This window comes from Copidosoma floridanum, unplaced genomic scaffold (assembly GCF_036245765.1).
Source record: "Copidosoma floridanum isolate Cflo_tuat_1 unplaced genomic scaffold, Cflo_Japanese_pri ptg000030l, whole genome shotgun sequence".
NCBI lineage: Eukaryota > Metazoa > Arthropoda > Insecta > Hymenoptera > Encyrtidae > Copidosoma > Copidosoma floridanum.
In genome coordinates, this window is record NW_028321907.1 from 5,966,848 (window position 1) to 6,111,026 (window position 144,179).

Sequence of the window (144,179 nt, forward strand, 5' to 3'; positions counted from 1 at the left end):
GAAAAATGAAAAAAAAAAAAAAAAAAAAAAAAAGGAAAGGACGAGCAGGGGAAAAAGAGATGCGCTCTGGGGAATCGATGGAGTCGCTCATTCGAGTGCGCATATTATACGTTAAACAATATGCCGCGTACCGGCTAATACCGCGGCGCTGCTATGGCGACGACCCCTCAGCTAGTGCTATTGTATATGTGTACATCGACGTATGCTCGTGTCCTGATTTTTCGAATGGGACATCCCACTGCGTCCGAGATATTGTGATTACTTTTTTTTTTCTTGAGTTCACGAGTAGTTTTGTTGAGAAAGTAACGCGGAAATCTGAAAAATTTTCAGGATTTATTTTCGGTGGCGTCACAACGGGCCGAGTCTTGGCTGCAAATCAAATGCGACACGCACGACGCAATCGCTCTAAAAATATGACGGCTCATCTACCCTCGTACACTGAAATCCCATTTTTTGTCCCTCCCACTATTTTTTTTTTTTTTTTTTTTTTTTTTTTTTCCAGGAAAATTTGGTTGTTGTTGTGGTCATCACAAGCGATATACGTGACAGATTTTTTTTTGGCGCAGGACCTCCCTTTTCCCCCTTACCGACTCGTTCGGGCCATCCCCGAACTTTCACTCTCGCTATCGGTCCGCGCCCGCTTGGCTCGTTTTCTCCCACTTTCTTTCCGATCCTCCGATGCATCGCCAGGTGGATCGTGGGACTCGCACGGACTCTTTTCTGTTTCCAGAGCACGCGAGGTGAAGGATATATTGTGTACACCGAAAGAGTTTGCAGACACACACATATATACACACGGAGCCGAGTAAAAGGCGCCAGCTGGAAAAATTTCGTTTTGCAACTTGCCGGCCGGGGATTGAGAAACGTCGACTGCAAGTACACAGGCTTGCAATGACTACGAACTGACGAGGGTTATTTTTTTATTTCTCGAAAATTCACGCGTCGTCCCGATCGATCATTTTCCTTCTCCTCGTATGAACGAACCAAAGCAAAGGCTAGATGTTCCGTGACGATATTTTGCACCACCGAGATGAAAATAAAAATGTCAATGAGGTATATTTTTGCCAAAAATAAAAAAGAACTTTGGTGCTCTATAGCCTCCGCGAGGAGGGGGGTACAAAAAACTGCACTATGTCCCCACGCCAAAAGTCGCACAAGAGCGAAATACGAGGAGATAGAAACGCGCAATCCTCGTCCACACGTCTATCGCCGTCATAGTGCACACATGCATATACTCACACGCTTGCACGCAAGACACGCAAACACACATGTGCATTGATAAAATAGCATAGACGCAGGCTTGTATGTGTGCAAGCGCTCACGAGGCGCCCTGGTTTCGGCCCGAAGGTTGCGCGCGGCCGACGAACCCGAGCGCGTTGTTCTCTCTCTCTAACTCTGTGCATGGCGCGCTGCATATAGGCGCGAGGACGCGGGGTGAGCCACACTCAGGCCGCGTCCACATCTACGGCTCTGTATACACACACGGGCACGTGTGTGTGTGTGTGTGTGTCTGCACGGCTAATCTTCTATGCATCACCTACGCGCTACTGCACCAGCGAGCAGATGGAGAAGTTTGATTTATTCGCGCGCTCTCGACCTCCTTCGATCGCCGTCGCTGCTGCGCCTACACCCGAGGACGCCGTCGTCCATTTGGTCCTTCGCGCCTCGCGGTTCAAAGTCCGCGCCGAAGGGCTATACAACTACGTGTTCTCGAAGCATCTTACGGATACGCCGATACCTCGCACGTGTACCCCGAGTTGAGGTAGCCCCGTACGCCTGTTTTTCCCCACTCGTGCATGTATTTTAACTTTTATTTTCAAAGGACGCATGCCTCCCTGCATTAAAGCATACGTGGGTATGGTTGTGCAACAGCAAAAAGCCGAAACTAGAATTCCCGTGCGCGTCTGACCAATACCGGGCCGTATCTACTTGGACGTCTCGTGCAAACAGACGCTTTCGTCCATATACGTTTCTCTTATCTCTGCGCGCGTACCATACATTTTTATTTACAAACGCAGACTACGGCTTTTTTTTTCTTCTCTTTTTCCTCATCACCCGTTGCATCTCCACGCGGATTATCAACGAAGGCGTATCATCGTAGATGTGCGCGCATGATGGTATTATCATTCTTTCTCCCGTGGGTATCCGATGCACGCGTATTAGTTTGTGCGCGCGAGAATTAACGATCGATTTCCTGCTCGTAATTGCTTAATCGATCGACTCCTCGCTCACCCAAATACGCCCTATTTCGGCGAGGTATATCCCACCTCGCTCATAGGTATACGTGTGCTCTCATTATCTCACCCGTATACATATGGGTATGCTCGTGCACACTCGTGCGTTCTCAATCCTAGCTCTTTTATAATTGCATAATCAACATCGCCGTGTAGTTGATGCTCATCGAGCTATATATGCACCCTTATGCTATGCGAACGATAAAACAAGAAAAATCGAAAGACCGAAGGAGGCTTCGAAGGGAGGGATGGAAAAATTGCGAAAAATCCAATCGCCCTTTCTCCGCTATGGTACGCGCTGCGCCAGAGATAGAGAGAGAACAGCCGAGAGTGCATAGCGAGCTGCCACCACTATAGCGCGGCGGCGTCAAGAGAGTTCGCTTGCTCGCGGCCTGAATTAGGAAGGCCGCGCGGCCGATGAACCGCCGAGGCCGGGGTGAGCGCTTTGCTCTCTCTGTGGGTGTGCATGTGTGTTTGCGCGCAAGTACTTCTCTCCCACTCGCTTTTTCTCGCGCTGCTGCTAACGTCGGGACTATCGAGACCGAGATGAGATTGTGCACTACGTGTGATGCGTGTATACGCATATATGTATATATATACGCTTTTGTTCGATACACTTGGACGCGGGTATAAATATATACAACGAGCCCCGATCGAGAGCCGATCTTTTCAAGGGCTTCGGCTATTGGCTGCAGATGCTGCGCCGAAGGTCCCCCAGGCTTGAGGGAGATGAAAAGCTGCGAGTAAATTTTGTTTTTCACGGGTACACGCTGCGACGCGGAGAAAAAGAGAGCGATTCTTGTCGACGGGTCTCGTGTATGGTTGGTGTATAATCTTGGGCTTTGGAAAAGCACTGCCTTGTAAAGAGCCTGGCAGCTGTACGATAAAAAGCACACCGACTCATGTATGTTCTTCTTGTACATCCTTGCTATAGTGCACGTATATGAAAAACAAATGTACGGGAAAAAAAGGCAATGGATCCTGTACACTCTCTCGTATCACACGTAGAGTTCAATGCATATAGGTCCGTGTGACGCAACGAGCCTCCATGCACGGTCCGCCTTGCGTGGGCGGCCGAGTCGAGTGCACTCTCTCTCTCTCTCTCAAACGAAGGAACGAAAGCTTGCGCGAGACACACGCATTAGCGTTGCACACGTATGCATTGTGTGTTAAGCAGCGAGCCGTTGCGTCAGGTGCATATGTAAGCCCCGCTGCCGTGGCTGGAATTTTCGCGGGCGCGATCTATAGCTTCCGCTCGGAAATCACGGCTATTGGGGTGCATACGGTGGTTTGAGTTTTAGTGGAAAAATTTTCCGTTAACGAGAAAATAGAATTTTGCTTTTGGTAAATTCACCCTACGGTTCGCAAATTACTTTCTCAACGCGGTTATAAATGTTATACGTCGTTGCGTGATCGGAGTTTATGAAGCTTACAACGTGCAATTGTCGTGAGCGCTGTTACGCCCGCGATCAATCACAAAACTCGAGTGATAAGCGCATTTACGAATTCAATGCCGTATTAACGCGTCTGGCATAATATATGTACATACAAATGCCACGAGCGAGGCACATTACACAATAGATACCTAAACACCCTCGTGCTCGCAGGGCGGATCGGCTTTTCAAATCGGAAAGGAGAGAATTTCGAGCAGAAAAGGATTGTACGTGTACCGTGCGTGGCCCATAATTCATCGCGATTCCGATCTACCCACGCGATCGTGTCCGGAAATCGCGTGATTTCGGCGTGTCTTGAATTACACGGCCAGCTATTATCACGGGATACCGGTCTTTCGTTCTTCGTACGCTAAACGCTGCAACGTGTGCGTACACACGTGACGTGTAAATCGGCCCAATGGACGTATACCGATTTGTACACTACCGATCGTTTTGCCACTAGATCGTTGCTCATGCAATTTGTTGTTCGTATAATGGAGCGTCAAAAATCACAAATTTTGTTTGAAAACGTTGAAACAAAGCCCAAGCAAATCAGTAATTCGTGCTCCAACCCTCGCAGTTCTTCCACGCTCCACTTAACCCCTTTTCTCTCCCTTCCGGGCGCTCCTTGGGAAAAATTCCGCTAAAATGTCGAGCTCGAAAAAAAAAAAAAAAAAAAGAAAGAAAAAAAAAACCGGGGGGGGGTGGAAAATATCCGTCCCCAGCCCCGCAATCAAAGTATCTCTCCAACTGTGTGTGGGTATGAGCGCGTATGTGAGTTGAGAAGAGCTGCCGCGCGAGTTCAAGCTTCCACTGCTACGTTGACGTCAGAAAGTGCGCCCTAGATCGCTCGGGCCGGGCCGACGACCTGGCGAGGCCAAACCCTCTCTCGGACTGCCTGCCATGCCATGCACTGCTCTGAGTGGCATTGCTATTACGGCTGTGTGTGCGTGTGTGAGCTCTCCCAACAGCAGCAACTCTTTGAACCGCAAAGAGAGAGAGAGAGACGCTCTTTCTGATTCGCACTGTTTTTCCATACCGTCTATTTTGCAAATACGTCTTTGTAGAGCTTTTTTTCTTTTTTTTTTTTTTTTTTTTTTTTGGCTGCTTTTACGTTAATTTTTCACGTTTATCCTTGCGGGTCTATCCTGTATCCGGAGAAAATGGGGCGACTCGTAAATTATGTAGGTTGGCGTCTCTTCGGGTTGATCTCTCGAGGGCATGGCAAATCGCTCCCGACTCTAATTGATCTCCATTGCCGACTCTGCTGATCCCTGCATTATTTCAGCATCACGTGCGTATGCGAATGATGGCGAACAATCAATACTATCGTGTCGAGGTAGGTTTATGAAACGTCGTAGACTAGTCTGGAAAAAAAAAAAAAAAGAAATTAGCTTTTGTAACTGATGAATAAAAAAAGGGTGACTATGGTAGATGCGCGGACTTGGACAGGTCATCAGTAGGAGAGATCTTGTCTTCTGAGGAGGTTTTTTCGTCAGTGACGTGTGGTGTGAAGATTAACGACATATATATTTCTTATTTTTTCAATTAATAAAACGAGACCGAGTTAACTTGTTTTCCCAACAGTATCGTCACAACGCCATAACGTTACGCAAAAGAGTTTCGCAGAGATTCCTTCCTTTATTCATCAGCTCGTACAGAGCGTATAATATGTACCGTGACGAAAAAAAAAAAAAAAAAAGGTCAAACCCAAGTCCCGTGTCAACGTTCCGACCCTCCAACACACCCTGTAGGAGTAAAAAAAAGGAAACCATGCACATCGTACTCCCACGACGTCGAAACATCAGCAGGTGATCGCACCTGCAACATATATACCATCGTTTTTCGAACAACTATCTCCCGCGCTCACGCATACACACGTGTACGGGCACCTCCTGGATGTCGTAAACCGCCCTCGTAAAGTGAGCCTGTATCACTTTGAAATATCTGCCTACCCGTGTGTAGGTGCATAACCCGCTCACGCGAAACCAAGCGCGCTCTTTGATTCTCATTGTTCGCGTGCGTCACGATCAGCTGTTGATTAAACGATCCCCCCCCCCCTATAAGGCTTTTACCCGTGTGCTCTGTATACCCCATCGTATCGTTTGCTCCATCTCTCTCTACGAGCACGAAAACTGTGTCTTTCGGGGGAGCGGGTCCCCGATAATGACTCTAATGACAAAACTTTATCGCGTGTACACTGCGCTTTTTCACTCTCTATGAGTGTATTCTATATACTACGTATACGAGCGAGGCCGATTTTGTCTCCGACGTTTTGGACACCCAGCACACACACACACACACACAGGTGTACGAGCACGCGATTTTTATAGTTCGACGGGTAGCCTTGCGCCTGTCGCAATGGATACATCGAAGCGCGAAATGATCGCGTGTTTTACTCGCTGGCCTTTTTTTTTTTTCTTTTCGCGAGATAGGTGCCTACCGATATCGGGACGGGATTGCTCAATCGGTGATTGGATGAGGAATGGCTCGGTTACCAAGTGGCTGCCAACGATTGAGCTTTTTTTTCCCCCCCGTATAGTTTAACATCGCTGATTATTGTGGGTCAAGATGTTTTATTGCGAACCAGTGGAGGTTTCAATTGTTTCGCCCGACGTACAGGTACGTCGGGGATCATAAACAATAACAGCTGGGCAAGAAACGAAAATAATATTCACATGGGCGAGTGTATACTCGCAATAGCGATTCCAAAGGATTGACAACGGTAAATCAAGCATCCCCGCGTGCCTCGCAACAATAGCAATGTACCCCGTACCTCAGCCGAAAAAGTGCACGAGCCGAGTGTGTGCTCTGTGCATTATTAAGCTACTCCGTGAGAAACGTCTGCGCTACAGAACTCGACTGTGGCAATAAATGAGATAGGAGAGACGATGAGGTTAAAAATATTAAAGAATATAAAAAAAAAAAAAAAAAAAAAAAAAAAAACAACTCCCCGTTTGTCGAGTGAAAAAATAATCTCTCGCTTTTGCATGTAGCACGTGGTGTTTTAATGACAATCGATGTTACAGTTCGCTAATCTAGGGGCGGGTTACACCATACGTTACAAAATAAATATATTGCCCCGTGGACTGACGTAGGTGTACCCACTATACACGAGAGAACAACTTGGTAGGGAAAAAAATACGTGCAAACGACCTGGACTTTCCAAAGTGGTGCCCCCACAGCCGCGTGAGCGTGTGATATACATATATAATCGGAGCACAAGAGATTTTTAATGATGAACAGCTCATGAGGTTGCTTTGAGAGTGTGATGTGTGAGGCAAGAGCGTAAGGCACGACAGTATAATGTGTAGAGGCCAACAATGAGGTGCTTATATGTACATACCTGTCTATTAGGCAACGATGTTGTCCCTTTTTTTTTTAGTTATTGAAATTTAAACGAGGTGTTGTCGGCATGGATGTTTTATAATGAAATTTGAAAATTTTGATTAAGAGTTTATTCGATTTTCACCATGAACGTAGTGCTGAAAGGCATTATTAAATAATGACGTGTACTATTATGAATTCGTGCTAAATAAAATTTCTTATTTTTTGTTACAGGTGAGTTGTGAAAATCATTACCATCAAATTATTTGGGGAGCACAATGAGGGTGAGTAGATTTTTTTTTTTTTTGTACCTCATCTCTCGTTAGCTCAAGAACGAGGTTGCGTTGAAAACCCCGAGTAAATATATAAGCAAAGGTAAAAATTCCAGCAATGGTAGTACTCTTTTTCCGTAAAAACAAAAATCGCCAATAATTCGTAGCAAATACTCTTGCGATAGAATAATAGCGTAATCTGCATTAACAAAGCATCGCGCACCTTCTCAGTCTTATTGCGCCGCCTTTGAGTTTCGCCATAAGTATAAAATGCCCCGACCGTCGTTCGCGTCAATATAGGTATATATATATATATATATGCACACTCGCGCGCTCACCGCGGCAAGTCAAGCGCGGACTTTGCTCCCTCGCCACCTAAACGTACGTACAACTGCACAATATAGGAGTATACCCTCTCTCGGAGTATAGGTAATCCACGCGAGAAAGTGTTGGCAAAGATGCTGTCAACTCTCGCCGTAGATGGAAAATGCTTTGCCGGCGCCGCGCGTGGGCGGCTACCGGCTGAAGGTGCGCTGGGCTTTTTTTTTGTTTCCACGCTAGCTCTTTGCATTACTATTATTATTACCTGTACCTTTTATACCACTAATGCAAGATGGACGTGGGCAACGAGATTCAGAGACAGGCATGTGGCAGTTGCGTTGGATATATCGCGCCTAATGGGCTTTGGGGCTTTGAACGTTGATGTAAAGCAACCCGCCGAGCCTTTCTCGGAAAGTGAGACTTTTCACGTGTACGCTTTAATTTTATCCTTATATTGTAATTGTCTTATTTTGTGGTTTATCGAGTTGGGTTTGTTTCATGCGCGACAAACCTCGTAAAATTATCCACACCTAAGTAGCAATTTAATTAGCAACGGCGGTGGTGCTACACGGAGTTAATTGAACGGTGTTGAGCAAAAGTGGGGAGGGGGGAGGGTAATCGTTTTCATTACAAACTGAAAGTCGTGCCTGATCTATTCGTATTCATCCGAGTCTTTGTACGTATATTGGACCGAACTCGGTCGTTTGCCATTTTGACGCAAGAGCGTATGATCGGCATTGCTCAAGATTTTTAATTCAGTAGCTGGACGTTTTTTTTTTTTTTTTTTCATCTCAATCATTAATTTGAGTACATGTAATTTTCGAGTTATTGCTTTGAAGTGAATTTTAATCGCGTCCCAACAAACATTACTAGATAAAAGTAAAAATGTGTAAACAGTACGTACGAATTTTTTTTTTTTTTTTTTTTCTCAAAGACACATTTGGCGCGTACGTGAACCGATTGGCATTCGTTGCCCTCGGGGTTGCCCCTTTCATAATATACACATAACTCAAGATCGGTCTTGCAAATCCGCCGATAAGTGCGCATAATGTAGACCACATATTATAATGCATAAAGTATACGTATGCAAAGTATAGGGCTGGGCGATGCATGCATGTATTGTGCCCCCACATATTACGCGCCCATTATATGGGAGCCTACAGCGTGAGACTTGAATTATTGCTCCGTTCGTGTTTAATATCGAAATCCCGTGATTTAATGAGCAGCTCGTGCACCACCAAAGACTTTATCTTGATGCCTTCTTGCTTTTTCATGCATGTACACGTGTCCACTTTGCACTTTCGAACAGTGAAGGTGTAGCACACCTTTTGATATACTTTATTTAACCAATTTATCTCCCAGTGGACACCAAAATGAAGAAAACCTTTTGAAACAGACAATACTGCCTGAATCAAAGAGCAGGAAAAATTCTAGAGTAGAATTACATCGCGAATTATCGTTTCCTCTCGATCCAAAGTGTGAAACACCGATAAATCATCTCACTCGCGGACGTGCAGGTCGTTGCGCCTGTTTGCGGGTGTGCCTAATCGGAGACGGAAAATTTTTACCACAGCCGTTCGATTGCACCGCTCGCAATATATAGGGGCGTCGCGTTTATCGCGAGCTGAATGAACTCGCGTCGAGCGGCTCTTGACTCCACTCCCCCTCTCTCGTGCGAAGGCGCGATAAAATCCGTAGGTATTTGGAAAACAAAGAAACCAAACTCCCCCGTGGAACGGCCTGAAATCCCGGAAAAGCTGCATAAATCTTCCCCGTGGCTTGATTCACCCCCCCCCCCTACAGGTCCTCATCGGTAGCGGCAATCTGTCGGGGTATAGGAGGCAGACAGAATCTTCAGCGACTCGTGAATGAGCGATGTCCCTTGTATGTGCATCACCGGAGAGAGAGGTCCCCGGCACTATATTTAACGGGAGCCCGAGACGTCGTCAACGAGGCATCGGCCGTGTTGGCGACTGCTCTCTCTCTCTTTTATAAATGTTACGCGCGACGAGCCATGCCCCGCGTTGCGCAACGCCGTATAGATGAGCGCGGGTTTATTTGCAGGTAGGCGCCTATAGTTAGTCGGTACACCGAGGCTCGTTGGCTCCGTTTGAATTTTCGTCGGGCCCCGCGTCTGAGATGGATGCGTTTGCTGCTTGTTACGCGTATACATATATGTACGTGTACGCTTGGGTGACGCGGTTTGATGCATCGGCTGCTTCCCTCTCGGAGTTGAAAGTCTAGCCGGGCGATTTTATAAATCCGCCGGCATTTAAAACGATATATGAGTCGGGGAATACAATTTGTCTCGGGGAGTTCAATTTGATTATTGCTTCTGTGCGTTTTATTTACGTAAAGGTTTTTCTCCTTTAACAAAATAACCCATCCACTCTTCCAACGAACTGAAATTTTGTTTTGTTTTAGATTTTTTTTTTTAACACATTCATGCGAGTCTTTCAACTGCATCGCTGGCAAACGTATGGTTTAATTGTTTTGGGTCGTCGGTGGTTTGGATCGCATTTATTAAAAGTGTGCATACACGAGCTTGGATTAAGAGTAAATATTTATACAGTTCTATACCAAAGTAATTAACGCAATTTGGCACGAAACGATGCATAAATTTATACCGCCGTTGATTAATTAACACGTACAAAGTTGAACGAGCCACCAGCGCTCGCGCCAAAATCCCCTTTGCTCAGCGAATGATGAATTTACGAATTTCAGGTTCTTCGCGCTAACCATCCTTTTGAGCAACATTTAAATCTCACTTACGAAACTCTGTACGGTCCGCGTTTAAATTAAATGAAAATCAACACGGCCCACAAGGGATACGAGGGCTTTTACGTCAGACGGACGGTATAATTATGTAATGTTCGATCCGAAGTAATCGTCCGGTTGTTGTGTACAGAGATCGAAAGTACAGAATATGTCAAATCAGAGGTACATACTAAAAATACCCAATTCGAAATTCCAAGCATTATCAGTGACCCGCCGCAACAGCTCTTTTTTCATCGATATGACAGATTGAGCAAGTAAGCCTCCCCCCTCCTATCCTGTACATCCAACGACACAAACGCGCTCCATAAAAAATCCATCGGCAAACAACGCGGAATCTTATCGGCCCAACTACGTATACGTGTGTGTGTCTACGTCGTTTAGTGTATATGATCAAAAAGTATGGCAAAAATAAAAAAAGAAACAAAAAGCCGTGACGTCCTACAAAAAATGAGAAGAAGAGTATAACAGTTCCCGATAAGGAGTCCCACTCCGCACCTACATGCACGTACATACGTAACGGTTTCTCGAGTTCCCCTGGAAATACCTATACGTATAACTGCGGCAATGACAGTAGCGTCACCGAAAAAGAAGAAATGAAACCATCACCAAGCGCCAAAAGACAAGAGTAATAACGAGCGCATCGGCTCATTTGCCCCACGTTGCGTCGCATCCATGTGACACACGTACATTGATGTACATTCGAAAAGAACCATGCGTGGATACTTATAATGTATGCAGATGTGCGTAAGTGCTGCAACGCGTATTGTACCCACTCTTGTGTGCGACGCTGTAAGTACGTGCACACACGTATATACTCTCGCTAGCGCGGCGTTTAATCTGGGACGGGAGGGGAATCGAAGAGCAAGAGAGAGAGAGAGAGAGAGAATTCGGTCGAGTCGTTGAACGCGTTGGGTCAAGGTTACAAAGTTTCCCTCCTCCTCCTCTTTCTTCTTTTCCCTTCTCTTTTTCTGCATCTTTCGTACTCGCGCGTCGAGGGAAAAATGACGGCCACTCGCTCGCTCGCGTTTCAGAGGCGCTTACTTACGTCCCGTGTCCATAAGGTATTGCACCCATATGCGTCCAAAGAGTGCGGCTTTTTCATGCCCCGGCTCTACTTGAGTGTACATCACGCGGAGCGCGGAAACATGCAAACCGAGCCAGCTCTCTGATGCCCTTGCGTTAATTGACGGTACAACGTCTTGTGTGTGCATGTGACACCTGCCGATTATCAATTTTTCTCGTTGCGATATCGTACGTGAGCTTAATCGATTTGTCTTACACTATCGATTTATTTACCTCTCTCGTTCAAGTTTCAGTTTGCACTCGATACATACCTTGCGATGGTAAACAGGTCGAGGTAATTGTACAAAAAATTGGGAAACGATCCGTACCGATCGAAGCTTTCCCTCGGCCTTTCGTCAACGCGGCTCGACTGATTTTTTTACGCAATCCCACCGTAACAGCGCTAGATGCAACCGATCGCTTTCTCGCGTAACGCGCCCGCGGACAATTTCCTCCTCTCGCGTCCCCCTTACGCAACCCCGACCGTACGCGCTTTCGTTTGCTCTGTTGGCCTATATAAAAAATAAAAATAAAAAGTCTCTCTCCCATCGACACCACCCTCCGTTGTGTCCATTTCGCACCCCCTAAACGACAAAGCGGTGTTGTTGTATACCGAGCTTAATTCTCTCTTACTCCCGTATACAGGAGAGATAGAAAATGACCATCGCGTGCATATATTATGTAGGTACAGGCACGCTAGTCTCTTCTAAATATACCCGCAACACCCCATCGCTGAATTCATACATGCATACACACGCGCGCACGCACGTAACAATATCACGATGTATATATATATATATATAAACGGGCGCACCGGATTACGCTCCGGCAGATAAGCGCTCGCGAAAATCGGGCACTGACTCACACTTACCCACACACACACACACACACATTTATTTACATGCACGTATATGTATATATACACGCGAGTTGGATTGCGCGCGCGCTGGTGGCGGTGGCCGGCTGTGTCCCAGTGAGCGGACGTTAACCCGACGTCGGTGGGGCCGAGGACATCTGAGCCGCCACCGCGCTCTCCGCGAGCTATACAGTATGTACATATTATATATACGATGCGAACGAGCGAAGGCGCTCTCGAGAGCGTGGTTATGTGTAGCAGAGAGTGCACGTATAATACGAGTGAGCCCTTTCGTGTACTTATTTTCGTTTTTTTTAAATGTTTTTCTTCTTTTTGAACGGGGGCCAAGTAGGGTATACAATAGTTTGGGTGGATTTTCGTTAGCCCTTGGTTAAACCCTCGATCGGGGACGGCTGAGTTGAGAAAGTTCTTGCGATGCGTGTATGTGGAAAATCGGCGTAAAGAACCAACAGTCGAGTTACATCTTGGAATAAATATCGCACTCTCGATTTCTACGAGAGTCCATTATGCACTTTCATCGTGCGCCGAGAGAAAGCCTTTTGGGCCGCCTCGGTGCATTCTTACGCGCTCCTGTTACCATTTTCTTGCCATTCGTCACGTTGATGTTGGTTGCAAAAAAAAATTAAATTACAGTATATTAATCGCTGCACCCACTTTTATGAACAATATTGTTATTATTGGAGAAAAACGACAGATTTGCATGAAAAAAAAAAAAAAAAATGTACCTATATTTCTCCTCGGATAAAACCATCGATTGTTTATAACGGGTGTAATTCTTGCTTGGGAATCGCAGTGATTAGCGCCGATGACGCTAAATATACGCGACTCGAGTGGATAAATGCATAGCCTATCAAGTGAAACGCACCGGCATGAAAGCGAGCGATCGTATGGTGTATGCATTGTGCACGTATACACAATTATTATCAATGATCACCGCAAAGTATATATTTATATCTCCCGTCGTTTTATCCCTAGTGCCGATCTTAATTTATTCGCGCAATATTTCACGTACCACCGTTGATTGTATATACCTATAATATACGCTCTCTGGAGAAAATCTGTTTCAAACTGAGATAACAGTATTTTCTAATGGCTGGCAATTACTTACGAAATGGTTGTTTTAATTGTCGTTGACAGCAACGTCGGCTATATACGCGAAAATGAACGAGATAAACGTGTCAACCTAAACTTGTCCAAAAATATGATTTATTACCATTCATCTCCGTACGATAGGCAATTACATTAATATCAACAACAATAGAGCCTGAGAAACGTGAGAAAAAAAAAAAAGAAGTGAAAGTACATTGCGATACGCGAGCAAAAACCAAGATATCGATATACATTGTACTCGGGGAGTCCGCGGCAGTAATCAGCGCGCTTTAACCTCGGCAGTACAGTGCATTGTCCGGCCGTAGCCTGAGCGCGACCCGATTATCGCGCTCTCGCACACACGCACACACACACGGATGAGCCGAAGGTGGCACCTTGGACCTATACATACATTTAATACACATATACATGCCAGCGATGGGGGGAAGGGCAAAGAATGGAACGAGGCTGTCGCTCGCGAGGGGTCGTGAACTGAAATCGGCTCTTCTTCTTTCTTCGCGTGTTTGTCAGTCGCAGTTTTTGTTTTCATGGTTTTCATACAGTTACATGGTTGTTTTTTTTTTCTTTTTGTTTTTTTTCAAGAAAGTGAATGGATGGATTGGCTACTGCGGTGGGTGCAATATACTTGAGTACTTGCCGCGTAAGGTCGGCGTAGGCTCGGATACTAGGTGAACGGCTGGGTGGCGCAAAGCAGGGGGAATTTCGAAAATCGAGTTTTTCCAACCGATCAATTTTGCAACGTTTGGGTACCTACGCTTTTTTTTTTATACCTAATAAAAATACACATATTTCCTAAACGTGTATGAATATTTAGATGACAAACGATTAGCATGCCCCGCAGGAGTTAAGAAAAACTTATCATATGCGTGTTGTATAACGTGCGCGCACAAAGAGTTGCATCAGCGTGTACACAGCTGCAGCGGCCCAGCATCGTCAACTTGATGGCACATGGCTAATTACTCAAAGAGGGTAAAGCCGAGGGTCATCACTGGCTTAAATTTAAACATCCGACGGACATCAGGGAGAGAGAGAGAGAGAGACTAGATTTTACGGGTGAAGGTTGGTAATACATATACATGTATCCCCCTCCCCTTCTCCCACTGCCTATCACAAGTAACTGTACAAGTTGTACAGCGCTGGAGATCAATATAGTTCGGTGCACGAAGCGTAAGTATGTATGTATACGTGTACGTATTAACCCTTTCGGGGAGGGAAAGTGTGCGGTATACCCAACACACGCTCGTCCGGTGGCTGCTCCAGGTCACTAGCCCCCTGCGACCTCGGGTGTTGGTATGCTACCTATAATATACCATAATGCACTCTCGTGAATTGTATATGCAGTAGCGCACAGGTATATATATGCGTCACATGTTTGCCGCGCAAATAATACCTATATTTTATGAAGTAAATGCCTATGTGGAACACGTATTGTTTACGTAAAAATATAACTGACAGTTAGCTCCCTCCTGCTCTGCTTTTTTTTTTTCAACACTGGCTTTTGGTGCTTTTTGCGATCAAGTGATCAAATAGCCAACAATACAGATCGGAGGACTGATCGATTGGAAAAAAACTTACCGATCGCGCGTGGTGAAACTTTGGGAGGAAACGCTCGACTTTGGCTGAAAATTTTCCAGTAGAACCGACCGATCTTGCTACCGATCTACGGAAATATTGCTGTTTTGCATTTTCGAGACAGACATGGGAGGGGTCAATTATTCACGCAGGCCGTTTGATAGAAAACGAGGCTCGCCGATGTGGCAAAGTCGCGTAGGTCGTTGATCGCTCAGCCGAGCGCGATATCTCGTCACTTTCAGCCCGGACTTTCGTGCACGCGATTTTATTGCCATTGCATTGGACGTAAATGTGCTCGTGCATAGCAATTTGATCGGTTTTTGATCGGTAACGCGTAACGATACGATTTGTAATAGATGCAGAGATTTTTTTCTTTTTTTTCGCCCATTCATTCCTTCCTCCCTTTTTTGAACGACCGAGCTCGCAACGTTACAAGCCAACGTTTGGGTACCTACGCTTTTTTTTTTATACCTAATAAAAATACACATATTTCCTAAACGTGTATGAATATTTAGATGACAAACGATTAGCATGCCCCGCAGGAGTTAAGAAAAACTTATCATATGCGTGTTGTATAACGTGCGCGCACAAAGAGTTGCATCAGCGTGTACACAGCTGCAGCGGCCCAGCATCGTCAACTTGATGGCACATGGCTAATTACTCAAAGAGGGTAAAGCCGAGGGTCATCACTGGCTTAAATTTAAACATCCGACGGACATCAGGGAGAGAGAGAGAGAGAGACTAGATTTTACGGGTGAAGGTTGGTAATACATATACATGTATCCCCCTCCCCTTCTCCCACTGCCTATCACAAGTAACTGTACAAGTTGTACAGCGCTGGAGATCAATATAGTTCGGTGCACGAAGCGTAAGTATGTATGTATACGTGTACGTATTAACCCTTTCGGGGAGGGAAAGTGTGCGGTATACCCAACACACGCTCGTCCGGTGGCTGCTCCAGGTCACTAGCCCCCTGCGACCTCGGGTGTTGGTATGCTACCTATAATATACCATAATGCACTCTCGTGAATTGTATATGCAGTAGCGCACAGGTATATATATGCGTCACATGTTTGCCGCGCAAATAATACCTATATTTTATGAAGTAAATGCCTATGTGGAACACGTATTGTTTACGTAAAAATATAACTGACAGTTAGCTCCCTCCTGCTCTGCTTTTTTTTTTTCAACACTGGCTTTTGGTGCTTTTTGCGATCAAGTGATCAAATAGCCAACAATACAGATCGGAGGACTGATCGATTGGAAAAAAACTTACCGATCGCGCGTGGTGAAACTTTGGGAGGAAACGCTCGACTTTGGCTGAAAATTTTCCAGTAGAACCGACCGATCTTGCTACCGATCTACGGAAATATTGCTGTTTTGCATTTTCGAGACAGACATGGGAGGGGTCAATTATTCACGCAGGCCGTTTGATAGAAAACGAGGCTCGCCGATGTGGCAAAGTCGCGTAGGTCGTTGATCGCTCAGCCGAGCGCGATATCTCGTCACTTTCAGCCCGGACTTTCGTGCACGCGATTTTATTGCCATTGCATTGGACGTAAATGTGCTCGTGCATAGCAATTTGATCGGTTTTTGATCGGTAACGCGTAACGATACGATTTGTAATAGATGCAGAGATTTTTTTCTTTTTTTTCGCCCATTCATTCCTTCCTCCCTTTTTTGAACGACCGAGCTCGCAACGTTACAAGCCAACGATCGGCAGTTGCACAAAAATATCAACGTCGCGACGCACAAATTGTATCACATCGGGCGCTCGCGCGTTCCTATAATTTTATCGCTCGTCTTATGGAGCGCGAGTGTGGCGAAATATCTGATTACCTATGTATATATTATGAATCTACGTACTGTATGCGGTTAACCGGCAACTCGGACTGTGTGTGTATAATGTGGTGCTGAAAGGTTGTCTGCCTTGTTATTGATTGAAATTATTCATCACGCGGACGTCGATCCGAAGTATAATTGTGATTTTTTACGCCAATGTCAGATCCTACGGAAGATTATGTTCGATAATAATTGCGATCTAATCAACGTTCGTACATGTAGGGCAGAAAAGCCATCAACGGACGCAGGAAAAAGAAAAAGGTGTTGGTAACCTCTATCGCGGTTCGCTGGATATCTGCCCGAGAGAAACTAAGATGAAAAAAAAAGAGCCAGTACGCTTTTCCACGTGATTAGGTACAATTTTCATACCATTACGTACAATGTAATTGTTTATTTATTCGTTGACTGATTATTATAGAAAGAGGGTGACACCAATAATGTGAGGGTAATCATTTAAAAAAAAGTCCACCAGAGGGAAAAGAGCTTGCAAGCTCTTTTCCTTTGATAGAACCCCTTTGAATGCAAACCAATGGCACAATTATCTCGTATTGAATTTAAAAAATTGTCAACTCTATACATCGCACGGCAGATGTATAGTTTACCACTTTTTGCTCATCCAAAAACCCGGGGCACTCCTTTGTAGCGGTACAGAGCCTATACAAAAGGGTGAAAACGGGTAGTGCGGAGAGAAGGCGACATACATGCAAATATGGGTAACCGGGTTTCCGAGTGATGCGAGGGGCGAGGGAAGGGGGCGGGCAAAGGACTCTCAGAGGCCGGTATAGATGTACGGGTGGCCCGCTGGAAGGGTCGGGAAAGTCCGATGCCCTCTTTCCCCCACGTACATATCTCTGTAGCTATACGTGTGTGCCCGGGAAAACGAGGCGGCCCCTCTCCTGCAGCTGCGATAAATGCGCACTCCTCATGCTCGTCCTCGATCGCACGAAAGCCTCGGCTGGTGCCCTTAATTACTCCACAAAAGTCGATTATTGTCTCGCTTCGCTAAAAAACATAAATGTGTATTAACTTGGTATTTCGTGATATATTCATGATGCAATTGGATAAAAAAATCTCCGATGAACTTTTTACGTCCCGAAAAACAAAGGTATACAGCTCATTCGTGGATGTAAGAGAAAAATGATTTCCGCGCTTGCGGTACAACCTCTACCACGAGATACCCACAGAGTCCTTTGTTCGACGGTGGAAGGAAAATCAGTGTGCTATTCATCACGGCTGTAGGCCCCCACATTACGAGAGCGGAAAATCACCACACGCCCTCCCGATAAATCGATTGCCCCGAAAAATCGTTTTCTCCCTCCCAGGAGCTCACGCGGCTCGTCGTTGCACAACCAAACGCAGAAATGAACGGTGTCGCGTTCGAACAATGAAAAAACAAACGACAATCCAAGTAGTGATAAATCGAGCAACGGTGCCGGGTATAATAACATATGTGTATGTGTACGTATATTGGAAAACAATGCAGGCCCGCATTATCACCGGGCGGGCAACTTTTAGTTTTTTTCCGACACAATACCTCCGGGGCCCCTAAGCAGCTGCCCCGTGTCCCCTCTGTTGTTGAGGAGGGTATCTCGCGAGTCCGAAAAATAAGGGGGGGGGGGAAACGTGTTGTCGGGCGGAGAGAGAAATCGGAGCGCTGCGAAGCGAGATTTATCGGGTGGCTGGACCGATTATTACGCACGCCTGCCGGTAGCGCGACCGCTTGCACCCCTGCGGAGAAAGAGCGAGACTTTCTCCGAATGCCTGGCCGATAGAGCGCTTTTTTCCCGTCTTCGGCTTGTACACATGCACAACTGTCCTTATATATACATAACTTTGTCCCGCGTACACAAACTCGCATATATATTGTTCAACCATTGGAGTGGGTGGTACATAGGAGCACGAACTTTTGTTTCATTTGAAATTGAAACGGAAATCCACCATTGCGTACAAAAAAGTACAAGTGGGATAATTTAATCAACCGATGCAAGTGACAGCAGATTCAATAGTATACATACGGTACATTTGCATTTATTTTTTTTTCTTTTGTTTCTTTCAACGCGTCAAAATACAAATTACTCGTGCGACAAAGAAATACGTTGCCCGAGTCTCGGTATGCACGTGCATCATTACATGGGTTCATAGGCTGTTATTCGCGCGTTTCCACCGTAATGTGTATACTTATATACACCTGGAAAAAAACGAGAGGTGAACGTACGAGCCTGCTCGCGCTTTATTTATATACGCGAGCACTCGTTCCCCCGCTCGGCAAAGCCCTGCCAATGATCGAGAGTCGGTCGAACCAACTTTGCCTAATGATCGATTGTTCGGAGCGGCCTTTTTACACCTTGCACCTATTACGTACATACTCGTGTGTAGATTTTTTTTGTTTTTTTTTACATCGTTTGTCTATGCATAAACTGTTGCTTCACGAAATAATTGTCGGCTGGTATTTTTTCCCCCATAGGCTGATCCTACACTGGCTTGTTCTACTGCGCGCCGGATGATTACACGCAAGAGGTTTATTTATTATTTTTTTTTTTTGGCGGCACTTGCTTTCAAATTGATTTTAGTTGAAACTCTTGCGAGCCAAACGGGTTTCAAAAGAACTTCCGTGTGATGTATGAAGAGCTCGTATTTTCTCACGAGACTCTAAACGCGTTATCGTAAAATCCCATCCACCGGCGAGCGAGTCGTAAAAAAATTAATATTCGCGGCAAAACATCGTTCACCGGTGTAATCCCCGAAAGGCGACGAAACATCCCAGGCCACACCAATGGCGTGGTGTTCCGCAACGCAATATAAAGGAGAAATGTAAAAGCATAAAAGCCAGCTGTTTCCCAACTCCGTGCCGAGCAAATCCTTGAGGGGTAGTTCTCTGCACGCCGACTGGTGCACGCATTCCTAGACACCGGCGTTGGGCAACTACGGGCGCCGTTGTTGTGGCCACTATGCTTTCTCTTTCTTGAACGATCTTTTTTTTTTTTTTTTTTTTTTCCCTCATACCAACTCACCTATATTTGCGAGATCCCATGCACACGCGCGTGCCTTCCGTAATTATTCATTTTACGTCCCCTTCGACCATCTAATATTATGCAAAATCACGAGTACAGGCAATCGGTCGCACTTTTTCCCAACTGTTGGCAAACTTATAAATCTTCATTAGGCGCTCCCGAGAGAGCGACAATGGGTTCATTGAAACGGCGAATGAAAAAAAAAAAAAAAAAAAAAAAAAAACAGAAATGAACATTGATATCCCGATAAATATCGCAATGACCGAACGGCGGAATGTCTACACCGATTGCGCTGTATTGGGGAAAAAGTGAATGTCTCCGCGCGTTTACTTTCCAACGCGTATACGTATATACACAACATGACTGCAATATCGGCTCTGGGACGGAGATCCGTATATTGTATGGGCAGGTATGCACATATATATGTATTGTACAATGGTATAATGGAAGGGAGCCTCGTGTGCACAAACAGTGTATTACGCGACAGCTTATTATTACGATATAGGCTGCTGTCGCTCCGGTGAAGTATATGTATATACGAACGTTATGGTATACTAACAAGGCCAGTCGGTCCCAGCTGCGGCTCGTTGCATGTGCGGCGAATGATAACGAGCGTATGATATTATACCTGCACAATATGCCCGGCCATCGATCGAAGCTCAGGTGCGCTTGTCTTTATCTCCCTCCCTCTTTTGCAGTTGGTCGCTTTTGTTTTTGCACCCACGGTTCTGGCTGCACCCGCGTCAATCGAGAGCGCAATGCCACTGGGGTTTCGAGGATCCATGGACGCATTTGCACCAAACTGGAGTCTTGCGACGCGGGCCTCAAAAGTGCTCCAAAAGCAACGTCACGAGCGTAGGAAACGATAAAAAAGTTTTATTGTGTCGAAAAGGAGTCGATTCTCTTTTTACTAAAAAAAAAAAAAAAAAAATAAAGTATGCTGCATTTCCATCATTCAAAGCGTTTGTTTGCAGTTACAAAAGAAGGTAATAAATCTCTGGCACAAAGAGATTATCGAAAGAGGCGGAGGGACGGGGGAATGAAAAAGCAACATCTCCCGTTTAATAAACAGTTGATGACGCGTCGTCGACGGTGGAGTTTCGCCACGCGAATGGTCTTGCGTCACACGCCAGTTTACAGCTACACGGTGCCGAGACAGTAAAATCAACCCAAAGGTAAATATTTTTCGCGGCGAGTATCGAAAAATCGCAGGATTACAACCTTATTCCAGCGCTAAATTGAAACACCGCCACGAAAACCAGCACCCCATGACCGGAGCATATAAATATAATTCAGTGTATCTGTACGCGCTTATAATATCTCGACTGAGCCACTTGCTCGACGCAATGTAGGATGTGGTGTTGTCGGGAATTAAAAAAGAAACATCGACAAGCTCGGTGTGTCGACATCGGCATTATTAAGATAGCCGGTGCAAAAAGTTCAATAAATCACTGAAATCATTCCACATCCCGTGTAATAAACACAGTACTCGGTCGCGAGGTCGAAAATAATTGAAAAATTTCATCAGGCCTCTCTCGTATGCACCCATACATTGGCCAACTCTGGACTAGAGAAAAAGAAAAAAAAAAACAGCAAGTGTCGTGACAACACGGACGCGTTTCAAAAGTTGCTTGGACGCTTTTTCGAAAAACCATATGGAACAGACAGGGTGAAATAAATACAACAACGCGTTGCTCGGGGCAGGCACGTCTGTGGCCGAAATAGCTTTATCCGGGCACTCTGGGCATTGGCTCGAAAACGCAGTAGTCCCGAGTTGGTTCACCATGCAACCTCGGCTCGATAGGTTTATGCTCCATTAGTGCCACGCAACCGCGTATCGTAGGTGTTGTCCGTTGGGCCGGTGGTATACGAGTAATAAGCGTCAAACTCATATTATAGAGCTGTAGCTGGTGAAATATGCAGAGAGAGAGAGACCAGCATGGCAGCCGAGAAAGAGTATATATATACGTATAATATGTAGTGATGGAGTGTTGTACTTATAAGTGCGCTATGGCGAGCGCTTGCACTTCGGGGCAACGACCTTTTCGTCTGTCGCGCGCGCGGTAGGTGTAAGTGTGTATATAATATACGCGTACTATACCTGTAGCTCGTTGCTCTCAGTTGCAGAGATCTCGGTTAACTGCATTGTAAAGACTTTCTCTGCGGATTTACAGCTTGTTTCTTTTTTATTTGTTCTCTTTCTCGTTATTAGACAATCTTTTTGTTATTTGATGATTTTTGTAGTTGATACGAATTTTCGCACCGGATCTCTTTGCTGTGTATTTTCATCGTCGATATGGTCCTTTGTTATCTTTACTCACAACTGAGATTCGTCGAAATCGAAAACAAAACGGAGATTTTTTCAAATATAAATCATAATAATTTCCAATGATCCAGTGTAGGGGAGAGGGGGGCTGTTTAAAAAATTTCGATTTCAATAAATAAGCAACAAAGCGATTGTGCAACCAATTGCTTAATTGTCATCATGTATATTTATCAGGACCATCATTCACAAGTACCGAGATTACGTGACAAAAAACCTTTTTTTTATAATCTCTGAAGATGTATATATTTATTTATTTCATCAAGAGTAATTTTATATCCTAGTACTGCTTTACATCGATAAAGAACCAATAACTGCAGGTTCAAATAATTATGTACGAAAAAACAAACAAAAAATGTATAAATTCGTGAGAGTGCAATGTTTTAAGTTTTTTCAATAAACCAAACTGCATTATTCCCAGCATCTCTCATCAGAGCGCCAGGCGAGGAGGAGGAGGTGAGTGGGCGGGCGAGGGGTACCTATTAACTTCTACTGCACGCGTTTCTAACGTAATCACAAAGGGAATAGAGAGAGAGAGAGAGAGAGAGGGAGACGGTGTATTGTACACGGAGAGCGTCGAGTCTGGGACGTATGTGTATGTATACACCGGTGGGAGCACCGTATGGTTACGTTATTTAGAAGCACGACGAGGAGTCGACGTCCTCCGGGAGAGCGAAAAAATTGCCCCCTCGCCGCTACTCGAAACTAGGCTGAAAGTGCGGGAAAGTGCATGGATACGCGCGCACAGGTATACACACACACGCGACCCACCTCCCATGCCTATAAGATACAATATACCCATGTATGATGTGTATATACACGCCAACAACGAACAACCGATCGTAACTCGGTGGCGGTGCCGGCGTATATATGCTGCTGTATTAGCCGAGCATTATAGGCTGCCGCAAAGCTGCCGTGCGTGTGTTGGCACACCATACCTATTACAAGATATCTGCGGCTCGCGCCGAAAAGGAACACATTTCACGTACACATATAGAGTCCTGGCTCCGGCTGTACACGTATATATATATACCTGTAGCGAGCTGTAGCATTCGTGGCACACACTGACATGTTATAATCAAGGTGCCGCCGTCGCCGACACCACCGTATACGCTTTCACTGGGTCAACGACTCCCTCGCAATGCACATGCAATCCTCATCTCTGCTGTACTCTCGCCCCCCCCGTACTTAATGTTGTTGCTGTTGTTGTGAAGATCGGGTTCTCCGATACTTTGGATACACAGGGGCGAAATCGGTATTTCATTTTTACCTTAGCTACGTTTTCCTTGAGTGCGATTGTCGATAAAAATCCAAATGACTTACCGTTCCAGAACTAGTTCGTTATCCACTAGCGTAATTTTTTAAATTTCTGTAGCGATAAAGACTGTTTGAACAATGATATACAGATACAGCTGTCAAATTTAAATGAGCATAAATCGTCCGTATAGCATAAAGGACCGAGATATAGGATCTCGAAGGGGGAAAAAAAATTGAATCGCATATTATTTTAATGGCAAACCAAATAACTTGTATTGTACAGTGTGTGTACTAATTATGCGCTCGTTCGCACAAAAATACATCTCGGAGCGCGCGTGATATATTACATACAAATAGACTTAATGGCACCTTGGCACGCGTATTTTAGTTGGAATATGTTGTACACACAAACTTTTATCCTTTTTGCGTATACGAAAGTTCATATATATATATGTATATGACGGCTCCGCCGTGAAAGTCCAATAGTGAGTCGATGGGGGCTACTTAAAAATTTCGCGGCTGCATTGGCGGCGTAAATTACAAAGCACCGCAATATGTCGGGACCACGAGACCCCCGCGAAATTAGTCCCACTGGCGCGTTGTTTATACAATACATCTATGTACACCTCCGAAGTCCAATCGCGGGTTTTCTTGAACGAGAGACTCGCGTGCTTGCACGCCACGCTCGAGTGCTTTGACCCTTTCGGGCACACCAGCGTGTCCGTATGGTTGTGGTGGAGCGTGTATTATAATTTTGGTGGGTCGAAAAAACGTCCGGATAACGCGTTGATTGCGACAATTCAATTCAAACGAGTTGCCGTACGAGCATTGCTTCGATTTTAGTTCCTGTACCGAGATAAAGCATTCGACAGCGCGGATATATTGGCAAAGGTGTTTGTACGTGCTTATAATATTCGTTTAATCTTATCCGGGAGATATCGGATCGGTGGTTGAAAAAAAAAAAAGAAAAACCCTCGGCCATTACCACCAACGAAAACCAGGGGCGAGCAACAAAAATTATCGACCCTCCCCCCAAAAAAAAAATGTGGTGCAACAAAAATCAAGCAAGGCCTAAAGGGGGGTTGGTTAACACACCGTATCGGCGTACTCTCATCTCTGTGCATAGCACAAACTTTAGATCCATAGGTACCATCATACACTCGAGCTTACAGAGGCGTCGTGGGTCTACGATCTCGTATACCGCACTTTCGTAAGTGTATTCTCTCTGTTTTTTTTTGTTTTTTTTTTTGTTTGCTGTGGCATACATTAAGACGATGTAATGATGCACGTAAGACCCACGCGTACGTGTACAGGTATATTACCTTCGGGGAGGTTACGTATACATATATTTATGCACGGCGATGTCGTTGAAGATATACATCGCAAGTTGATTGTCCGTAGATTCGCGATTCAAAGGTGTTACGTACTATGTCGCTGCTTTTGTGCTTTGCTGATAGTCGTGTGCAGAAGTTTGAACATGCACAAGCGTCTTCTGAGCTGATTCCCTTGGATGCTTGCTTCGGTGGTATACGTATTCGGTTATTTGCCCAACTTACCGTAAGACCAGACATTTTTATTTAAATCTTACGGCGCGGCAGATACAATGTTATAATCAAAGTTGATTAAAAGAATTAATTTTTGAAAAATAAAAAAAAAATTAGGCACAGCCTACAGGCAATTTAGTGTTTCCAGTTTATTGATAACTATATACGTCATTTACAACATTGTGGGGCAATTAACCCCATCACGGTACTTACAATGGTAGTTACTTGTCTTTGATGAAATCTCAGGACCAGAACTCTCTTATTCCATACAGTCTGAGGTACTTCACCCAACCACTTCTACTATTGTGACCACTGTAATTAAGTTGATAAACCTGCAGCTCTGTTTTATCACAGAAAAAAAAAAAAAGAAAAAAAAGGTTTAAACTCGAAATGTGTCGAAAATTCAATCGAGCCAGCAGTCGGAAGTACAGTATATCAGCATCAGCCAGCCAACGTTGACAGGGGAAAAGAAAAGGGGAGAAAAAGTGAGCGTGTATGCATTGTAATACCCACACATGTACACGTCCATTGAAAAGTACTACCTACCCGACAATTACGTCGCCAAGCGAAACCCCGACGATGGATATCGGAGTCGCGGATATAGGCGCGCGCGTGTGTATGTATAGCTCTCGGGATTTTTCTTTCCCTGCACGGCTTTTGGATCGGGATTTATGTAAATGCCCGGTAATTTTACGAGGTGATATAACGCGCGCCTCGATCGCACGATATTACGAGAACACCTAATACACCTCTGCCGTACATGCATTGTATTGTTCAATAAGCGGTGGGTTGTTTTGTGCGCGATGCATGGCAAAGTTGCCGCGGGCCTTAAAGTGCCAAACAATTATTTCGGTGCGGAACTTGCGAAATGCATGTACGTATAGCTCGCGTTCATGTAAATTGGGTAAGAACGAAGGATCACGTTCAGCTCGGCAACGTTGATCAATTCATTTCTGCCCAATTTACCAAGCACAGCCTATCGAGTCCATGATTTTTATATTATTTCTGCTTGTCCCACGTCACTTGTACCAATAAACTTGCGGCTGCAATGTCCGCGAATCGATCATTCTCAAGTATATAAATATTTGGAGTGAAATATCAAATGTGCTCGATCCTATCGGCCCAGCACCTATATTCAACACGTAAATTATCGATTGTCCGAGCAAAGCTCGATCATGTACCTACGCGCGAATTCGAGAAAAAACGGGACTGTATCGTTTCGGCGATCTCAGCAGGGGTCGTTACCAAATGCGACGTGGACGGTAAAAATGAACATTCCCGACCCCCTTCGGGATTAGGTACTTATGGACTATGTATATAAAATTAGTCCGACTCGTATATTCGGGCCCGTGCGCCGATCAATTGCCATCGATAGGTGCTCCTACGTGTGACAGAGTCGCGCTCGCGCCGAAAGGCAAATTGAGAAATACGCAGAACCAGTGTCCAAGTTACAAACAACGAGGGGGGAGACTCGCACCAAACGCGTAGGAAAACTGCAAGTTTTATACCTATATGTACTCGTGGCTGCGAGTTTTCTTAATCCCCTGGGCGTTGGGTGCTACTCGGCCGTTGGTACGGGCAGCCCCTACATTGGGCATTGCAGTGGTTTGAGAGTGCATTTTTTGGAGGCCGGTGGAGGCCGAGCAACTGTGGCCCGCGAAATTCTCGGAATTACCTTTGTCCGGTTTACAGCGGTGCGTATATATTGGGCGCTGTAAAGTGCCATGGTAAATTTGACCAAGTCTCATACACGATGGCTTTTTTTCATTATTATTCTGGTGGAATGTGGCACAAAAAGTATGTACCATAGAAATTTGGTATGGTTGTTTTTTTACACTTTTCCTTACCATTAATGTATAATGTTGATCCACTTGAGACGCGCCAATGTTTATAATGCACCTCACTTGACTGATTAATTACCACAGTCCAAGTACGCGTATAGTACATAAATTAATTGCAAATACTATTGTGACACGTTGACACCTGCGAGGTTGATCTAATTTACGTAAGAGTGGGTGTGTATGTAAATTGCGATCTAATTAAGCGGATGGGAGGTCTTGTCGTAGTGACTTTATTTTAATTTTTTATAGATACAGCTAGTTCCGAGTGATGTATGCACGTTCACCCTGACAAGAGGATGTTTGATACGCACGACTTTTGAGAATAAAAGTGATTTGCGCCTCGTTTGAAACACATCGTGTAAAAACAAAAAAAATTTTCCGAAGCAAGTAAAGTATTGCATTCGGCTGTAATTTACCTGTAGCATTCGTCTCATCGGATTTCACGAGCGTCTCGAGCCAAGCCGAGCCCGTACCCAAAAGACACTTTTCTCATATCTAAACTAGACTCCCGACATTCAAAGGCCTATAAAGTCGTCCGGTATAATTGATGGCCAAGTAAACCTTTGAGAAACGATTCGCGGGGATCGGACATACCGAACCTCTTCACTGCTCTTTTTCGCGGCTTGCAGTTATACAGTACAACCGTGTACGCTGGGAAAATCTAGCGCCACCCGCGACTCGATGTTATAGCATCGAAGGACGGCGTTCAACGGTGCTCCACGGATGTAGATGTATTATATACACCTAAGAGGCTCCCCACTGCAGGGCGCCTTCCATAATTCAAGCCCAAAAAAAAAAAAAAAAAAAAAAAAAAAAAGAAGAAATAAATGCACTTGCCGACCCTGAAAAGCACAATGAAGCATCGCGCGTTAAAAGGTCCTTCCGTCGCTTCATTTTTTTTTACCTCCGGAACGAGCGGCAGGAAGGAATTCCGACGGTCTGACTCACGCGTCGGAAGAAGAGGGCCACCCCGCTTCAGGGCGATTTTGATTTACGACGCGCTCGGAAAATTTACGAGCCAGGCGAGAACTGCGCCCCGACCGGCCTAGAAAAACCGCAGCCGTAAACTTTACCCGCAGGCCCGTAACTGTTGTCTCGTTTTGGGACGCACGGGCTTCTCTATCGCCACTTACTCGTGTTTGCTGCACTTGCACCTTTAGCTGTGCTCGTGCGTTTGATGCCTTGGACTGGCGCTCCGTTTTGGACGATGTCTGTGATGTGTTCAAGTGTTGATTGCAAGTAACGGCCGGCTTGTAAATTATCTTTTAACGCATGCATCGTGAGTCACAAGGTTATTCCATTACTTTGATTATTCGTACGATTATACCTGATGAAGTGAAGACTACTACATAAAATCGGTTTGCCGATCATTAAAAAAAATGAAATAAATAAATAAATAAAAATCTGTTTAAGAGTGTATCTCTGTATAGGCAACTTGACGATTCTATACGAGAAGAAGCTCGAGAGAGAGAGAGCGGTCGGGATGCAATAGCATTTCCCTTCTATCGTGTATATACGCGTAGCTCTCGCTCGCGACAGAATAGATCGCCAGCTTCTTTCCCTCCACGGCAGCCTCTCTACCGTATACCACTTGTCCGTCAGGCATTAAATTTAACTCTCTGGTCCACTAATAAACTCTCTCTTCCCCTCGCCTTTGCTCTGGATTTCGAGGCTATATCGCTCTCGGGCTGTGTGCTCTGCACTACCACCACCACCGTGCCATATACTCTCTAGCACACATTCCCACGCGAAAGCTCATTTCGCGAGGCTTGGGATGAGATGAAGAAGAAGAAGAAGAAGAGACGTGCGTTTATAGTGCACTGGCTTGGTCCTTGATCCTAATGATAGGTCAACGGCGTGTGCCAATTGGCCTGTCCGAGAAGAGGAAGGATATGGTCCGCGTGACGCTGGCGTCGTCTTTGGTTTTATACAAAGTGTAGCACCGCTTGGACGCTGCAACGTGACATATTATTGCATCTCTCGCGCTAACGACTCTCTCTCCCTCTCTCTGGTGACGATAGCTGTTTTGCAACTATTCGTGCACGAGAAATATCTTTTTCATTTTTCACTCGACTAATCGACGCCTTTTCAACAACCATTGGTACCTGCACGGGCATTTTTTTCATGGATGATATTGGAAGCAAGCAGCTCACCTTTGCGTTGCGTAATTGAAAAAAAAAAAAAAAAAAAAAAAAAAAAAAAAAAAAAATGAACCCTCGGCCAAACACCGGTCACGTAAACAAATGTTGCCCCTTCGTTGCAAATACAGTTGCAAATAAAATACCGCGCGCGTACATACCTCCCTCCCTCCCTCGCAAATCTCTCTCTCTCTCTCTCTCTAGGTAACACAGCGGCGGCGCGCAAGCGCGCGAACTCGCGATATGCCGGAGCGGCGGCAAAGTCACTCGCGCAGCGCACCGCACGCCATCAGCACTCACAACGCACCACCCAACGACAACTCGGAGCTCTCCGCGAGCCACCACCACCACCACCACCACCTCCTCCTCCTCCTCCTCCTTCTCGTTTTTCTTCTCACTCACGCGCATACGTGTGCACGCGTTATCAATCCGTCGATTCCCCTTTCTTTCTTTCTCTCTCTCTCTTTCTCTTTCTCTGATCTTTCGCCGAGAGAGAGAAGCGCAGCAGCACCGCGGTCTTTTCGATCGCGGACGGGTTAAGGAACGATAAAAGAAACAAAAAGGGGGAAAAGAAAAAAGGGAAACAGAAAGACACGGAGCGCGTCAAAGTGCACTCGCGCTCACTTGCAAAGACGCGACGACAACGGACGGGGGGACTCGCGCGAGTGCGCGCCCATCGTCGCCACGTGCTACTCTACACTGCCGGAGCCGTTGTTGTTGACAGTCAAGTTGCATCTTTGGGTGCGACAGGCGCCACCACCACCGGGGGACCAAAGCTTGACGAGCGCCGAGCTTACCCACCTTAGCATGAAGCTACTCTTCTCGTCGCTGGCAAAGTGCTGTTTTGGTTTTTTCGCCCGCACCTCCAGGACCCAGTGCCTTCGTTGACGTGGTTGACTATTTGTTGTTGTTCGGAGTGAAAACGCATACACCCCCACTGGCAAATATCGCGCGATCGGACGATACGAGTACAGAGTTGTTGGTAAAAAGTGGTAGCGCGGCACATGATAGACAAGCGCGTCGAGGACTGGTGCGGCGTGCAAGCGATGACGGTCCAGGAGCACAAGGCGCGCGGCCCCGAGGACGGCGGCTGCTGCAGACCGCCGGGCCCGGCCGACATCCTCTCGGTGCCCACCGAGTCCCTTGACAACGACAAGGAACAGGTGCCGGTGCAGCCACAGCCGCCCACTGCCTCGTACGGCTCCCAGCAGGCCCCGCAGGACAGCGAGAACCTCCTCGGCAGAGTATTGGCCGGTGAGTAGTTTTTGCGACCAAGGGTGTTTGTTTGTTTGTTTTGTTTTGTTTGCTCCCGGTAGCGGTTGGCAGTGATTTTATATGTTTTTTGCTATGGCGATTACATCGGAAGTTGTTCAAGGGGATGCCGTTGCCAATAGCTGAGACGTTTTGCAAAAAAAAAAAAAAAAAAAAAAAAAAAAAAAAAGGAGAGAGCTTGCATCGTTGGGACGTACGATCCACGGGGCATTTCGAGGCGAAAGCTCCGTTTTTATGTTTGTGCCGTGAAAAGTAAAAGGACCCACGTATACTATTGACGGAATAAAAAGAGAGAGAAAAGAAAAAGTAACAGTGACACGGAGCATCTGTATAGCCATGCTCCTTGGAATCTCCGTCTCTTTTCCTCTCGCTTATGTGTATCGAGTGGGACAGAGATAGCAACAGCAGCAGCAGTAGTAGTAGTAGATCTATAGCGGAGGCGGCAGTTTCACTTTCCAGCGGTGGAATGTAGGTCGCGACGGCCGGGTAGGAGGCTAGTTCGTTGCCCTCTTCGGACGGCCTTCCACTCTCACGTACGTGCACTCGCACTCGCGCATACTCACGTGTGTGTGTGTGTGTGTGGATGCAAGCTCGTTCGCTTACCCCCACCACCGACAATGCATTACCAGTGTTACCGAGATAGCTCCACCCACCCTCTCTCCCTTCAAGCACATGTGCTCGAATGCCTGTTCTTTTTGCACGTTCTCTCTCTCTCTCTCTCTCTCTCTGTGTATTGTGCTGTCCATCCTAGATAAAGTTTTTTTTTTTTTTTTTTTTTTTTTCGGTGGAGGGAGGCTCTGACGATATTTTTTTGCAACTGCAAAAATAATACTTGTGCTTACTGATTACAAGAAATTTCGATTTTCGGGCGAGCTGGCGGCTCTATACAACTTTTTCTCTTACGCTAAACATGACTTTCAATTCCGTTTGGGGCTAAAATTATTTTTTTTTTTTTTTCTTTCAGTCTCTTTTCGATATTTTTCATACGAAACTAACTCATATTTGGTGATGTGGTTCTTCTGTCCAGCAAAAAATCACGATTGGGCGAATTTTTCGATGAATACACTTTGCGTATGACCAAACTCGGGGTTGTACTACTTAAAAATTATTTTCACCAAATACCGATTGACAAGCGGATATCGGCCCAGATTTAAATGGCTGTTTCACTTTCGTTGAATTCCCATGCCAAGCACAAAAAAAAAAAAGGAAAAAAAAAATGGTTGTCGGTATACAAAATGAGCTATGGCCAAAAAAGAGGGGCCCCGAGACAAATGATTCCTAGGCTCCCTATCGGCCGCTCACTCTTACTTGTCCGGCTGGCAAAGTTGTCCGTACCACCTCTCCTTTTATCTCTTCCTCCCTTCTCCTCCTCTCGTTCACTTTTGCACTCACTCACACCGAGAGAGCAACAGCACAAGCAAAGTGGTAATGGTATATAGGCAGGCAGTCGAGTGTCGGCCGAGAGAGGCAAGGAAAGTGGGTCGCGGGGGCCTTGGCGCGAGGCTAGTTCGTTCACCCTGCGCGGCTCGGCCCGTAACTGGGGCAAGATGAAATTAACCGAGCAAACGCATCCCCACCCCGCTCGCGCGCGCTCACTTGCTCCTTCCCCTTCTGCCCCTCCGGTCTATCTGCTCGTATATACATATACACTTTTATAGCGTTCTCGCGCGCGCACACACACACTACTGCCACTGCTGCTCTGAACTCGCGTGCTCGCTAGCCTCCGGCGCGGTGGTTCAACGAACTCCAACTGGGTCTCTCTTTTATGATATACACGTACATGTATATATACATACCCCACTGTCCTTCTCGCGTGGCTGTTTCTCTCTTGTATACGAGCGTTTGTACGGGGATCCCGAGAGCTTGCAGTTACGTGTGTGTATAACTAGAGCTTTTCCTCCGACAGTCCTTGTTACGTACAATTTTTTTTTTTTTTTTTTTTTTCTCCCTTCTTTTGTCCTATAAACGCGCAGGACACTATAATTATGATCAAAGTCATTATTGTTAATTTAGCTTACGAAGGTCACCGTGGGTTACACGTCAGAGTATATTACGATATTCCCCTTATACGTGCCCAAGATGATGAGAAATCGAATTATCATCACAGCTACGTTCTCGATCTCCCTGTGTCTCTCTATTTTTTTATTTGCATGCCGATGACATGACTTTCATAGATTTCACGCTGCTGCGATTTTAGGATTTTTTTTTGTCAATCAAATGAATCACCCATGCAAATGGATTTTTCGGTAGTACTTATTACAAGGGGCTTCTTTCGATTTCTTTCAGAGGCGCAAACGCATGTGTATACACGCACCACAGCTTACGCAATAGCAAAAGCGACAGTGAATTGCGCTAACGAGAGGTCTAATATCGACAGCGATGGGGAATCATTAGGCGCGACTGGCTGCTACGAAAACGTCTGGTGGCTATTCGGGACTGTATCGCGTGTACGGTATACACACACCCATACACCTGCATGTGCTTGTCAAATAAATAAAGTCCCACTGTGTAGGTAATCCTCATTAGAGACGGTAGTCGGTTTATAATCAGAGATCATCAAATGGCGACGTAATCAAGTTATTCACTGAAAAGGGGGGGAGGCAGGCTCGGAAAAATAAGAACGAGCTTGGGGAGAAAGTACCGCCGACTGTGGGACCCCATCCGATAACTCTCGCTGCGGCTCGCGAGCGCCCAACAAACGCAACGAGGTAACATGCGCTTTCACCACAAGCCAATTCTTTTTTTACAAAGTCGCTGTTACTCCTATACGTGCACTCGCTCTACGAGATGCATTTTTCTTTTTCCACGCGCCTTTTGTTTTGCTTTGGGTTATTGCACACTTGCCTTTTTTTTTTTAAGATTTAAACTTAGTTTGATAGATGGAACGCATCGAGGGCTAAAAAATCAAGGAATGCTTGCGGAGTGAAAGCTTTTTTGGAAAAAAAAAAAAAAAAAAAATACCGTACCCAAAAAACGCCGAAAAGTAAAAGAAAAGCACGTGAACGCAGTCTGTGACAGCTGAATGTTCTCGATTGCGTGTGCGTCGACGCGTGCACATATTTTTCGCAGCAGCGTGAGTAAGCACCTCGAGAGAGTGTGGGTGGAAATTGACCTTCCAGACGGAGTAGTACAGCTAAAGTGCGTTCAAACAAGCGCACGCTAAGCAGTACACCTCAGAGGCGTTTATAAAAAAGCTCGTTTCGGCTCCTTACGTACTTTCGTGATCGAGAGCTTGCACGGTGCATCTCCGAAGAGATCGAGCGGTCTTCCGAGCGCAACGATACGAGAAAAAAAAAAAATAAAAAAAAAAAAAAGAACAAATATGAGTGGCGAAAGCTCATATTAAAATTGCGAGGTTGCTTGCGATGACGCCGCACACGACTCTATACACATATGCATAACCATAGCTATACAACCTCAAAAGCCGTAGCAGCGGGCAATGACCTAGCCACCTCTTCCCCTCCTCCGACGCTCGTTCTGACCTCGATCGACGCTCCCGAGCTTCGATCCCCACTACCGCGGCCGCCCCCTCCTTCTCCTTTCGTTTATCCCTCCTCCTCCTTATTGCACAAATGCATGTGTATACGTGTACATAATATGCATCGGGAGAGCAAATGTGTGAGAGAGTGCGACGGCCGCGAGCGAACTCTCGCTTGCTCGCTGTGCCTGTACTTACCCGCGAGCGAGCTTTCGGCCCCGATTATCGGAGCTTTTCGCAATTACGCCTACCGATCATCGGGCTGGTTATTACTACTATTATTATTACTTTGTTGGGATGCGCGCCTGTACTGATGATATCTAGTCAGCTTTGCAAGCTCATTTTTTGTTGTTTTTTTCATAAAATTTTTTCAACCACGAGGTCTAACTTTCCAGAATCTCGTGCACACTTGATGAAACTGCCTCTATGGATCCCATTGAAAAACGAGATTCCTCATACTACGAAGAGAAAAGGAAAAAAAAAAAATAAAATAAAAATATCTAGCGAATAAAACGACGCAAGCTCCGCTGGGCCAAGCCGACTGGCTGACTCCGATAGGGCGCATTAATAAAAGTAGTCCATCAGCTTCCGATTTTGTCCGGAGATCAGAGTCACGTGTGCCCTACGTATGTCATCGAGGGGGTGGCTTTGTAGCACCCAGAAAAGGGACGAAGCACAGAAACAGGGGGAGAACGTTGCGCCCACCCCGTACCTAAGCAGGCAGGGCACATCCAAGGTGAATAATCCCAAACGGGGTCGATCGGTTATCAGGCTCGCGCGCGTGCACGCGGCTTATCGGCCCTACATGCGCTACTGACGACTGGCTCCTTTTCTGTTCTGATGTCTATATTATAACCCACGTTACTTGGTTTCCCTAAACGCACCTGTACTAAAACATACTCGTTCGTTGCCTTTTTTTTTTTTGTTAGCCACAATGTTACACAACAGTTTAGTATTGATTTATCACAAGTAGGCATAGGCTGGGGCTTTTTTATCGGCCACTGACATTGAATCCGTGTATTGATCCTCTATTTCTTGTTTTTATGTTTTTTTTTTCTTTTTTCTTTTCATGCAGCAGGTGCATTATGCCATCGAGGTCAACGAGGCGCGTAATGGTATACTTTTTTTTTTTTTTTTTTTTTTTTTTTTTTTTTCCTACAACAGTGCAAAGTACAGCAAAAGTGAGCTCGTGTGCGCGATGAAAATAAGTTCACCGAGCGAAAACTTGGAACTCCTCGCAAAGTCGGAGGGGAAAAATAAAAAAACAATCCTAGCCACAGCTAGAGATAGACGCTTCTGGAAGTCCGCTGCTGATGGTTGGTTTAAAAGAGATGCCACTATACACGCTTTTATTTTACTCTGTTCATTAATAGGCGTCCCAGTTACGGGAGTAGTCCGTAATGTACGCGCTAGCGCACGCCTGTGTGTGTGTATGTGTGCACACTCTGGTATACACAAAAAGTCGCCACGGCAGCGCATCCAAGTGTTGACGATTTTATTGTCCCGAGATTTTTCGTGCAAACGGTATTTCATGCGTAATGACATTCATAACAGCGCATGAGACGAATCGTCAAGAAGATGGAAAAATGATTTGTCATGTATACACTTACGGGCGTTTTAAATCGACTCGTAAGTGCATGTCTCGATCGAGTTGTAGTATCACGGCAATGTCCAGCGAACCACAATATAAGAGTTGTCAACTCAAATTTGACGTACAACACTGCTTTTTTTTTATGACGCGTTGACGATGACCCATCACACAGTGGAGCCGATTGCCCAATTGCTGTATATAGGTACGCCAGAGGGGCCCGTCCCCGCCAAGAGGAAAGTAAAAGTGGTCCGAGCCAACGTCGGAGATGCCAGCCGCGAAAGGGAAAACGAGCGGGCAGAGAGTATATATAGAGGCCTATGCTTTCTTTTCTCTTTTTTTTTTCTTTTTACTTGGTCGGGCAGTCGAAAGAGGACCGGCTTGGGACCAATTACTATAGGAGGGTGGGAGCATTTCTCGCGGACCTCTCGCTTTCTTTACGACGGACCGAGGCCTCCTACTCGTGTACTTTCGCTCTCGTGCGCGTGTTGGATGGTTGCGAATCACTCGATGACAATTGGTTTGTTTTTCAATAAATCAGTATATTCACTCCACCCCGGAACGTCAAATCAAGCTCATATTCGCTCGAAATTACACTTCTCGGGATATCGTCCGAAACTCGCACGTTTTTTCGCGAGCAGTGAGTCCCTTCGTCCTCCGTAAATCAAAAATGTAATAATAAATTGTGCATGTCCCACGGGTACATTACCATATCCGACTACCGGGCTCCAGTGGCCGCAATATTAGACCCGAGGGAGCATCAATACCACCCAAGATTTGGGGAATGTATTCCTTGCACCCCGCATCACGTAAAAAAAAAAAAAAAAAAGAAGTTGGGTCGCACACGGGACACAACGATCTCCAAGAATGCAAATGAGCATCCAGCAGCGATCCGATGTGGAAGCTTTTCCAGGGGGTGGCGTCGGAGGCCAACGAACTCTGACCCAGCAGTGAGGGCGAGTCTCCCTCTCCTTTGCGCGTTACCCCCCACCACCACCGTCATCGCACTCCTCGACTCCCGGGCCGCGTGCTGACTAAGTATAGAAGCAACCTGTCGCCCGCGTTTATACCACTGCTCCAGATATCCAGAGCTCCGTTGGTTCATCCACCTCTGCCCTCCCCCTCTCTTTTTTTCGTGGGCACGCGAGCGCGAATCATGAACCGAAAGGATCGCTCGCGTTGGATGTACGCGAACGGGGGAGGGCCACCCCCTCGTGGTTGATTTTTTATTTCGCCTCTTGCTCGTTTTTTCCATCCACTCTGCCTGGCCCTCTCGCCGCGTGCAGTTTATGGGTTCGTTTGCCTTTTACGTTTGAGGGCGCACTTTGAGATTTCTCCTTTTTTTTTTGTCCGCGTGCCGGGGTATCGGTGCCTCTCGGCCATTTACTACGAAGACGAGGACTCTTTTTGTCTTTCTTTCTTTTTTTGACCAAAGTTGTAACGAGGAGTGGCTCACCGGTAAAATTGACATGAAAGTACGAAATCGTAGCAGCTCTTCGTTACCCACGAGTACTCGATAACACGCGGGAAAGGAGTCGAGCACGGGTGAAAATAGCAGCGATGCTACGGAGAGGATAGAAATAGAGAAGCCGGAGAAACGGCGGTATAAATATAGAGTACACTTTTCGCGCTGGCTAATCGTCGGTGGATCGCTGGAAGTGTCATTCGGAGATATTTTTTCAGGGATGGATTGGAAGTCAGATCATTTTTTTTTTTTTTTTTTTACGCTAAAAACGGCATAAATGGACGACCGTTGTAGAAAAAAAAAAAAAAAAAAAAAAAAATCCGCGTCAAAAGCTCTCGACAAAAGAGCAAGGAGGAGACAAATGTATAGCTGAAAACGGGAGGGGGAGGACACGAAAGTTGGCCCAGTTAGGGTGAGTGGCACCAGCCCGGCCTTCCCCGGTCAACGAACCCGCGACCTCGAGCTTTTCCCCCGCCCCGGTGCCTATACAGCGGGGGAGATACGAGGGAGTTTCCGCGTCCTGATTAGGTTTGCCTCTTCTGTTTTTTTTCCCCGTAGGGTAATCCCGACATCTGCCATCCGATGCCGGGCAGGAGGCTCTTTATTCACAAACTATACGGATTACTTTTTCCACCCTCTACTGGGGGGGGGGGGGCGGATACTGTTTGCGCTCGATACGACAGGGTATACAGCTCCGATATTTCTTCTTGACGCGGGTGACGGGCTCCGTTGGGAAGATTCCGTTTTTTTCTCTTCTCCCTCCGAGGAAAGGTCAGTGAGAACCGCCGCTCGTTCGACGTGTACGCATCTGTAGTAATTTACAACTTCGCGCTCGATCCCCGTTTCCCTCCGCGGGAGGTGCTTGTAGCGTTTTTAACGGCCTCTCGTCTGCTTGGCCCTTTTTTTTTTTTTCATTGCAAAAAAAGAAAAAAAAATGTCGAAAAATAAAGTGCACGCGTAGTTACGGGCCGCTTGGCTGTAAACGAGGAAGAAAGAAACGGTAAACCCCGTCGGCAATCGAATCACCCCCCTGTCGGGCAAAAAGGGTTACGGGTGCGCTGGAAAATGCCTCATAAAACGCACGATGTTTTTTTACCGCGCACCCACTGACTTCCAGATGACCGGTGAGACGGACGCGCTCAACCCTTCCCTCTGCTCTAATCCTCCGCTCGTTTACGGTGGGATTCCTATTGCTTTTTTTTTAACAAAAGGGGACTTTTTTAACCCGTTAACAGCACGGGCTTAGCGAGCCGGGAATAAATTCTCCGCTGCACTTTTGGCGCTTTCGGCTCGTTCGAGGACGAAGCGAGGAACCCTTTTTCTTTTATAACACAGTTATATGGTTAGCGCGAGCTGATTTTTTATTGCGGGGACGGCTAAGCGGGCAGTTATGGTGTTTTTTTCTCCCCCTTCTCGGGCCATATCCGTTAAGCAACTTATAAAGTCTTGGTTTCCGTTTTTTCTTCTTCTAATCTTTTGTTGGTATTTTGTTTTTGCACAGTTGGAAGAACTGTTTTTTTCTTTTAATCTCAGTGTTGGAGTATGAAAAAAAAAAAAAAAAAAAAAAAAATACAGTTTGACGAATCAGGGGTAGAGTAGATTTGAAACGAAAACAAATCGGAGCTGATACATGTACCATCACGAAAACAAGCAGCAAAAAACTCGACGTACGCTGCAACAGAAGCGCTACAGAGCTCGACATTAATTCCACGCGCTCTTTTCCCCTCTGGCACACACACACATACATCGCGCAATTCGAGGAGAAAAATTCCATAAAGCCTAGTTTACCGCTTTTCCAAGTGCCGTACGTGAGGGAAATTCCAAAAATTTTTCCAAACGTAGCTACAGCGCCACGTATCGCGAGTAACGTAACGTCCCCCCGTGTTTTTTGACAACGAAACTACATATACATACACGAGCTTCAGGTGGCCCGTGCACCCTCCGCGCACGTATTCATACCAACGTCGAAGCTCCAGCAGCAGTGGGTCATTGGGTTCACGGGGTCGCTGGCTCTCCCCTCCCCGCGCATCTAGATCGGGCCGTCCCCGTTCTACAGCGGGAAAATCGAAGGACGCCTCCCGATGAAATTCAACCCCTCGCTCTTTCAGCCCTCTCCCCTGCACGCCCGTCTATTTTGGGAGCGAGGCCTTTTTCGTCTCATTATTTATTACACCGCGTCTGAACGAGAGCAGCGCGTTAACGTGTATCCACATTTCGACGTAATCACGCGTTTGTATATATACGGTCAAATTTTACCTTTTTGTTTCGCGTGGTGCATCCGAACTACGCGCAGCATCCATAAACGGTACCTATACGATGTTTATATGTAACAGTATATTCGAGGATGGAGGAGAAAAAGAAGTAAAGTGACAAAACCAAGGGAAATTCTTGCATCGTCGCAGTACGCGCGTAATGGAGGAAAAGGAAAACTCGATCGCAGAGTCACTTGCGAACTTTCACGTTGCTCGATTACACCACTCGCTATAATTTACTTTCCATCGAAGCAACCGATTTTACTTTCCCCCCCGTGTGGCGATGTTGGCTCGTTTGGGATAAACCATCGCTCGATTGCTCCAGAGTTTGGACGTTTCCGTCTTATTAATTTTTAACCAGGGAAATGGGGGGGGGGGGTGATACGATGGAGGAGTACGTGCGAGCAACAATGGGGGCGTCGAAGATGCAGGTGTATATTATATCGTTCGGGCAAAAACAGCTCGATGAAAGTTTCGGGTTACTTTCCAATCCTGCCGGTTGGAATCTCCTTTCACGTTCGCACGGGAATTTCGCGTTTGTGTAATACATGCATACATGTATATTTGCTGCATTGTTAGCTCCATGGATGATTGTTGCAGCATATACGCGCCGCACGAGCTATTGATTATACTTACCGTCTTGTATGTAGTCTGTAATCTGGATTTTTCGTCGAATGGAGATATAGTATATAAATCATCGCGACTTTTGAAAAAAGTGGGTTATCACAAATTTAATTATTTTTTTGCACACGATAACCCAAAATGAATTAGAGATAAGGCATACAGACATTTTGCCTCGTCATGGGACGTGTGTGTCGAAAAAAATCCGGTGGTCCATTCGTTGCATGCGAAATATTGACAATAATTTTTAAGTTTGATGCCTACCTGCAATAAAAATATCCAATGAAAATATATCGTGGCTAAAAATGAAAGTAGATATCTCTCTCTGCAAAGATGTTTAAAATTAGCTGCAAGTCTGTCGAAGTAAAGTGATGGTCGCAAAAGTTTGGGGAAGGAAAACTATAAAAATAGCTCTAGACACACTAGAAAGCATCTTCTGTTGATTTTGACGTAAAAACGCGACGAGCTGCCAAATAAGCATGAGTTTGAGCGCGCATGCAAAAACCAGCGAAAATAGCCTGACGTCATTTGTTTTCTGTGTAACCGAGATATTATAGCACACAGTTCCCCCGCTCCGAAAAAGGAAAACAACGCAACTTCTTGCACGCAACGCGTACACCAACTCTTGGCAGAAACCGTTCGCCTTATCTCCGACGCCGACGACAAAAGTTCGAAGCTTGTAAAAAAATATAATAATAAAAAAAAAAAAAAAGGAGAGCGTTCGCGAGCAAAGCTTACATGTGTGTACACACACACACGCACGAGAGCTGCTGCCAAGCGCACGCGTATCCTCGTTCGGTGTCGATGAACCGCGCCGAGTAGCGATTCCGTCTACCAAGGACGCGAGTCGTTCTCGCTCGCTCGTTCGGCTGTTCTGTTGTTACATCGCGCGCTGCTGCGCTCTTTTAATGCCGAGTGTCCCCCTCCTCCATCACGAGCCTCGCGGGTTAGGTAAGCGAGCTGACCCTGACGATTTATTTTCGACTCGCAGAGGGGGAAAAAAAAAAAAGAACCATTTTATCGAGTCGCTGGATTTCGCACTCCCTCCCCGTGCGGAGTACTTGCGAGAAAAGTATTGGTATATATCATTGTTTGCTCGACGAAAGCCTCACCGGCTGTGGATCCCACAAAGTACCAATAATCGTGCTAAAGTTTGTGACTTAATTTGCACGAATGCATCATTTTAAAAGTTCATTTTGTCAACAGAACGTAAGACACGCTTGACTCTACACCACCCGCCCCGAATAAACGGACAAGATTTATAAATCAAGCTTGTACCGGCAAAAATGGTAATAATAAAAAAGAAAAATTATACGAATAAAAAAAAAAGCTACACATCACTGCATCGCGCTCGTCATCGAGCGAAAGTAGGGAAAATGATGTCCTGCATTGCTCAGGCCGAGCGCGAAACAGGGCCAATCCTCTGTAATCTACATACCACCCTCTTTCTCTCTTCGTTGTACAGAGAGTCGCTAACTCAGTCCTTAGCAACGTGTTATAAACGCTCTGCATCCCAGAGTCCTCGAAGCTTCTAGAATGGGAAGAGGAAAAGAGAAGAAAGGAGGGGTGGGTTCACGATGGGGCTGTTGCCCCGGCGGCTCGACCCCGTTTTCCCGTACCACGTGTCCGCCACCCTCTGACGTCAGAGCTAGCGCGGGTCCACACACACCCCTCCCACCCTACCAGCGCGTCCCTTCCACTTTTCTTCCCAATCGAGGGAGGGGTGGCTTCATCCCCCTGTGACCTCGCGGCCGAGAGAGTTCGTCGAACCTTCTGCGTGGGGTAGGGGGGGAGGGTGGCAGCAAGCGCTTCGACCTCTAACCCGGTCAGTTCCCTCTCTTTCTCTTTCGCTCCAACTCGCCAGCGTATAGAGTCGTGCCCAGGGGTTTGTGTTCCCTCGCACTCTTCGCTCGAGAGCCCGATGTCACGTCTTTTTCTCTACCTACTACTACGAAGAATAAAAAAATGGTACGGTTTTTCTCGCAGCTAGACATTCTCCCCGGTATAAATCTAATTCGAGGATTTAATTTGGAAAACTAATTGAGCGTGCTTGTATATATACATATACTGCACACACAGACGCGTGACTTATCATTCGGGAAAAACTCAATTCACCGGGGAAAGACGCTTTTTCCCCGTTACGGAGCTCCTCTATAACCCCCCCCCCCCCCCGTGTTGTTTCTCATTCTCCTGCCGTAGCGAGCAATCGCTCGTGACACAGATTGTCAGGCAATTTTTCTTACTCGTGTGCGCCCCTGTTTCATCTCGGGTATATCCTCCCTGCTTTTAACGAAAAGCCGCTGTGTTGTGTTGTACCGTATATACGTTGGCTCGTACTTTTCCGATCTCAGAGGGGTCGTTCAACTCAACGCGAATGAAGCGACGCGGAGGCTCCGATACTTCCGGGGTTCGATCTTAATAACCTTTTGTTGTTTTTCCCCCCTCCCCTTGAAAAATATTTACTTTTGACGTTAGACATTTAATTACGCTCCCTTGGATTTCGGTTCGGAAATAGACGAAACGCAAGTCACGAGTGAGTTTAACGATGGGAAGTGGAAAAAAAAAGATCCAGGCCGAGAGCTCTTGAAGCTCTCGAGACCGAGTGTAAAAGGGTCGCGCAAGGCGTCACTCATCCTCGCAAGTATACACACACGTATGCTCGCGTTTCGTCCGTTTCCGCGCCGATGCTCGCGGTGCATAACGTTTTCTCAATTAGGTTGTATCCACTATACTCTCGCTAACGCGTAATCAGGGACGCGTGCAGCCACGTAACGTCCGACAATCGTCCGAAATTCTAGAACGCGATCGTATATCGGTACAACTGTTTCGTCGCACCTGTTAAATCTGCACAACAGCCGCTACGAGCTATCGTAAACGTCGACCCTAAAGCTTTCGCGTTTCTCTTTGGGTGCCATATATAACTGCATTGGTTTTTCGGTAACTCGCCGAAGGATTTATCGCCGATAGTAAAAGTCACCTGAAGTACTGGCACGCACTCGTTTGTATGAGCGGTGCTCGCGACTTTTTGGAGCTTAGCGCGAGAGGCCGCTACGAGGCAACGAAATCCCATCCCCACGCGAAAAAGAGTTCTCGACGAACCTCGCGTCGTATGGCCCCTTGGCGCGATTCTTCCTTCAATAGGTGATCAGCGACGGCTTTTTCCAGCTTTGCCAGTACTCTCTCTCTCTCCCTGGGTTTGTTGAACTCGGCGCAATATCGGGGTCATTGCGGAAATCAGCTCGACTCTCCTTATGTAAAAGCTCGCCGGGGGAGAGGGAAAGAGGGCCTTACGTAAAAAGCCGGTGTACGTCCTCGCACGTATTCTCTCACACACGCGAATGTGTGCCAGCGTCAAACAATGGTGCCTTTCTCGCCTTGTGACGAAATATGTAGCATCCGTGTCTCCTCGATATCCTTTCCATTTCCTAGCCAAGTCAAGTAAAAGTTCCGCAAGGCCGCGTACGTCGCTTAAACCGTATCCGGGCCCAAGGAATAATTGGCCCTACCATTGTTTTTGGGAAAAAAACCAAGTGTTGTCTTGCTTGCGGTATCGCGATGAAAAACCCGGCTGATCTTGTACGGTCGTCATAAATGCCAAAAATCTCACGAATAGAACAAAAACAAGATGAGATCGATGTGTATCAATCCACAATAGGCGGATGTTGCGAGGCCAATATCTCGTGTTGTATTTATATACACCGGTTGCTCCCTCAGGGTGCCCCCCCCCTTAACCACAAAGTTGGGGTTTGCCCAAGTCGTTTCGCTTTCTTCGAGGACGCGGTTTTTCACTTTCACCCGCGAGCGTGACGTAGGCACCTATACGTTACATTATACATACATTAATTTGGGTCGTCTTGGTGGGCACGGCACTTGCTTATGTGTTACATGAGAAAGTGAGTTTCGTCTCTTGATGGTGTAGTCCTCGGTTCCTATATATAGGAGCACATCGGCCGAGTAAAATTAACACACAATCTCGTCAAGAATGACTAGCCAACTCTGTAGATAGCGCTTTATCGTCTGCGGTTTGCCAAATACATGGGTGATGAGGGAGAGAAACAAAATAATAATGATAATAATCATAGATTAAAAAAAACGGGGCGAGAAAACAAGTGATATTACAAACACCATCATCATCGTCGTAATGCAGTATGCGTCAGCGAGAACGATCTTCCAAGGCATAATATACGTATATATCTGCCCAGCTTCTCATTCGCCCTCTGCATCTTCTCTTTCTCGCACTATACGGGAGCTAATTTACGCATAGGTGTACATATATCTATACGCGTGTACGGGTGTATATCGTGCGTAATACGTACATTGCACGATGTGTATATATATATAAAACAACGTGCTCTCGGTGTGTCCCACTTTCCTCGGGGCTCGGTCAACGACCCGTCGTCGCGACTCACTTACACAACGACCCAGCATAACGAGTATACGTATACTTACACAAGCGATCGCGCAACAAAATTGCTATTACCAAGGTGGCTCGCGTGTATCATAAACTCTCCTTCTTTTCTCCCCTACGTATACTTACACATCGCCGTAGCGATATTTGATTGGTCGAGCGTGTGTGCGCGCGTGCCGAAAGTAACACACGGAGTGTTACGTACAGCGTGATCGCGAGTCAAGCACTTGCACCTGAAACTTTCTTCTTCGGGAAGCTTCTCCGGTACTCCTCCGGCGTACTTGGGCGTGGGGGTAAATTCATGGCGAGCTTTCGATTTTTTTGTGGCAACAACGTGTAAGGAATTGGTTGAACGGAGCTTTTTTCATCCCATCGAAGCACCCCCATGCACCAGTTCCCTGACTCGAATCAATTTGATTCCACGGTGAATACATGTCTTATTTTAAAGGTATAAAGACGAGAAACGAGCTTTTGGGTTACCACCATCCACCTGCATCGTGCAAGCTCACAAAAATCCCCGGCACCACCTTGCGCTCGTGATACTACATGAAAGCACGTGCTCGGCGCTCATTGAAAAAAAAAAGGGGGGGGGGTGGAGAGGATCTCATTCACTCCACCACCGTGTATATCAAAGTCGCGAACTCGCGAGGGAGCCGCGGCGCGGCGCCAGTCTCTGAATTCGCGAGTGCCGCGAATCTCCGTCGCCGCGCTTGGCTCGGTGTTGCAGGAAACTGCCTCCTCACCATACGGTCGGTAAGGCGCGAGCTGTGGGAGAGTTGGATTCGCGCGCGACTTTTGCATCGCATCGGGACGCATGCGCGACCACGTGCAGAGCTTGCGCGTCGATATCCCTCCCTTTTTTTTAGAACTGAAATATATATATGTTGGCTGTACCTGCGCGGACTGCGAGCTTTTGACGCCGCTATGGATGCGAGACTTTGATATATTCCCCGGAAGCTTTGGCGATCGTCAACGATCGTTTGCCGGATTGATTTTCTCGTACACGTGAAGCGAGCTTTTTTAGATTTGCTGCCGAACTCGACTACTCCACAGATGCGTCTCGAATCTTTTCAACCGCAATCGAATGATTTATCTTTGGTGTGAAACATAATGATAATATCGCACAAGCGTATACTTATAGTATTTTTTTTTTATAAAGTTAGCCATTTGATACATATAGGATAAACAATGAGACTGTATCTAATTGCGGTACAGATGAAATATTGAGAAATAATCTAGGTATTGCGCGTATTAATAACTATTTTCTATTTTCTGTTTCAGGTAAGTCACACCAATCGATTGCAAGCTTTAACGATCCCGGTGCTCTTGACGTCAGTAAGTAACACACAAACACACACACACAAAGTTAAAAATAAACCCGATACGTCCTTGCATGTATTTTTTTTCGCGCCGATCGCTCGATTTTCAGTTTATCGTCCATTATTCCCCCCCTACTAAAATACACGTATACATCGGTATATACTCTCATTTACACGGACGAAGGTCGAATCAATGTGCCATATTACAGAAAATGGATCGTTTTTTTTCCGCATTCGCATAAACAATGGTTGAATAACAAACCGTGCGTTATATAGTTATAAATAATGGCCCGCGACGAATCTGGGCACGTTTCACCAGAGCTTGCGCATACGATCCAAACACGCGAGTAACCCCCCCCACCCCCCACCACTCCTTATGTGATGTACGCACAGCATCACCTTCTCTCACTCTAAACCTGGATCCTTGGCAATGAAACTCGAAGTGGGCGATATCTCGCTCGAAAAAGCTGCGTAGAGCCAAATAAAAGCCCGTGCTGCTCTCAGTAGCCCCGCTCGTTACCGCTCGTATGGGCGCCTCTGCGCCACAGCTCGCGTCCTGTAATGTGATCCCCCGGTTGTTATTGCGATTTCCGTGCGTTGCTAATGCTGATGCTCCTGGTCTCTATTGTAATGAGCAAGATGGCCCAGTGTGACGATTCGACGCGGGCAATGGAAGAGGCGTCGAGGTGCTCGATTAGCAGCGGTGGTAGTCTCGATCCACGATTCGGAGGTAGGCTGTGTTTGCATGGATAGATTAGATGGACATGATTTTCGAAACGAATCGGTTCACAGAGCCAACGGAGGCAGGGGGTATACATGTACGCTCGCTTCGGCCGTTAGTCGGCACTTGTGCGTGCCCCTGTCCCTTGTGTCCTTAAAACACGGCAGGAACGTTTTGTAATCGTCACCCTTTCCACGTGTATTTTATTTCACGTGCTTTTCGCTGCAATCGCCAAAACCAAGGGCGCGTACACGCGTGAGAAAAGTCGAGCAGCACAGCGGGAGCGCGTCGTAAGCAATCATATACACGTCGGGCGGAAGGAAATAAAGAAAATAAATGTCTACATAACAACCTCGAAACCGAGGAGGGATTCGTTCTTGGGTGGTACGATGATTGTTGGTGTTGTTCGGTGGCTAAACAATTTCGCCCGACCGCCCATCATGCCCCGACCCCGTCGTTTGGCCTAGAAATTTAAATGGCGTATTTACGTGTTGAGACCCGACAGGGCACTCTATACGCAGCAGTTAAGGACCACGTCTGAGGGACGACAGGTAAAGGCCGGAGTGCGTACAATGGGGACGTCGGCGGTTGGACGTATTTTCCCGCACAGTAGGCAAGGGTCGAGGTAACTCGAGGAGGGCCAGTTCATCGCGCGAATCACTGCTTCGGTAGGACCCTTGGACGCGAGCACACCGAGGTTTTCGTGAAGCCTCCTGAGATTTTTGCAACAATCATCAAGTGCCACGTAACTCCCTTACGACGGCCCACATACACCGTACAAGCGAATTCCCTTGTATTAAACACATGGAAAGAAAAAGATACAATTTCGAGTGGACAACCAAACAAAAAATCATTACGCTCGTCCTCGTATATAATGTTTGTTCAAGAACGTCCTTCCGTGCACAGAGTCAAGGGCAACATCTAGGATTTCGGTCCATTTGGCCTCGCCCTCCAACGAATTCTCCCTCTTAATTCACCCCTGAAGAGCAGCTAGCGCGTACATGTATATATATGTATACATGCACCTCCTTGCGCACAAGGTGAAGGCCAATCGCTGCCGCGTCTATGTACTTGCGTACACATATGTAGGTATGGTCGCGTGAAATGGTATGTGTATCGTGCAGCTTCCCTCTCTTTCACTCTTTATCCTCGTTCGGGGAATCGGGGATACTCTATACCGTGTAATGCACATACGTACATACACTAGTATGGACTCTAAAAGCTATCGATTTTCCGGAGGAGGGCACAAACAGAGAGAGAGAGATGATAGCTCTGCTGCTGTTCTCACGTGATGCCTGCTGACATTGACATTGCGCTCTGGCGTCAGTCGGCCGGTAGGAGGTGGCAACACAGAGGTGGACATAGAAGGTGGAGGAGGAGATGGGCCTCGATGCCAGCTCCATCTCGCGATCCAAGTGATCTGTTGCATCGTTATGTTTATGTATGTGTACTCAGATTGAGCTGCTTCCGTACTCGAACGTAATAATTATACGTGCTTATGATTACCCCAAACTTGCTTCCCAGCCACTCTTATTTCGTCTCGCGTGGAGGGAGGGAGCGATCGGCGACTCGTTGGTTGCAAAAGGTGTTGCGAGATGAGGAGGAGGTGGTGTCGGGCGCTTCCTCGCGAATCGCCGAGATGGCGCGCGGATGTGCGACGAGAGAAGCGCGACTTTTCGAACTCTCTGTATACACTTACCACACCGTCCGTCTGGCAAAGGTGTACACCCTCTGTTTCGCGATACTTGGCAGCTTCTAAGAGGTTTATCGTTCACTTGGATTGAGAGAAATGGATTTACGATGAACGTAAAGGGACACGCGCGTGCTGTTGCTTATGATATTTGGATTAAAATCGAGCCGATCTGTGTTGGTGTGGCGTTGAAATTTGATCTTGACGGATGGAGCACGAAATCGACGAGACGGACTAATGGGCTGGCATGCTATTGTGTATACAGCATTGTAGTACTATTGGAGATACCTTTTTTTTTTTTTTTTTTTTTTTTTTTCGACGAGAGACAAGCACGCGGATCCGGACAAAATAAATGGGCCAGGGGGTTACGGCTTTGTCCATGTCCGTGTACGCTGTTCGGGGTCCACATTACGGTCCCTCGTTTACAGGCGCGCGTTTCCCAAGAGCGAGCGATCTACTTGTCGTGTCGCAATTGCGCAAAGCTCCCGAAAAAAAGACCTGCTTTCACTGCTGTACCTTCGCTACATTTTTTTTCTTCCTTTTTTATCTAGATTAGACGAGCACGCGTGCTCTACTTGCGCATGAAAAAAAAAAAAAAAGAAAGGGTCTAGAGACGATTTTTCAAATGGCTCGTTGAATCGGTCAAGGCGACGCGCGTGTATTTATGAGATCTTAAAAAAAAAAACCGGAGAAAGGAGTGGTTTTCCACGCTCGCGATTTCGTAACGAATCCTTTTTTTTTTTTTTTTTTTTCATTACATCGATCTGATACGATAGCGCATGGGTTTTTCCCCGCCTCGAAAAAATCGGTTCGTTTTCCCTCTCTCTCCGTTTATCTCCATCACACGCCCATTGGCCAGAGCATGTGTGACGATGAGTCCCTGCACCATGTGATTTCGACTTGCTGGCAATGTTAAAACGTTACCATGTGCATACCGATCGAAACGAAGAAAATGGAGAAAGATCAGCCGATCGAGGGGCTCTTACGCCCGCTCTCTCTCTCTCTCTCGACCCTTCGCCCATTACGTCAGAGGAACGCTAGCTGAGTCACTCCATTACAAGCGCTCGCGTGTGTGGGTTACATACGTGTACGTATAGTGCTCGTTCTCTCTCGTATAAACACCTACATCCGCCCCCCTCTGTTTCTATTATTTTTCTTCGAGGCCACAGTCGTCGTCGATATTTTCGTGGCCCGCAGCTGACGAAAGAGAGCTCGCGTCGCCTGGAGGAAACTTGGGTTCACGGGTAATTTTCAATTTGGGCCTCGATGCCCCGAGTGAATCTTTGAAACTGGATCATGGATATCGTAAACCCAGCCCGTGGCGGATGAAAGCAGATTGAATGGGAAGTGGATGCTGGTGATTGATGGAGACTATAAAATGTCGCACGCAAAAAACCCAAAGTTGGCCGATTACGTGAAAAGCAAAAGTTAATAGTACCCAAATATCAGCGGGTTGTACACCCAACGATCCTTACAGTGGGAGCTGCTTTCTTTCCTTATTCCTCCGAGGCTGTCGTAATCGTTACGCAAGCGTGAGCTGCCGGTGAAAGACGTACGGACGAAGAGAAAAAAAAAAACCTTCGCTTTCACCGCCTCGTTTCTTCTCGATCCCAAATGTCTCGGAGGAAGGGAAAAAAAACGGGGAGGGCTGAGCTTGCAAATTACGACTCTGGGAGCGCTCTTCTTTCTCGGATGAATGATAATGAAGGAAAAGGAAGGAAAAAAAGCCCCCAACAAGCAGCACACGCGTGTACGCGCCAGAGAGAGAGTGAGTGCTTTCACCTTTCTCCGCGTCGATGATCGAGCCTCGCGCGGCGCACGTGCTATGTATATAGAGACCCAGCTCGGCTCTTTCTCCTTCCTCCCGGGGCAGCTTTTACTCTCGATCGCGGTGGACTCGGAGAAAGCGCGTAAAGAGACCGGCAGCTCTCGTGTTGCGCGCTGTGGGTGCCTTTTTTGCCACCCCCATCGGCGATATGCGTGGGCTTCAAACAAAAGGGATTACGATCGCTTTGGTTGCATGCGTTTGTATACCCGCTTAAGGATTTTAAGAAGAAAGGACCACAATTGTCACCAATGCTGTTGATCGGCAAGCAAAAAAAAAAAAAAAAAAAAAAGCTCACTATCCGTGGGTATTAAGTCCACGCCGCGGTGAAGAAAAAACGCAGATAAGAACATTTTTTAGAGCGATTAAGCTCATGTACGCATGTATGTATAATTATACACCTATACGATATCTATACAACGGAACTATAATGCTTAAAGAAGCTATGTAGGGTATAAGAACGGAAAAGGAGAGCAGGGGCCGTCGCAAGTTGCGCTTCCAAAACGGAATTTCGTAAGTATATTACACTCTCGCATCAGCATATAAGTATGGCAACTCGAATGGGAGACCTCATTCGGCCGTATAGGTACATATATATATACACGCGATCCCGTACACATATGTATACATGTTTATGTATTAAGATACGAAGGGGTATTATGGTAGTGTGGCTACGGTGCTGACACACAAATGCAGAGAAAGAGAGAGAGAGAGAGAGGGGGGGGCACGGGGACGATTGGGCAAGCTTACGTATACATATAAACCGTTCATGAGCAAGCATCAGCGACTCCACGACGGCGGCAGTGGTGGTGGTGGTGGTGGTGGTAACCGCTTGGCCTGGATGTCGGGCGCTAACCCCGCCCGAATCAAGGCCAAGCTGATACACAAGTGTGAGTGCGCGTACTTGCTCTTTGTTGTGATGATGCATGTGTGTCCGGCCCGAGGTACGTAACCCGCGGAGTTTGCTTATTTTACATGGACATAATATTAAACTCTCGAACCACGAAATATCAAATTCCACCGATGAAAAAAAAGGGGATGGATTACGCAACTCGCCGACAATGGAATATTTTTATTCGCACTCGAGCGTACAGATGCGTTCAAGAGGTGCTCGTTCTTACTTTCTACGTAACTCGCTTTCGCCACTTTTTTTTTTTTTTTTTTACCCATGGACATGTATATTTTATGCAGTGACACCGACCGGCAAATGCCCCAACGATTTTCTTTATTCAAATTCCCTTATCGGCTCTCAACTTCCCGTGTATATCTACAATAACCATGGGCTATTTTTATAACGCTGATCGATAAAATTCTTAGGAGTAAAAAAAAAAAAAAAGAAAAGTTACTGTACGCATTATAAAGTGGGCCACGACACGTCGCCGCAATCGGTAGTATATTTAGGTAGCCCCTCGCTTATCGAATAAACTCGCCATCGATCAAACACGGGCGCGCGCGCGCTGTGCAGCCAATGACACCCTCCTATCCGCGTCCAATCGAAAAACCATCAAACCTCGTAACGCTGACACATGAGTCAGTCCCCGGCTACTGTACATACACACTTGCGTGGAAACAGGACACCTCATCGATTATGAATCCGTCGCGTATCTTTATATGCACGCGCCTCTTCCATCACTAGCGTGCGATGTGCAGTATTGCAGAAATCGTTTGCTTGAATGACAAAAAAAAAAAAAAAAAGAGTCAACGCCGTGGACGCATACTCGCACCGTAACGCAATCAATGCTGGAGAGAGAATGTACAAGGTGCGGAGAACTGTGTAAGCGGGATGGGTGGTTGTAAGCGTGTCAATGCCGATCCCCGCGACCTTTCCACCCTCTGCCACTTTTTTTTTTTTTTTTTTTTCACCATTCTGTCGCAGCACTACAATTTTTTCTCTCTCACACGAGCGACACGTGTTGGTCGTGTTAACAGCTGCTACCCATACAAAGTGTCGGCTTTCACGAGTTACACGCTCGCTGATTTTTCAACGCTCCTTTCGCGATTTTGCTGATATATTGCCCGTGACGTACCTCCCTCGTCTCGCTCATTTTTTTTTTCTTCTTCCTATACTCATTTGTGATGAATCTCTTTTTTACGGGGTCTCGTTGTGCGGTACACGCGAGTATTTTGTAAATCATAAATTGGCCGTGTCGAAGCAAGAGTGAAACAAAAAGAGAAGAAATTTTAAGGTTCAGCTGGGAGTTGGATGCATCTTAAAGAGGCCAGCTATTCGCGTCTATGATCGAGTGGGCGCCTGTAGCGTTGTACGAAACGCAGGCTATTTTTTTTTCTCTGTCAAATCGTGCGGCCCACTAAAATTTTTTCTTTCTCTCTTCACGCTCATTCTCTCGCTTTTTTTTTTTTTTTTTTTTTTACAACTAATACAGCGTGCAGCTCTCCTTTTTTTTACGATCTTCGAGTTACGTCTAGCGCCGCTTACGCAACGGGCTGTAGGCGCTAGAAAAAAAAAGGCTAGAGTCAAAGTCGAGTGAATCGGTATTTTCGGTGGTTTGAGAAGGAAATGTTGTTACCCATTATTGACTTCACTTATTGGGTCGAGTTTTGTGGTCTCCCATCCGTCAACTGATATGGCTCTGTTGGTATGAAAAAAAAGCGAAAAAAAGAGTTGATGCGCGCATCGCAGTTCGCGATTCAAGGAATCGCTTAGAAATACGGAAATGCCCACTGCGATGACTCGGAAAGGGAAAAATTAACTATGTTACGTTTTCATCATTTCACTTTTTTGCATCCAGTTTTTTCACCCTTTTTACCTTCATACCAATACAATTAAACAAAATTCGCATAAACCTGTGCGAGAAATCAACCAAGGGGGAAATCATATTTCGTTAGTCACTGCACCATTTGTTTGTTTAACATTGGCAGTGTAGATTTTCCACTTTGACTTTGAAACTGAAAAATAAAAACAAAAAAAAAGCCTCCGATAAATACCTAGCGTGAAAAAAAATTAAAGAACGAGAAAGAGAGAGAGAAGTCACGGTCACCAGAAATCGCTGTTGGGCACACAATTGTATAACAAAAAAAGACAAGGAAAAAAAAGAAGCGGGAGTGACGAGAGGCCGCTTGCGCAACCAGCTGGCGTGAATATATATTGTTCGTATACGTATATGTTATACATGTACACGTAAGGGTACAATACAAGTACACTGGCGCGGTGGAAATAAAAGTCTGTCCCGAGGCTTAATCAAATTTTAACTCCACGGCTAAATACATGTGTATATATAGTGCTCTCGCGCAGTTTTATGGTGTGTAACTGCTGACTACCGACTTTTGGTCATTGCCCTTGCGACCTATTTGCGCTCCGTTGCGTTACCCAACCATATGACGACAACATCTGCGTCCACGTACACGTACTCTTTTGAATATCCTTTTCTCCCCGAGCCCCGGCTGTGCTCCCTCCCTTTTATTTTTCTTCTTCGTGTTCAAACATTCGTCTAACTTCTTCTCGTTTTCACTTTCCACCCGTTTGACTGGGGCTTTTTTCAAAACACACGCAAACGTAGCAACGTCGCGTCGAAAGTTTTGTTACGCGCGTGCTTTTTCCAGCGAGGCTTTTCGCAAGTGTTGACGAAACACCAAAGTCAAAGAAAACGAAACAATGGCCACCGGCACCATCAGCGGGAGATTTGGAAAATAATCGAGAACGATTTCCAAAACCACTCGCTCGCGGGGGCCATGAACCAAAAAAGCATTACGAGGAGCCGGCGTGACCCAGTGCTCCTTTTTTCCCCACTTGAAAATCAACGCGTGGCAAATATTGTTGTACTCAATTACAAAAATAACCCCCGATGTTTCGCAAGGTGTATTAAGGACGCGGTGCTCGAACCGTTTATAATACAAATTATTATTGCTCTGTACACGTTATGTCGACACGACGTTGTTTGCGAGAAAACTCGGGGGTGTGAGTGATTAATTACAAAATGACACTTCGATCTGCTCAACATTTAAATGCATATTATTCTTACTATTGGTAAAAAGTTTTTTGTTTTCGAATCACTGGTGTCACAACATTTTTTTTAACTAACCCTACATCGTATCGCAAGCTTTTTGTAATTGTTACTTGTGATCTTTTAACGGCAACGCCGGGGTGCGGTGAAAAAAGAAAAATAGTCCTGAGCAATGACACGGCGATGGTTCATTATGAGGTCGCTTCATAGACTCGTTACTAGCTGCACATACGAATCAAGTGGAGGATGTGTATACGTTGACGCGTGAGCCCAAGTACAATCGTCACGTGATACCTACCGCAAAAAGGAGAACAAGAAGAAGAAACAAAAGGCATGGGTCGATCGCCGCAGGTTTTAACGCGTAACACACACACGCACACACCTGGCGAACCGTTAAAGCGCGCGCGCGCTCGTTGTTCCTCCCCCCGACTCCCGCCGGAGAATTTATATGGATCAGACTTCCTGTTTTCGAGTCTGAACTTAAAAAACCCGCGGGGTCGATGACTCGTGCAGGGAGCCCCTCGTCGAACAAAGTTTCGCGAGCTCATGAGATGTACACGTGTCCGTTTGATGTAACGTAAGCTCGGACGTGCGGGTGATTTATGCCGATGGTATGGTAATCGAGTGAGAAACGTGTGCGCCCGGGGGCTGTAAAGATTATACGCGAAAGCACTGGCCCACAGGAGACTGTAGCTTCGTTCTCTATTAGGACGGAGTCTTAATTTGTTGAACCTCGGGTAACTTATTGCACTGTATACGTGGAAAGTTCAACGGTGCTATCGCTAGCTCTCGCAGTGACCTCGAGAGAATCAACCCGAGACGCAACACTCGAGAGTGTGACATTCGAGAGGTGGTGAGTAAATGAGTGTACGGCTGTCGATATGAGAACAGACGGTGCGCCCGCAAGCGAGTGTCAAAACAAGATCGTAAACTCAAACTTCCTCCTCTATCCCTTTGTGTGCACGTGTGCGAATATATAGTTCTTGGCAATGGATACGGAACGACGTGTATGGGTGTAACGGCACATTTCTGCGCCCGAGACGGGCAAAGAGCACGCGCGCCCGAGTACACTTATACGGAGCTTCAAGGTTGAGAACATTCCAGAGCGTGATGCGGTGCGCGTGGCGACATGTATAATACCATCGCAGGGTCCACTTTGGCGATACGTATCGGAAGAAGCGTCCCGAATGTAATCCGCGCGAAACGATCGCTGCCGATTTCTCATGCCGATCTCCCCCCCATAAGAGTCTCGGTTAACGACCTTCCCGTTCTCCCTTCCTCCCTTTTTTTTTTTTTTTTTTGTTTTTTCATCATTCCTTTCGCCCGTGGGTACTTGATCTTTTTTTTCCCGGCACTGTTTTGTTACCGCTTCCGAGCTGAGTCAGCTCGGCAAAGACCGAGGGATCAGATTTCGATGGCCCAAGTGTGAATTGGTGCTCGTGTCTCTTCTTACGTTTCCCGAATCATATATTACACGCGTACACGGCGGAGGTGTTAACTCGACGAGTGGATTCGTTTTACCGATTTAATTGGAAATCTCGTTTTCTTACCCTTTTTGCAAACCAACGCCGATTCGCTCATCTTACGACTCGTAACTCGACCCCATCTGCTTCTTTTTTCCGTTTGTACATAAGATGTTATTCATACCTCGATTGGAGCTATACATACGTTTATTTTCACTCGCGTCATCGACGTTGGATAAATCTTTCATTAACGATCTCCTTCGATCGTCAACACACCTGTTCGTTACGTCAACAATCGGGGTTTAAAAAGTTTTCCATATACACGCGGAGATTCGAGTACTCATGTGTACATCGAGATCGAAAAACCAGTTCCACCAACGAAATTCCTGATGGAAAATTCTCGACAAAAATAGCTACAGGCGTGACCGATGGGGAAAAACTGTTTTCGTCCAAACTCATCGGCTGGAAAGTGCCCGCACACACCGGACACCGATCATCATTGCCTCACTCGAATGCTGTAATAAGTCGTTCCAAAGCCGGTTCTAAGAGTATATAATAATATGTATACATACATATACATATATATATATATATATATATATATATATATATATATATACACAGTTGGGCGTTTCAAGCGACCGAATAATAAGTAACCTCGAAGAAGTAGAGCCGGACGGTAGACAAACACTTTTGGCCCACCTTCGGGCTCCCTCTCCACATACCACGGATTCAACACAGGTACAATCCTTGTCTCCCTCTCTCTCTCTCTTTGCTTTCGCCGCTAGAAAATGAACGCTGGCGCTGTTTGATCAGCGTTAGAGAGAGAGAGAGAGAGAGAGAGTTTGTGAGTACACAACAGCCCAAAAAACTTTCGCTTGGCGCGCCGTTTTGGTGTACGACTTTTTTTTTTATTTTCGTTCTCCTTTTCGATAGGCGTTTGGAGCCGTGTTTGCCGATTACCCATGCGTAATGTACTCTTACACGTAAATAACTTTCTACTAATGCTGACTCTTTTTTTTTCTTCTTCTTTTTTTCCTCCTCTGATCTAAAATAGCTCGTTTTGGTTTGTTTTCGTTTGGATGAGCTTTGTTGGACTGTTTGGGTCGAGCGGTGGAGGCGATGGAGGACTGTGATATCCAAATTAGTTCAGATCCAAGACGCTCCACGTATCTATTTTGTAACTCCTGTTGTTGACATTGTATCCATATTGTATTACAAATATACCTATCGATTGATCTTCCCAAAAATAAAATAGACCAGTACCAAATCTTGACTTCAGATCCACAAATCGAATTAGCCCGATTTCTCATACATACCGATTTTTACCGATTTTTCAATGGCAGCTCGCGTGATCACATTTCCCCATTGCGCTGCATCGTCTTCGTGTATTATTGTCTCAGTTCTATGGAAGATACGTACATAATACAACACACATATATATATACATATATAAATATATGTACACATAAACACGAGCACGAACGCGAACAGGAGAATGAGAAGAGAAGAAGAAGAAAGAGGAGGGCCTTGGCATTCAACCGGGGCACCGACACACAAGCTCGCGCTCTCTCTCTCCCTCTTAGGTTGAATAACCGACGTTACATCACTGGCACCACACGCTTCTCTCATGTATGTAGACACACACGTACACGTGAACGTGCTCGCACGCAACAAGCATGTGTGTACGTATAGTGCGTATACTTATTACATACGCGTATATGTATGGCTGTGTAGAGCTAAACCACGTACGTACATATCCTTACATAGTACCTCTATACAGAAAGAACGAGAAGGAAAAGAGAGAGGAGGAGGAGGAGGAGGAGGCGCACACGCGGAGTTGAGGTCGATCACCCAAGTGCGAGGAGTCAGTGACACCTCGAGCCGAGGATCAACGATCTTTGCCCGTTTGCTTCTTCCTTCTCCCTCCCTCTTTCCTCTTTTACCTCTTTGCTCTTTCAATGTTATTTTCTGAGTGTGTGTGTGTGTGTGTTTTATAATGAAATATCACCTTGAGTCTTTTTTTTTTTTTTATCCTCTAGGTCTTCCTTTAACCTTATCGTCGACGATGACGACGACCGATGCTTGCTCGGGGCGATTTTTTTTTCTTTTTCGTCTTGCTGTTTAAGGATGTGCTTGGGAGATGAATGAAAATACTAGAATCTCCCCCCCCCCCTAAACCTTTCAAAATCTGTTTTGTAGAGTGTTTCTTTTTTTCGGTATTTTCTATAGGGACACAGGTATAGACAAGTATCAAGTAAAAAACAAAATACCGAGTCTTACTTCATCCCCCCCGACCAACCTTAACCTACTTAATTATTATTCATCGGTAACCTGGAACGTGTGTTTTTCTGCAGCTGCATGGATCAACTGGATCGTGAACTTTACACGCAAATTAAACAAACAAACCAAAGTAGCCGTGAAGGTGTTAACGTAAAATCGCTTGTCTTCATTTTAATCGATTAAAAATGAATTACATCTTTTACACGTGCATTTTTGTACACCCGTACGATGGCTTATAAATTTATACCTCACAGACACGCCACTCCGACTCCATAAAACAGACCGTACCCTTATATAACGCACCAAGTATCCACGCAGTCCATCCCAACGGGTATATACCAATGAAATATCCGCGCTCGTAATCACCATATGTTATAACACTGCTGATACTTCCAATGTAATGGTTCCGACTGTGGGATAACGTAGTTCATAAATATATATTATAAGTACATGCGTTTGATTTCATTAGCATCAATTTAAACACAAATAGCACGTGCGATCGTTAGGTGTGAATTATTTAGTGGATACACCTCGCGTTTCTTTACAGCTAATTAAACGTAATGGCCTGCAAACAACGCATTACATAAGCTTCTTTGTATCAAAACAAGAGGTTTTACGTCGATGAAAAGAAAAAAAAAAAAAAAAAAAAAAAAAATATGCGTATAATTTTTACTGTACAACCAAATAAAAAAAAGTTCCGTTTGGAATGAAAAAAAAAAAAAAAGGTATGGAGCTCTAGGCGCTCGGCCAAATTGAATCATCGTGTATACCTCGGGGCTGTATCCATTACGGCAGTAAATCAGCTCGTCGTCGTCTCGAAAATTCTGCGGTGGTCGTAAAAAGCCAGGAAGACGAAAAACAACCTCTCGCTTGCTCTCTTACGCAATAATCTCGACCCGATCCATCATCGAACTTTACCGTGACGTGTCCTCTCTTGCCTCCTCGTGCGGGTAATACAGCTCTTGACAAAAAAAAAAAAAAAAAAGCTATGATAAAAAAAAAGAAAGAAGGAAGGAATAACAGAAGGAGAAAGAGGGTGGGGGAGGACCTTGACCGTAGTAGCTCTCCGTGCGAGGTGGTCGCGGGGATTGAGGGCTTGAATCTCCGCCACGTGTGCGTGACGCACTCGATCGACCGGGGATTTTGTTATTTCACGGTGCGACCGAGGAATATATGTATACATGTTGGGTGTACGGGGAAAGAGGTGACTCGTATGCTCTCTTGGTTGTTTACTTGGGGGGAAAATGAGTGCCGGTGACCGGGAATAAGGCCAATGTACGACAGCGATGACGACGGGCGAGCCGGAAAAAATTCCCCTGTAAGTACATACACGTGGAGGGTTTTTTTTTTTTTTTTTCATGGGGTTCCCGGATGATTTTGCGCACGTGTGATGGCGATCTTACGAAAGTTTGGTGAAAAAATAAGGTCGACAAAAATATCTCGTAATTGTCAGGAGTAATTTCTTACGAGTTTTTAAAAGGGTCCTACTATTGTCCCTTCGATCTTTGCTTTTGAAATTTTGAAGTTGTTGAAAAAATGTTTTCTCACGTGAATATTTTTCTTTCACCAACAAACAAGGGTTGGAAGCATCATCGTACCTTCAATATTTGAGAGTCTTGCCAGTACATTATGATATCGTACCTTACACAAGTATACATTGAGTCAATTTGTACTTACAAAATCGATGGTAAATTAATGTAAACTGCATGCATCGTTGAAAAAAACAAAATCACCGAGAGCCGAAAAATCAATGGGCCATATTAATTTACGCACAAACACACACACGTAAGAAGATACAAGTTGAGCTATAATAGCTATATATTTATGCGATTGGAAAAGCTCTTTCGCCAATTAGCATCGATCGATCGAAATATGCTGTACTTGGACGAACGAGATGAAATTCGTCCCAGAGACACCGAGTACAAAAGTCGCCGTGGTGAATCGGAAGCAACTTTTATTTTCTGCAGCCCATTACGACCAACAATAGCGTAGTAGCCGAGAGAGAAAATGAAACGTGAAAGTACCTACAATGCGTGTGTGTACGTGCAATAAAAGAAAGTAAGTCGCGGGTAACGAGAATCATATACCATAACGCTGATGCTCGTATTCTTGAAAAAGAAAGCCAGCTAATTGTCCAACCATTGCACCGGTTGGTCTATTATACTTACACGCACATACGGTAAACGCGAGAAATCAACAAACTAACTTTTCTTGTAATATTCAAACGAAACTGATCCTCGTGTTTATGTATTATGGTCAACTAGTAGGACCACCTGCGGGTGTAGAGCATAAATTTACTCGTAACAGGGCAACCTCGAGTGCACAGGACCTATTACCTAAAAATAAGCCGAGACGTGGTGCGCATCCAGCGTAAGTATATACCTTACCTCGCACACATATAATACAACTCGTGGCTATAAATCGCCGCTCGAACGACCATAAAACGCCGGACGATGACTTTCTCGTTCATTGTCGCGAATTTGGTTCGGATAACTGTACACGTTTGCCTATGCAGCTGCATGCTGGTCGTGGCACTGCAACTTCGACTCCTATTAGTATAAATATATACACATGTATAAAATATAGCGAAGGCGAGCCACCGATGCACTCGAAAGGACATTGATTTATTTATCGGTCGGTGCAGCAGCTGCAAGCGTACGCATATATATATATACAATACGTACATAGAGGCGTCGGACGCCTTAACGATCTCATTTGCAAACTTTGCGTGCGAGGGAAGTAAGTATACGAGTATGTATATACCTGATGTAATAAAATAGAGAAACCCAAGAAGGAGATTATTGCTACGGCCAAAGTGCGCCCATTGAACGTCACCCTGTGCTCGTGCCCGTATCATAGATCTGATATATATAGGTGTATCTTATCCTCTCCACTGGGTGCACTTGGCGTGGAATTGTGTATGTATAGGTAAAACTCTTGTGCATAATATTTACTTGCATTATGCGGGTGCTACGTCGTCTGCGTTGTGCTGACGTGGCCATGACTATTCTTTTGGTGCCATTTGTATATTTATTTTGGCTTTGGAATTATGGTTTTAAAACATTTGCGTTACGAAAGCCAAAAAATTACAATTAAAGACAGCGAAAAAAAAAAAAAAAAAAGCCCAATGATGCATTTGTGTACGTGTAGTTACACGAACGCCACTTGCTCTTGGCAGCGGCTACAGCCCGCAAACCCACGAGTCAGCGACCTGACGCGACTTCTATGCGCCTACACGTATACCTACATATACATACCAAAGGGGCAGACTGTTGCTGCTGCCTCGGTGCCCTGGAGAGTGAGAGAATGAACACACGTACAGTGCAACGACCCACTGCGCGCTTCCTCTTTCTAGTGCGCGCAACTTAGCTTGTATATACTTATCATTATACCTACTTATCTTGCGAGGGACTGTGGGCTTATTTCCAAGTTTCGACAAATATTATACCGAGTCATTTCGAGACGTCATCTCTAGATTGTAGAAAGTATTTAATATTCCGCAATAACAACTTCATTCTGATGGTCTCGAATAATGTGGTTTTGAAATTTGTTTCAAAGTCAAACTGTAAACTCATTTGACGACTACAAAATAATGGTATTATTTCAAGGCACTGGTCGACTTTGTCAGATTTGATAAGGACAACACTACTTTGAGCCTCTTTCCTCTCGTTCACATACACAGGTCACAAATGTGCGGCCAACAGGTATACACTAATCACACGGTTCAACGAACCTCCTGCTAGCATGTATGTGTGCGCCGATAACCTCCTCCTCGTATCAATGGGGGACCGATTACTCACGCTATATGATGCACTCTTGGGTACACGCAGTGCTGGAGATTCATGCCCAGTATAGTTGTACATGTGTATAAAATGCAGTTAGCAAACGCTGCACGTGCATGTGTGTGTTTTATGTATGTGCCGCCCCCATGCACTTGTCTATTTGCCTATTCCGCCGGCATTGCTTCCGGGTCAGATTTTTTCACGAGTAGAGCTTCCGTCGGCGATAGAGCGCGCGTGCGTTCCTCCCCTCGTGTACCGCAGCCTTATATTTTTTTCCTTTTCCTCGCGATTTGCCATTCAACTTGTGCTGCAAGCGAGGTGTTATAATTGCCGGGGAAAAAAAAAAAAACAATGTTTGCTCCACCTTTTCCTTTTTCTAACTCTTTTCTATCTCCATGAAAGTAAGGTCAACGACCTCGAGCACAGTGCACATGGTATACGCACGGAGTCATCAAGCGTATAAGTGCTTCGGTATCGTTGACCGATAAAAATCACCCATTTCCACCTACATTACGTGGCTTTTCACTTTTACCAAACGAAAAAGTCTGTAGCAAGAACGACTAATTGGCGTCACGAAGGAAAAACAAAAATCAATGACCATACGTACAAATAAAATTTTATTTACGTCACATGCACAGGTACACTCATGCATACAATACCAATGTTGTTGCTGCACTGAGTTATCCGTTGGATTGGTTGTATCTATGTCGTATATTATGTGCCATGCACACAGCACCGCTGACCGAATAACCAAATTCTCGTGGCTCCTCTCTCTCTCTCCCCTCGTTTTCCTTTGCTCGCTCGACTTACTGGATCATGGGCTTACGTAATTTTATACAGGCACGGTCTTTTTTTCCACTATATGTTACGCATCGGGGCCTTGATTATCCGCCATAGATTAGATTACGTGTGATTTCTTTTCTTCCCTTCCAAATCAGGTGCCATTCCTGCACGACACACCGCAAAACTCTCTTACGAGCTCGTCGTACAAATTGTGTAGAGACTCGTACTGCGTATATATATATGCCATTCGATCGAAAATAAATGTATCCATTCAACGCCCCGGAGTAGATGCGCGGGTATACGATTCTCTCCCGGTAATACAGACGTCGAGATTAGATCGCCGACGAGCCATCCATTACAACTTTCCATATCGCATGTACCTACATACAAAAGTGACGACCGAATGAAAACGCAGACATATATATATATTTAAATAGATATATACGCTGTCACGAGAGCCGCGTCAACCTGTTACTTACCTATACGCATATAGTCACGGCTTGACACGTAATTTCGCGTCTCGCCTATATACCCACACACACACGTTTACGCTGCACGTCCGCGGAGAAAGAGATATCGAGATGATAAACTCTCTTGCGGTCCGACTACTTTCTCCGTTGAGAGTACATATCATGTACATGGTTGGTTGCCACGAGCGTTTGCACTCCCGTGTGCCATTATTGCCATTGTCTGGAAAGATTATTTTTTTCGCCGTGAACCTTTTTTCGACGGGATCGCTCGAAAGGAGCAAAAGTGCCCTCGACCAAAGTGCCCCTTTTTTGAGAAACGAGGAATGCACCAGCCTGAGTATATTTTAATTGTACTTGGGGAAAAAAAAAAAAAAAAAAAAAAAAACTTTGTAGGTAGAGAGCCCGCAGGAAGAGTTCATTGACTCCCCCGCGGCGTTACCTCTGGCATTACGCGGTTTCCCTTGTTTTTTTTTTGTTCCACGCACGCGTGCACACGTATATGTATATAAATATATATGTACGCAGCATCTCAGCTGCAGCTACTGCACGATTTTTCCGATTCTTCTAAAATTAGAAATCAAAGCTCTCTCTCTCTCTCCCGTGCGCTCAACGCCAAATGCCTGCGGGCACATTCACCCGCGAGCTGTTGCAGCTCATCGCGGCCTTTTTAGCCATTAAGTGCATTACTCTCTCTCTCGGTGATGCATTTCTCTGTGTGTGTGTGTGTGTATATATATACACACGTGCATGTGGAGCAAGAAGAAGAAGAAGAAGAAGAAGACCGGGGCAGCCGAGGTGAGTGACCGAGTGCAGGCTGTGCGCTCGCTAACCCAAGTCCTCCTCTCATTTTCTCGCTCCGCCGCTGCACGCTCGAGGGACTCCGCGTGCACGCCGTGCCTTTTACTCCGAGTCCGAGACCGCGAGTTGGATTATCATTATCGTCGTTGTTTTATACCCACGCGCGTGCACTCGGACACCCGAAACTGGAACGCGCGGCCCTCTCTCTCTCTCAGTTCCCCTTCATTTACTCGGCTCTACTTCTTGTATCTGGAGTTGGATAAAATGCTTGAATTTTTCACAAGCCCGAGCAGGGTGTGTTGTTGTTGTTGTTTTTTTTTTTTTTTTTTGTATGGATACAAATGTATATATTTTACACGTTACAGTCGGGATTTTGGCTTTATGGAGTAACGCATCGCCATCGTGTGCTTATCGACGCGCGCGAGACTCGAAATGAGGTCGCCCAAGATGAACGTCCTCGATTGTTGAGTCACGAGCTGAGAGAGAGAGAGAGTTGATACACACTTTGATGGCGCATTAAATGATGATACCCATCTAAGATTTCGAGCGGAGCAGGTAAACAAATATATTATCAATCGTACATACACGTATATTATGTATAGTCCACTTGACACTTTGGGTCCTTACCTCGGTATCAAAAATCGATGTTTGATTGTAACAGAGTGGTGATGCCAAGCTGTACAGTCCCTTCACCCTGCAGGGAGTTACTCATATCTACGCACTTGTAATCAAATGGGAAAAAAACAGTGGCAACCAATGTAGGAACTTTCGACATCCTCAGCGTGTATTGTATATGCTAACGTGTTTATTTTGGTACACGCCAAGAGAAGAGGGCCCACGATCGCCACAATGGGGGAGGCTTCATTAAGGATTCCAAGCTCGGTGGTTACGTTATATATACTCTTGCCGTGCTTTTTTCAAAGTTACATGCATATCAGCGATCGGGGATCTTTCGTTGCAGTACAAGTACTCACGTGATACGAAATAACGCCCGTCAGTCCTTTTGAATTTTATGTACAGGGAGCAGGTAGGTATAGCTGTTGTGGGAGGACTATAGCTGCGTTATTTCAATGAAGCATCATTTCCCTTGGTTACGGAGTCATTTGTTTTTTCATTCTCATTCAACATCACAAATGTGTCCATTGGTCGGTTCACCGTGAGAATGTCCTTTTGACAGCCACGTCGGCAATTAAAAAATCTACTCCTTCGAATCGAAAGACAAAAAGAGGTATAAAAAGCGATGATGCGCCACACGTCTAAGGTACACACCTCTCTATACAATACTAAGTGTGCGCATGCATGCACGAAACAAAAACAAAAATGCAAGGAAAGCCCAACGATTCAAGCGACGAGCAAGCGGGGCGGGGGTCACACGCCGATGACCGATCACAGAGAGCACGCGCCATCAGCGTAGGCGTGCGCGCATATTTATAGGCAGACATAAGAATCCGCGCCGGGAATACTTGATGCGCGTATATATATATACGTAGCCCATCACGTGTACGAGTGGCGGCAAGTCGAGCGATGCCCTCGGACGAACCCCGTGATGCGCGCTTGGTTGTTATCGCGGGCTTTGCATTCGTTACTCACGGACTGGGTATACGAGCTCGCGCGTCGTTGTTTCCCATACCGTATACTCTATTGGACGCAATTTGCTTACTAGTTTAACTGTTTTCTTTTTTTCCCTCTGGTCGTACATCAAAGTTTCCTATATAGGGGTACCTATTGTCATTCGCCAAATGTACACAAGAGAGAGAGAGAGAGCTCGACTCTCGAAACAACGACTCTTCCCTCGGTCCTTGCGAAAAAGAAAAAACTAACATCCTTACGGTCCTCGCGATCCAACCCGCGAATGATGATGAAAAAAAGAAAAGATACTCGTTGAAGATGGAAAACGCACACAGCAGCTATGCCTGCCTACATTATGTACTTGTATGTGCAGCTTGTATGTACGTATAATGTATACGTGTACATGTATACTCTCGCGGAAAACGAGGCGAGCAACGGTACACAGCACACGCGCGTATAGGTATTAGGTGCATGTGCACACGAGCCGGAGGCAGGCAACCCTCGTCAAGTACGTAGACCCTTGACAAAAGGGCAACGACACCGCGAAAGAGAGAGAGAGAGAGAGAGAGGGGGAAAGAGAAGCTAAACCAACAGTTCTGATGCAGGTAAAATGCTTATGGTTATACATGTACAAACATACACACGTAGGTATAGAAGAGTTTACACGCGCACCATACCTTCGGTGCTCAGTAGCGAGAGCCGAGGTAAATTGCAAGCGAGCGTGCACTGGCGGGGGGACCATTTTTATTATTCGCTCTTTTTCTTTTCCTTTTTTTTCCATTTTTTCTTCTTTTGGTTAACTCGTAACATGCAGTGTGGCGGAGGCACTGACCCTGCTGCCACCGTTTGGCTGTGTGTTCGAGCTCGCTGTTATTTCATGGGCCTTTTTTGCGTCGTCGAGGCACGAAAGGGGCGTCCCAGAGTATTCCGATGCGTTTTGTACTTTGACGGAGGATCGGATTACCTCGCGGACGGGCGAAAATTAACATTTTTTTTTTTTTTTTTTTTTTTTTTCACTGCTGCGATTCGGTTCTCACGAGAAAGGAGAACTTGATCTTCCAACTTAATTTTTTTCCCTCGTCAATAATTGCCATTCCTCACTTGTATCGAGGTTACTCTGTTTAGGTGACCGTGTGCTCTGTCGGTTGAAATTTTTCAAACAAATCGGTGACCGAAGCTCTGGGAGCATGCTTATTAATATACAACGTATATATATAAAACGTGAACCGGGACAAAGACCAAATGATTATACTAACAGTACGCAATCATCTTTTATTAAATTTTTCGTGGAGCCCTCGAGAGTGAGATCACGAGGCCAACAATGAACTCTTTGTTGTATACCTGTACTCGACGGTGCAAGCTCGTAATCCAGCAACGTTTCGAGTGGATAAAAATGACGATAAAAAATCGTTTAACAGCAACGTGGTTCACGAGCATACTGGTGCACCGACGACTCTCGCGCGCAGACATGTGTTACATGGAGGTGGCAATGCTCGAGTAGTAGATACAGACAGATAAGGGCAGACACATATTGTGCAATATATTTTCTGGTGCACGGGATGAGAGGAAGGTGAGCGCGCGAAGGAAGCGCAAGTGCAGGCCGCTCGCACGGTCATCGATCTTTTCTCGACCGTACACATAATAATAATATATACGTGTGTGTGTGTGTGTGTGTGTATTGTGGGCAGGCACGTGTACACGTAAAGTCTCAATGTGCCTCGGCCTGGCGTTCGGCCCAACCAAACTGCGCTGCCCATGTGTATACGTATCGAAGGTAGGTATGGGTACGCGCGAGAAACTGCCAAGAGTGACTGCTGGATTAGATGCAAATTGCTCTAGCGGTACGCGGGGCAAATGTGCACGCTTGTCCGTACGTTGTACGTGTGTGCTTGTATTTGCGTAGACTTTGCTTCTCTCCGTACATACGCACGAGCACACACAGACATACATTTATTTACGGTCTCGGTCGATCTCGCGCGTAAACGCGGAGGCTAACGCGACTCCCGAGAGCTCGTGTAATTTATATAAGTACACACATGCGGGCGCGTGTTGGCTTACGTTAGCGCAAAGCTCGCGGAACTTGCAAGGTTCCCTCGAGCGCTAACAGCTTCGGTCATTAGAGCTGGTAGTGCGATTTTCGGGATTAACGGTGCGATTGTATACCTATACGCTTGTGCCCATAGGTGGGCTTTTTTGTGTTTTCGAGATGGGGTGTTTTTTTTTTTTTTTTTTCCAAAGGGGTGGTACAATCGCACGAAAATAACCTGCGGCGTGGAGCCGAAAAACTGGTCCTGTCGTCGCGAAACATAGCGAAATTTGAAATTATAATTTTCCCACCGCGAAACGGGCGCACGTGCGCGCTGTGTCGTCGTATCTCCGAGTCCCGCAAACACCCATCATGATGAAACGAAAAAAAATAAAACCAAACGACAGGGGAATAGTATATTTATGTGTAATTTTAGAGGATGAAAAGAAAGAAAAAAACGAGCGATCGCGGTGGCATGTGCCAAAATTATTCAACCCGTGATTTTATGTGCGTACATACACATCCAGAGCTTCCGCTCGGCGATAGAGAATAAAAAGGACGCACAAGGAGCAGCGCTTGTGCGAAAAAAAAAAAAAAGACACGTTCAACCAAACGACAGTTCAAGGCCTCGGGAATGGAAGACACACGTGAGAGAAACGTGTAAGTATACTTGCGCGAGGAGCCTGTGTTTATACGACAATTCGGAAAAAATATACATGTATCAGCGAGCTAGTCCACGCGGGGTATGTTTGTATATACGTATAGGCACGTGGCCTGTGCTTTTCTCTCCCCCACTTCCTGTTTGATATGTGATACATAACCGAGATAAACAGCGACAAGCGATATGACTTTCGGATTTTCGAGACGAAGATTCTCGATTTCAGCGCGTGTAATGTACAATAAGGAGGAGAGGTAGGCACACACACATAAGAGATCGGGGACGGGCACTGCACCGCACTACTGTCGAAGGAGCGTGCATGTATAGGTACAGACAAAAGGAGGCGGAGGAAGAGAGGAGTGAACGAACGTTCGGCCGAGGTGCGATGAACTCGGTCACCGGGCAACAAACTGCATCCGCGGCGCGCGTGCCTCATCCTCCTTTGGCTTGTGTGTAAGTGTGTGTATACGAAGTCTCTGGCTCCTTCTGGCTTTACTGTGTATATACATACACACCCTCTTGACTCCCCCTCGGTCTTGGCCCTCTTTTCTCTTATCTCTCTTTTCCTCATTCATTTTGTTTCACTTTGCTCTTTCGTCGAGCGCGTTCGTCAGGCTTTCTTTTCGGCGGCTCTTCCTTTTCCCCCCTTCGCTCGCCGATGGCTTGTAATTATCATTATATTTTTTTCTTTTATTTTTATCCATATACAGAGAATGAGGAATGTTTATTACTGCAATGGGATTTCTTACTTTTTTTTGTTTTTTTTTTTTCTTTTTTTTTCTCCAGTAATGAAATTACCTTACTTCAGTGCAAGCAGGATAATTTCGTAATAATATCTCGAGGAAGCGAGCGCGTTGATCGAAAACGAGTCCGATACGATCGCGGAATGTTAATTGAGCGAGGGCTCTCTTTGCCGGTGAAAAGCGAAAACCAGGTTGAAAAATTAATGGTGATCGAAGCAAAGTTGAAAAAAAAAAAAAACAAAAAATCTGCAAACCATTCTCACGATGGAGTACAATGATATTCGTAAAAGTTGAGCTAATAAACACCCCCTATATAGACGTCCCGTAACCCTGAACTTGCCGAATAGCTTATACTCAAGTTGGGTGCATCGGTCACTCGCACAAACACCGGGACTCTGTCGTACATAAAATGTGCATACAGTGCAAATGCACCTCCGAGGTGCAGCGAAGCAGAGCACAATAGAAATCCTCTGGAGACTGCATCAGTGCAGGCGAGTAACGTTTTCGCTGCTTCCCCCCCTTCTTTCCCTCCCCCGTCGCGTCTTCGATTGGCCATCGTGTTATATATTTAATCCCGTCGAGGGAGCTGGTGAACTTTTCGCGTGTACAGTTAGACAGAGGGGCAGAGGGGTACAGCTCAATTCTCGGTGTGGATTTGTGCACGGCCGTCCTTTCCCACCTTCCTTTGTGCTTCGTACCCACTCGCGGACGTCTACTTTTTCGTGCATCCGAGAATATCGAAGACCCTGAATATGTACTGATTGCAACGAACTCTACCATCCAAAAGTTGGCGAGCCCTTTCTTGTGATGCATAAAATTAAAAAAAAAAAATCGATAAATCAACTCCCTCGTTCTACTGATTCAACTGGAATGTAGACCAGATGTCATTTCTTTTAATCGCATTTTACGGGTTGAGACGATGATTGTAGTTTCTTGGGGAAAAATTCATTAGATTTACAAGACACATACAATTACAAAATAGTAAATAATAATTTTCTTTTTCTTTTGTTCCAGGTGAGTTGTACATTCAAACCCTGACATGCCTCGAAGCCAAAGTCCCCGTGGTTTTCCGTAAGTCCGCAAACAAAGCTCATTTGAAATACCATTAACACGTTCAACCCAAATAACAAAACAAAAATATTTTTATCATCGAGGTTCAACGATACCTTATCGTTATTTCTCAAAAAGACAAAAAGTGGTTTTTTTGTTTGTTTTTTTTTCTTCACCACCAGCCAAGTAGGTATATACTTTGTATCGAACATTGAGAAACTTGTATACCGTATACAAAGATACGTTATCATAATCGCAAACATGCGTCCAACAATATCCTACCGGGCTCTTGTACAAATCGTATAAGAAAAAGGTAAGTCGACCAAGGCTGTATACACAATAGTTGGGCTCACTGAGAGGGAGTATAGACATAACAGAAGCGGTACGAGCGATGTTCAGTTATAAACAGAGGGAAATAAGGCCCAAACACCGCGAAAAGGGTAATGTACACATTGGTATACTGTAACATGGCGCTCCAGTTAATCCACCCAACTCGTCGCTCACTTGTCACCGACGTGTTAGCGAATAATCCCCAGCGCTGCAATTGCACGGCACATATACAGAGGCTCGGAGTAGCGGGCCGCGTCCCTTTTTTTGATTGACGCTCGATGATACGTATATACACGCGTGTATGCATTTTCTTTCGTTTCAGCGCGGCCATTGCCCTCTTTTGCGTTTGGCTTGCATGTAGGCGGCCAATCGACGTGACGGCCGTGCATTTTCCATGGGTGTGCGGATGGAACGAAGAGCAGCCAACCGAAACGATTGTGCCACCATTTTCATTCAAACTCGTGTACGAACGCCATCAATGCCAATCTCTTTTTGCAGTTTAATTTTGTCAATCTCGAGCATCCGATGCTCTATAAGTAACGAGGGTAGGTACTCGAGAGGCCCTATGTCGCCCCCCCCCCTAATTGTAATGCCCACACGTTAGGTATACCTTCAAGCCGTCATCGATAAGCCACTGATAAGAGTATAATGACCTAGAGGTATAATGCTGAAAATAAAAAAACAAAAATAAAAAATGCAATTCGAGCAACATGACCTCGCGTGAAAGCGGAAAGGGAAGGGTGAAGGCTGTCATGCAGCTCATGAGTTGAGTATTACCTATGTATCCATAGGTACTTAAGCGTAAGTAGGTACAGCAACAATAATCGTGGGTGTACATATATAAGTAACAGAATAGCACCCTCGATATACGTGCAGCATATATAAATATATATGTATAAATCCGCAAGGTGCAACACTGCACGCGCTCGCTGTCGTCGAAGCAACAGAAGTACAAGTAGTATAGAAACAGCAGCAACGAACGGTGAAAAAGGCTGCAGGAGCAAGTGTACGTGTGCACATGTATATAACAGGCCGGGGTAGGGTATACACGAGTATAGGGAGGTGTGTGCATGTACATATATATGTATGTATAAAATCAAGGAGTCTTACGAAGGCCCGACTATTGCTGCACGTATCATAAGTATCCTGTGTAGAGGTAGACGCACATACACATATATATATATATACAGCGAGAGTTAGCTGTGGAATGAGAAGGAGGCAAGGGGAGCGCGAAGAGCGAGAGAGAGAGCTAGTGTGGGTTACCTGGTTAGTGACCGGCCAACCGAGTTCACTGGCCCATCATCACTGTGGCTCTCTCTCTCTCCTCTCCCATCCTTTGCCCACCAGCTTTCCTCCTGTTCCACCTTCCTGGCTAATCTTTCCCTTCGTCTTATTTTCTTTGCCTCGGTACTCTGTATACAACCAACGAGTGCGCGCACGTGCAACCTCCTTCTCCTCCTCCTTCTGGGCTCTCCTCTTTTCTCGTCTTCGCGGTAAAGTACATTGCACTCGTTTTTTCCTTCCTTCCCTTCTTCTTCTCGTCCTGCCCCTGCATGTTGCCCCACGATCTGGATTATTCCTCCACGATGACCGTGTTTCCTTTGGCTCTCGGATTATTTTTTCTTCAGCATGAATTTTAACATGTTTCAAGGGCAAAAACTCCAAACTGTATTTGTTAAACAAAAAAAAAACCTCGTTGATACTAGGTTGATCTTGTACCTCATTTGTACTCGACGTATAAAATTGTTGTGTGTACTTTTATGCTCACTGCTCGTACAACGGAGATGCACGATAGTCCTTAAAAATAAAAAATAAAAGTGCATACGTGAACCCCGATGATAAGCGAGTCAATGATAAAAAAAAAATAAATAAATAAAAAATACACCCGCGCCCGATTACGCCTATACAAACGTATAGGCACAGAGGCATCGGCACGTGTCGCTCGTGCTCCCTTTTCTTTTTTATTGCTAATAGCGCCGGTTTCTTCTTTCGCGGAGAGTACAAGTATATGTTTATACACACGCACGCACACGTTAAAGCGCATAAGAGCGAAGAAAGTGCTTTCTCCTTGGTACATATTATATACGTATACACACGGCTTTTTCCTCGGTGCTCGGCTTTCTTTGCGTGACACTCACCTTCACCGCAACGCCGCAGCTGCAACGAGTCCACATGTATACATGTACAAAAAAACTATACTCGTGTGCGAAGCGATTACTGCACACAACGAATCGAGAGTTTTCTCGCCGCGCGCTTGAAAAATTAACGAGCCGTGAACAGCTCGTGGTCTTTTTTTTCTCGCACCATATCTCTCTTCCGCGCGTTCGTTGCACTTTTGCACAGTGGATGATGTCATCTTTTTTTTTTTTTTTTTTTTTTTTTTTTTTTTTTTTTTTTTTTTTATACAAATAAAAAAAAAAAAAAACATTAATCGACACCAAGCGGTTCGATGTACATGCCGAAGAAAAAAACGCACGCGCGCGTGCTCCAGATAATCAGAAACATTTAATATTTGACCTTCTTATTCCACCCCCCTCCTTATCTCTTCCACCTTCCGAGATTAGACGCTCTCTTCATTACCACAGTGTGTAATGTAATATGTTTGGCCTCGCCCACGCATATATACATGTACACAATATATAATCGCTTCCATTCCACGTGCCGCGCATTAATAAATCATTACGAAATAAATCGTGTCAGTGACTTCTTCTCTCCTCCCCTGATAAGATATAGTATATACCCGCGCCTAAATAATTGTGTGTTGTTATTATCATATATACATAATTCCTAATTTGATTATTTGGTTTTATCGGAGCTGCGCACATAATACATACCTATTGTGTTATGCGTATTTATGTGTACATATTTGTGTGGGTAATGTTATACATCATGCATGAGAGCCTGTGTAAGCTGGTAAAAGTTGTATTTACCGATCTTCTTTTCCGAGTGCAACATCGTCATCGTTTCTTTTTTTGTGACGGCAGATTGAATTTAATAAACTCGAAATAATAACTATATACCCGAAACTAGTATCATATCGGTTACCATGAAATGAAAAAAAAATTGAAAAAAAAATATCGCGAAATCCGCAAATTATCATAAGCCCTGCACTCTTTACGAAAAACGATGGCTATAAAATCAACACCGGGCTATATCTGTTATTCATGCCCGAGTTGTGGGTCATTACCCAGGTGCGATACAAGTGCACGCCAGTACGTATATATGATGTACGTGTGGTATTGTTTATCTCTCACGAGTGCGTTCACCTCGCCTTTGAGTGTCATTCGAGCGATTAAAAAAAAACATAGAAGAAGAAAGAAAAAATGAGCCCATCATCCATAAAGAGGTACAAAAGGGAATCAGAAGCAGATTGGCATCGGCCGAGTCCACGTGGCTATTGTACAACGAAATAATACAGCCGAGCGTGTCGGCGACACTTTTATTGCACTCCGATCGTAGCCTCCGTTGTTACACAGGTTGGGTAACGAGCGTCGCGTTACATCATAGCCATAGTTACGTGTATTAGCTGAAAAAAAAAAAAAAAAAAAAAAAAAAAAAAAAAAAAAAAAAAAAAAAAAAATAACAGAAAAAACAAGAGGTCCTGGAAGCGTATAAAGTGATTTGTTCCTTCCCTTCTGTTTTAATTTCACATCCTTGGCGATCGTGATAATGTACAAGTACGCACCGAGCATGTGCCAACGGAGCCAACGAACTTTCGACGATGTGGGTCAGAAAAATATATAATCGCTCGGTATAGCCTTTCTCTCTCTCTCTTTCTCTCGTGTTTTGACGCTACGCAAATTTTTTTTTTCTTCCTCGGTGAGCTGTTATGTATAGATACTTGTTACGTACGAGGAACACGCGCGTCTTTACGACACACGCGCGAATTTTTTTTTTTTTTTTTTTTTTCAATACATCCACAGAGAGCGAGGGCGGCTCTTCCGTGGAATTTTTGTCTTTGTATCGGTCGTCGCGTGCACATGCATCAGGCATTACCGCGCAAGCTCCAATTCTTCCTTTTTTCCCTCTCGTCCGAGCTTTCGACTTCTATTTATGATATCATCTATTTATAAAAACGCTATTTCGTTATAACACACCTATATATGCACCTAACGGGCTTCTTCGTTCGAATACTCGACTCGTTTTGTCACTTTCGTCTTTTCTCAACAGCCGTCATGAAATATGTTTAACGAAGGCGCGTCATTGACAATATCACGATTCATTACGAAACAAAAAATAGAAAAAAAAAAACTCGTCCTCCAACACGCACCACGTGGCAATCACCTGTAGGTCCTCTTATACAAGTGTAACGCCGCATAAATATAAATAACGTCTACCGGTACGTATACATAGTACACAAGTATAAACGTACGGGGAAAAAAGCTTATGGTCCGTGAGATACGCCACGCGATGTAGGTGTACCTATGGGGTCGATGTCCGAGCGCCAACGTTATGTCATTCATGTCTCGCCTTTGCTTGCCCCTCTTTACTCGTGTCATCGTGGGTTACATGAGCTGGTGATAATATAGAAGTAAGGACGTGTACCTATCACACCCCATCGATGGTTATGCCGATACACGTAGCCATGTGCACATGCACTTGGCCGGCGACTACTTGTTGGCCTCGTCGATGTACTCGTATCGTATAAACTCCTTGCACAGCGACAAAGGGATGCCCCTATACCTGGCAAATGTATATTACACCAAACCATGCATGTAGTGTGCGTCGGAGCGAGCATTAATCACTCGACGCCAAATGTGCAAGGTAACGCGATACGTCCGCGACGAACGCGAATCCTGCGCAGCTTGGGATGCAGCTCGAGAAAGGGAGACCTTGCCGGCTGATGGAATAAGGTCGAGAGCGCGGGGGAGGGCTGCGCCCAATATGACATTTGTAACAGTAAACCAAAGAATGAGAAAGGGGGGGGAGGGAGGAATATACACAGCATTTCAATTATACAGAGTCCGAGGGAGATAACGTTAAATAACTCGCTCTCCCCCTCCGGCGAAACGTGTACGAGTATAATAATACACCAAAGAGCTCCTTGATTTATCGCGTCCCAAGTGCACGGTCCTCGATACCCATAGCCCATATCGCACCAAATCACATTTGCGAAGCTTTAAACGAACGCGCTCGTACCTATACGCGCCTCGGAGGGTGCAATGGTGTGCGAGTATACATGTATACGTATATACAGTTAGGTATATGTATATTATACTCTTTGAGAAAATCCGCACGCGCGCCGAGTGCGTCATTAAGGAGCAACCACCTCGCGGAGCTTGTTCAAGGTAGGTATCACTCGTACACGCGTGCAGCGGATGATGATACTGTGTAACCCGCGCGTGCCGATTGATATTAAATTCGACCGACAAGTTTGTATTGTGCGCGTCGGAGATTTGGAGCCCATATCTGCCAATTACAGGTATTATCTGTAGAGGATGCTCCGTAGCATGTGTGTGTGTGTGTGTGTGTGTGTGTGTGTGTTAACGAAATCGATAAGTCAGCTGAAGCGATGTCTATTGCGTGTGCAGCGTGAAAAAAATTGAACATGGCGTGTGAGGGATCGAAGCTCAAAGTGCCCATTCTCACCCCCAACAAAATGGATTTTTTTTTTTTTTTTTTTTTTTTTTTTTTTTTCAATGCCAGTAGGTTTCTATGCCTGTTTCGGCATTAATGGGCCGCTTTGCTCCACTATCACTTGTGCCTAATTAATTTGTTCTTCTTTTTTAATTCTTCTTTAAAACATCGATGATCCAACCGAGATTGCTTTGTTATCTGCAACGCTCGGCTCTGATCGTCGAAAAGACATATTAACCTCGTTTCAATTGGATGTACCTGTGATTTTCTGACAGACCGCTGTTTCAAGGACAAAAAAAAAAAAAATCCGTGCCACCTCGTTTGTAATCGCGGTATCTCCTTTGACCCAACATCTTTGCAGTCTTGTCACTTATCAAACCGAAAAATTTCATCATCATTCGACCAAATGATTGTCCTCGCCTATTCTTGTGCGTTCTCTTTGCTCCCTTTTTGCGCTCACACACACTGCACAGTATTCGCAGGGCAAAAAAAAAAAAAAAAAAAATAAAGATACAGGTACAGAGAGGAGGCACGCAAGGATCAATGAACCCCAAACTGCAGCAGGTGCTCGACTTTTTTTGACTACAGGAAGGGCTTTTCTTTGTCTCTTTGTGGTCTAGAATCCACAAGACCGACCCAACGACGTCTCTCAGATGCACGAGTTGGACCGAAGTAGGTATTTCATCAACGTAACATACTTTGCCTAGTGTATGCATATATACGTATATATAAAACTGTGAGTAGTTCTCCGCAAGCTTTTATTCTAACTGTAAAGGAATTTCGAAGCAACGACTGTTATACTCCAGGGTAGAATTTCACGATTCCTCCTCGACCGCGCAGTGGAGCAATTTTGCGTGCCGAGGCAAAAATGATTCACCAGTTGCGCTGAAAAAAGCCAACGCCAACGCTCTCCCACAGCCGTGTTGCTCTGTTTCGCGGGAATTAATCGTATAACGCGCCGAAATATGCGGAGCTTTGCACACACGTACACACCTATACCATATCCGGTCGAGCGAATCGTTAACAGGACGATGAAGAACAAAGCGCACTCGCGGGGCACATCCTGCTCTCCCATGCACACCCCGAAATTTCACAGTTTCCTACAACAGGTAGACACGTTAGGTACTGTTGCCTCGAAATATCGAGGGAGGAAAAAAGCCGCGAATGGGTGAATAATCATAGTTACCTTGACCGCGCATCCTTATATCTCCTCGTTGTCTCTCGCTCCTTCGTTACGCAAACTCTGCGTGTGTGCATCATACTTACATGCCCGTGTCGCAAGTATATACATAATCATACACGCTCGAGAGAACAAAGGTAAATTTTATCGCCTAGTGTGTTCCTCTTATCCATCATACGGGTGATATATATATACATATATATATATATATATATATATATATATATATATATATATATATATTTACACTGCGTGGAGTCACTTTAATGCATCGTGCGGTAAGTATATATATATATATACATATGAACATTGGAAAACTCGTGCGCTAATCGACACCCGAGGGCTTTTCTTGGGCTATACTAGTTCGAGGAGCCCGAAACGCAGCTGATGCGGCGTAGCTTGTAATCGCCTCGGCTACGAGCAAGGTCATTCCGAGTTCATTGAACCCTGGCAACAATGCAGTTGAATAGGGTACGGTCGGTTCCACGGTAACGTCAAATGAGGAAAAAAAGAAAACTCGAGCGATGATCCCGTCGCACCTCGAATCTAATCACCTGTACGGCACACACATAGCGGTGCAACGGGGAAGCTCCAACTATACAACATATTATAAGTGCACCACACTCGGGGGAAGGGGGGTCTCATCATCCCCTCGTGTACCATCTTTTCTCTCTCTCTCCTTCGTTGATCGCGCTCCCGTGTGTAGCGTATACCCGTGTACATTTATACATGTATGTACCCGTGCAGAGAGAACGTTCTCGCGAGTAAAGTAAGAGAGTTCAAGGACTCTCGCTTCTTCCTCCTCCTCCTCCTCCTCCTTTTGCAGTTCTCAAAGGAGGACATGGGCTGGTAAGTGTGTGTGCTTGTGTGTACGTGCGCGCATAAGGGCGCCCAGGATCGTTACACCTAGGCAGGGCATTGCACCGGCCAAAGAAGACGACGGCGGCGACGAGGAGCGAAGCGAGCAAGAGAGAGAGAGAGAGAGAGAGAGTTGCACTTGTATATATAATGTATATATATTTGCACACACGTTGCACACTGCAGCGCGAGCAACAGAAGCAACAGCCGCGTGCAGTGACCCGCCCTACCGTTAGGATGGCCCCGAGAGAAGGAGAGAGACGGAGGATTATAGAAGAACCTCTCTCTCTCTCTCTCTTTTCTTTCTTCGCCTCCTCCTTCTCATCCTTTTTTTTTTTTTTTTTTGCGCGATGAGCTTTTCTCTGCTCAACTTCGAGCGTTACCCTTCCCTTCTTCTATCACTTCATCGGCGATTCTCTCTTCTTTTGCCATATTCTTCTCGCGATGCTCGCCAGATGCTACTTCGCTTCGCTCGCGTTTTATTTTTATTCTCTTCGCAATTCGAAGTAGTTGCCTTTTTTTCGTCCCGCTCGCAAGTGCCATTGTCCCATACGAGCATGAGGGTACAAGTAATATAGGTAACTTGAAGTTGCATGTCCATTTGATTTCCGAGAGCATCGCCACGCCTTACCTTATGTACACACACATATATATATGCATACTTATCTAGGTGTAGGTACAACTTGAGCCGTATACAATCATCATCTCGTGCGTATATTATGGTCGTGTGATTGAAGAGGTTCATTATAAGGGCCCGTGTAGGAAGCAGCGCGTTGCACAAACGTATTTATTATCTTGTCGGGGAAGCTATGTGCATGTGTTTCCATTCCGCGTTATGTGCACCCGAGGATCGGCGGTGGAAAATAGGTGTACCCATGTACATGGAGTACGGAGCATCGCCTCGTCTCTTCGACTCGGCTGAACGCGGTTTTTTTTTTTTTTGTTCGCGCTTATCAAACCTAGTCCCAAGCAACATTTGTACGTACGTCCCTTGCAACGGTAACTCCATTCAGACGTGGGTACGCAAATTCGCTCGTCTTCCGCTAGCCAAGATTTTTACGGCGCGCCTCGGAGAAAGAGAGGTAGAGAGAGAGAAAAAAAAAAAAAAATGGTAACAGCAGCGGGAGTTTTCCCGCGCTTCGGGGAGTATCGTGGTGGAGGGGTCCCGTGTTTGCGAAACGCTTGTTTGCTATAACGGGCCACCTGAGACTTGTCGAGCTATTATTACACACCCTGCAAAGAGATTTTTTTCTTCCTTTTCTTGTAGGGCAAGTTATCGAGGCTCTACCTTTTGAAATCATGAATGTGGGCCGAGATGGTACATCATGATTTTGAGGATTGTCGGTTTTTTTATTCGATAAGAGGTGGCTTCTGTTTGTCACTCGGAGCTGAACAATAGATTAATGCATGTACCAGAAGTCGTCAATGTTTGCATTAATAGGTAACGATTCTTCCGATGCATATAGTCGAGCCGTGAACTGCTGTCTCGATCGAAAAGCAAATGCTCCACGAAACGGCGTAGGAAATTTCTTCCCACGCGTTATCCCCTCGATTCCCTCCTCCATTGATAAATACATCGACGTCTGCGCGTGACGCGCACCGTTGGTCCCTGCACAAGTTCATCATACTTACATCGCGATAAGACCGATGCTGGTAAATTCACGGCGTCACGACTCTTCTTCGTGCGCCTCTGGTGTATACTTCCACCTTGGAAAACTACATCATCCGTGGAAATAAAGGAGGCCTCGATGCGAGTCATCGTTCCTTCGATCGTCGATAATCACGTTGTTTCCACGCGCTTTATCGGCCTCTAATGTATAATCGACAAATATAATATATACCATCTATATGTATATGTGACAAATATATGCTCCTCGTGCGATAAAACGTTTCGTCGTTTCTCTCTATTCTATACTGTGACCAAGGATTATACAACTTATTGTTGGTCACGGTATGCAACGTGTATATTATTTCGGCTATTGAACAAAGAGGTACCTAATGAGGGTCACCACAGCGGTGATAAAAAAAAGCTCATATTTGGAGGTGGCCACTTGGGAATATGACAAGTGTAGATGTTTTCATCATCCCATCTGGGCGTTTTTGCGTGCAATCGTGGTACGTCGTGGTCACTTTGAGTGAAAATGTTGAAAAAATCCCTGATTGTGACGTTATACGATAGTTGTAACTTTGCTGGGGAGGGGGGGGGGAAGAGCCTCCGCCCCTCACTCGTCACGGAGCACCGTAAGCCGACCTTTCGCCGCCCGATGGCCCGTACAAGTGCAACGCTCCTATCGGCGCCGCGTCATCGGACACTTGACGCGCGCGCTAATCTCGATCCATAATCGAATCGCGGATGCGGCTCACGAACTCATAGCTCGGGACTATGGGTGCAATTGGCACGGAGCACCCGGAGAACCGGATCGGCGCGTAGCGATTTTTTTTTTTTTTCTTTTTTTTTCTCCACGCCACGCATTTCTAATGCAAGCGGTGATCTATCGGGCGTTGGCGGAATATTAAGGGGTCGCGTTCCGCTCTTCGAGTATAGAGTTCATTGGCCATCTCGGTGAGTTATCGCGTAAATGAGCTTGCGACCGCGAGCAGAGTCCAAAAAATGGTCATTTCGCATCCACGATCTAAGGATTTTGCCTCGATTTGTACATAGGTACATATTTCACGCATCTGATGTTTAAAAAAAAGACAAAAGAAAAATCAAAGCGATTGGCTTACATTAAGTATATTATATATAGTGAGCCCTCGGGGGTAATCCAGGATACGTCGAAGCGCAGTCATTCAACTTTGAGCTCTCCTTCGTCACGCGTACAAAGAGGTGTATAATATACGTATATGCAGTGAGTACAAGCGTGAACTGCATACGAGAGCGTGCACCAACTCTTAGACAAAAGACTGTATACGTATATATCCAATATAACTGAGAAAATAGCTATGATGGGGGCTCGTGACTCCCTGATGTGTATAGTTATGCAATAGGTACACAGGTAGGTATATGGTAGGTATAACGTATAGATACAGCAGCGGGTGTACTGTGTAAGGTCAGTGACCGTGATCAACTCGTGTATGCAACTCGTGTATGTATGTGAGTGTGTGAGAAAGAGAGGAGAGAGAAAGAGATGCGGCTCGCGTGCAGAACTAAGCACTAAACACTGCACTTGCACTCCCACGTCGAGCTATGCGCGGTCCCGTAACATTCGCGGAAGCCAGCAACAGCTTCACCTCCACCTCTCTCTCTCTCTCTCTCTCTCCCCTTCTTTCTCTCGTCGTGACTTTTCTTCTTCTTCTTCTTCTTCTTCTTCTTCTTGTGCCTCGTGTAAAGAAGACAAAGCGAGAGATTTGTACAAATCGATCGGTATACTTGCTCATTCTTTTTTTTTTTTTTTTTTTTTTTTTCGAGCAAATAAAGGAGAAAGAAGTGAGCCGGATGCGTCTCGCATGGAGTGCGTATACATTCGAGTAAGGGTACGTGTCACATGTTGATTCGAGAATATTTTGCAGAAAAAAAACTCTAGCAAATATCAATGCTTTGTTATTAAATGTTGTTTTGCGATATATAATCATGGCTTGTTCCCTTTAGACTCAAATAGTTCGAGTCTCGAGAGCTCGGATGAGCGTGTTTGCTCGACCAACCGATTTGTACGTTTGTCGGCGAGCCACTGGTTCATCGATACAATGGTACATACAAGCGCGATTGTGCACCGTCACACGCGGCGTACAAAGAGAGAGAGAGAGCACATGGACGATCTCTGCCGAATGACACAGTGGCCCCGTGAGTCGGACGCTTTCCTGCTGTGACGTCTTATAGCACCGCGAGCGCGCCAAAAAAAAAAAAAAAAACAACAACTACAAAAAAAGGGCAGGGGTCGGTTTACCCTGCGGGCAGGCGAGGCTCTTCGGCGAATAATTAGCCCACAATGACCGGGTCGTTATGTCGCCGTGATGACTGCGGGTTTTTTCGTTTTGGCACAGTTTTTCCATTGCGCGCGTCGCTATACCGAGAAAAAGGGTTGTCGGTCGCCCTGGTGTACGGGGAAATTTTTACGGCCCCTCTCGCACCTATACGCGCAATGACTGATTGCTCGAGTCCCGGAACGTTGGGCTACTGTCTGCGGTTCGCCGGAATCATGATGAGGTCCCGATTATCGCTGTGGGACCGCCAGTGACGCCCCAAATGTATGTGTACATTGGTGCTTTTTCGGTGAGCGCTAATCGTTGGGTTGATGGATGGACTTGGCGCGTACTATATATTCACGAGAACCACCGCTGCGCGCAATAACATCTCATGTGCCAGTCATCTTTCATCGAGTCGCCAAATATCCTTGATCCATCGGTGGCCAATGGGGACTTGCTCCGACCAAACGACCCGTGCAGACCATCGAAAACCAAAGAAATATAATTGTCGTGCATCGTCGCTGTTACGATAGATTTGATTGGAAAAGTAAGACAAAGTCAAAACAAGTACAAGGACAGCTCTGTCAGCACTTTGTCAATGGATGGCGGAGGATTCGTGTCGCTTTGGGACGGGAGACCCCGTGTGGCCAGAGATACGTGGGGGGGCCCTCCGGCCATATTTCAAGGGCCGTGGAGGTATTTAATCACCCTTCCAACCCTTCCTCGCTCGAGCACTGCCGCGTGTCGTATATAATGCACGACAGAGGAAAACGAGACGGACGACTGCGACGAGCCAATGACGAGTCAATCGGAACCTCGAAGGATGCGAATAGGTAGGTATGTACGTTCGACCTTGCGGGAAGCGAGAAAAATGCGAGAATATTGCAGACTCGTCGCTCTCGAATCTCACGACCGGGAAAAGGGAAAAACAACGTGCCCGTGAGTTTCTTTCACGTTTGGTCGTCGAGTGGTTTTCACTTTCGGAGCAGCGCAAAAAAAAAAAAAAGTTGTAAAAAAACGGAGCGCTATATGTACCTCCTGATGTGTACCGTAGATCCAACGGATATAGCGACGATAAAAGGGGCATCCACCTGTGCTCGAGAAAGCGGCAAAAAAAAATAAAAAAAAAAATCATCCGTTCCCAGAGCGTTTTTCCACTCCCACGCACTCGAGGAACCAGCCGATCCGTTGTTCTCGCATGCGGTGAATCGCGTGCACAGGATCAACTCGGGGAGAAAAAGTACAAATTTCTCCTCATCTCGCACTTTTGCGCTCGTTACGCGCCAAGAGCGCAACGAGGTCGGTGCACCTCCTCCCTTTCTTTTTCCTCTCCGCGGATACACGTCCGAGGTCGTCGGCTCCTCTTTCGCGCTGATACGCATTTAGCCTCCTTTGTCCTCGATTCCGCGGCGAGGAGCCCGATCTCGCCCCGTTTGACAACAAAACGTCCATACACACAAAGACGATAAAACGCCATTTTTTTTTTTTCCCTTTCGTTATAGTTTTACGTCGCATCGCAGACAAGGCCAACGAATGCTCCTCGGCCTTCGTTTCTTATGCTTACGTATACTTTTTAACCCATCCGTCTTCGGGCTCATTTAAAAAGCCACCCCAAAGCCGTGCACCTCACACATGTGTATCACTGGTGCTTACCCCGTCGGTGCGACCGATTAAAGCAAAACTCTCGTTTCGACCTCGGAGTAACTCTTTCTTTTTCTCCTTCTTCGTCCCAATGCAGTCGTTCTTTCTTCCCTCCTCCCTGCCGTCGCTTATTCTTGGATAGGTCGTATACGACGTTCGCGGCCACGGTCACCGGCTTTTTTTTCCCGTCCCCCTACCACCCATCTCCTCTCTCGCGGTTGTGGCTTCTTTGTGCGTTATACCATCACCCAATGTGGGCACATTGCACTTCTCGGTACACCAACTCGCGAGTGTGTATAATATACAAGCTCGGCGCATACTCGGCTCATGGATTATTCCCGAGGTCGCTCTTCTGACAAGTATATTTTTGTAGCTTTGGCAAAAAAAAAAGTGGAAGGGAGGGATGGGTGGGTGCATAGAGCATCTATTATTGAAAATCTCAGGTAGAAAGATCGGCGATTTTTTTTTTTCTTACTTCGGGGTCCTCTTCGTGCTGGTGAGCAACCGCAGGAGCGACGAGATTCTAGGTCCTGCAAACGAGGTCAAAAACCAGACCGGCTCAACGAAATCGAGAATCGCGATCGCTTTCTACTTTTTTTTTTTTTTCTTGCTCCTCGCGTGCATGTTCATCGGTACGATCGATCGCCGAACCGATCGGAGTAATTAGCCGCGGATCGGCTCATTTTTCTTTTTTTTTTTCCCCCAACAAATCAGGTGGTGCGTCGCGATCATTTTTGCCAAGAAGGAAAGGACAAAGAATTCGCAGTGCACGTGGAAACGGGTTTGGGGAACGTTAAATATACGTACACCACGAGCATATAAACACAAGGGGAACAAAGCGGCAGTTGTTAGCTCCGCGGAATATGTACATACATCGTCCCTCCTCGCGAGTCCTTGGCACTGAGCGACCGGTCGGCGACCCGAGCCCATCGCCGGCAGTGCAAGGACACTACTTAGTCCCTCGCGACGACGGAGGAGAAGGAGGACGAGGCTTCCTGAATTGCCGACCGATCGCCTCGACAGGACGAGATACGGTGCCTCGATTTCCCCCATACATAGACATGTATACACACGAGAAGGGGAGAGCTCGTTATACCCGTGCACAATGCACTTCCGCGGAGTAGCAATGATATAGCTTTTCTCTAATTCTCCTCATACCCTCCTCCCATCTCTATATACCTGTTCACATGTATATGTATATTTATATTTGCGTGTATTGTTATACATACACCTGTATTATACGGATGTCTATCCATTGCGGTCCCCTGCATAGGTTGCACTATAAGTATACGGGCATATGTAACGGTCGGTGCGCCACGTCACGCACGCGCGTCTCTCGAGCCTTCGATGTCACTGAACCTAATGCGTTATAGTGCGCGCGTTACATTCATACATAAATATATATATATGTATACGCCCGATGCACTTTTTTTTCACGCATATACACCTAGAGGTGATTAGGAGAAGAAATGAAACGAGGTTTCGAGGAACGATGGTGGTGGTGATGCCGGATCCTTTTATCTTCCTTTTATACTCACCTGATTGACTTCAAAGTGCATGGTAGCTATACATTATTGAGGGTGACGGGAGAGGGGGGAATTGATCGATCTTGCGAGTTACAAAAGATAAAGCCGAAGAGAGACGTTTTGGTGCTTGGAATTTTTTTTTTTTTTTTTTCCTGTCTTTGGATGGGGAATCCGAGAAAGTGACGAGCTATCGTGTCAACTTTGCGCACCGATTGAGATTCTTTGGAAAAATTCATTCGGATCACGTTGCATGCAACTTCCCACTCGTTTCTTTCGACTTGGATATTTGTTTTGTTTTGTTTTTTCTTTATTTTATTTCCTACGGTATCGTATGACGATTCTACCCAGAAACGGCTGTGGATATCAAATATTCCTGAATCACTTGGTCAATTCATCAAGTTAAAGCTTCGCATGGGTATACCCGAGACTTAACCCGATCGAGCTTGGCCGTTATCGTTTGTCGTCACCTATTTTGCAATTGCGATGCGCACCGAGTTTCGCCGAAGAAATAAACTAAATTGTCCTTGGTAACGCAAAAATTCATCAGCCGGCCTCGAAATACATGTATATATCACTCGTCATGCGTACAGGTGTACTGATATGCGAGCATCAAGCCACGTTTGTGTAATCAGTCGAGATGATAATTACTCGGTCGTTGACACGGCGTTGTTCGGACTACGTGCAAGGCCAGCCCCGAACTATTATCAAAATTAGCCAAAGCATCAAGTTGACCTTCGGGCGGCCAGAAACGCGCAACGATTCCACGTGTACACCCACTCATGTATATAACAGGTGTGACATCAATGATATAATAGATTTTATTTTATTTTATTTCTTTTCTCATTAAGTAGATGATGATTAGCTGTTCACCAAATACGGGATAAATAGGTGTAATATTATTATTATTATGTATGGGTAAAAAAACATCACCCGTTCTTTCGAAGCCAACAAACTTTGGAGCTCCATTAATACACTTTTGAACAACAGTGAAATATGCATGTGTCAAAACTACATGTCATCGCGTTATCTCTCCTCATTTCTCTATGCCCATTGACTTACCGTAACCGATTCTATCCAGTTTGGTTTAGCGCACCTCTCGTATTCCATCCACCCAACACGATCGAATTGGGCGTTTCCGTGGGTACGTTGATACGACTGATGGAGGAGGGGATGCTGGAATCTCGATGAAACCTACACTTGAAACAAAGTTGGTATCTGGGTAAGCAGCGAGAAGTGGATCAATGTAGAGATGGGGCGAGATGGTGTCGAGAGATTACACACGGCGATGAAAACTCCCGATTACCCGAGGCCGTTCCAATGTGTGCAGTGAAGGTTTCGTCAGGTGGGTTCGTCGACCTGGGTGATTAATTTTGGATGCGTCGTAGACATAATTCATTGGTGACGGTAAGCTGGCGTTAAAATTAGGCAAGGGGAAAGCCAAAACGATTACTCGACTCGTATGCGAGCCTAAGAGATAAGCGGTGCATCGAATAACATGTAATACTCGAGGGCTGTATCGTGAAATCGGTCTTTTTGGGAACGACAGTGTCACCATAGCTATCAATTAAAACGAAAAACTAATGGACAAGAAATAAAAAGTACGTGCTTTCAGGGCATTTTGATTGGCGATGATTTTCGTGAGGTTAATATGTTTACAAAATACACAGCGACTGTCTATTATATAAATCTATTATTGAATTTAACGAGGTGTCTGATGAGTTTCTTCATTTTCTTTGTTTCCTCGTGCACAGCGCCCCGAAGCTTTACTTTGGGCTAATAGTCCCGGAGGCGTGTATGTGTAATAAGAACCTCGAATGTATCCAGCGGGAACCGGCCCTAACCGGTTGTAAAAACAAGACTACAACTGAACTGCTATTTCCAGCACTCGAAAGTCCCGGAGTGACGAAAACCTTGAGAGCAGCCACGAAAACTCGCGAATTTTTCCTTCTCGTGTTCTCATCTCTCGGGGCCTCCGTGATAAGAATAAAAATCTGGACAACGTGATCGTAAAATCATAAAAACGAACGATTGTCCTGTAACGGCAACAACGAGGAACCCCGAAAAATTCCCAAGGTCCTCCCCCCCCCTTTTTTTTTTAAGTTCCTTACGCGTGCCTCCTTCAGCCTCTGCAGGAAGGGCACACGCGCGGGAGGAGTTTATGCGTTTATTATGGTATAGCAGTAAACGGCAAGGGAAGCTCTTCAGTCAGATCGAGGGAAAAAATGCCAGCTATGCCTGTCCTCCTCCTTCCTATTTTTCTATATATATATATATATTATGTAGGGGAAACCTCGTGAATACCGTGGCACTAGAGAAAAAAGGGGTTTCGGGATGTACGGGCTATACACATTGTAAAATTGGCTCGTTATCTAGTTACGCTGGCTGCGCCTCTGAAAAGACGAGGGCGTCCGGTTTGTATCCTCTGTAAAGCTGATCATTATTATTTCGAGAAAAAAAAATATCGAGTTTCCCTTTTTTCCGTCGAGGCCACCACGTTTTTTAAACCTCGAAAGTACGTGTATTTTACGGGGCATTTAGGGTTAAAATCGGGTCGAATCTCGTGCAGCTTGCCGATGTAGGAAGGGGCTCGGCTTCTTTTTTACCATCTCCATTGCACATTCGGCGAATGGGATAACGTTTCCGTCGTGTGGCTACCGCATATTTCTTCACCCTCCGTCGTGCACCGTTGCCTCCACTTTAATCCTTTAAGAAGCATCTTTACGTTATTTTTCGGCCCTTTCGTCCAATCCTTTGGTTGTACTCTTAAGAAATCGTCAGTTACTTTTTCAGAAAAAAAAAAAAAAAAAAAAAAAAATTGGCCGGAGCACGCGGTCCCGACGAATCATTAAAATTCGCATCAGCCGCGCGCCATTGTCTAGCGCGAGTATTTTTAAACTTGAGATACATACGCAACGACGCATGGGTTCAGCGAACGACACTCGCTGCCAACAATTGAAACGCGTGAAACATGTATCTCGCAACCTCGTACGGCCGGCATCGCACGTGGATCCGCAAAAAAGCGGCAAGGATAATAAAAGTGGGGGTTCCACGTCCTTTGTGCGCGTGGGCCCGCAAAAAAAAAAAAAAAATCGCCAAAGGTCGCCTGCCTTTTTTTTTCCTCGCGTCTCGTCTAGCCTAGACGAAATTCCAGCGACGAAACCAAAGAAGAGGAGGAAGAACGTCTGGCTGGCCGGTAAAAAGACGAGGAGGGAACTCGAGCGCGGCGACAATCCTGAACAGCGCGTCCTTCGTCGGCCGTGTGCGTATATTGCGCGGTTCAGCGTCCAAATTCAAGGACTCAAAGTGTGGACTCTCTTGGTATTAAAAAAAAAAAAAAAAAAAAGGTTTTCGTATTGTAATTTTGCGTGGTAAAACACTCGCGGAAGAAGAACGACGGTGCCCGAGGATATGCGCGAGGTATCACCACCACGCGTTGGTATATAATTTGAGCTCCGTTTTTAAGTACATGCCGCACACAAGAGTTGACGAATCTCACCTCAAAGCCGATTTTAGATACTATAGGGGATAATTAATTCTTTTCTCTTTTTTCCATTTTTTTTTTTTTTCTTCGTTACGTATCTCCATTTCAAATTTCCCCCCCCCTCCCCCCCAAAGTAACGAAGATAAAAATGCAAAGCGGATGATCCGAGCAAACTGTATACATGTGTATTATAGACGGTCAACCCGAGAAAACGCGACCGTGAACGTGCTTCTGTTGAGAAAAAAAATGAAATAAATATAAATAAAACCGAGAAAGAAGGACACGGGAGCCGAAAGAAAAAAAAAAAAATCCACAAACCGAGAAAGGGGGGAGAAAAAAAAAACGCAAATTCTCGTTTTTACCCACACGGAGAGGTGGGCGCAGGTGCATAGTGTGTACCTATATACACCAGGTGCTGCCGCGTACACAATAAACCCAGTGCGCCCTTCGCCGTGTATGTATATATATATATACAAGTTTTTTGCGCGCGAGCTCCCTCTCCCTATATACACCTCGTCGCTGCAGCATTGAGCGCTCGATGAACTCGCGGGAGAGTGAGAAAGAGGTTCGTCGAACCCGCGGGCCCGCTCACTACGCCGCGAGAGTATACCCAAGTGTGCAGCGGAGGGAAGGAGTGCACTGGGGTATGCGCAATGTGGAGCACGGACCTGAATTTCCACGTTTTTTGGGTCGACCTTTACATTTTGCCAAATTTTTCTCCACCCTCGACGATTGTTCACGCGCATCAGGGACTTTGGGGGGTGGGATTGGTTGTTCTCCATTTCCGAGCTAGTTCAAGTTCGGAGCGCTTGGTGTCTTGATGCATCGGCACAAAGACCTCGAGTTTCTCGTCGAGAGACGCTCGTCCACGCCCACGCACAGCCTATAATATGCGCTTACACATGGACACGTGCAAGTAATTACGTATGTGTATATGCACATGCATACATGCAAGTACGAACGAGCGAAAGAGAAAGCAAGAGCGGACCATGTATATAATATAAGTGTATCGCTCGCGAGGCACACAAAGGCGCTCGTCTCGGATGCACCGCGGCACGTCACACGCGTCGAGTCCCTGAAAACCAGACTCGGGACGAGCACACGCATAGCAGCATCAGACGACCAAAAAGGAAGATCGAGAGAAAAACACATGCGCCGAAAGAAGAAGAAGAAGAAGAAGAAAAAAAAAAGAAGGAGAGGAGGAGGAGCTGCGAGAAGGAGAGCGAGCGTGTGCGTATGTGTATATATACCGAAAAAGAAGCTCAAATAAAAGTGGAAGATCAGAGAGAGGGACGCTAAAAAAAGAATAATCACATCACCGCGGCCTCGGTGCGGAGAAGAGAAAATAAAGATAACGAGGCGACGCGTTGCACGTGTGCATACATACATCTCGTATACATATGATACAACACGATACGATACTTATATATACCCGTATCGGAAAAAGTATATAAATGGTATGAAAACGTGGAGGGTGAAAATGAAATTGAAAAACAAAAAATATACATATTTATATATACATGTACACGTGTACATCAGATACCGATCTCGTTCGGTAGAATTAAGGTGATACGGAGATCGGTGGTGGAGCAGACGCAGTGAGCGCGAGTAAGGCATACGATATATATATATATATATGATCTCTCCCCTTCGTCGCGCGCCCAAGTTGACTCGGGCTGCCGGCATGGCCTTGGCCGCCGCTGCGGGGTAATTCAGTCAAGGTTTCGGCCGATGAACTTCCTCCCGGAGCAGCTCTCGCTCGGGCTGAGCCGCAGTAGAATATACTCACCACCACCACCACCTTGCCACCCGTATGTGTACGTGTACGTGCACATGAAACTCGTCAGTGTGTGTACGTGAACCAAGAGAGAGAGAGAGAGAGAGAGAGAGAGGGTAGTCGGTGGGAGAACCGGGACAGCCAATCGGCGAGGCGCTCGGTACGAGTTGGGCTGCTCCCCATTGGCTGGCTCGAAGATCGGCATTGTGCGACCCGCAAGACCGAGACAGAGAGAGAGAGAGCGCTTGTCAGTGACCTCCAGCACTGAATATTCGATGAACTCACCCCCCCCCTCCCTCCGTTTACAGAACTTTGTACCCCCTACCACCACCACCACCCTCCGTAAGTATATACCCTTTCGACCCTTACGGAGTTTTGCAGTGTTCATCGGATTTGTGGTACCTCGTGCAAACTGCAGTACCTGTACTGGGTTTTGCTCTCATTGCGTGGAACAATATACAGCCCGGCGTACGTTTAAGAGGGCCGTTGCACACGACGTGCAAGAGATATTAGCCCCTCTGCAAAGACCGCAGTCTGCAGAGTAGAGCCCATTAGTATATACCCATCCAGCGTAGACACGTCATATATTCTCTAGTAAGGGCTGCAACGCCGGGCAGGTAAGGCCGCGCACAGCTGCATCGGCCCGATGCCACCACTCCGTCCGGGACTAAGCCACCGCGCGCTCATAGTATATAGCTCAGTAGCGGGCCTCCCTCGAGCCAAGAGACTCACTTTCACTCTCCTCCTCCTCGCCGCCGCCGCCGTAGTCTCTCTCTCTCTTTCTCTCTCTCTGTATATCCCCCCGTGTCTGTGTGTCCGTGTATCGGCCGCACTTACCGAGACGACGCCAGCCGCGCTTGTATATTAAGAGTAGCGTAGAAGGAGAGACGACGACGACGGCTATACACACGTCGGCAGCGGAGCAACAGCGTGGAGAGCGCGTTTTGTATTATACCCGTGCGCCGGCCACCCTGCCCCGGCATTACTCGCTCGTCCTTTGCCCGGGGAGGAGGTGCGGGTTGTATTGTTCGTACACGACTGTCAGATCTCGGCAGCTATATCGTTGTACAATTCACTGCTCTCGCGGTCGCATTCGGTGTGTTTTGTGTCAGTGCTACCACTTTACATGGGTTTCGGTGGTTTTTACCTATATTATTTTTGTTGTTGTTCATTGTTTGGTTCCTTTGATAACGATTTTTTACACGTGATTCACGCGTGACTCCTAGTGATCTCGAGTGAGGACCAAATTGATCATTGTACCTAATATATAGCCATGCGGTTGTTCCCCGTCAGCCGTTGTTGAAGTGCAGTGTGTCAGTGCCTCTGTAGTGCCGAGTCCTGTAGCGAATAGCATTGAGGAAAAGGAATAAAAGCAAAGTAAAAAACGAGAGGATCGAGATCGGTAAGCCGATGACAAGATGATCCTCGCGCCGGACAGCAGTATGCAGCACTGCGGTAGCGGAGTTACGCTGGTCCAACCGGCCCCACAGACCAACCCTATGATCCACATGCAGCACCTGCAGCAGTCACCCGCCCAATCGCCGGTCACGCCGTCGACGACGGCCACGACTCCCACGACGCCGCGGGACAAGGGCAGGCTCGCGAGGATATCCGTGGCCGTGACTTGCATGGCCGCTCAGTACCAGCAGCAGGCCCTCATGGCCGGGCAGGCCAGTTCGGTGGCTGCGACCTCGACCACGGCCAGCTCCATGCCCACTATGGACGCCACGGTGTCCTCGGCCAGGCCTGAGCTAGACCTCAACTTAGGTACACCCACCGTCCATACCTTTATACGTCCTTTTCTCTTTTTGTACTTTCTCTCGCTCGTCTCGGTACAATTGTGATCGTTTCAAAACTAACAAGATTTAAGACTGACAAAAAAGTGCCCAGATTAATCACAACTCCCTCGCACATGGGCCCGATAAATCGGTAAGGTGTGAATGTCCTGGCCGCCGCATTGTGTGGGCATTGAGCGTGACGTTATTTTTGAATTACATGTGCACTTCCATCGCGTCTACTCGAGCTTTATTATTATCCGGACTCTCGTGTCTTGCGATCGATCAACCCCCGCGCGCCTATACAGGGGGTGCAGAGCCGATTGCGGCCCCAGAAGTGAGGTGCTTAACGCGAGTCCGGATAAGGACCGTTGATCGGAGACTCGGTAATATTTAAATTTATCTGGCTGTCGCGCACGTGCCGGTGGAATCAAAGGCGTTCTCTCAATTCAGGAAACGCCAGAATCTACGCCCGAGCGAGATAAACCGAGGTGATGAAACCCATTACGGATAATGAATCGCACAAGCCGATCGAGCGCCCACGTTTTATATTTAGTGTTTTTTTTCTTTCTTTTCCACGCATATAAATATATATTATGTATATGTATCTTTTCCCGATTGTTAATCGCCGTAGCGCCAATCGACTGTTTGGTCCCACCTTTCAAAAGTAATAATATCAATTACATAATGTGTATTTAAGTGTCGGACTGCGTATCGCCTTTTCTTCGATATGGATGTGTGCTGTTGCATATATATACGCGGCTATACCTGTTATCGGTTACCGAGAGCTTTATCGGCTTAACCTTGGCCGCTCGAAGAAGTTCGATGCACTCCGAGCGTCACTTATCTCGGACTCTGTACACACATGTATGTATATATGTATAAAGAAAAAAATCGGAGAAAATCTCTAACCGCGACTTTCTCGCTATCTCCCCGCGTGCACGCGCAATGAGAGTTTTCCCGCGCGGATGTGTATCTCGTCGCGGGGGATAGTGAAAGCAGAGAGCCGTAACGCGCCGCGGCGATGCTGTAACTCTCACGAGCCGCGGAGAAAGTGTTCTTCTTTCTCTCGCTCTATCTTTTGCGCGCTCTTGTACACGTGCCTCGTGTACGCGGACGGGTGGGGGGTGTGCGATCGCTCGCACGCTATTGTTTCTGCGGGGATGCACTGGTGCACTTTGAAAATAAGTTCGATGACCCCTTCGGGCTATTTGTGCCAGATAACCACTTGGGTGAACTTATTTTTGGGAAGTATTATTCATTCGAACGCAAATCACCTCGATGTCCTCGACACTGCGCGTCATTACAAGGAAATGCTTGAGCTTAATGACAGTTGCACGAGTCTAGGAAATCAGAGTGTTAGCCTGGGCTATCGCTTATCGTAGTTAATTCGTAATTTGGCTTACATGAAAAAAAAAAATTTGATTTTAATTGTCTTTTTTTTTATCACAACAAATGCAATTGTGGAATTTTTTGTTTCCATCTCTATCCAAAAGGAAAACACACATAAACATTCAAATGATGCTTGGTTTGATTATTCCTTCGCAAAGTGCAATAATTAACGTGTGTCGTTTTTTTTTTCTCTTTTCCAGAATTCGACGGGACCACGGTACTGTGCCGTGTCTGCGGCGACAAAGCCTCGGGTTTTCACTACGGAGTCCACTCCTGCGAAGGATGCAAGGTAAGCCATTATCCGTAACTATATGGACATGCGAAATTCCTCTTGGCTCGCGAAGCAATGAGCTCCTCGAATCCAGAGTGCAAAAGTCAAATAGCGTACCGAAGCAAAACGCGGTTCTCATACCGGAGGAAAAAAAAAAAAAAAAAAAAAAAATGAAAATCGAGTAAAAGAGTTGTATTGAATTTCGCGTGTGCGGTGCACGAACGAGCTTAGCGTCGCACATTGAGGAACAAAGAGATCGCACGGTACGAGGTAGAAAAGTCGTCGATGAAGCGGAAAAAAAAAAACAAAAGAGAAAATAAATAAGAGACGGATGGAGGAGCTCATTGGCTTGCTTTGCCACGACACTAGAAGGCCAGGAAGTGAATGGAAACTCGAGCGACTGTGTCCCTCCGTGCGTGTATAAACGAGGGGCTTGGGTGGGGGTATGTAGCCAAGTTGAAGGCCGCGAAGAAGTAATCGACCGAAAGGAAGAAAAGAGGCGTAAAAGCGCGAGCGAGGGGAGACGGAAATCGCGAGTTTGTACAGTCAAGGTCCTCGCGTTAAATTTAAGCGCCCAAAGAATAAGTTGGCGCTCAAGGATCCCTAGCTCTCTCTTTTTCACATCCGGATTACTTTACTTTGTGAATGTACGTGTGTTACAAGTTAGAAACGCCAATACCCATGATTTTGCGGCGTTTCGAAATGTCTCTTCGAGAGTCCACGGGTGGGTATGGTAATTTTTTGTTTTAAAAAGGGAATCGACAAAAAATTATGCCGAAAAACTCCTCACGCGAAGCGAAGAACGAAAAAGGAGCACTAAAGACTCTTGAGGTTTCTCTGCGGTAGCAACGCTTTTCCAGTTCAGCCCCGAAAAAAGATAAATCCAATCTCGAATAACCCGGAAATCGCAGCGTCCGAGGGTAAAAAGAAAAAAGGTCTGGTATACGAGAGAAAAAAAAAAAAAGAAAAAAAACGATACGTGACCGACACACGAGCGCGTATACGCACGGACCACATGGCATGAATAGATGAACCAGAGGCAGGAGGATATATGTGTGGCGAATTTTCTTAATGGGCCGTTTACACGTGATGGCTCTACCTATTATAGGGAAGGTATACGTATTATAACACAATAAGCGCAGGTAGCGGATCGGAGATGGATGCCAACTGCTGTTCCGCAATCGATATCTTTCGCAGCACGTGCGACAGCGTTTATTTTATAGGCAACCAGGTGAGACAGAGACGCCACATTTCACGGGGCAAATTCCGCTCGTAAAGTTTTTTTTTTTTTTGCTCCCGAGCACTTGTCTCGAAAGAAAAAAAGGCTCTACGATTGTTGTGTCCTATGATTCTTTCCAATGTAAAAAACAAAAGAATTCATGTAAGAAGGAGGGGGGGGGGTAAAAAAACTCAACGACCGTACTTGATCGGAGAGTAGGTACGTGGATGGCATTTGAATTCGCGCATAAACAAAACGAGAAGCCGGAGAAGGAGAACAGTGGGAGCACGAGATGGAAAGAAACGAGCGCACTCGGTGAGGTGGTCGTCGTCATTGTCCCTCTCCTCCGCGTGCAGTGCACCGCGGTTCGTTGCCCTCCGAAGAATCTCTCCCATCCACTCTCCGCCCGATCCTCGAATGCGCTCTCTTTTTCTCGTCCCCGCGCTTTCAATCGCGAATCACAATGCACCGCGCGCACTCCTTCCCCGACTAAAATACCGTCATCTCTGCACAATTTGTTTTTTTTTTTTTTTTTTTATTCCTTCTTTCCTGTTTTTTCCGCGTCAATTGTCCAGAGTCCGAAAAATCAGTAAACTTTTGAAAACGACGGCATATCTAATTCGTAAAAAAAGCGAGCGCGGGACCGAAAAAAACCGAAATTTTCATTTCAACGCGCATACGTTTGTATAGGTGGGTATAAACGAGTGCACTCGCTCTCTCGCGTTGGTATGGGTGTCCCGAAGCGCGTCGAGGGGAAAAGGGGGGGCCGCGTCGAAGGCCGCGAGCTCGCGCCGAGTCAACGTCCTCGCGAGCCCGTCGCTCCGTCTTCGTCTGGCGCAGCCCTGGGAGAGCCCAGAGGAGAAGTAGGGGATAAGCCATCGTCGCGAAAGTCGTCGTTCCCGACGCCTGGTGGTGGGGTGCGCTGCACGTGTGTGGGTTACTCGGGTGTTCCCCTCTTCTCGAGGTGGAGTGCAGCGGTTGCGGCGGCTACGGCGCTCGGCGAGGCAGTTCGCCGAGGACCGAGCGACGCGCCAGGTGTGCACCTCTGGACCCCCTCTCTCTCGTCAGATGCGCTGCAACCGCGACGCTGAACGCATCGTGTCTGCATCGGTGTAATGGCTCTTTTTTGTTATTTTGGCCCAATGAGCACGAGTAATCACGATGAATTAAAATATATTCTCTCCAATGGGGCTGTTCTAAACAATTGTTTTTTTTTTTCTTTTCCATTTGTACCATCACAACTACCATCAATGCAAATATGATTATCACATCGGAGAAGAAAAACAGACAATATCTCTTGCATCCTTTCCTCCTATCACGAAGACGCCTGTAGTTTGTTACACCTACTTGTGTAGAGACGGTAGAAATGAAAGGGAGCAAAAAATTTCCACCGCACCCTTCGGTTCTCGCGTGGTCGTGTACCAAAAGAGCCGATTCATCAACTCCTCTTTCAAAGGTCGACTTTTCCCCGCGATCGAGAAAATACATATATACCTGCTGCGAGGGAGGCCTTAGGTATGTTACACGTAAACACAACAATACCCCGGGACTGCGGGACGCAAGGAGATTAGGGCGCCGCGTGAGGCTGCAACAGGTATACATATATACGTAACTCCATCCCTTTCGGCGGTGGGCCGCAAAATTATGTGTGTGTGTCTGTTTGCTTGTTGTGACCCAAAGATGCAGGGCGTCCAGGTATATGTATTATGCCGGCGCTGGCGGAACTATTCAAAGGAAACCTCAAGAGAAAGTTACGGGGAGATTTTTCGGGAAACTCGAGACTATACCGCGTGGTTTTCGGCGTCCCCCCCCCCCCGTACATCGTATATACGAATAAAACAAATTCGGGTAACAAACGGAAAAATTTCGTAACGACCCAATTTATCCATCGCTTACACCCAAACTATAGTACAAACGCGTTAGTCATTAATCACGCGCTTTCGGTCTGGGGGAAAAAAAAAAAAAAAAAAATTGTTTTTCTCCACACGATTGTCAAGAGAGAGAGAAGGAGGGGAGAACATTATGCCCTTTATCGATTTCCCCAGGAGTGACCGAGTTTCCACGCGCCCCATGCGCCGAGGGAAAAAGTGTCGGTTGATTCGAGGGGGTTTCCCAACTTCTTCGCCTCTATTCGCCGCTTCCAAGCCGATTGTCTCTATATTATTGTTACTCGAGGTAACCGTTGGACGGGTATCTCAATGTATACTTAAATTTTCCCACTGGCCGGATTGGGGAAGGGCCTACGTGTATATGGAGGGATCGATCGGGAAATTCACTTTTTTTAATGTTATTTTGATAATTGTTCCATACGCCGAGCGTAACGCTGCCCGCTATGATTGGGTTATCAACTCGGATGATTTTTTTGGGTCAAGTTAAAATACATTGTTTCCACGGTAAGGGAAGTTAATTTTTCGATTTGCTGGCTCAAGGATAACTCAAAAATCGACAACCATCCGCATCTGGTATAGGGGAAAAAAAAAGTTTTGATTCGCAAAAGAAAAAAAGAAGGAAAAGACACGGAGGAGAGAAAAGCAGGCCGCTTGGGCCTTTTTATTCGCACGCAAAGCAGCCGAGTATAATATATATATGGGTTGTGCATTCGAAGGATAAGTATCTCTCCCTGGGCTGACCTAGCCGCTAGCGGTGCCGTGCTGCCCCGTCCGTCTCTCTGTTTCGCGTTGTAGAGTCCCATATGCAGGACCTGAGCTCTAGAGAAAGATGGAAAGGGAAGAAGAAGAAGAAGAACGCGGAAGGAGTGGAGTTTGAGTGTATATAGCTGAGATCGAGTTACATCCATACCTGTATATACACACACACACACACACACATATATATATATATACACACAACGAGGTATAGGTATATATCCTTAAAGACTAGGTCGCTCGGTCGCACTACTGTTGCACCTATTTCGCTCGCGTCGCTCGTACCTATACCACCGCTGCGCCTATTATACATGCTATGTAGGTACGTATATATAGATACAAACCAGTGCGAGCCGAGCATGGGGAACCTGTGCCCACCTCCTCCTCCTCATACATGTATATATATATATATATATATATATATATATATATATATATATATATATATATACATACATATATAGGTATGTGCCGATGGCGCTGCAGCCTATAGCGCCTCCGTCGGCTGAGCGACCCATATTTGGCTCGTTGCACTTGCCGTCCCGACGAAATTGCGAAGCTCGCTCGGTCTCTTTTTCATACCTACGCACGCATACCCCGCTCTGTGGCTCTACACTTTTGAGCTTTGCCATGCCGTGTCTCGGGAATCATGGCTTTTCTAAGTACTGCCAAGTTATGACCCACAAATCATCAAAATATGCAGTGGGCCAAGATATACAGATTCGGGCAAGCCCTATGCATCGGCTGGTAAGAAACAAAAAAAAAAAAAAGCAAAAAAAAAAAAAGTGAGAGTCCCATCATCCATTCCGTCCAAAACGTATTATCGATCAAGCCATTTTCTTTTTTCTTCTTCCAAAATCTCCACACACACGGACACACACGAATGGTATAGCGAGAGCGCGCTCGCCCGAGCGATGAGAGGGAGAGAGGGTTGAAATAAGGCTGACGGGGGTGCATTAACCCTACTCGGGTCGTCGACCTCTCCGTGAGCCAGTTACGTCACACACTCTCCCACCCTTCGACGCCATCCCCTCCTCCTCCTCCTCGACTACTCCTCCTTCTCTCCTCGACTCCCCCCTTCCGTCCTCTCCTCCTCTTCCTTTTCGTCGTCACTTTTGATGTCGTAACGAGTCGTGATCTCATTTTCATTTGATTGCACGCGCGCGCGCGCGCGCGAGAGAGCGGGTATTTCGGGCTGCTACTGCACACACCGACGTCCCCGGGGTTACCGACCCTCCGCGCGAATCTACTTTGGAACCGGGTCACTCGCTTATTATTGCGGAAGGTAGTGCTCGCGAGAGAGGAGGAGGAGGAGGAGCACCGAGCGCGAGTCCATTGCAGACAACTCGGGCTCTTCCGCGAGTACACGCGCGCAATGATAACGATGATTACAAATTGGCCGTGATGCGCCGTGCACTCGAGCTTTTTTTGCTTCACCCCTTCTATAGGAGCTCGTCCTTTATCCACGGACCTTGATCAGCTCTGTTGGAGCTTTGTAAATAAGGACTGCGGGGAGTACGATGTAACGTGACAAAAAAAAAAGTTTCATTTTGGTCCTTGGGGGAAAAAAAAAAAGTTTTTAAAAAATCAGAGAGAGTATACATGCACACGCGCGTAAAAGCTCATTGTCCCGTCTGACAGCGTCGAGCGCATCGGCAGCAAAAATTCTCTCTCGGCCGTGCCGGTTAATGCCCCCGTGAGCTTAATGCTCCACCTCCACCTTCTCTTGGAGCACTCTGGTGTCGGCTAGAGTACAACATTTATAATGCGCCTGCGCACGCAGTAGTGTATGCACTCTGCAGCCCGCGTCATTCCGTTATACACGCGCCTATATAGTACTTGGTACACGCACTTACACCACTCTGTCGTAGTGTACACATGTATGCTACCATACTTTTTCCCTCTCTCTCACTTTGCCGTCCCGCGTAGGGCACGTTGCACTCTCTCAGCATTCACCTTCTCCTCTCTCGCTGCTCCACAGATCTCTCTCCTCCTACTTTGTCGATATAATAATATATAGCCGGCTCCGGTCGTTGGCCTCTCGCGAGCGCGGTCGTCGCCTCTTTCGCCACCCCCTTCGCCTCGCCTCTTCGTCCGAGTAGTCTATGCGCTCGCTACTAAGATTCGCTCATCGTCTAGCTGCTTGCCTGTACTATATTTGCGTTATCTCTATCTCTTTTATAGCTGTTGTCTAAGCGCTGTTTGGCCTGCCTCCGATGTTTCATACAATTATCACGCGACTCCTTCGTAACTGCACAGGAATTTTCCACTTCTTCTTGTATAAGCAGCAGGACGACTCGTAAGTTTCGCTTGTTTTTTTTTTTATGACAAAGGAAAAAGTCCTACCGAAATCGGGAGCAACGTGGTATACTCAAAGCCGAGCAGGTGCGGAGTGGTGGGATCGATTTTTCGCTCGCAAGCCCAGATCGTTGACTCCACAATGAAGTTGTACACCGCGCAGGGAGAAAGTCGAGCACGGTGCATCTATAATATTCCCTCCCCAAAGAGAGAGAGAGAGAGAGAAAAATAAACAAAACATAGTGCGCACACGGCGTGCACGCTAGAGTCATTCACCCCGTTGGAAAAGCTCTGTCGTTCGCTCGCAAGCTCATATAGCCACCGAAAATGACGCCTTGAGTGTGTGTGTGTATATATATATACCATAGGTATAGAAGTTTCTCGAGCGAGTGCATAATAGTGGAACAGTAGTGGCGTGGCACGAGAATGTCGCGGTACGCGTACGGTGTAATTTGGAATCGCCTCGTGGGGGGGTGGCAAGTGTGCGAGGCAACCATCGGAGAAAGATGGTCGTGGTCGTCGACCCCGTGTGACCCGTTTGGGGGATGCACTGCGCGCTGCGTTGCGCTCTACGTGTGTGTGTGTGTGTGTATACAAAAGGAAGGGGCGGGAGGGAGATCGATGCCAGCTAGGTGCTGGCTATGTTATATATACGTTCTCCCTTGCTTCCTTCTATACACAGCTGCACACCCCACGTACCCCTCCCCCTTCGGCTCACCCAGGGGGGGCGTGCGTGCGTATATGCAGGCCAACGGTAGCACGTACATACAGAGGGGTTCATCCGGGGTTGCTGCCCTCGTGCCCGGGAGGACGTGCGGCAGCGCACGCCGGAACACACGGTGGCTATATACCCTGTAGCACGTTATACGGTACGGATAGGTGCCTATGAGAGCAAAGCCCGGTCGTGGCCCCCTTTCGCGCTCCTACGAGGGATGAGTCTATACTCCAACGGACCACTGACCCCCCCCCCCCCTCCTCCCAACTGGCTTCGCGTTGAGTTTGTGCCATTTAATCATTGATCTCCCGATTTTTCAAAAATATACTCTGGTATCATAATATGTGAGCACAGCCTTTTCGAATGTCGGCACTGTTAAACGGGGGGAGGTTGACTCCTTGCACCGAGTGCTCTATTTCCGTCGCTCATCGCTGGGCGAGAAAAATATACCGCTCCGGGACGAAAATCAATGGGCCGATCTATTTCCGCGTCCCTTCGTTCATTAAATATCCGCTGCCGAGTCTCGCTTGTTCGAGCTGGAATTACTCGCTGTTATTTTCAGGACCATCTCCTTCGCGACAGGACTTTTCGCGCCCAATACATCCAACAGAATCGTCTTTGCCGAGCACACCACGCGCGGGTTGTATATATTATATAAAGCATTCCTACTCGTCGTTTCCTGGCAAAGGAGCTTAGACGACACCCCAAGCAATTAGCATTCGGCTCGTGGGGCCCGACGCTCGTCACTCTCTCATGCACCGCACGGTGGCGGTCCTTTTTCTCTCTCTCTCTCTCTCTATGTATATACACAAGTACTGCCAGTAGCGCCTCTATATATGTCTGTGTACATTATTCTAATACGTACCACATCGCAGGACAAAAGAGCAACGATCTTAGCGGCGCTCGCGTCCTGGTGCATTGCCACTGTGTGTATATATATACATGGCGGGCTGCAAAGGTGCAACGGTACACCTCGTTTCTTATTTGCTCTCGCAGCAGCTTGCCAAGGCGAGGTCGCGCGCGACCGGTAGCTTCCCGAGTGCACAAAGCCATTGCTACGACGTTCCCGAAGCTCCCTTCCCTTCGTTTATCGATTGATTTTTTTTTTTTTTTTTGTTTGTTTGCAAATTTCTATTGCAAAACTGTTTTTACGCATTGTCCTCGGACCGGTATCGTTGCTCCACCGACAATGTTATGAACCGTGACTCGCCGACGGCGGATAAACAAATAACAAGTGACCAATCCTTTCACCGGATGATCCTTTCCAAATATAAGAACTCATCACCGCGACCGAGGCCACGTAATATGCCTACTACTACTACTACCATACTCCCGGTCGTTGCGAAACTCGGGTAACTGTTTTTTCTTTTTCTTTTTCGCGACGGCAAGTCAATATTACGCGCGGCCGTGAAAGCCCGCCGAAAGTAAATACCTGTATACGTGTACGCGCTCGAGAGCTCCTTTTCGTAACACACAGAGAGACAAAACACCTCGTAACCTTGGCGCGGGAGAAAATTAACGCTAAAATGTCGACCAAACATACGGTATACCCACGTAACAAGACGTGCCATGAGCACACACCCGCGATGTACACACGAAAAAAAAAAAAAAAAAAAAAAAAAAAAAAAAAGGAACTTGCGACATCCACGCGCTCGTCGAAACGGGGAGATTGCTTATTGGGCAATCCTATACGTTTGATTCCCACTCGAGTAAAAATCGTGATACAACAATCGCCGAAAAGCTACGCTACCCCCCATGACTGTGATAACCGCGAGCGCGTGCGCGCCACCCTCCCGAAAACCGCGGTCGGAGAAAGACCCACCCCCTCCCACCCCTATGTATAACATACGTATATATTCGTCCTACAGCCGTGGCGAGAGAGAGAGAGAATTACGCAACCTCCCGATGGTGTTGTACGTGTACTATATATCGTCTCTCCCTTCTCCTGCACCACCACCTCCTCCTCCATATACGTGCCCTCCCTCTTTCTCTAGCTTCACGAGTCTAGCAGCAACAGCAGCGGAGAGAAAGGTCGTTGACCGAGCGGGTTTCCACTACCACTGTACCATACGTACACCGTTCCCCCCCCCCCTTACTTCAACCCCTTGCATAGCGCCTAGCTCTCTCCTAGCATACAAATACCGTGTGTGCACCTCCCTCGGATTTTTGGAGAGCACTGCCCATGGGGTCCGCGTACATATTCGCGTGCGTTGGCGCAGATACCGAGAATAGTTTGTCCCAGAGCGAAGAAAAAGGAGAATCGGTCATTACGCGCGCAAACTCGCCACAATGGGGGTAGTTGTCCATCCTCGTGACCGGTTTGTCATTGCCACCGATAAGAGTTGAATAATCATGATTTTGCTTCTCCGCAGCCCCCTGTATACCGCGTAGCTCGGGCACACACCGAGGGGGGGTGGGTGGCTAATTTGTGTAGCTTCCGTGGGATCGGTAATAACACGGTAGGTGACAAGCGTATAGCAGCTTCGGTCGAGATGGGAGGTGGGCATCAGGTAGGGAGGACGAGGACATCGAGCTTTCCGCCGGGCGAAGGCAGGGGGAGGAAAAAAAAAAAAGGAGAGCGAGGCAAAGCAAGAGAGAGAGAGAGAGAGAGAGAGAGAGAGAGCGCAGGGACTCTCACTTTCACGCGGTGAACTGCGCGCGGGTGAACGGCCGGGAATTGGGTCAGAGGGCCCCCCCACCTAGCTCGCCGTCTGTCTTTCTCGGGTGCACGAGCGACCTGGGTTTTTCTCGTATGTGCCGTTGCGCGAGCGCGAGAGAAAGAGACCGCCACCACCTCCTCTCCTCTCTCGCTCCGTGTCCTTCTCCGCTGGTTTCGGTACGTGCTAGAGACCACAGCCGCGCCAGTCCACGCTCAAGCTCTGCAACAAACGGTCGTGCCGTTTGGTTACATTGTGTATACGCGCTTCATGCCCAGAGCTTACCCGCAACACCAACACCCAAATACACAAGCAAACAGTGGTCGAGGGACTGAGATACGTGTACACATACGTATCGCGATTAGTGCTGTTGTTGGTTTTGGTTGGGTATAATATAGTTCCTGTTCTCGTGGGGGTGAAACAAAAGAGAAATGTGATTAAACCAGTGGCCCGATCATAATAATCATCATCATCATTATATTTGTGCGCGATCGGAGTTTGCAGTCAGTGGTAGAATCGAAGCGCCTGCCGGACAGCACTTTTGCGTACATCGGTGCTGTTTCCATTGCGTTATTTTTGTGGTTTTTTCTTTCTTTTTTTTTTTTTTTTTTTTTCGTTTCCCTTATACCGGGGCCGAAAATAATAAAAGAGACCGCAACCTAGAGAGAGAGAGCGAGAGAAAGAGAGAGGGTACAACGTTATAGCGGTAGACCAGGGAAAAAAAAGGGTTTCGTCCATGGGGTGCCTGTGTGAATGCGACCTGGCCTGCAGCAATCCCGCTGCTTTGAGCAGTGGCTCGGGGGGCGGCTCGTCCTCGGACAGCGACGCTGGTAACTTGACTGACGAGGGCTTCGGGGATTCTTCTGGTTCGCAGGGTTTCTTCCGTCGCAGCATCCAGCAGAAAATACAGTACCGGCCTTGCACCAAGAACCAACAGTGCAGTATACTCAGAATCAACAGGAATCGCTGCCAATACTGCCGGCTCAAGAAGTGCATCGCCGTAGGCATGAGTCGGGATGGTGAGTACCTAAAAACCTTATCTTTTTTTAATTTATTTATCATTACACGCATTCATAAGACACTTTGATCATACATCATCCGTACGTACACTTTCGTGCCCGAGAGTGTCCTTGCGAAGCGCTTGTTCGATCGATGAAAGAAAAAAAAAAAAAAAAGAAGAATTGGCTCATTGACTCTGGAATCGGCGTGGAACAAAACACACCCGCGGGATCGTGAAAAAAAAAGATACGATGGCCCCGAGAATAAAAAAAAAAAAAAAATTCAGTAGATAAAGGTCGGGAACGGTAATACACGAGCACAAAGTACAAACGGGCTAATCCAGTAGCCAAAGAGATCCGCTCTCGAGGCTACGTAAGCTTGTCGCGATTGCTCAAGACGATACAGACACGAGTGTATGATATACGCGAGAGAAGGACGGCGGAGAGAGAGAGAGAGAGAGAAAAAAAAACGAAAAGAAACGCGAAGCGCCGACCGTGTGTGGGTATGTATCGCGCTCGATTATTTCGCGGAGGTCAAACCGAGACGTCCAACAGCCGTGGCCTTTTTTCCTCTCTTTGATTTTCTTTTTTTTTTTTTCCTTTTCTCTCCCACTTGAAGGGTACTCTTACCGCTCAAGGGAGAGCTACTGTATCATACGTATATATATATATATAGAAAGGTTGGCTTGCTCGCGAGTGATCACACGAGGACACGTATGGAGAAAGAAGAGCGTTTTGGAAATTTGGGTTGCCGGGGCATCGACCGTTTACGCAACGGAGACGTCGCTGGGGGAGAGCAGTTGTTGCCATACGTATTTATATGTATGTATATAATGTATCGTAGCCGTGCTCTTTCTCCGATATGTATACACATACATACATATGTACGTACACGCGTGCACGAGTACTTTGCACAACGAGAGCGCGAGGCTGTTCTCTCACGCGGGCGAGAGTGTCGCAACTCGGGCGCGCGGCGAAAGTGGACAGTCCCGCGCCCGCCTTCGAGAAAGTCGCGGCATGTTGTGATCGACAATTTCGTTTCTTTTATTTTATTTCATTTTATTTCATTTATTTATTTATTTTTTTTTGTTTGGAGAAAGAGAGAGTTCCACCGGCTCTCGATCCAAGGAAAAATCGAATGCGGGTGATTTTTTTTTCGTTTTTTCTGAAATAATAATTACCAAGTATAATCCTATCGCCAAAAAAGCTCCCGGTAGTCATGAATCAAAGATTCGCGGCCAAAGATAACATATTTTGTATTCAAGTCGATCCTTTCAAGTTGCATATGTACAATCGAAAAAAAAAAAAAAAGAAAAAAAGTAAATAAATAAAATACAGAATTGAGACTTAGAGATGAAAGAGAGACGAGTCCAAGGCGCTTACTCGCGCGCAACTGCTACTCGCTCATTCCATCTGCGAGGGTTAGCTCGGAGTTTTCCTCCCACCTCTCTCGGTTGTACGCCCGCGGGGTCAATAATCGGTCGTTGCTCGGGCGCACTCTACTCTCTCTCTCTCTCTCTCTCTGTGTATATATACGTATATACGCGCACACGATAGAGTGGTGCGTGCTTGCAAGTGGTTCCGCCAGTGGAAAAGAGAGTACCGCTACGCTCCGCTATCTGCCTCTTGGGCTCGCTTTTTCTGCCCCTCTCCCCCCACCTCGATCGCTCCCCCTACCGCCCACTCTCCCTCGTTCGAGGGTGGGGGATAGTCAGCAGTGCTCGTACGTGGCGCCACCGCAGCGGAGACCTCGCGAACCCTCGCGGCCGGTGGCAACCCCTTCCCATTACTTTTACTCCCTCTCCTACTCGGCGCTGTACGTCTGCGCGTGTCTCGGCTGTTTCTACTTTGCGGAGTCGCGCTCATTCGGCCTTCGGCCGTCTGTCGCCGAAGAGCCTTCCCTCCGAGGTTGGACTCGCGCTCGATTATCCCTCGCATTGAATCAAACTGCCGCTTACGACGGCCGACTCCAACGAAACCTGCCACAGCTGTACTCATCGATGATTCTTTGAGGTGTTTTTTTTTTTTTTTTTTTTTCTCTTTTCATCACGTGATGTCAATTTTTTACAAGGATAAAAACGAGCTTTGGCTTAAACTTGAAAATCATTTGAAATGAGAACAAAAAGCTCCGTTCGAAAAATTAGCGTGCCTACGCCATACAACGTAAAACAAGAGAGAGTACGTGTATGGGGGGCACGTACATCGAACACTTCCTCATGATAGCATCGCGAGCTTTTACCTACACTACACCGACACAGCGCGAGATGCACATGTGGGGTGCTTGGGTGCATGCATTCGAGCTCCGCGCGGCGCAGCGACTGATACAGCGGTGGCTATCGTCGCAACCAAGTTCAAGGCCAAAGGCTCGGTGGCGCAAAGGCCACAACCGCCTCTCCTCCTCCTGGCACTCACACGATTATTCATCCTCTCATCCGCGCCCACACGATCTTCCCTCTTATCTGTGCGATGTATAAACACGTTGGTATATCACATACGTGTATAAACGCGTGAACGAGCGAACGCGAGAGAGAAAGAGCACAGAGACGACGGCACGCGCGGCGGTACAACTATAGGTAGGGGGGGACGAGAAGAGAACAGGAGAAGGGGGTGGCGTTGATCCGCGCGCGCGCGCGTGTAGATATATGCGCGCGCGCGGCGGCGAGTAAAGAGAGTACACATGGTGGGGGTAGCCCCGGCACGGCTGTTGAACGCGGCGGGCCGGTGGGATCCTCGCTCTCCTTCTCTCCGGCCGTTTGTACACTCTGTATAGTGTGCCACCGCGGTATAGAGCAGTCTCGCGCCAGTCTGCGGTGATGCTCTCGTGCGCTAACACGCGCGTACGTGAACCTCACAGCTCCGGCTCGGAGCACGCCGAGTTGCAAGTGTAGAGCTACGTTATCACTTGGTGGTCGCACGGTTTACGTATTGAAAAAGTTACCGGAAAGCACTTGTGTGAATCGCAATCATCGGTGCACCGGCTTCGCCGTGGAAGTGTGGTTTTTTTGGTTTTTGGTTGAAAGTGCCGGGTACCGTGGTGTACCCCCCCCTCGTGTGATAAAAAATAAACCTCAGTGTCAAAGCAACGAGTACATCCCAACAAAGAGAAAGAAAGGAAATATAATCGAGTGCCGTGGTGTCGTTGGTGGTGATTTTTTGTTTTCCATCTCCGAGTGCGCGGGGTATTCCCGAAGGCGCTTCAAAATTTCGCCGAAATTCGAAAAACAGCTCATGCCCGCCGTCATGGGGGACGAGCTGTCGATCCTCAAAGGCATCCTCAACGGGAACGTCGAGTATCACAATGCACGTAGGTGTCTCGACAAAGTTCAACGACCCTTTGCATCTCACTTCTTCACTAAATCTCCTTGCACATAGGCTCGCGGATATACTGTGTATAATAGGGTCTCACCTTCCGAAATTTCAAGCGTCTGACCGTAACCGGGTACTTTCTACTGCGCGACGCTTTCCTATATACATTATACCGGCAGCGAGAAAGTAGCGGCGCTCACTCTCACTTTCACCGCGCGACCTGGAAACCATCACAGTGCTCCTCTTTTTTTTTTTTATTTTTCGTTTCGATTCTCGCTCTCTCGTAATACATAGAGACTTGCTCCGCGACTTTGGACTCTGCGTGGGAGACAAGAGAGTCGGTCACGCGATACCGAGGCACTTAACAGACGGGCGAGAGAGAAGGATACGCGCGCTAGAAGAGAGACCTTAGCGTCGAATCATTAGGTGTACACATAAGCGACGTTCTCTGTCATTGCTCCACATATTCCGTTCGCTTTAGCCTACTTTTTTTTTTTTTTTTTTTTCTTCAATGCTCGCGTTGTGTATAGGTACGGCATGCGCCGCCTCATTGTGTCCCCCATGTATATAATATACTGTAGCACGGTAATAACTGGAGACGAGCTTTTTCTACTCAATCAGCTCATTGCCACATCCACGCATACATGAACGCCCACTTGCTCGCGCGCGACACAACACAATCTCATCGAACCCAATCATTAACATCAGAAACAAAAACAAAAAACAAAAAAAAATTGGCAGTATTAAAAAAAACGCGGGGATCTGTGTTTGCTCTTGTGGTTACAGCCGTGCGATTCGGGCGCGTGCCCAAGCGCGAGAAGGCCAGGATTCTGGCGGCCATGCAGCAGAGTTCCTACAGTCGCTCGCAAGAGAAGGCAGTGGCCGCGGAGCTCGAGGACGAGCAACGGCTCCTAAGCACAGTCGTGCACGCCCACTTGGACACGTGCGACTTTACCATTGACAAATTCGCCCCGGTTCTCGCCAGGGCCCGCGAACAACCCAACTACACGGCCTGTCCCCCGACACTGGTGAGTACTCATTTTTTGTTTTTTTCACGCATCCTATTATACTCGCGCGTATCGTCATCGCCATTACATTTTTTTTTTTTTTTTGCTGTTGTCGTTTGGCCGTCGATATTATTCTTAATGATTATTTACGGAAACGTCCGCAGACGCGTCCTCGCGAGATCATACGTATACAATATACACACGCGTGCACAAACGAAGAGCCAGGAAGCAGAAATAATAATAATAATAATAATCGTAATAATAACTCTCGCGCCGTACAGCCGCAAGGCCGGTGAGCGTCAATGAGTGACGTCGCGTGCTGTACCCTATACTTGTACGTATCGGTATACTCTTACGTGATGCTTTTCAAAGAGGATTGTTCATAACCACGTCGGATGTTTACATGGCACGCGTTTCTTTTCATGTACTTTTGGATGAAATGCATAGGCGAAACTAAAGGGGCCGTTGTCGGTGTGTGTGTTTGCTTGTTGTGTTACAGACGTGTCCGTTAAACCCAAACCCCGAGCCCCTGACCGGACAGCAGGAGCTCCTCCAAGACTTCTCCAAGAGGTTTTCACCGGCGATACGCGGCGTGGTCGAGTTCGCCAAGCGAATCCCGGGTTTCGGGCTTCTGGCCCAGGACGACCAGGTGACGCTGTTGAAGGCCGGTGTGTTCGAGGTCCTGCTCGTGCGGCTGGCGTGCATGTTCGACGCCCAGACAAACAGCATAGTGTGCCTGAACAACCAGGTGCTGAAGCGCGAGTCCATAAACAACACGAGCAACGCTCGCTTCCTCATGGACTCGATGTTTGATTTCGCCGAGCGCGTCAATTCGCTTCAATTGACGGACGCCGAGCTCGGGGTCTTTTGCTCGGTGGTGGTCATTGCCCCCGACCGGCCCGGCCTCAGGAACGTCGAGCTCGTCGAGCGCATGCACAACAAGCTACGCAGTGCCCTGCAGGCCGTCGTTGCCCAACACCACCCCCAACAGCCCGAGATCGTGCGCGAACTCATGAAGAAGATCCCGGACCTCAAGACCCTCAACACCCTTCACTCGGAGAAACTCATAGCGTTCAAGATGACCGAGCAACAGCAGCAGCTTCAAGCCCAACAGGCCCAGCAACAGCAGCAACAGCATTGGCCCATGGAAGAGGAGCCCGTAGCGTCGTGGGGCTCCTCGGACGCGTTGATGGACGAGGCCGTCAAGAGCCCGCTCGGCAGTGTCTCGAGCACCGAGAGCACCTGCAGCGGTGAGGTCGCCTCTCTCATGCACGACTACCAGCAACACCACATCCATCACCACCACATGCTCCATCAGCAGCAACAACAGCAACAGCAGCAGCAGCAGCAGCAGCAGCAGCAGCACCATCATCATCATCTGGCGTCGAGTGTGTCCGGACACCACGCGTCGAGCGCGCCCCTGTTGGCGGCTACACTAGCCGGTGGTCTGTGTCCACATCGTAGGCGAGCCAATTCTGGTAGTACGAGCTCCGGTGACGATGAGCTCTTGCATCGGGCCACGAGCAACAGCGGTAGCTTGAGTTTGTCGTCGAAGCCGACCCACCAGCATCAGGCTCAGTGCCCGCGCTTCCGTAAGCTCGACTCGCCCAGCGACAGTGGCATTGAGTCCGGCACGGAGAAGCCCGACAAGCCGGCGAGCAGCAGTAGCACGAGCAGCGCACCGACGAGCGTCTGCTCGAGCCCGAGTCCCAGATCCGAGGACAAGGAGCTCGTCGAGGACATGCCGGTTCTGAAACGCGTGCTCCAGGCGCCCCCGCTCTACGACACGAACTCCCTCATGGACGAGGCGTACAAGCCGCACAAAAAGTTCCGCGCCCTTCGGCAAAAGGACAGCGCCGAGGCCGAGCCCGCCGTCAGTCCCCAGTTGCACACCAACCACCACAGTCACCAGCACACCCAGTCGCAGCTGCACATGCACCTGACCTCACCGCCCGCGAGGTCGCCCACCTCCGTGACCCATCAGTCCTCCACCTCGTCCTCGTCGTCATCGTCAACCTCGCCACCATCACAGATCCAAACGTCGACGACAACGACGGCGACGACGCCGGTGACGGCAGCAGCCATAACGACGGCCGTGGCTGCCACGCTGACGACGCTACAGTCGGCCCTTCAGAGCCAGTGCCCGCAAACGGCGAGCCTGCTCAGTAGTACGCACTCGACCCTGGCCAAGAGTCTCATGGAGAGCCCGAGGATGACGGCCGAGCAGCTCAAGCGCACCGATATCATCCACAATTACATAATGCGCGGCGAGGCGAGCCTCTCGTCCCCGAGGTCGTCGCCCGCCAATACCTTGCACCCGAGCTCGCCATCCCCGGCCTCCTCCGAGCACCCCCACACGCAACAACAGCAGTGCCCCTCGACGACCTCGCGCTCCTCGCCCACGCAACACCACCTCCACCACCACCACCACCAGCAACAGCAGCAGCATCATCATCATCATCATCAGCAGCAGCAGGGACTGTTGCAGCAGTGCGCGGCGCAGTCGAGCTACGTGCAAAGGTGGCCCACGACGTCGGTTATTACGACGACGACGGGGGCGAGGCAGTCGTCCGAGTACCACCTGATGCAGGTGGGCTCGGGTCAGCAACAGCCGTCGCCGGCTACCTCGCCAAAGTACATGTCCGCTGTGGCGACGAGCAGCACGAGCACGAGCCCGAGGCCCGCGTCGAGCGGCAGCGCGCACACCCTACAGATCCTACCCAACACGACGACGACGACGACGGCAAACATGGTCGAGCTGCAGGTGGACATAGCCGACAGCCAGCAGCCGCTCAACCTGTCGAAAAAGTCGCCATCGCCGTCACCGCGGCCGAGCGGCCTCGTGCAACAGCACCAGGGCCCGGTGGCTTGCAAGGCTCTCTCCCTCGAGGCGTAGTCGCCGTCGTCGACCCCACGGCTTTTTCCTTTACTTTAAAACATTATAGTCCTCGTTGTTGCCGTTGTTGTTTGTTGTTGTTGCTGTTGTTGTTGTTGCCCTGCTAACGTGACGTGTGCCGTTGTCGACGACGTGACAGTACGTACCGTCGTCGCGACCGAGGGGAAAGATAGCCCACCTGTGTTATATTCTGTGGTGTCGCGTCGTCGCCGAGACCCTCGCAACCACAGCCACGGGAGCTCCTTCTTTGGAGGGTGTCCGTGCGTTGTACGGGACGAGGATATCGAGCAGAGGCCGAGGAAGCTACGACAAGTAAAGTTGACTATGAAGTGCCAGGACGCTGCTTTGAGCGCTTACTACAAACCAAATAATTTATTATTATTTAAAACGAAGAGTCGAATTGCCGGTGGTGCACGAAGAGGAGTGTGAGTTCCGAGATGACGTGGTCGATGCGCGAAGGGGGGATGGTGCAAGAGACGAACACAATCGACGGCCTCCCGTGCTTTTTTTTTTTTTTCTTTCTTTTCTGATTTATCTTCCTCAATTCCGAACCGACGCAAGGCACACACGCGCGCGATTAAGTGGCACAGTTTATTCGGACGGGGAAGATACGTGTTATACATATATATATATATATTATATACTCGATGGATCTCGGAAGGATACAGTGCAAATATAAACATATGTGTATGTTTAAGATGTATATTTAAATATATATATGGAGAAGAAAAAAAAAATGATAATGATAATGATAAAAAAAAGAAAAACAATGTCGGACGCTCTCGCGATTGTTGTTTGATAAAGTGCCGACGTGATACGAAGACAAAATTTGACGATGAAAAAAAAAAAAATAAAATAAACTTTGAAAAAAAAAAAAAATAAATGAAAAAATAAAGATGAATACGGAAATTGAGTGTTCTCTCCGAGTCCACCTAAACAGCGACAGAGCCCATCCATCCATTTATATACATATAATCACCGACGTAGCTTATCGATGATCAATCGAACAAGCTTTGTCGTTGCGATGAAAATCAGTCTCAAATGCGGCTGCTGATGGAGGGAATAGTGATGGAGAAGAAAATAGTTGAAAAAAGGAAAAAAAAAAAAAAAATTGATTAAGTAAATCTATTACATGTGATAATCATGGAAATCGCGCATCCTGTACAGTCTCCACCTCATTCATCAATCATCTACTCTACTATTATTATTGAACTTTATGCAAGTAATTAATTAATTAATTATTGTAATAGCTCGTAAGGCAATAGTGTATAATCGTATGAGAAGATGAAAAAAAAAAAATAAATAAATAAAAAATAAAAACAAAAATTGAAGTAAAACAAAATGATGAAACACACATAATGATTATCCATCATTTAATGTGACGTATACAACAACAACACGTGTGTGCATGGTACACGGGTGCACGGGTGTATACTTACAGTATACAATATAAATCTTTGCAAGAGTAAGTACGCGTGAGCGAGTGCGAGCGGATGTATATATTAAGTGTGACTGAGTATATACATATATGCATTCATACATATATACATATACAGTGTAATCGGAGAATACGTCCGAGGCTATTATTATGAAACGAATGAGCGAAAGCTAAGTAGATGCGAAGATTGAAGAAAAAAAAAAAAAAAAAAAAAAAAAAAAATTCAATTATTAATGAACCCAAAGGGTTTGCGCATGCGAAGAAGAGAATACAAGAGCGCGTACGAGTGTGTCAGGGCAATCGGACAAACCAACATGTTCTTTTTGTCGACTACGTTAATTGGTAATTTAATGAAAGCGTAAATAAAAGTACGATTATTATTATTACAATAATTATTATTATCATTATAGTTATTATTATTATCAATATTATAACTATTATTATTATTATATTATTATTATTATTATTATTATTATTGTAATATGAGAAAAATAATAAAAATTCGCGACACAAGTTTTTTCGTCAAATGAGACTGAACTGGCCCATATCGGCGGCCCCTCTCTCCCTATATACATATTATAAATATATTGTAAACAACAACTCTATTTGAACAGAATAATAAAAAATATGTATAATTGAACCACACATTTTTCATTTAATTTATTCACCTTCCTTGTTTGTGTTATTTGTATTTCCTTTTTTTTTTTTTTTTTTTTTTGGTCGTAGTACAAAAACACACTACACACGTATAGTATGAATTTGAAAAAATTTGTTGCAGAGGAAAAAAAAAAAATAGTTCACACGTGAAAAAACACACCCACACACAACTATTTGATTCGATCTGCATTTAATCATTGCTGCTGAGGAAGGAAAATTGATAAACAGTAAGAAATACCAGAACAAGTAAAAAAAATGTCTACAAAAAAGTAAAGTACCTCGTGAGTGGATTGAATAAAAGAAAAAACAATCCCTTGTAGACTTAAATGTTATTAAAAAAAAAAGAAAAAAAAAAAAAGGAAAAGAAAAGAAAAAAAAATATCTAACACAACTCAGAGAATAATTTTAAATGTGTCGTGCGTTTGCATGTACGAGCGAAAGTGGAAAGGAGGCGGAGTGGGAGATATCAAACGAAAGAAAACTACTCAAAACGGATGTAAAAAACGGAGAAATCAATGCTGGATCGATAACGGAGTGTAAAAAAAAAAAAAAAAAAAAAAAAAAAAAGGTACTGGTGCCCCCTCTCCGTCATCCATTACTTTCGATCACCCCAAAACATCGCTTCCTACCCCTCTCCAATCGATCCTTTGTTGTGCATACCACCAGTATACCATTCATTTTTGTCAGTGTCCACAAATGCACGTGCACACACATACACGCACATATACAATTCAAAAAGAAGAAAAAAGACAGGATTCCTCAGCCACCACGTCTACACGTTACAATGTATTTATTGTACTTGGAGTCATTCCTTCGTACATACTTACTTACCCCTCGAGTTCGAAGACAAAACAAAAGGAATCGTGGCATTGTAAGCAAAAATTGTAATTAGAGACTCGCTCGTTACGTTTCATCACCTTGTGATCCTTTCAGCCTCTCGTCCTTGTCCTCCCGCTGCTGCGGTATCCTCAAAAAGTGTAGCGTTGAGAGCATATCGTCGTAAATACTGTTATGCATGAACAACACATGGTAATTATTACAACCAACGATACGCAAAGTTGTTTCTCCTGTCACTGTAGGGAAACGGACTGCAAAATACAAACGAAAGATATATACATATTTATATGCGCGTGGTATACGTCCATGTGTAAATTATGTTGGCCGACACACATTCACACACTTGGAATATAAACGAATGACGAAATGAGTAAATTCGTGCAAAATCACAAATACATATACACACGAGACACAATGTGCGGAAGAAAAAAAAAAGTTGAGTATGTGTACGCGTACATGAATTATTCTAAACAAATTTTGAAACCACGTACAATTGTTTTCTTGGCGAAGATTGGGATGCATAAAAAAAATTTAAGTGTATGAAACCAAGGTATATTTATTTCACTTATACAAAGCAGCCCCGTAAGCACGTCATTTTGTCTACGAGTTGTGAGGTCGTCTGAATAAACGTTGTCTGATGAATTATAAAATATGTCTATGATTATTAAAAAAAAAAAAAAATATCACGCCCTTAATTTTACACCGCTTTCCTTTATCCTATTGTAATTTTTTTTAATCATTTCATTAATTTCCATGAAAAAACATTTTTTTTTAAACAGTCCATAGGTATAATGAACTAAATATCCATCGATCATACTTGCTCTTTGACAACTTTGACAGTACAATTCAAACCAAATTTCAACCTTTGCATTGACTTTTTCACGTTATTATTGACTTTAATATTAATTTTTATTAACCATTTTAAAATCGTCAACCGTTTTTTTTTTTTCCCCCATCACAAATCCCGAAGCTTCAAATTTCAACACTGAAAAAAAAAAAAAAAGTTGTTCCGATAAGCCGGCGACTCAAGTAAAAAAAATGGTAAGTAAGCGAAAAGGGGGGGGGGAGGGGGGTAGGAAAGAGGTGATAAGCGGATGTGCGAAGACAGCAGTCCTTGAACAAAATATCGTCGGCGTCCCTCGCTTCTCGGATTTCGTTATCATCTGGACTCGCTATGAGTTTCGCCGATCCTGTCCCACTGGCGTGCGCACCAGCGTCCGGCTCATCATTGCGCAACATCCGCCCACGCCCAGGGAGACAAGGCTTTCTGAAAAAAAAAAAAAAAAAAAATAACTTTGGAAATTCAGGGCCAAACGAGCGCGTACTTCTTCTGTTACCGATACTCGTCACCTGTGCGTTGAGACAGCGATGGGCGGCCAGACACATAATATCTATATACTCAAAAACGGAGAGATATACAGAGCCAGGTATGTATATAACAATACAATAGAGGGTATACATATATAATGCGAGTAAACAACAACAGGCATCGTGGTGGGTATGTACGGCTCGCAAGCCAACCCACGTATTTCGCGTGGGTGTGGACCGGCACGTATAGTTGCATCGCTGCGGGATACTTGAACTTTGAACTTGAACTGTACATAAATGCGGGTTATGCACGATGCTCTTTTAACAAGTATCGTATACGTATACTCGCGCGTGCAGTTATTATTGATGCTCGATGCGTTTCGAACGCTTCATGACAGTTGAATTTTCGTTTGGCTCGAGACCATTGTCATATTATATACTTGTACGTATTGTACGTACATCACGTGCGCGAGTCCGAAAGCTCGAGAGGAATACCGAGCACCTAATATACTTACACGCGCTAGAACTGACATCGTTATTATTGTGCATCACCGTTGTTTTTTCCTTCTCGATTGGGAGCTCGGAAAAACTAAATTTTCAATTATTTATATCGTGCTCCTCCAAAGCGTTTTTACACAAGCTTTGTATTTGGAGGCAAAGAGAAGTTATATTTGTCAGTTTAAAAAACGAAAATTAATTACCACACGTTTGTATATATTTCGATGGATATTTGGTGGCAGTATTGGTATGCGGATAATGATCTCTCGCACGCGCCAGTGATAATTTATTAATGGCCAACACGCGCACCGATATTTATAAGCTGTTTAATGAATCATTTGGATAAACAAGCACAATAATCGAGTACTTGAAAAAAAAAAAAAAAAAAAAAAAATATTTCAACTATCGCGTCATTGTGATTTCCGCCTGTTAAGTGCAATCTACGACGTTAACAAAATGTATTAAAAAAAGTTTTCACTCATTTGGTATTTTTTTTTTTTCTTTTTCTTTTTTTTTTCGAATCAAAGAAAAAAAAAAAAAAAAAAAAAAAAAAACCCTCGTAGCCGCAACAGTGCAGAATGTGGGATATATTTAAACACAATGGTATTCGCTCCAGGCAGCGCCGGATCATGTTTGCTCGATAATGATAAATAAATCCGATCTTATCCAAACAGGTTGTATGTATATAGGGGCGCGAAAAACACATAATGATAACAATACCAGAAGTAAATAACAGAACCACGGCAGCTCTCGGGCGTACCCGTATACATATATATGTACCTACAACGGATTTATCTGCCCGGTTCATCTGTCCGGATAAATCGATCGTCCATCCGATGCCGACGAATCAACACACACGCGAGTTTTCTCTCTCTCCTATATACGCGGGGTTCAGATTAGATAAGCGTCTTTGGGAGTAGACAAATTGCCACAATGTAAACACACATTCACACAGGTAGGCACGCCCGTCCCGCATCGGAAAGGTCGCTAACCATGCACAGCCCAACAACTAAGTATATATACATATACACCATAATATCGTGCTTTCGCCGAAGGCGACAGCCACACCGGCAAAGAACGAGCCACACGTGATAAACTAGCGGATCAGTAATTTTGCCAAAGGGCATACGTATAAGTATGCATTTTTTTTTTTCCTTCGCTTATTATCTTTTTCACGCTGCCACTCTGCCTCTCTCGTGAATGGCTATGAGAGAAGATGAAGCGCAGTCGGTGGACTTTGGCTGTGATGCTGTTGACTCTCTCGTGCGTCGGAATCAGCTGTGGAGCACTGATTTATCGCTCTCCTCTCGGTGAAATTGAAAAGTTTCGCTAATTGTATATACATATGTGTGTGTGTGTGTGTACTTATACGTGGGAGGGGGGGGGGCGATGATGAATGATTTTTTGATTCGACGTGTCTGACCACCGGTGCCGATTATACATACCCTACACCATACCCGTACATTGTGTATATCCTTTACTCTGCGCGTTGATTGACTCTGAATGATAAATCATATCTTTCTCTCTCTCTCTCTGGCTCTCTTTGTGTTACCTCCCCTCCCATTTTTGCCGTCCGATTATACAGCTGTCGTATAGGGTTATCGTGCAATTATCTCGAGATGGATCGCTGGTTATATGTTTTTAAACGTATGAACTTGGTTCGGGCAGTTTTGCCCACTACTGGCTTTAACTTTCTTTTTTTTTTTTAAACGTCACGCTGCTACTGCCATCTCGAGTATACGCCCGTGTAACGGTAATGCAAATTAATTACCACTCGTTATTTTTATAAAAAAAAAAAAAAAACAATAAACATGGTACTACACCATACCATTTGGGTACGTTAACTTGTACTACGAGATTAATTACGTTGGACTATCGGTCAGAGCGAGGCTGCCGAGACAGTAGCATCGAAGGAGGAGAGAATCAAACAGCCAGAGCGTGTGTATAGGATACACTTACTCGCACTGTTGTGGGTGTCCCTGATCCACCGAGAAGAGAGAAGGAGAGCTCACGCATTCCCAGACTGGACCCAGCGTCTATATCTCTTTCCGCGAACTCTCCCCTGCCTCCTCGTTATTCTTTGCCCTTTTTTTTTTTTTTTTTTTTTTTTTCGCTCCCCGTCATCGCACCAATATCGATAAATATGGATTCCCAACGAATGCGGATCAACCACGAACTAAGGTAGATCTAGATGTTTTTTTTAGTTTTTACGATATTTAATGAAAAATTTCAATATTTTGAAGATAGACTTTTTTCTCAAATACCACCGATCGACCATACCCGCCTCCTTGATTTTTTATTTGCTCTTATTTTTCGCTCCTCGTCATCGCACAATACATACGTATACCCATAATGCCCCAACCAACTCATACAGAGAGGCCCGGCCCGCTCGGTCGCGTTCAAGGCCCCTTTGAGTATATACATACATACACATTGTATCATAAAAGGTACAAGGGAGTAGCCGAGGTCGCAGACGCACATGTACATGCATACATATGTATGTATATACCAGCTCGCCCTTTCGCTCCCGTTTGATTCACGGGGTTGTTGTTGGCGTGTGGGTATAAGGTACTTTGCACAAGGTTACAGCAGCGGTTCACTGAACGGATCGACCGGACTCGGGCTGTTTCCCTTTCTCAACGTTGCTCGACCGATGCCCAATTGAAACATTGTGATCGAGAGCTGCGCTACTTTGCTAGTTGCCACGGTATACGAGAACTCGGTTGGATCGAGGAAAAATAATCGTCTCCCGATTACCTTGCAAATGAGGTGTTTGGTGCCAAGAGAGGGTTGTGAAGAAAGCGACGGGTAAAAGAAGAAGGAAAAAAAAAAAAACAATCCAAATCGGCAATAGGTGTAGCCATTGAAAGCGAGATCGGGCAAATGTAGTGAGCTTCTAGCGTTTCCCACCGGCCGGAAACTTCATTCGGGGCCATTGCCACGTCCACGCGCTATAAAAACGGCCTCGTCCAACTTAACCCCGCGTCGCAGATGGCCGTACAACGCCGTCACAGACGCTACGTCCAATTTGGCCTCTCCTCCCGTGTACTACACGCGCGCACACAACTTTACGTATTATATATGCACACAGACACACGGACACGGCAATCTTATCGGCTGGCTGTATCGTCCGACCGTCCGTGCATCGACACGTGTATATATATATACATTACCAAGAGAGAGAGAGAGAGAGAGAGAGATGACCTTCGGCCTCGCGGACAATGGGCGCGCTACCGCCTCACGCTACTCAGGCCCTTGAACTACATTATAGCCGAGGGAGAGCGGGGCTGACGCCTCCTCCTTTTTATGCGTGTATTTATGGAATTTTCGAGCCCATAAGTTCTGTATCACCAAGCTCCGGTGATGTAAGAAAACCACACGAGACCTGCCGTCTGTACGGGTGATGCCGGACATCTATTTTGAGCCAATCGTATACGGAAGATCGGTGATGCGTCTTTGCACGATATTAATATTCTTGGGGTTGTCATTTTGCAAAAAAAAAAAATCTAAATTGCAACGGGAATCCCAACGCGATATTGCCTCGATATTTCTCATCAATAATTTTTCAGATGAGTCTTCCTCGTGCCCTTTTTTTTTTCTGCTCGTGCAACTGGATGGTGTCCTATATACTTACCGATCTCCCGAGTCCTTTGACGCGTCGTATCTATATTTGTCTCGTGATCCCTGGTTTTCCATGGGTTCGGGACACCTGTCTATATTTAGAAGCTTTATGAGCACACGATTTGCACTTTTAATAAGTATTTTTCATCAATAAAGGGAAGCACGTGCAGACTTTCGTTTGACAAGTATATATATTTTTCTATTAATAGCTACACAATTGCCTTATTCCATAATAATTGTGATAAACAGAATATGATATACGAATGATTGCTCGAAAATAATTCAAATGAAAAGCAAATTTTTTTTTTTGTTTTTCAATGAATGCAACAGCGTATAGCCATAATGTACCCAAATAAGAATCGAGCGACTGAATACACTAGAGTTTGCGCAAGGCCGTCTCGCGTCTTGGCTATATACTTTTATGTATGTATGTGGGAATCGAAAAGTCTTATTTAAGAGATGATGTACACCTCGCGTTAGTTCCCATTGATTTGCGTTTGAAAATATTTTTCTATTTCTCGTCATCATTGACTACCTTTTTTTTTTTTTTTACACTAGCGAGTGTAATATATTGTCGGTCAATGCCAACCGATATGTATAAGACAGATTTTCTCGAACTTGTGTTTGTATGCTTACTATTTCTGTGCTTCTTGTGAAAAGATATCCCAACGGTACGAGCGACTCAAAGTTTTCGCGACCACCAGATACATCTTCTTAGGATAATTTGAAAAACTTGAAATTACATTACCCAAGGGATCTAAAAAGTGAGCAGATGAGAAGGAAAAAAAGAAAGGTAACGAAAAATTTGTCAAGCCCAGCTGGGCTGTTATACGTGCCCCCCCCCCTCGTAGGTACAGTTCGCCTATTCTAGTTTTTCTAGCAGTCCGATCAACTTTTTATCCCCCCGGACGACTCCTCGCTCACTCCTATACGGTATAGGTGTGCATACATATACGCGCACGTTTTTACACTCACAGACGGACTACCGAGCACAAGGTCGACTAGCTTTTCGAGCAGCTCTCCAACAACGATAGACGATACACATATACGTGTGGAAGTATAAGTATAAGCGCGTGTGCGTGTATCAAATGCGTCGGTTGCGAACTGTGAAAGTCCAAGGTCGCACCTCCATACATATACTTCGACAATTGTCGGATATTTACCGTTGTATATACGTCCGAGCCTCCCCACGGTGCGTTGACTCTCTGCCCGAGGTATTTATCCTCTCTCCGGCTCGCTCGGGTAATTGATTCGCTTTTGCACCGATTATTTGCATGCATTCGCACGAGGGAGATTCGGCAAAGTGCCATAACGAGCCCCCCCCCCTCCCCGATCTATCGGAACATTATTTCTTATGGTCGGTGATGCGTCGTGTCGAGTGTTACTATGTTGTTTTTTGTTAATCAGCTCGTATACTATATGATTTTGGGACTTTTTGTCATTACTCGTCGGTTCCACGTTGGGCGCGTTACAAGTTTGGACTATACAAGAGTATCGGAAAGAGTCGGCGCACACGTCTGCCTTTTGCCGATCTGCTCGGCCTGTTAATCCGCACTAATTCCCAGACGTCGGTCGGACCTTGTCCCTGGACCATCTCTCTCTCTCTCTGTCCCGCATCCGAGTATAGTGTTTTACAATGGCGGTTTATGGTGATGGTGACGAAACGGTCAGAGGCCACGCATAGCTCATGTTATCCTCTCTCTCACTCGTTTACAATACTCTTTCTTCTCCAACCTTCCTTCGTCGGAGGACGGGACGACCACTCGAGTGCAAAAAATGTGCTAAATAGCTCCTCCGTCTGGGACGAGAGGGGGTATACTTTTGTCGGGGAGGGAACGGCTTTTGTTTCGTTTTTATTTCATCTCCCGTTCGAGCTGTGCTGTTTGGCTGCGGAGGTGCGTTTTCGAAAGACTGTTCTTTTTGACTCGGTGATCGTTAATTAGGGGTGCCCAGGGATGGAAAATCGGCACACTGAAATAACGCGAAAAACCCGCAGCAGCCTTAATTCCGATCGCCTCGTACACCATGTGGATAGGATGATGGATCGTTTGTTGTAGCTGGTGTTTCATCTGTGATTTCAGCGGAGAGTGACTGACCAAAGAGATGAGAATGAAGAAAAAAATAAAATAAAATAATAATCACCACATAGTGTATACGTACGTTTTTGAATCGAGAGTCACGACTGGTGTGTCCCAAGAGCTACACTCCGATCATTTCGACGCCTACTCTGATTGAAGAGAAAAATAAAGGTCGGGCCATGATCGTAAGTTCTGAAGATGTGCTGTGTGGTAGCCACGAAGGGGAGAGAGGAAGAAAATAAGACAGACAGTCGTAAAGAGTCGGGAGCGGTGTAACTTGTCCGGAGCGAATTAAATCGAGAAAAGGAGAATACGGAGAGTGAAAGATGCGGGGGTCAAGCGACGAAAGGAGCACGGGCATACCTACGTATGCAAAGAGGCTCGAGCGACCCGAGAACAATGGACCATAAACGAAACACGTTGACGAAAAAAAGAAAAAAAAAAAAACGTGCATGGTACACGGAGCGCCTTCAAGGTCAAGAGTAGGCATATGCCACGCGTTTGAGATTTATATGTGTCTTATATGTATACCTACCCATTGAGTTGTTGCAATCAGATGAAACGTTGTATATTTGTATGGCTGCTGTGTTTGAGCAGCTAATGATGATCGTTGTATGGTGGTGATTGACAAGTAAACCAATTTTTTTTTTTTTTAATGATATTTAAGGGACAATGACACTTTTGATCAATGCAATCGATTGAAACGAAAATTTACATTTGAATTCGGATGCAACGGATGACTAGCTCATCTTTAAAACATTTCTCCGTCACAAGAAAACTTTTTAGGACGACAATGATCCTTCTGATTTATTAATTACTACAACTACTTTTCTGGATTTGCTTATACAATATGTAATCACTCGAAAAGACAGATAGCTCTGATCCGTCGTGTATTTGTCGTATTACAGCTGATCGGCAAAGCTGCAGGACAATTTTGTGATTCATGAGGGTAAAGGAGCTCGAATCGTCAATCATAACCGATAAACGTGCTTGAATTTATTGTTGACGAAGAACTAGAACTGCTTGATAGACGGATGGATCGGGCGTGTGTGCTTTAGTGTAAGTAGACCTTGGCATAGTTGGACGTTGGATGGGGAGATGAAAAAAAAAAAAGGAAGACTACCTTATTCGTTTTATTGTAATACGTGGGTCAATTCAATGGTATGAAAACAATGAAAGTCAGTTGTCTTGAACCGATGAACTCGTCTCTTTTTAATCAAGAAGAGAATCTACGACGAATCACCAATCCGATGGTATCCTAACCGAATTTATCTCAGGACACGGCACCCTTGTACACACACACATACACAAAAAGGGGGGGGGGGGCATTGATTAACGCAAAGGAAGCAAGGTACACGATCGCTTTGCCACTTTAAGCGATTACTCGCGCCGCCAAACCCGTTATATATACATACGTAAACATACACATCGAATCACTCTCCCAATGTCCCTTGTACATATATATTATATCCTCGTGTGTCTCGCCCTCGATACACTTATTGTACGTACGATTCTTCGCCACCACCATCAGCGAGCCCTTTTTCCACACATAAACCCGGTGCCGACTATACAAGCTCCCTTTATTCCGTTCCCTCGGCTCCCCTCGTGCGGTATTATACACGTGGCAAGGTCACGACCTCCTTGGGCACGAAACTTTTCCCTTCCCCTTCTCTTCGACGTATATTCCATTCGTTCCCATTTCTTGATAGATAAAGAGGGGAGTCGCAAAAGTGTCAATGTGACGTTCAAACGGACTTTTGTATGAGCTCCTTCCTCCGCATGGATCGCACTTTTTGTGACGGCGAAAGATCAAAAAACAGATTTCCTTTAAAAAATTTGGAGAGCCTCTTAGTCACGCATCGGTGCATCTATATTTTCCATTTGGTTCAAAATTAATTTTAAGACACGAGGGTATAAGCGTAACGCGAATCGTTACGACTTGTACATTCATGGAAATGTCGACGCGTACCGTATACAACACGTAGAAATTTGACCGAGCATCATCGCGCAAGATCACGCGGAGTCGGAGAAAAACACATTAGTCTTCCCCAAAGCGTCTGTCTTCGATCCCCGTGCGCAAGGAATAAGTGTGTGTACGGGATGGGGGGGGGGAGAAAAAAAAATCCGAGGCCGAGCGCAAAGATAGACCAGCACACACACAGCGAGGGCAATAACAAAATCCAGCGGCAGGCCGAAAGAAGTGGGGTGGAATCATCTCAAGGGCCGTGTCAGGAGCGCGTATAGGGTAGGGGGACGAAAAAACGAGGGTTGGCTATACACTACCCCCGATGCGCGATACAATTTACGAGCTGCGTGACCTTCGGCACGCGCTGCCTCTTCTTTGGCCGTACGCGCCGATTTTAGGGCCATTGTATGTGCGCACCGTGTCCCTCCTCTTTATCCCTCTAATACCTCAAATCGCGCCCACACCCCGTTACATTCATACTTACTCGCGTGGACACTCGTTTTTTACAATGTCTTGTGTTTATTACCTGAAAATTACCAAGTTGGCTTGTTTGATGGTTTTGATGATTTTTCACGTCTTGTTTAAAACGTTTACTTGTATTACCGAGACGTTTACGTTTCGTAACGTAAATGATACGTTCAAGTTCAATATGTACCTCGATGTGAGGGTTTTTTTTTTTTTTTTTTTTTTTACTGCTGACCATCAGGAAGGTAATTAGGATTTTTTCAAACAATTTCTTTTTCGCTTGTCATTTGCTGCTTTCCCTTGCTTTTTGTTCTTCAAATTTAAAAATGCTTGCAAATTCTCAAACATGCAAGAAAAAGATTTACGAGCATATAATATGTATGTGTAAAATTAGGGCTCGTTTCAATTTTTTAAGCGTTAAATTTATCACTCGTACAGTACTTTTATACTTTTTCCAATGACCTATTTTTCTTATTTATCGCCATATTTATTTATACATCCCTTTCGCGTTTGATTTATTGAAATATGACTATTCGAAATGAATTCTACATCACATATAGGCTATTCCAATCAAAATAACTAATTTTTTACGACCTAACTGTATGTGATCAAAGTACGAGACTAAAACAAAAAAAAACAAAAAACAATCAACCATACAACTGGGATCATACAAAGGCTCTTGAAAAAACAAATGAACGTTGTACCTAAAACGTACAAGCCCCGCTCCAAATCGTGCTCCACCCCAATTTCATCACGCCTTGCTTCTTGATATGCCCAAATAAAAGTAAAAAAAAAAAAACCATCATCACGTGGTAACGCTAAACTACACGTGCAAAGCACCGAGGGTTGAAAAAAAAAAAAAGGAAACGCACGCGCGTCGTCCTGTATATACATAAAAGAAGAGGCAAGGGGAGGGGGGGGGGGAAAGAAGTCGGCCGACTGGCACAAGGTCACGCCATAGGCATTGTCAATTCACCCTCCCTTTTTTTCGGGGCGGCGGATTATTAGTCCCTGAGACTGGCATCCCTATACCTATACGCCCTTCTCTCTCTCTCTCACGCTCTCAATATATCTAAAGATCTGACGACCTCGAAGACGAGAGTTGCCGCTGCCGAGCCTACGAATTACGCGTTACGAGCTTTCCGCTCCCTTAAGCTATCTTTTTTCCTCCAGCGCAAAAAAAAGAGAGAGTGAGAGAGAAAAAAGCGAGTGAGTCATGCTGGAATATGGTATTGAAAATTTATGGCAAAGATGAGCGAAAGTTAATGCTGTCTTTTTTTTTCTTTCTTTCTTTCTTTTTTTTTTTTTTTTTTTTTTTTTGGAGAGAGAGGTATCGCCAATTGAAAGATCTTTTGTTGCTTGATAAATTTATGGGGTTGTATAAAAAAGTTGGCGTTGATAAAAAAAAAAAAAAAAGGTATTAATAATCACTTGGGTGAAGCTACAGTGGTAAAAATGTGCGTGGGGTAGCAGAGATCAATTCAAATTGATGGAACGTGACAGCATACGTGTTGTTTAGCTGCAGAGCACACGTCTTTTTCATCGCGCCATAAATATATTTATGTACGGGGTATTACGCAATATTCAGTCAAGATTGTAATTAGTCTTTTTTTTTCTAATAACGGAAAAGCATCGGTTTCTATGAACACCATCGTTTTTTAAATATACAAAAAAAATTTTTGAAACAATACAGTCGTACAATAGTGTATTCAACTCATCATATATTTTAACCATTTTATTTGAAACAATGTAAATTTTTAATAGAAACGAAAAATAAAGTATAATCGTATTTTCATCAAAAATCATGGGTAAATATTATGAAATTTCTCCATGTGTCAAGCAGGTCATTCAACATCGGCAAAGATATCAAATTTTCTGAATGTTCATGATAAAGAGAGGAAAAAAAAAAAAATTAAACAAATGAAAGAAGAAGAAGCAGCGGCACAATGGAAATAGGAAAATCCTTCGAGTTGGTATTCTCCACTTCCGCGTTTCTCACACACACGCACGCCGTAACCTTCGCCAGTCCCGTTTCCTCGCTCTCTTCCTTCTCCTCCGTTTTCTTCCCTATCCACTCTCGGCGCGTATACAAGACGAGCCGATCGCCGCGTGCGACTCACGCGAAGGAAGGAACGGTCGAGAGGCGAATGGTAATTGCCGGGTGATGAGATGGGCGCTGCGGGTCGCACTTTTTGCCAGACAAGGCCGAGAGGGACGGCGAAGAGGCTAATCATCGATGCACCTCTCGCTTTTCCCACTTTCGATTTTCTTTTCCCACGCGGATCGAAATCGGGCGATGAAGTTTTCAATTGAGTCGTAGCCACGATTAATAATTTTTTTTTTTATATTTTCAAAACAGATAAAAACCTGCGAGTATATCGGTAAAACCTGCCAAAGGCTCGAAAATTGCCTCGGTGAACGAGCCTTTTTTCACAACATAACGAGCTGCAAGCACTTTTATTATCTACACCTGCGTGTACATACGCGACTCCTCCGTGATACCCATATCATCTGTAGACAAAAGCCAAAAGCTCTAATCGGCGAAAGAAAAAAGAAAGACTCGCTCTCGCAATTGCAAATAGAATTTATTCGGAGCTGGGACACTTTTTTTCGCTCTTCTAGATATTCTGAAATTTATAGCATTCTCTTCCACGTTGGATATTTTTCGTCATTTTTCTCCTCTGAAACGACCTTAGCGATAGTATACCTATGAGGACTTGTTGTTTCGTTCCATCGTTGTATACGTTTACTTTAATTTTTCGACAAACAGCATACGTACACCAGTACGAGCGAGCTAGTTGACATTGAAAATAGTTTATCCGGAGACTCGAGAATGTAAAGCTCCCATTTTCGAGTAATTGAAAATCCAAAACCCTCGCGGCCCCGTCGTTGCACCAGCCTACAGGAGAGATCAGTCTTGTGAGTGAACTTCTTCGCAATGATGTTAAGGTAATATAACGGTGCAATTGGTGACTTTACAGCAGCGCTCGATTGACTCAGCATTCAGTGTCATTGGCACTCGCGCGCGTACCGATCTTCAAAAGGTCATTCATACACGTTTGCTTTGCTTGTCTTTCTGTTCAATCGCACACTATGGGATACATTTGCGCTTGCATGTATGGTTGGGAGCTTTTCCTCGTGTCCCAAGCAATTAAAAATATGTTAGTCATTCGCGAAGCATCCAAAATGCACAGCCTTATTTTATCCCCCTTTGAAAATCCAACTTTGCAATTAGAAAACAAAAAAAAAAAAAAAACATTTTTCACATTCGTAGCGAGTGCATGTAATAAAGTTCCCGGAGCATCAAGCCACCCGTTGCCTGTAAAGCAACAAGAGAGGCCTCATCAACCATATCGGCAAGCAAAAACGGCACTTTGCCTCCTCCCACGTGTTTATCGTTATACACAACGTGACTTTTCTTTCCCCCCCCCTTTTTTTTTCTCACAATGGATATACTTAACTGTCCGACGTGATGATTCACTCGCGCGTTCTTACATGCACATTTCGCGTGCAGGTTGTCGGGTAAAAGAGGAAAGCTCGGCTTCTTTAACGGCCTCGCGTATACACGCGGAGTACGCGAACGAGGGAGAGAGAGGATGATTAAGATGTTTACACGCGAGCGCGCCGAGGTGTGTCGCGTGGATCGTGTGTGTTTATGGGCCTAATAAAGATGCGCGTGCGGCGGAAAATACGGCGACGACTACTGCACACCGACATTATAATATAATATACAGTTGACAAACGAATGTTTTGTCGAAACACGTGTACCTACACGCGATTCCCTAGGACGTTTATATAGTGTACGCCAACATTTACAGTATTGGTTGGATTTACACGGTTATTTGTCCATTTTATTTTGGCCACTAGAGTTGATTTTGCGAAAAAAAAAATAAAAATAAAATAAACGAGGCACCATCGCCATATTACCCGTCTCGTTGATTCAGCGTATAATACATGTATGAGAGGGTTGACCCTCGTTGATGCTACGCGATTGAGCTGCCATGCGGATCGGCAACTCGATGATTCAAGCACAAATTACTCGGATTCGTTTTTAATCTTCTAATTGTATTGCCGAATCGGATGTTTCGTTTTATTCTCGGGTGGTCGTGGACTTTGAATAATTGACCGCTCGTGAGTTCATTTTTACGGTTCTTTTTTTTTTTTTTTTTTTTTTTTTTTTTTTTTTTTTTTTTTTAACCAGCTACTTGTTACCACTGTGGTCTCGGATATGTCGTTTGGGCCTGCTGTTGATAATTTTTTTTAATTGCAATGAAATTCGACGGCGACGAGCTTGACTTGTTTACGAGGAATAACGTGTATTAATTTAAGGTGAATAGGAAACGACTCATTTTCAAGGCGGCCTCAAAATATGGGGTCAAAAAAATTTGGGCAATGGGAATTTATGTTTGCCAATTATTCACTTTCTTGCGAGCTAAATGTGCGAGCCTTGAGGATAAGATTTATCTTGTCACGTGAATCTTACTTGCTGTTTGTCGAAACTCGTCACGTGGCGTATTTTTTTGAAAATAGATTTCAAGAACAATTGCATTTGAATAATGACTGTTTATAAATAGACGTTCATTGAAATCAAGGTTTTTCATGTACCCTTTAAAATGATAAGCTTTGCACTCTGCAAGGGATCGATATTCTGTAGAAAACAAAAAGAAAGAAAAGTTTAACTTGTATCACAAGCGACTCCCTGAATAACAAACGATTCGCAGTGATAAAAGCGAAAATAAATAACAACGAAAGTCGTCACTCGAGCGAAAGGAAAGTCCACGTACGTGCCGCGTGACAACTGCATCAGATCGTGTGAGTAAGGGACAAAGTATTTTTTTTGGCACTCATATATATGTAATATGTTGTCTACCAACTTTGTTCACCTTCAAATCTATACCGTATGTACAGCGGTAAGAGACTCGGGTACTCATACCGATGTAAGGGGGGGAAAAAAAAAAACCAAGTACAACCAAGCCGATCGAAAGAAACGCGTCCACGCAACCAAGATCAGAATTTCCGCGGGACTTGTACTGCAATAAGGCAAAGTGCAAAGAAGCCGGTAGGAGAAAAAATAATTGAAAACACAAACGAAACTGAAGCGAGAGAGAGAGGGAGAGAGTTTCAATGCCATCGAAGGAGAAGAAGAGCTGTCCCGTCGACCTCCGATCGGCTGCGCGTATCTGAAAAATATTTGTTTGTTCGAGCGTGTCCTGTTTGCTTTTGCGAAAGACAGACGCGGGTGCAGCGGATTCTTATCGCAACGGACTTGAGCAAACCAGCCGAGAGACGCGATGGTACAGCGCGACTCGATTGAAAAATATTGTCGATTGGACTCTGAGCCGAGATTAGTCAAATTTTCAGGAAAGACACGCGTAAAAAACAATAAAAAAACGAAATAAAAAATGTCGCGCAGCAGTGACCTTGTTCGAGTCGTCGCTTCTCTCTCGGCCTCGAGAGACCAGCCTAGACTTTCGGCTTTTTCATTCGCTCGCTCCCTGACGATGATGCCGTCTAATTCTCCTCCCCCGCAAGGCCGTAAAACTGCGCGTGTTGAGTCTCAGTCGTGCTTTTACGCGATTTTTTTTGTTTGGGCTGGGAATCAAGGGGAGGGGGGGACCCGTCCACGTGCACACATACGTCTCCTCTTCTTCTTCGTCAGGGGCGAAGCGATAAAAAGAAAGCAGCATTAAAAGCCGGACACCCTCTGCGGTCGGGCTCTCCCTCTGGACAAGCTTTTTCTGGCCAATGTTTTTTTTTTTTTTTTTTTTTCTCCTTCTCCACGCACGCTCGTGCATATATGTGTACAAGTTTATGTATCTTTTTTCGCAAAGCCTGTTTAGAAAAAAAAAAAAAAAAAAAAGAAATCAACTCGAATAACACGCCAGATTGCCAGGCCGGCAATAAAATCGGCGATGTGTAGGTACGCGTATATTTTCAAGCATAATACTTTCGGTCATTCGTCATGTAGGGGTAAAAAAAGATTCGCTCCGATTCCCGTTGTTTGTTAATGTAAAATAATTGGAACAGCAGCCGGTGCGAGATGACGAGAAAGGGGATACACGTTGTATACCGAGGAGACACTGCGCGAGCCGCGTATACGAGGCGAACGGGAATGAAATATTCAGTCCAGGGTTATTTTTGCTCGATCGGGCAATGTTCCGTAATCCGTAAGCTCTTAGGCCTCGATAACCCATTCCTCCTGTGTACACATATTTACACGTATATTTATATACATGTTAGAACCAGCGCATCGTCGAGTCCTATACGAAGCGAAACCAAGCGATTCTGCATCGTGCGAAATGCAGCCTCACAGAGATAGAGAGAGGGAGGACACCATTGTCGCCTTGTAAAGAGCGAAACTCGAGCTCGTGACTCAAGGAGCCCTCGGACTCGGCGAGGCCTTCTTCCGTCCCCCTCTGGCTCCTCGCGCTCAAGCCGATACCGACGTACGTACACACGTATTGATATTGATAACGCGCGCGCGAGTGTACACGAGTGCATGTGTATGCATTATGAGTAACACACTCTGCAAATTACGCGCTTCGCGGCTACCGTTTGCCTTTTTTTTTTTTTTTTTTTTTTTTTTTACTCTTATGTGTATACACACGCCTGACACGCGCGAATAATCGCCGGGCAAGGTCAGACGTGCGTACACGTAAACGAACGGATAAATCGGTGCCGGCAGAAGCTTGCGGGGCTTTTTCTTATCAGCCGCGCTATTACAACGTGTGTGACCGCAATCGGTGTGTGTGTGTGTGCACTTTGCTATACGTGCCCGCGTGTACACGCAAGATCGCCCTCATAAATTGAATGGACGATTGGATGTTCTGTTTTTAGCACGTCCGTATATCGTGGGGTTTGAGCGTCCTTTTGCCGGTACGTTTACCGTTGATTCTGTTTTGTTGCTGATTATTGTTGCCAAAGGTCAGAAAAAAACAGTCGATCCGAATCAACGCCGCGTCATCGCGTTGCGGTTGTCTTACGATCGCTACGTTTCGAGGAGAAAAAAAAAAGTGTGTCTTTGATTTCTCATACTTTACCAATCACGAAGCTAATAAAAAAAAAAAAAAAAAAAAAAAACAGACAATTATTTTATCCGTAAGAGAGTAAAGTGAGCCCAGCGTACATTCTGATCCGAAAACGAAAATCTGACTTTATCGCGGTCTCGATTCCGCTGTAACAGCATCCGACGCGCTCTTCCCGTACAGGTGGCCTCGAGATGTTCCCTCTCCTTCTCGTGTCTTTGACTGCTCGAGGCTAACTTGCGGGTGTACATTACTCGCGAGAAAATTCCGTTCTCTCTCTCTCTCTGGTCGGAGTTATCGTGAGGGTCCTTCGTTTCTTTCGGTGTTTCGTTACCGATCGGAGGACAAGTCTTTGTTTGCCGGAGCTACGAAAATCGGCAGCCCATGATCGGTTGGACCAGACATCAAAAAAGGCCAAAAGAGTATTATATACAGGGTTCGACAATCGCACCTGGCTTGTAGGCGCTTCCTCGTGCGTAAGCCTTTGACGCCGGTATCGTCGGCAAACATAATGAGTCTGTCGCGGGGCGAGCGCGAAAAAACACCGAGAGAGGACCTTGGCAGCCGACAAAGAGCAAACACTCATTATCGGCCACGACCAATGTCAACTTACGCGCTCCCCCTCTCTCTCTCTCTCTTTGCTCGGGTACTTTTTTTTTTTTTTTCCAACTCGACGTGTGTACGTAACGCTTGCGCCTTCTGGTGTTCTCCGGTGCTGGAGGCGTCACGAATTTTCGCTTGGACGCTCTTTTTCCAAAGACGCCGTGGACTCGCCGCCACATCGTTTTTTCTTTTTCTTCTCACGTGGCAGGGCTTTATATGCATGAGTTGCGGACTTTCTCGAGGAAACTCATGCGCTAAAAAGAACTACTCGCAACTGAAACGCCAACGTATGTACATCGTAATTGCAGAGATCCTCCAAAGGCGCTACATGATCCATATCGTTAATCTCATTCAAAGTTTTCTTTTTTTCGTGTAAATGCGTGATACAAGATATGTAGAAAACATTGTCTTTCTTGTTTGCTCCGACAACAACGAGCTCCAGAGCGGCCAATACTTCGTTTATCGGATGATGATCCGCAGACATATACACCGAAAACACTTGAAGCGCAGTTTCATCCTCGTGGGGGAATAAATTACGACTTCTCGTGCCGCTACTTTTCAAATGGGATACACGTTTTATCATACGAGTGCGCGCACCTATGTGTCTACAAGTGAAAGCGAAAGTGCTTTCGGTGAGAATATAGTAACCCGGCGCTTAGTATAAGTATACGCCTCTCACCTTCTGCTTTTCGAACGTAAATTACCAGACACGAAGCACTGGCGCTTGATTTTTTTATACAATCGCGTCTGATCGGCTGATGTATATAGAAAACTTTTAACCAATATTATATGATTATTAAAAAAAAAAAAGCTCGGACTGGCAGTAGGAAGCTCTTGACGGCAGTGATGGTAAAAAAAGTACAGATCGGCGTTTAGCTGATGCCGACATTGTCTCGAGAGCAAAGACGAGCGCATCGTTTCTTTGTGATCAAGAGTGAAAGCATCACCGATCGCGTGAAAACTCGCGTATCATTCCGATCGCGACCGGCCCGAGAAAGTCCGACGTGCTTTCGTTTGACTCTCCGGTATATACTTTCTTGGCTGACAATTTTCCTTTTTTTTTTTTTTTTTTTTTTTGTTCGAGACTCTCAAGTATAACGTGTGCTACTGTATCCAATCGTTTGTGGAATTCATCGATGCCCATACCAGTGCGATAATACTCAAAACTTTCGTGAAATGGAAAAAAAAAAATAAGAAAAAAGATAAACGTTGGTAGGTATACGACGGCCGTGTGCGGATAAAAGAGATGATCTAATCGCCTCGAATATCAAGGCAGCCGAAGCCTCGGCACGTGCTGTTGACTCTCGGAAGAATATCATTACGCGGTATTAACTTTTTTTTTTTTTTTCTTCTTCTCCAAAAACTGGAAGGCCGTTGTTTGAGCCGAAAATATGATATCTCGGTCCTTGAAATCGATGCAAATAATAAATTAGTATCTCGCGCTGATCAATTAGCATCTTTTTTTGTTGTGCTGAAGAGAGGAGAAGAAGAAAAAAAAAAAGAGCCGCGTGCATAGATGGGTGCGTAAAAATATCCGCGTATTTACGGCCTGTCATCGGCTCCTAAATTCCATATAACCTCTGGCGTGACGATTGTACAAAAAGACGGTTTCTGGGGGTTTTTTTTTCTTCTTTTTTTTCCGTGAATAGGCACCATTGACGCTCAAATGTTTGCATTTGATTAAGGAGTCTGGGGCCGATGTGAGGTCTCGGGTGTCTCTGCTGATAAGTGATAATTGAAGGGAATGGCCGTAGTATATTTTTATCGTCGCAAAACGAAAAAGAGCCACGGAATCGATTCGTTTTCATACCCTTTTACGCAGATTAAATTCACGAGGTCAATCGTATACCTTCTATCATCAAGGCTATAGGAAAGAAAAAAAGAAACTGGCTAATCACGTTCCCCGGCACGCATGTTCGTAAAGGCAAAAAAAAGCGTAACTGTGTATTCGGTGAAATTTTCGTAACATCCCGGCTTTACTCGCAAAGTTCACGATCAAATAAATGAGGCATGGAATCAAAAAATGATTCAAACGAACCAATTGAAATCATTAATTTTATCAATGCGGCCAAATCAGGGGTTGAGCAACTATTTACTAATCAGCCCATTTTTTAAACCAAGTTTTTCCAATTTGGAGAGAAAAAAGTTGTAAAATTGGCTTGTACAATAGTTTTTACTGTTGGAAACACTAACTTTCATCGTAAGTTCCTACACGAAGGAATGACATTGGATGGTGATTTTCACAATGTTTTTTTAGTTTTCACTCGGTGCAAAGTGATTCAAACGTTGACCCAAAAAAGAACGACCGGGTATTGAGACCGTAAGGATCACAAACCGGCAATGTTGCACCGTCAGATGGAGCAGGTTCGACGACCCGAGAAAAAGTGAGAGAGAAATAAGACACCAGTCTTTCTGCTGCAGTAAAAAAACGACAATACTTCCGGCGGCTCGCGGCTCCGCTCGTTTGATTACTCACTGTACCGTTAGGGAGACGCGTGCGAGTATATAGGCTCGCCGTGTCCTACTTTGCTCCTTTTTTGTTTGTCTCTCTCTCTCTCTTTTTTTTTTTCTTCCTCCTCCGTCTTTTACGTAATTGCACGCCCAGTGCGATAGAATTTTACAAAGGCCTCCTCGTTGATCGCTCGATCGGTTACGTTTGTTATCTCGGGCCCGGGCGTGAGCTCGTCTTCCGCCCGAGCGCCGGGAGTTTGATAAAGTTTTGTAATTGAGGCCAACTGTTTGGGATTAACTCGTGAAAGTCATCATCGCTGCTTGAATATCATCAAAAGCGAATTAATTAAGTCGCATCGAAAACTATTTCTTTCTTTTTATTCTTATTACTCCTAAGTGTGGGAAATTCCTATATAGAATATCTGTACAAGCTTATCGGCAAATGTTTAACGGATGCCTAGTAACGATGATTTTTTTGTTGTTGATTGAATTTTGAAAAGGTGTAGGATTCATCAACTTAGGTTCCTCGAAGCATAGGCATTTTGTTTCTTCGAAGAAAAGCGTCTGGCTTCATTGCGGACTCTACGACACTTTCACTAACCGGTTGGCTCGCCCGTATGTTATTTATCCAAACAGTATAGGGTGTCTCTGTATCTTCTTCGATCTGAGAAATTCATATACAGACCACTGGGATTGAAAAAAAAAAAAAAAAAAAAAAAGAAAAGTTTTTTCAAGCGTTGCGCGTGTGTTGCGTCCCAGTTTAAGACGAAACTTCGGTCAACGACCTCCAACTTTTACGTAAATAGAGGAACAGACTCCTTCGCGTCTCGGATTGTTCTTGTTTTTTTTTTTTTTTTTTTTTTGCTCTATGTGCTCCCAACCAACTCTACTGGACGCGGTAACGCGATACGCGGGTTATTTTCGGATGTAGGTCTTGCCTCGAAAATTTGTTGCAAAGAATCTCAGTTTTTGCGCTCTAATTTCGCCCGGAAGACCGCGCAGCTTCAAAATCGCCGAAATACACGCTAAGCGTTTTATCTTTTCTTGTAGAACTAAATAATTCGACTGGCCATTGGCCATCGACATTTTTTGTGAAAAAAGTAAAAAAAAAAAAAGTTCAATCAATAATACGCTTTGAGAGCTCAAAAGGTGGAAGAAAAAAAAATAAAAACAAACGTTCGAATTATCTCTGATCCCGGAAGATGTGGCAAATTTCGTAGCCTCGGACTTCGATTATGAGTATTTTAACCTCGAGGATTTTTCCTTGAAACTTTTTGAATCTATTTTTCGTTGTAACGTAATCTTTGAAGCTACTTAATATTTATGTTGTTTTTTCCAAAAAAAAAAAAAAATCACAGCGGAACTTGTTTTTCACACATGTGTAATTTTTTGAATGTATAAACAACAATCGAGTCCAAAAGTATACGTTACTGCGATGAAGTGAAGCATACAGATGAATACGTGTGTGGGTGGGTGAATGAATTCAGTGTCAAGTGTACTCGTAACTTAAAAAAATTAATCGAGTCAAAGTTTCAATTACTAATTTGCCCTAGTAGAAGGTAGGGTAAAAAAAAAAAAATAGCAATCGATTAGCTTAGATGATTAGAGCGTCGTGCTAAAAAAAAAAAAAAAAAAAAAAAACTGCACTACTTGAGTCTTTCTAATCACAGCTAAAACACGAAAGGACGCACATTTGATATTTATAATAATAAGATGTATTAACCACGCAACTCGAACAACTACGCCTCAGAGCATGTTTCACTCGTGTAAAACCACACACGACTGCGAGCGATCAACTCCCATATATTATACTTAGTCTCGCTCATATTGTACATCTAAAACTCATTTGTAGATTATTCCCTACAATTTTGTATTATATGTGCGGCCCCGTTGCCCGACCATGCCCCCATTCGTCACAACGAGACATCATTCATCGTTTAACCGTTGGAATTTTGATTAATTTACGCCCGATTTCATGACGATGGTACACCCAAAACATTTACTGTTCCCATCAAAGATCGATATCAGACGTACAGGTAACTCGGTTTGATTTGCCAGCAGCACTGAGTGTGGACCATTCGCAGAGCTTGCGATTATTTTCTCCTCGAAATGAGAGGAAAGGAGTGTAATGTATGTACACATTTGCACAGTGGACTTGTGCGCACGAAGGGAGGGGAGAAGACGAGCCGTGTAAGAAGCAATGCCAATCGACAACGAGTGTATATACGTACTGGCGATAAGGATTGCACAGCAGAAAGGAGCTACGAAGAAGAAGAAGAAGCAACGTCGCCAGCATTACTTTGCGCGCGCGCTGACCCTGAAGGTTCAAGAACACCGGGTGAACGGCCGCCGCCCATCCATACACACACACACACTATCTGCCTCTTTCTTTCTGTACAAGCGTGGAGTAGCCGCTGCTGTTAATGTTTCTTCCGTTGCTCGTGGTATATGTATGTATATGCATGTACGTGGGAGCGTATACATGTATGGCGTAGGTACAGGGGGAGGATATTATAGTATAGAGCGTATAGCAGCACCTACTCCACTTACGTCGAGGGACACACTCTTCTTGCGTGGGGATTTTCAGCCTCAATATTGACTTTGGCTAATGGATAAGAAAAATACTACTTCCACGTGGCCGTGGGCGAGGGATTGATCGTCTCATTGTTGTTATAGCTATTGTTGTTGCTGTTGCTTTACCCCGGGGGATGGTGATAGTCATGATGACGACAAAAGCTGTAGGGGCGAGGGAGGGTTGAGATCGAACGTTTTCGTGGGGAAATTCCTTTCATTTGGCTTTTTTCGAAGGTGTATGTAAGTTACACACGTGGCTTACTCGAAATGGCCTGGATGTGCGTATGGGCTTTATAATTTATTTTATCATTCTCACTCTCTCTCTCTCTCTCTCTCTCTCTCTCTGCACGTGGAGGGAGATTTTCGGTGGTATTTTTGATTTGGGGTTCCAATACGAAGATACTTTTATATGGATGCGTGCGTTGGTGACCTTGTACATTACCGATCTCACTTTTTCATCGCATGTATCTCGTGCTTTGTTCACTCTTATCATGGGTTTATTTAATTTTTTTTTTTTTTTTTTTTTCATCCTTTGTTGAAAATTCTTTGCGGATTCGCGAACGATTCATCCGTGTAAAAATCTGTACTTACACGAGAGGATAAATGTACATTGGGAGCAAGGCACTGTCCCGAGTTCGCTGCATTGGACGACATTGCCCTGCCGAGGAGTCAATGGCACGTCGTTTTGCGGAGGAAGAGCGGAGGCAACGATATGAGAGCACGAAAAAGAGACGCGTTCACGCACACGTAGAAGCGAAGGAGCGGATGGAGGCAGTTTTTTGATACGCCAAACATACGCACGTGCAACGTGTGGGGGGGAAAGAGGGACACTCTGCTGGATGATGTTCGGGGGTGAAAAAAAAAAAAAAAAAGGGAACAACGAGCGCGTGCGGTGTAAAACGCGTGCGTGTGCGTGCGGTGCAGTCGAGAAAATAAGGGCCTCAATTATCGGGCAGCTGCTAAATTTAAGCTGGGGGCACATGTGTGTTTAAAAATTGAAGAGAAGAAAAAAAAAGAAAAAGTCGACTCTCCTTCCTCCGACAGCGACATGTGACTTTCTTCCTTTCTTCCCTTCCCTCGATGTATACGTATAGACACATAACTCTGGGTGCACTTAATAAATGAATGCATCAAGAGGCACGAGTTGATTCGTTGTGGTTATTTATACGCTTCTGTGTCTCTTTGTTATTATTATTACCGCTAATTTTCTTTTCAAGCAATTTTTCTCAAATTGCAAAGGCACGCGTACGTATGCTTTATCGTCCCCGATCGTCCAATGTAATGCGTGCACATCGAGGTACAATTCAACTTTACTTTTCTCGACTGCTCGTCAACTGGGACTGTTGAACGTTTACGTTACCGGGAGGAAGTGCCTATATCATTAGCAAATTTTCATATATGCACAAAAAGTTGTAACAGTTGTATCCGTACCCAGGTCTAATAGCATTTTTTTGACGTATTACTTTGCACCTTTGATTTATTCCTAGAATGAGAATTAAAATTTTGTATCTTGAACAAAAAACGCGTACGACAAAGTTTTCTTTTTTAAGAGATGCTTAACATCTTTTGACGACATACCGGTTCAAAGTGTGACCTACAGAAATTCAAGGAAAATACATATTTTTATGTGCTCTTCAGGGTTACATCTACTTTTTGAAATAATCATATAGTTTTTTTTTTTTAAACGTACGAAAATAGTTGTACGATGAAAACGAAGCTATACACAAAATTATATGTACTCGAATCGTTGTTTTCAAGGCAAATTTATATATTATTACCGTACCTATCACGTGTAATTGAAATCAAAAGACACAGTTACACTAAAGGGTTGGACTTTATGTTTCAGAGGGCAAAGTTTAGTGAATCGCCTCCAAAGCTTCACCGAAAAAATAGATACTTGTTCAAGGCCTTTCGATAAAATATGTATAATAAAGTAGGTATGGTAATAGAAACGAAGAACCAGGGAAACTAACCGAGTGGAGGAGGGATAACGACAAGTTGTCATCGTTAATAAAGAAAAGCGCCGATTATTACACTCAATAAAGAAACGACACAAAAAAAAAAATAAATAAATAAAAATAATAATGCAAATGTGTGACAGAAAGCTCATTGACATCCACAGGGTCATCCACCATTGACCTGTGAAAGTTACAATAGTGTGGCGAGCTTTCAAATTCTTGAAAGAAACCTCTCAATTCGCTTATTCTACGTACATGGCAGCAAAAACAAAACTAGATACATATAACATATAACATATACATGAACATAACTTCTATAGGTGGTGAACCATCAGTAGTTCAGCGTCTCCTCCCCGTCCTCCTCCTTTTTACCGATAAGGATAACGATACATGGAGCAACGAACCGAACTCGCGGACATAAAATATTGCCACCATAACAGTAATATGCGAGCATTATTTAAAAAAAATTTTTTTATTCCATTACTTTAGTCACGATACGTGTACAGAAGTACGCCGAGTGCGCTTATTCGCCCAATAAGGTTCTACAGTTATCAACCGCGGGTTCAGATAATTTATTATTTATAGGAGGTATGTGACGAACGCGCTTTGCTGTGCTGACCTTTGCAAAGCTTGTTTTTCTCACTTGAAGCTCGTGATATTGACGCCACATGTATGTACACCTACACGTACTCGGACATTGTAATCTATTTGAATTGTAGAAAAACACAGACGCGCGCGCGTAAGTACGCGTTTATCGCAAGTGGGGAAAAAAAAAAAAAAAAAAATGAAAAAAGATGATACCATAGTTTAAGTTTAAACGTCAATGCCAAGTGTCAAGTCCAATGTCGGGAAAGGTCGGATAATATTTTTTCACCTTGTTATGCGTCAAAAATGGAGTCAGGGAATTTCCCCTAAACGACCGACCGTATTGTGTATGTACGTATACATACACACTCCCTCCTTTCGTGAGCCAGCAAAAAGTGTACGAGCTGCTTGTCTCGGATTAGCTACCGATGAAAAGAGGAAAAAAAAAAAAAAAAAAAAAAAACAGAAGAGGCGATAGAAACATGCTACGATTAGATCTAGATACGATTCAGCCTTGAAACAGCACACTTTTCGCCTTGTAAATGTCATAATCGCCGAAAACACGTGCACAAAAGTTAGCTTTACTTATCAACGCGACGATAGAAAAAAAGCCGCATTCAGTGTCAAGATCACGAGGTCTAGGCTCTATAATAACGTCAATTTCGTAATACACATACGTGCGTATCGATACGTTCACTATCTGTCTTTCATATTTCTCCACGCCCATTAAGCGAACAAAAATGCCGATGATATCGTTGCCATGCTTGCTCTTCTTGTTTTCATTTAATCGGTTACCATTTGTATTGCTTCATAGTGCCTCGTTAATTGTACTTAAATGTATTTCTTTTTTATAAATTCTTCCATACTCTGTTTTGTTTATGAATTCTTGAATGAAGTTGACATTGTTTAGGTTGTTTTTATGGACTCGTGTATAATCAAATGTTATTAGTTCGAGCACGGGCATGAAGAAAAAGAAAAAAATTTTTATATTTTTACACATGCGAGTCGTACGGGAGCGCCGAATTAGACTGTCAACAAATTAATTTGGTCGAGCATTAGTCAAGTATCAAATTAACCACGTAATGTTATTTTTGCATCGATGACATTGAAAACCAATGGTTGTATACGACCAGTGGAAGAAAAAAAACACCCAAATTATGTATACACCCGATATACCCTCAGGGACACACGAATGACGTGCAAAAGAAATTTATATGCTGTTGTATCATTCGGGGGGGAGTTTCGAAAACAAAAACTTGTCACCAAGTGCTCCACATATTATGTACATGACACACAGTTGATTCTCCCGTCTCAGTGAATCTATTCGGGTAGAAGGTTACAAAGAGACAACCATTAATATTTTGCCATACCTACCACAATACATTTGAAGACTCAAGTATACAAGTTTACGACCATCATAGAAAGCACATGTGCTTACAATATCGTGTGGATACAAGCTTGCTTGAATTATTCCCTTGATATATATCTATTTTTTTTTTTTTTTTTCAATGAAATAGAGAATTTCGACTAAAAGTAATAAACGAACAAAAGTAATAAACGTACCTTCACTCAATTTCTTTGATCAAGTGCACTTTGGGGGTCGATGAAAATTTTCAATTCGCTTATAAAAAAAAAAAAAAAAAAAAAAAAAATTGCAAATCGTTGCATCATAGTATCAAAAAGCTGGCGAAGCATTTAAATTTAATATTGAGTGAAAAAACTTTGCCACCGGGGATACCTCTGCTCGCGAGTGTTGCGGAGGCAAGCGCATCAATCATCGCATTTTCCACTTTCCTCGTCATCATCACGATGTGCGCGAGTAAAAAGGGAACGAGCCGAGGAATATCATGGATGGCCCATCAGCCAGTGCGCCAGACGGTACCGCAGACTATCCCAAATAACAGCCATAGTTATATGTAGCGAACGCGGAAAACGAGCGAGAGTTTCTTGGCCGGTATATCACAAGCCGACGACGGCTCAGCCTCTCCCTCGTCGTTTCGACAGACGAGCGATTAAAGCTGCCCTGTCTCTATATATATATACATACGTGCACTTGTACAAAAGTATATATATACGTAAAACCATTCCGGTCCAATCTGACGTAACGAGCCGAAGCGTGACGGTTTATGAAATTTCGCAAAGTTACGGCAAGCCACGGCTTGGAGTACAACAGTTGTATGCCCGGCGCGTCGTGAGTTCATTGAACTCCGGCCTCTTGCATCGAAGGCAACGGTGCAAGCTCGCTCGGTGACTTCGATTTTTGAAAAAATATAATAAAATAAAATAAAGTAAAATGAATCATGAGAAATCGGATTTTTACCAATTTTTTTTGCATCATCGATTAAAAAATTTGTTTTTTTATCCAAATACGTGTAAGCCTTTCAAGTTTAAGCACACGTTATTTATACATATACACGAGTACAGAAGGTGATAGTAAATGACCTAGACTGATTTTTCCGGGCAACTGTCAAGTTATAACTTCGATCGTTGGCGTGTGTAGGTACACAATATATCACACGTTTCGAGGCGAGCGCCGTCCCCCTCGGAGGTCAATACAGGTCGTTTGTATCGATGCCTGCGCTGATAACGATACTCAGTACACCCATACATCTGCTCACGTACGTAATATACCGAAGCTGTATATATAGGTGAGGAATGTTTTTTTTTTTAATTTTATTTCATTTTCTAGCATTGACAAGCGGCGCCCGAAATAAACATGAAAAGTTTTATACCGAACGAGAATGGTCATTGCCGATTTCAAACTGCATAGTACATATATTTTCAAGAAAGAGTTGGAGGGGCTGGGGGTCACTTGAACCCTGCAGTGAAGAAAAGAGATCACGGCAACGACATTGTTTATACGAGGGAGTACGTATCGCACATAATAATATATGCATACGCTGGAAGAGCGGGGAGTACGTCAAAGGAGCGAAAACAAAGCCTCCGCGGAGAGATAAGAGAGAACGCGAGGGGGGGTAGTAAGTTTGGGGGCCCTTGAACGATATGTTGTTTTATTCAATTGTATATATCTCTTCGTGTCATGTGTGAGCACGCATTCTCCCTGATGCCACGTGTGACAAACGCGAAAAAGATCTCCTCTACGAATAATCATATGAAATTCGAGAAAACGTCGCGTCATTGTTGTACTTTTAACCCCTTCCGAACGATTAAATTTAGTCGTCGGCGAAATAAAGTTCAAAGTGCAGTGGCAACGGCCGATAATGCCCCTCGCCCCTTGCGGATATATACATTTATATCGGCTCGAAATAGCAAAGAAAGAAAGACGGAGAGCTTTCAGAGCTCAAGTTCAAAGATGTACAATTATATACAGAGCATCGGCGATGCAATTAAAAAAATAAATAAATAAATAATGCGAAAGCAGCACCACATCTCCCTCCTTCGGGGCTCTCTTGTGATCGCGAAATGTGGCAGCCAAACGGAAAATCGTCCCTCGAGTGCAATAACCAATGCGCCATCAAAAAAAAAAAAAAAAAAAAAATAGATTAAAAGAGGCAGCGAGACATTTAGCGCTGAACGCAAATCGTGCATCTCTCCCCTCCATCTGTGTTCACTATCTCGGGGCGTATGCGCGTGTGTACGTGTACATACAGCGCGCTGCACTGCAGGGCTGCATATATATATGTATATTGCACTCATCGCAAGAGAGAGAGAGAGACGCCGTATATACAACACAGCGGGCGGTCATTGGCCCCGACGTTGCGTTCACCTCTTCTTTCTCAAACGCTGCTGCTGGCAGTAAGTATATACATTGTCCTGTTTCAACTTTTCATCTCTCGGGTTTTCTTCGAGTCATGTACACACATGTATATGCGTATGAAAGTGGTATAGTTTTTTTTTTTTTTTTTTTTTTTCGGAGTTGCGTATAGGCATATATTTTATTTCAGTACCGATCTCCCGGAAAATTTTGTAATTACGCGACGCACATACCCGCACGTAGCACAGAGATATCCCTAAGTGGACCACCACACGTGTCTTACACTTTGAGACTGTTCCTTTCGTGCAGTGATTCACACGGTAGTGCGTAGGTGACTATATGAGAGCTCGTTGACCCCCTCCCCCCTGATGGTGATTGAGTTATTAATGAGCTGTGGAGTAAGTAATCACCTTCAGGAAAGAGTCATTAGTCGTTATCAAACGCCGGAGCTATCTATCGAGCACAGGTGGCTCGTTCTGTTAAAACGAGAGAAAACTTGACCTTCGGACTATCGACTTAATGGGGGTCGGTTTTTTATGCAATAAGAATAGATATGTTGGGAAAAAAAAAAAAAAAAAACAAGTTTGACGGAAACGAGGAATGCAATATGCACCGGATAACGCGGTGCGTGTAACGTTGCACTCTGATTCATAGAGCGTCGACCGTGCGGTGATGGGTTATCGCGTGTCATTGACACCGTCATTGCATTGGAAATACATTTTTTCCCTATATCCCCGCCGCCAAAATAACCCCAACGGGGTATATATCGGCAATCGCCCGTCCCGTGAATAAATGCAACAATAACGATCGCGATGCCTCCCGTCTGGATTTCACGAGCAACGAGAGGGACCGAGGGTTCACTGGCACGAGTGCAGCACACATTCGCGCGCGACTCTCTCCCACCCTTTTCTTTTCCTTTCCTGTCATTCCTTTGTTCTCTTTAGCCTTATCTCCCTCGTTATCGAGTTTTGTTTCACTAATGAGCTAGAGAAAAAAAAAAAAAAAAAAAAAAATGGCCGAGAACCCCACGCGCGCTTATACACACAAATATACTCGAAATATTCATCGTCTGGAATTTTAATAACTTTATACGGTATCTGGCTACCTCGGTTTGTTGTAAAATCGATACAATGGACAAAAATTAATCGAGGATGCGGCGCTCCTTGCATGTATGTACATAATCTCCCCGCATGTCATGGCCTCCACGAAGCTACAGAGTGCAGCTTGTAAACAATACGAGCGGGGGTTACAAGTATAGGGAATTTCCAAAGTGACGTTGACGCCTCGGTATTGAGCTCACCCGAGAGTTTGTTTTTCCTTTAAACGATCGGACCGATGACGTTCGCGCACATATATATGTCGGTGGCCAAGTGGAAAAAGGGGATTTACCGGTCTCGCTCTCGTGCACTCTGTAATGGGTTTATCAGCCGTTTCTCGCATCCTGATGATTGTCTTTTCACTCTTGTGACTCGTCTTTTGTTTTTATTACTTCCCCCCTGTGTACCTATGACTATGTGTTTCATCGTTCATTTTTTTTTTTTTTTTTTGTAAATGCACAAAGGTTATTCGATTGAAATGATAAAATGGGTAGATGGTTCATGAATCCACCGAATTGAACGATTGTAAAGCGTACAGGAGACGGAAGATTTTTCCATCCCGAAGAGCCTTTGTGCATTTACTGTTACCATTATAAATTGTTCGATTCGATAAAGCTAATTTAGGTAATTGAACAAATGATGACAGATAGATTTGGTTGTTAATAAAATGCTTATTAGCACTG

At 45.5% G+C, this 144,179-nt stretch overlaps 1 protein-coding gene across 4 annotated transcripts; it reads left to right on the top strand.

Annotated features, from left to right (window-relative positions):
- The first annotated feature begins 45,863 nt into the window (after nt 1-45,863).
- On the top strand, nt 45,864-111,480 carry E75 (ecdysone-induced protein 75). 4 transcript variants are annotated; one of them, XM_014358517.3, is made up of 5 exons: nt 45,864-46,075; nt 92,809-92,897; nt 103,288-103,432; nt 107,504-107,745; nt 108,224-111,480. In XM_014358517.3, exons 1-5 carry the CDS (start codon nt 45,949-45,951, stop codon nt 110,618-110,620), a joined length of 3,000 nt encoding a protein of 999 aa, XP_014214003.2. In that variant the 5' UTR covers nt 45,864-45,948; the 3' UTR covers nt 110,621-111,480. The 4 variants fall into 4 exon arrangements, with proteins under 4 accessions (XP_014214003.2, XP_089452294.1, XP_089452293.1 ...); XM_089596168.1 differs by lacking the exons at nt 45,864-46,075; nt 92,809-92,897 and having other exon boundaries at nt 103,150-103,432; nt 108,224-109,017; nt 109,114-111,480; XM_089596167.1 differs by lacking the exons at nt 45,864-46,075; nt 92,809-92,897 and having other exon boundaries at nt 103,150-103,432.
- The last annotated feature ends 32,699 nt before the right edge of the window (nt 111,481-144,179 follow it).

Coding starts and splice junctions, on each gene's coding strand:
- E75 (XM_014358517.3), top strand. CDS start 45,949: ATGCTGATGCTCCTGGTCTCTATTGTAATGAGCAAGATGGCCCAGTGT. Junction 92,898..103,287: donor ACTCCTGCGAAGGATGCAAG/GTAAGCCATTAT, acceptor TCTGGTTCGCAG/GGTTTCTTCCGTCGCAGCAT. Junction 103,433..107,503: donor CGTAGGCATGAGTCGGGATG/GTGAGTACCTAA, acceptor TTGTGGTTACAG/CCGTGCGATTCGGGCGCGTG.